We start from the raw sequence: 141096 nt of genomic DNA, 5'->3' as shown, positions 1-141096 counted from the left end.
GGTTGGCTAGTTCCCAGTCCCGGGGGAAGGGCCAATGGGGAATCAGGACCCTGAGACTGACAGTCCCCTGGGCAATGGGGAGAGACCAAAGCTCCAAGTTAGCTGCACTGACAGGCCAGGCAGTGTAATGGGGGAGTCACCAGGCCAGGGGGTCCCATCCTCCGTGGGAGCTGGAGCTGCCTGGGCCAGAGTGGGGCAGAGCTAAGGAGAGAGCAGGAGCCCAAGAAGAGCCAGGAAGCAGAGCTGCGCAGGTGTAGTGCCAGAAACTGCTCCCTGTAGGACTTTGCTACCTGCAGCAGCTACTGAGACCTGAGGTTGTTCTTATTTGCTGACTTGTCCTAATTGGCTAAAACTTGACAGTGGTTTCTCTAGCAAAGGCCAGTCCCTGGCCCCTTGGTCCAGACATCCTCATTCACCTCAGGCTTCAAGTTGAGAATCATTTCCCCTTCCCGCTCTGTGGGAGGGGAGACTTTTAAACCCGCTCTCTGTGCGACTGCACATGGCTAAGCAAAGAGAACAAACCCCCAATCCCCCCTGTGCTTTGGGGGCCAGGTTTGCGGTGGGAATTCTGTAGTTCAGATGACTTCACACCTGGGCATTGTGATTCTTTACCAGTTTCTCTGGCATTGGGGCAATTTTGTCCTCACAGCTGTGATGGCCGAGTGGTTAAGGTGTTGGAGTCGAAATCCAATAGGGTTCCCCTGCGCAGGTTCAAATCCTGCTCACAGCGAGGCCTGTGTTTTAGCCAGTCTCTCACCCGGGCAATACCTCTGTACAACCCCCTGAGACACTCTCAATTCTCTTCCCACCCCAAGTAAATCCTGTTCTGCTCCTTTCACAGAGATCCCTGGGACACCCCCTCACACTGTGTCCCTGAGGGGTCAGGCAAACTCTCAGTACCTGAAACCTCTGCCACTCACCTGGTGCCCCATAGATTAGCCATGTTGACGTGCTCTCCTTCACGTAAATCCGGTCAGTGCGACTCCTGGTCTGTCCCTGCAGAAAGGTGTATCCCCTCTGCAGCTGCTGTGAGCTCGGGTCAGAGGACTAGGAGGCTACCGCCCACCCTCCACTGGTTCTGCTATGGAGAAACAAGTCCTCTAAGCCAACCTCGCTACAGACCTGCACCAGGTAGTGCTCATTGTAAAAACGTTTCCTCTCACAGTTGAGAAAACGGGACCAGCAGTTCTCAGGCCGGCTGAGACAATTAAAATCCGCCCCAACACCAAACACTGTGTGGTCCAGAGGAAGGGAGCCAGTTCCTACCATGGATCTTTCCTTTCACACCTTAACATCAAGTGCCTCCTCTTGGGCCTCTGAATCCCTGCCATATTCCAGGTGCCAGATGCCCCTTCCCCAGCACTGTCGTCACTCAGCTTTGCAGAGGAGCTTTCCTCCCAAGTCCCTGCCCCCTCTGGCACCATCTCCGAGGGCCGTCCTGCCTCACTCCGTTCCTGCCATTTTGGGTGGACAAATAAGTCATGTGGGAAAGACAGCTCCCATCTCCCATCCTTATAGGTCAGGTGGGCCAACTAGGGGGAGAAGCCCATGCTCTCTGTTGTCCTGCTGGGGAGCTCAAAATCAGGTACCTGCCCCAGATAAAGGTGCTGCTGCCCTCCCAGAAAACAAGCCCCCCCTGCACAAAGAGGGATGAAAGGGCCTGCCAAAGCCTGGGATTAAAACAGGGGCCTTTGGATCTTCAGTCTAACGCTCTCCCAACTGAGCTACATTGGCAGCTGTGTGGCAGTGTTTTGGCCTGTTGCTTCTCTGTTCGGGATGTTTTTGCAGCAGTTGCACACAAAAAGGACGTCATTGTGAGTGGCCCATGAAGACAAGACTCGCTTTTGCCTGCCTTGCTCAGCTTGACTTGCTGCCTCACCCTGTTCCTGCCCTAGTGCCCGGGTTGACCTGGTGGTGGAAGGGGACTGGGGGCCAGTGGCGCGGGGAGGAAGTTGAGCTGGACCCTGAGCTAGACTAGACCCTGGCAGTGAGAGTCTAGCCACCACCTGCCGCCCCACTCTGTTGTCCTGGCTTCCCCCACTGGGTGTCATTTCGGGAGGGAAGTGGGGCTTCTGCCTCCCCGCCCCGATTTTCACACCGCAGAGGAGTGCGAACAGGAAAACGAACGGCTGCTCCACACCCCCACCGGAGGAACCCAACGCCCTTAGCTGCTCCCCTTGCTCCCCCCCCAGCTGTGCTACTGAGTGGAAGCGTCCTGTGCCCATAACACAGAGATCGATCAATCAAAACCCTCTTCTGCCAGCACCAGGCCTCCTTCTTCTTACACTGGGCCTGCAAGTGAGGGGGCGGCTGGCACAGCACCAAGAGTCTAACCTGTGAGGCAGGAGGCGGCTGATGCCCGCAGCCTGCTGGGGAGCTCCCAGAAGTTATTAAGGGACAGAGACTCCTCAATGCCCTTAGTAACAAGGGTTTGGGGGTCACCAAGGCCAGTAAGGGGGTCACTATTTCGGCCTTATAACCCTGGGTGTCAGGTCGCTGTGCAGCTTTGATCTAGAGCTCGGATCCCAACAACCAACCAGCAGCCCACAGCCTCCCCCTGGGTCTGCCCCATCTGGTTACTTCTTACAGGCCGACCTTACCCCCCTTCCAGCCCCGGATTCACCCGCTAATCATCCTACTGCTGCTCAGAGCCACAGACGTGGAGGTGCTGAAGGAGGGAGGGGTGACTCTACGGTGGGGTTCTTCTCTAAAGATGGCTGGCAGAAAGGTGGTGCTCAGCTCTGTCAGCGACCTGCCCAGTTGCCTCACTGCCAGGGGATGCAGACGTTTCTGTAAGGCGATTAATTGGTGTATTTGACTTCTGATTGAATGTGAGGAATGTGCAATCCTGAGAGGGAATTTCCATCCCTCTTTCCACTGGTTTTCAGGGCCCCAGTGGCCTAATGGATAAGGCGTTGGCTTCCTAAGCCAGAGATTGTGGATTCAAGTCCCATCTGGGGTGAAAACTCCTTTCTTCTTGTACATTGCAAAGAAGCCTTGGTGCTATTTTCACCAAGGAAGCTGGGAGACGTTTGAACCCAAAGTACTGGATCTTGGGAGCAATCCCCCAGAAACGGTATCTTCCACTTGACAAATGCTGTCTAGACCCATCAGTAGCAAACAGTTAATACTAGTGTTTGTCTGAGAATAGAAGGAAGGGGAGTGTTTACTCCGACACCTCAGCGAGTGAAACAGACAGAAAGAGCAAGGCTGTCCTGAAAGAGAATGGATCTGTCTGGAGACAAAGCAAAACCTGAGAATGAGCAACAGTGTGAAAAGAAGAACTTCAAATGTGTGTTAGGTGTTAGTTAGGTTGGTCTGACAAATTTCAAGAAAATACCAATGCTCGTAGACTGATGCGGACACTGGCTGCTTCTGATCTTTTACTGAGAGGTCATTGAGAAATATTTTCCTTAACTATGATATGGAATATTGGGTGGGCTATGAAGGTACCATTCCTCCTGCTTTCGCCCTTGGAGACAACATGGCTACATGGCATGCAGCCAATGCTCACCTTCCAGTCAACTGCTAGAGAAGACAACACAGACAGGGATGGCAGCAGGGCAGCCTGGAGCTCCATGGAGACGGTGGGACCAGGTCTCATCAACAGGGAGGTGGCCACCCCACCATGCACAAGGCTGAGCCAGCAAGTGCGGCATGTGCTTCACTGTGTCCCTACTCACTGCACATGGTGGTGGAGGGCTGTCCTGCCTGGCTGATGTCAGCATCTCTCTGTGAGGTCACCACCTCCCCACCACCGTTGACCAATAGTCTGAGGTCCTGCAAAAGGCCTTTGTGATGTCACTGCCACACCCCTCCCTTGCTGTGCTAATGTCCTGCCCCTGGCCAGGCACTTTGGAGGTTTGAGCTACTCCCTGTGGATCACCCCACTCAAGGAGCGTTCGTTCTAGGAAGCAAGCCGGCTAGACAGGAAAACATCAGACGCTGCTCCCAATGCTACACTCAGTTATTCAGAAATTAGTCGACTTTATGGCCAGAAGAGACGATTAGAACATCTAATCTGACCCCCTGCATATCACCGGCCTCCTGTATGACACAAGCCGGCTTCCAGAAAGGCATCTAGCCTTCATTAAATGACATCAGGAGATGGCAAATCCACCACTTTCCTTGGTAGCTTGTTCCTGTGGTGAATCATGCTCGCTGTTGAATATTTGTGCCTTAGATGTAATATGAATTTGTCTCTTTTCACCTTCCAGCCATTTGCTCTTGTTATGCCTTTCTCTGCTGGATTAAAGAGCCCTTTAATACCCAATATTTTCTCTCCGTTAAGGCACTTCAACACTTCATTGATGTCACCTGCCAATCTTCTTTGATAAGCTAAACAGGTTGAGCTCATTCAATAGCTCACTAGAAGGCATTTTTCTCCAGCCCTCAGAACATTTGGTGGCTCTTTGCTGCCCCAGCTCCAATTTCACAACATCTTTTTCAAATGAGGACACCAAAACTGGAGGCAGTATTCCAGTATCAGTCTCACTGATGCCGTGTCACCTCCTGTGACGTTATTGACATAATCTGTAACTGTACAGATCACTGTTGCGACCACTGTTCTATATTTGCAGCCAATATTGTAGAAAGGTTGTTGTGTAAGGGGTCTACGGCGAGGTTCTGATTGGCTGATTCTAATGATGCTATCTCTAGACGTGTATCATTTTTGTAGCTGACTTTATGAATATTGGCTGTATGCTGCTCGTATTTCAAACTTGTGCTCTGCTTCCGGGGAACACCCCAGACAAGTTGGTGTCAGTTCTGTCTAGCCTGTTTGATGGGTCATTAAGGAACATCAGCTGTACAATTGACCCATTGAGAGAAGGCAGATATGGCTCCCTGGCATGCCAAACCCCCGCTGAAGGCCACTCACAGACCAGCATTCGTTCTGCGGCCAGCATCACAAGGCGGTAGGAAAGCAGGGCCAGCCCTCTGACCGTTCCCACTCAAGGGGCTCCTTTTGGCGGTGGAGCAGGAGATATTTCCCCCAAGAGGCTTTTTCCCAGCTGCTGAGAAGCACAGAAGTACCCGGTGTTTGCTCTTGCGGTGAAAGGGGTTAATACGTTTAGGCGGCCTGGCTAGGTCAGCTGGCAGCACCTCTGGCTCTTACTCTGAAGGTTGAAGTTACAATTCCCTGTTTGGGTGCTTGGGGCTCCTCTTCAACAACACAACACACAGTCTGCTTAAGCCCCCACCCAATAACCTGGGGAAACTAACCCTGGCCACTGGGTGCCTCTAAGAGGCGATACTTTCCCCACTCACAACCACTGAGTGTAGAAAAGAAACTTTAAGAAAAAGGAGGAAAATCACCTTGTATTAACTTGGGAAAACACCACAATCAGGATTCATAACACAACACTATGAGCAAAACACCCACCCCACAGTGCGCTGGGCAGTGGCCTTTTGCCTCGGGCTCCTAAATCCAGACACCAGAAGCTCTGTGGATGTGCCCCTCCCTTCACTGCACCTCACCCACAGCTGCTGGCCTGGGTCAGTGAAAACCCAGAATTCACCTCTCACCTCCCGGGGGGAAAGCCCCTTTCTCCCTTCGCTGTCTGGCCACATTGCCGGCCACTTGCCGTTCCCCCCTGTCACCGCTCTGCTGGCCACCCTCTCTGCTCTGGGACGTCTTGTGGTCCCACCAGGAGCGGAACAGGCTCCCTAAAAGCAGGGCCACCCAGAGGATTCGGGGGCCTGGGGCAAAGCGGGGGAGCGGACATAAAAAAGGCGCCACTCGCGGCACTTGTACTCACTGGGCGGCGCCCAAGTCTTCAGTGGCAGCGGGTCCTTCACTCGCTCCGCCTTCGGCAGCACTGAAGGACCCGCCACTGAACTGCCACCGAAGACCCGGACTGCTGCCGGATGACTACAAATTAAAAAGGCGCCTCTAGCCAGGGACGGGATTCTTGGCCAGGGCTCGCGGGGCCCCTGTGGGGCCTGGGGTTGGGGCAAATTGCCCCATTTGCCCCCGGGCAGCCCTGCCTAAAATTAGTGGCCACCTGAGCCTGAACAGTAGCCCCACCCCTTCTACTCGAGGCAACGCCCTGCCCCCTTCTCCCCAAGGCCCCGCCTCCTGCGCTGCCTCATCCTCAAGACCCTCCTCACGCTCACTGCTCTCCATCCTCCCCACCCTCACTGCCATTAGAAAGTGGCAAGGCAGAGCCCTCCCATTTTTAAAGTCCTAGGGTGTTGTTCCCCTGTTCAAGCACCCTGGGGCCCTGCACTTCACTGTCCCAAAGCAGGACTAATGCTTAGAGCTGGTTATCCGTGATTTCAGATCTGTCGGTCTGCAGCAAGACTCTCCATTGAGTCTTAATCAGCTCTGTTATTACACAGGGAAGAACAAAAGGGTCAAATGGGGCCTGGAACCCTTAAGATGAAACCACCCCACCGAATACACCACTTGTCGCTATCTGCTCTCAACCCCACTGAGAATGTTTTGGGGTCACTCCTTGCCTGTATCAACCTAGGGGTCTCAGAAAAGCCTTATGAATAGGTGCTCCAGTGGCGCAATTGGTTAGCGCACAGTACTTATAGAACAGTGCTGAGAGGAGCTACGCTGAGATTATGAGTTTAAGCCTCACCTGGAGCACTGGTTGTCATTAACCAAGTGACATCACCCCCTCATTTGGCCCTGTGAAATGTAGAATTCCAGCCCTGGGGACACTGAAAAGGGGCAGAGTCAAAAATGCCCCCTTCACTTATTACCTCCTCTCTAGAGCACAGGTGAGAATCTACAATCCTTTCTTGCCCCTGTGCTAGGATCCCTCAAGCACAGCCTGGAGTCCTGCCCTGGCGTCTGTACTGTTGACAAAGACTAAGTGACAGGGACAAAACACTCAAATCCCGCCTGGTGCAGGGAGCCAGGTTTGCTCTTCAAACTCTGTCGTTGGTACATTTCCAGGCCTGGGAATGTCCCACAACAGCATTGAAGGGGAAGCTGCCTGCAGAACAGTTACAATGCACAGAGCTCCTGTGGAGGACGGGCGGGAATTAGTAACATTTTGAGGATCGTTTGGGAAATGAGCCTTTAGTGACAAGGTTTGTCTCTGTTCATATTTCACCTTCAGGTGTTATGTTGAGGGATCTTTAGTATAGTTTTGTGAGGTTAATAACTATCTCCTCAACTTTATTTACTCAACTTAAAAATTGGTGTCACTTGATTTTTGCATCTCCCTGTGAAAATACAACTGACACGTTTGGCTTTCTACAGGGGGCCATGATGTTAAAGTTGGGGAATTCAGTCTCTGTACTTGTGTGAGGGGATGTTGCTTTTTTACAGCTGCCTCACGGCCAGGCACACCGGGCTGTTAGCTGCACCCACTGTCCTTGCCAGGGGCCCCTGCTGAACCCTGGGCGGCTGCACTGCCGTGCTGGGGTGACTCTGCAGGTGGCGAAGCTGCTGTGGAGCAATGTAGAGCAGGTGCAGGAAGGAGACGATGTCACTATTCACATTCTGAACTGCACAATTTTCCAAATTTGGAAAAAGATTAATAGATTCATAGACTTAAGGTCAGAAGGGACCATTATGATCATCTAGTCTAACCTGCACAACGCAGGCCACAGAATCTCACCCACCCACTCCTGTAACAACCCCCTAACCTATGTCTGAGTTACTGAAGTCCTCAAATCGTGGCTTAAAGTCTTCAAGGTGCAGGGAATCCTCCAGCAAGTGACCTGAACCCCACGCTGCAGAGGAAGGCGAATGTCCGAGAACAATTCTAAGGGGAAGGTGAATGCAGAGCAATGATACTGGAGATGCCCAGACCTCCAATGGGGGCAGCATGGAAATTAATAATGGGAAGATCATTTGCGAAATTAGTCGTCACTGACAAGATTTGTCTCTGTTCCTATTTCACGCTGTGGTGTTAGTTAGAGGAATCAGGACAGATTTTTTACTATATTGATTAAACACTTAATTTTATGTAACCAAGCCAAAAACTTGGTGTCACTTATTTTTTCTCTGTCCTAGCAAGAATGAATTGAATTTTGTGACTTTCTGGAAAGTGCAGCAAGATTAAATGTGGGGAATTCAGTCTGTGTGTTTGTGAGCTGATGTTTTCCTCTCACAGGTGTCGAAGAAAACTCAGTTCTCGCTTTTGTTTGGGTGCAGCAAAATTAAATACTTTATTATTTCTCCAGTAATTACAATGGAGGGAGAGAGTGCCATAGGACACAGGGTCCTGGACAGGTCTCTCAACTGGTAAACAATTACATCAAGCCTTTATACCGTTGTTTCAGACAATTTCTAGCAATAATACAGACAGTAAAAAGCAACAAATACATTTTGTTTATACATAAGCTTTTCTGCTATCTCACTAGAAAAACAAGACTGCAAGACTGCATATTGCAAGGTCGTAATAACTTTCACACAATTCACTCTGTCTTACATTATCTTGCTTCCTCATGTCACCAGGGTCACAGTTAACCTAACTCATGCTAACTAACATTCATTAAGATCTCTTCAAAACCTTGTTAATTATTTACTGGCTTCCACACTCCCCCCTTTTGTACTTCTAGTACAACAAACAATTTCAAATCTCAATTCGCATGAAACCATGGACTTCAGATTCTACAGCAAACATGTCAACCATCATGGGACATAATGACAATGCATGATTAGCATGAACATGAAAGGTATTGCTATTCTTACGTTATTTACAACAACAACAACAATAATATAAGCCTAAATTAACTAACAACACTACAAACAATAACAATCCCATAGAAATAATATAATGGGGCTGTTGTACAATTGCGAACACAAAGCACAAAACATCATACCTAGTACATAAAGTAAACACTCTATAAGCTGTATGAAAGGCATTCCTTCCAGCTTGATATATATTCTAAAGCATGGGAATTTGCCCTTGCAATTCAGAGATTCTTTGAACCTTTGGTAACAATGAAAGCAAATTTTGAAACCAATCAGGCACTACTCTAGTTCAAGGAAAATATACTTGAAATCTAAAAGCTACTGGCAACATTCTATCTGCAGGCCAGGAAATGATAGGATTGCCTGCAGCAGTGGTAAGATCAATATGTATATCTTGTAAAGTGGTGGCATTAACGCACACACAGCTATCATTAGCTTGAAAAAGTGGGTGTCCTGTCAGGTAGTTCCTTGACCTCCACCCTCTCAACAAAAATTGTCATAAACAGTGACAATTTCCCCTAGCTTCAGTTCATAGATACACTGAGCTGTGGTGGTTCTAACGGCCAAAATGTCCATTGACTCTCTATTCTTATCCAAAATGTCAGGTGTCATTCTAGGGGTACTGTCTAGAAATCAGTTGGAGATACCAGGTGGTCTAATTTCCCAGATGTCTCGGTAAACAATTACAGTCCCACAGGCAGCCTCCCATGGACCCAGCAGGATTCGGTATGTGGAGCCCACACCCACCCTAACCGGTCCATATGCTTGGAAGGAGCACTGTGAATGTCCACACTTCCATCCAGAAAGTGTCCAAGTATGTCTTCATGACCACAGATCAGATGGTACTCCTGACGTGTCTGGAAGGGCAGTGGGCCAAGTCAGGTCTAGATCCCACTGCAATACCTTCCCAGCCTCAGTGATATGCAATACCATCTCTGTCAGTAACTTCTGGGTCATAGAACTAAGGGTGGAAATGACATGTAACTCACCAACTCCAGCCTGTACTGAAGATAGCTGAGTTTCAAGAACAAGGCTAGTAGCCTTTTCTAGTTGGCCCAATTTCTTATCATGTTCCTGGCTTTTAAGAATAGTCCAAATGGCTACTACACTATTGGCTCCAGCCCACAGGGATCTGGTCAATTCCCTTTTGTCCAGAGGAAATAACCCAGGCCTTTTGTTGTGCTAATCTAATGGCAGCCCCTTGTGAGCAATCTGGGTATGTAGAAAACTGGATAAGGGCAATGTCAGGTAAAATCCAATTAGGGAGGGCAATACATACTGAAGGATTTATCCAGAACACAGGGCGCAGCCTGTAGAATAAACCCCAAAATCCAATTAATACCACAGTCCCAAGCATGGGTCCCACAAATTTCTTCCTGCCAGTATGTAATTCTTTGTTTCTTCACCAGGGTCAGTTCTCAGTGTCCTTTTCAGTCAGGAATTCCTGGACTTTGGCAATGTCAGTGGAATGAGTGTTTCTTCTTCTTTCCCAAAACAATCAAGGTTTAGCATCCTACAGGGAGAGGTTTCCAGCACATATCACCCTGTAATGGCTTTGCTTTTTCTAGAAAAGTCTAAAGGCACAGTTGGTCTGTCAGTGGACAAGGGAGCTTTTTCCCTGCTGTCCAGAAGCACAGTAGAACTAGAAGAAAGAATAGGCTAATCATCAATAGGAAAATTCTCCTGATGTGGAGGGTCTTTTTGCAGTGAGAATCCTGGGTCCAAGCAGTCAGTCTGTGGCACTTCACAGCGGTGTCGGTAGTCAGCAGGACTTGGAAAGGGCCTTTCCAGCATGGAGCCAAGGCAGACTTTCGCTGATGGATCATTATGTAGACCCAGGCTCCTGGTTCCAACGAGTGGCAAGGTTGCACAGGATCCTTTGGTAGTGCTTCCATCACCTGTGTATAAAAAGACTTAACACATTTCATTAGTGCCTGACAATATTTAAGCATTATGTTATCCAGCAAATGAATGTCCATCTGAGCTGGGGTCAGTGGGGTGCAGTTGGTAGTCAGCATTGGGTGTCCTGTCAAATTTCATGAGGGCTGAGTCCAGTCGTTCGATTGGGAATGGTTCTCATACACATCAGTGCCAAAGGAAGGGCATCTGGCCACTTTATTCTTTAAAATCCTGTTCTGGCGTTCCACTGTCCCAGCAGATTCTGGGTGGTGAGGGCAGTGAGTTGCACATAACTCCTTTACAATCCGTCCAGTAAAGTGAGTTCCACGACCACTGTTGATAGTCACAGGGATGCCAAAACGTGGTACAAAATCTGTAAGCAAAGACCTCTACTGTCCTGCAGGGAAAAGCTTCAACCCAAGTGGTAAATACATCAACTAAAACTAATACATATTCATAACCACAACATTTAGACATTTGAATAAAATCAATCTGAATATTTACAAAAGGTCCCAAGGAGGAGAGTGGGCTGGCCGCTGCACACCAATCTCGTGTAACTGGAGTAACCATTCCCCCCCGCTTCCCTTGGTAAGCAGCCAAGCGGTGTCCTTGACTGGGGCCAGCGCATGTTAGCCATTCTCTGGTTGTTTTTTCCATGTAACCTACAAAGGAAACTTTTACTCTTCAATTATACACCTTTTTCATACCATGAACACATAAACAGTACTGTTATACAGTACAGAAGTATTATCATTCAATGTATGCCACATATACCCTTTCACTAAAATAACCTTATTACAGAACTTTGGAAGAACAAGCCAGGACAAGCACACCCACTTTGAGAAGTTCACTTAATATAACTTCTAGTCCAATAGCTATCCACCATCCCCAGCCCTCTGGCTAAAAGTCTGAGGTAGCCAGAAGGATCCCTTGTACAATATGGGGAGTGGGTTAACTTTTCATGTCCTTGCTTCCAAAGACTGTCAGTATGCAAATTTTAACAACAATTCTCAATTAAAAGATTTGGCCAATGTAGTTTCTTTCTCTTACTTAAGAAAATGTATTAGACTTTAGTATATCACATTTTCTGATGTAACCAAACACTTTGTATTCTAAATTGAACAAAACAAGTATCTGCATTGCAATGCAACATATTCGCTTGATGTCAAATCAGACCATCTCATGAAAATATTAAACACAACAATTTTTTTTCCACGAGACAAAACACCACAAAACAGAACATAGAACACACAACATAATTGTGACTGCCAGTAAATCATAGTACGTTGAATGCTGTGCAGCTGGCATTAATGTTCTTTGATTATCTGAAAGACAAAAACAGAGGTCCACCCCTTCGGGGCAGTTAAATACTTACAATATACAAATACTCTTGTTGATTCTAGGCAAAACAGAGGAATTACCCCATATTTTCTCGTATGTGCTTCTTAGACAGCCCTGGTTCAGCGGCCTCTACCTTATCAGTTAGTTAATTTGCATTAACACAGATGCTTTCCGGCTTGTTTTTTTTTTTTTTTTTTTTTTTACTGTTAACTCCTGCTTTTAAACACTGAAAGAATACCATCCCCACGTATAGTGCCTGTAGGGCCTAATAAAATTTCATTACATAGCACTGTATACATTCTTCAACTGATTTAACAAAATTGTTCATAGCCAAATGAGTGCAATCTAATAATTTCTTTGCCTGAATTCATTCACAAACATGTCAAAGACACCAAAAAACTGTTCTCTTTAGCATTTTAACAAAGTTCAACTGCTGTTCCCCCCAGCAAACACAGAGTCAATTTTTCATTTTCCCTTAAAAATCAATTGCTTTTTTCCTTCCAACAGCCACTTTACCAATGCAAATCACCATTCCAAATATCCTTCTGAGTATTTGAAATCCTCATGCTTATATTCACTTACTCCTTCTTTCCACTACACCCTCAAAAGTTTCCAACCTGTTTTCCAATCACTCTGTCTGTTGCCCTCCCGCTTGGGCCCGATCCTTTTTTCCTCACTGAATCGTCCCGTCCATGGACACTAGCTTGTTCCACAACCAGTTCTTAGCTAGGAGGGTGGGCTACTCAACTAGCCCCCACCCTTCTGGTCTTGTCCCCAAAACATTTCTACTCACAAGACTACCTGAGTCCTTCCTAGTAAGGCTTGCCACCTGGGCAAAAATACATGGCCATTCACTTAACACATAATCCAAACCCCTTTGGGGTCTACCCAGAGACCCACCCATTTGTCTGCTGACACTTAAACAGAAAAGAAAATTACACAGAGAGCAAAGAAAATTACAGTCTAAGCCAAATTTTTCTACTTCTATTACATTGTCCGCTACAGGGGGGGCGGGACTGTAAAAATCTCAGGACAACCTCAGAGCTTCATCGCACACATGGCTTCCACCCTGAGGAATTACGAACGAGAAGTTCAGTTCCGCTCACAGACCTAATGCCCAAATGAACAGAGCAGAAAAACATCAGTAACCGGTTAAACAAAACAGAGCCAAAGCTAAATAGTGCACCAAAACCAAATAGTGTTTCCTTATTCTATTAGAGCTCACCTTTAACCATACAATCCTTATCATATAATACTAAACAATACCAAACAAAGCAAACATAAAATAACAAGGGTAAAACAGATAGATGGTGTAAATTCTACAGGGCTTCCCAATTCTCTATTGCTCACCAAACTGTGACAAATTTCTGTTACTAATTATCACTTATGTCAGGTGATCAAACTGACATTGCAGGACTGGGGGGGGTAGATAGAGAAATCACACCATATATCCAAATTTTAAAGCTTCATTAAAAATAATAAAACAACAATGGAGAGTATTGGGAACACTCCCACATCACTCAGGAAAAATATGAATGCCCCAAGCCTTAAACCACTTTAATACTCACACATATCTCACTGGGAAGTTAAGCTTTGCAAATATAATTCCAATTCTGTAACTTGTAGTGCCTCTATTTTCCACAAGCAGCTGGGGCTGAAAGCAGTTTTCTTTGCACTTAGCATAGTCCGTACTAATTCATGACCTTGAACACAAAACAACTTCTCCTTTATCTCAGGGCTAAGCCGAATTTCAAATTAACCCGTTCCTAGACAAATTTCTCACTGTGACAGAGGTTTTGCTTTGTGATTAAAGCTCCACTGAGATATATGATCTTATCTAGATTGAAGGTACCTTCTAATGGGCATTGTTTAAATGAATTTTCACGCGTGTACAGATTCCAATCATTTAAATACCTGCAGGTTTTAGGACCATAATGTACGTACATGTAATATGCTGGGGTACCCTTAGGGGGTGAGGTGGAATATTTAGACAGTCCCTTACCCATTTTCCACTCACACAGGAGAGACTCACAAGGAAAGGGGAGGGAAGATGGGTTCACACACTCCTAGACCTAGGCAGCTTCCTCGCCGGACTATGCCAGGCTGAGTCAGCCCACCGTGGGTCGGATCTCCTAAAGATCCACTAGTTACCGGGCTAGCCCGGTAACAGCCACTCACACTGGTGTACACACACACACACACCAAGGCCTCCTTTTCTTCCTTTTTCTTTTTCTTTTTAACCTTTTTTCAACCTTTTTATCTTTTTTTTTTTTAAAAAACCATGATGCATCTTTACCTGGTCCGGACCAATACCATGAGGCGGTATGACAACCCCTCTTGAGGCGGTAAAAACCCCTCAGCACCGGTGCATTCTAATGCATTTGCCTATGCATTACCTTATGCATTACCTTATGCATTTCCTTGGCCAACTCAGCAGTTCCCAGTACTGCTATAAACTAACCTTATTGGGGCCTCTCCCCAATACCACTTTGCATCTGATCCTGCTGCACAGTCAATAAGTTCAGATGGCGTGAGCCCAACAGAGAGACAGACGTCCTCAGGGACAGTCCTCCTCCGATACCCCAATAGAGATTTCAAAAGGTCTCATACCTCTCATGTGGCGCCATGGGGTTCGAAGGGGAATGTGGGTCTGTGGGCGTTGCCATCCCGGACGAGCCCCCAAATTGTCGAAGAAAACTCAGTTCTCGCTTTTTGTTTGGGTGCAGCAAAATTAAATACTTTATTATTTCTCCAGTAATTACAATGGAGGGAGAGAGTGCCATAGGACACAGGGTCCTGGACAGGTCTCTCAACTGGTAAACAATTACATCAAGCCTTTATACCATTGTTTCAGACAATTTCTAGCAATAATACAGACAGTAAAAAGCAACAAATACATTTTGTTTATACATAAGCTTTTCTGCTATCTCACTAGAAAAACAAGACTGCAAGACTGCATATTGCAAGGTCGTAATAACTTTCACACAATTCACTCTGTCTTACATTATCTTGCTTCCTCACGTCACCAGGGTCACAGTTAACCTAACTCATGCTAACTAACATTCATTAAGATCTCTTCAAAACCTTGTTAATTATTTACTGGCTTCCACACAGGTCAGTGCCCGCATTGAAATACCAAGAGGGATCTAAGCGCTGGTGTATGCTGGGCACTGAACTGGCAGAGCGACGTCTCTCAGGGTGTGACACCCCCCCAAACCCATAGAGTTAAGGTGACCTAAGCCCTGGTTAGATAGTGCTAAAGAAAAGGAAGAATTGTTCTGTCCATGTAGCTATTACAGTCACTGTTTACTCCAAAGTGCTATAGCAGTGCCACAGCAGCGTTTTAAGTGTAGACAGAGTGAAACTAGATCTGGCTCCAGTTTGCACTGTGGAGGCTCAGGTACTAAGGCTACAATAATAACAACAACAGTGCAGTGCTTGTGTAGTTAGCAGGATTTGAACCTGCACAGGGAGACCCCAATGGATTTCTAGTCCATCGCCTTAACCACTTGGCCACAACTACTTGATATGTGCCAGTCTCACTACATGATGATTCTGTTCTCACTGAATTGTCACTTCAAATTGTTTGCTCAGACCAGCTTCCCCAGCACACTCATGGCTACATTAGTGTAAGTGTGTCCTTGGCTGAACAGCGAGAATTCCTGCCCATTTCCCTTCCGGCTGGAGCAGGATTAGAGTGTGTTTGTGTGAACGACATTGCTGTAGATTGTTGTTCATTCCCCACTCTGACAATTCAGACAGTCCCTTTCCTAGTCAAATCTCCAGCACATCGTTCCAATAGCAGGCAGCAGGATTTCTCTGGGGCACTGAGGGCTGGTGTGTGAGCTCAGCCTTGCATTCCACCCTTGATATTTCATGGACTAACAACAGCAGCAGAAAGAAAGAGCCGAGCCAATATCTCCCTGCCAGGGATGCAGGTGCCACGTCCCCTCTGTCTGACCATCGCATTGCAGGAGAGAAAGGTTCACTGGAATCAAATGTCCTGGCTCAGACCAGAGACACAGGGAGGTTTTGCTGTTCATGGATCTGTGCAAAGGAAATTGTGTCTCTGTGTGAAACTGAGGTCGGAAATGAAACGTCCACATGGTGGCCCAGTGCTCTAGGGAATGTGGGTGAAGGACTCGGGCTGAGAAATGATTTAACAGGGGGTTGTATCAATTTATTGCCCTGATTAAAATCTATGGCTAAAACGCAGCCACTGTTGTTAGTGCTTGTACATGTGTAGGGACACCCCAGTGGGTGTCAAGTCCATTGCCTTCACCAGGGGCAGTCGATTATTTTATCAAGGTACAAATTTCTTGGTCAAGGCCTAGGCTCCAGAGAAAACAATACACTGCTGATAAGAAGAAGTACATGAAAAGATTTTGCAGCCACCATGGGCATAACTATGATGTGTCGTGTTTCACTCTTTATATCTGGTGCCACCTCCTTTCCCTTTAGCCTTTAGTTGACCAAGGGCAAAGCTAAACATCTCCTCAGATACCAGGGTGTGTTTATGTCCATTCCTGCGAGCTACACAGGGGTTTGCTGTTGCTGCTTTCAATCCCAGAGCTCCCAGCCACGGGGGGTTGTGCCGATCGGGTGTCCGCACTAAGTTCAGCATCAATATGGTGATCCCAGGGAAGCTTGGGGCCCCCAGGTTACCTAAGGAGGGGTGAACCGGCCCAGGTCGGAAACGGAGCAGGTCAAAACTCCCGTGTCGATCAGTAGTGGGATCGCGCCTGTGAGTAGTCCCTGCAGCGTAGCCTGGGCAAGACAGTGAGACACGGTCTCTTTTTAGACACCCCCCCCCCCTGCAGAGACTGGATGGGGGGATGGGAGCACCCATTGTGGGGATCCTGAACTGGTGGGAGGGAGGCACCATGTACCAGGGATCCCGAAACGCGGAACAGGGACACCCCCACACCAGGTGTCTTGCAGCAAGAGCTGCAGTCTTGATTTACAAACTGCAAGTGATGGGGAATTTACCACCTCCCTTGCGGAGCTTGTTCCACTAGATAATTAGCCACACGGTTAAAAAACGGTCATTTCCAGTTGGGATTTTCTGACATCGACTGCAAGCCAATGGGGTCTTGTTCAGTCTTTGTCTGGTGAATTAAAGAACCCTTCAAATCACATATCCCCCCCTCTGGGAATTTGTAAAACGTATTTAAACCAGTGATTAAATCGCCTCTTAACCTCCAGTCAATGAAATCAATTGAGCTTCTTCAGTCTCTCGCTGGAGACATTTTTCTTGTTTTTAAAGGCAAAAATCCTGATCTTTCCAATGGGAGCTGCTGCTTCAATGTTCAGTTTGGGGAGGGATTTGGCTGCACTCAGAGATCTGCCCGAGGGTTACAATCTGCGATCCGAAGGGCCGAACGCAAACAGCGTTTAGATGGGACCTTTAGTGCCACCCCCCTGTGGCCAAAGATCAGAACTGACCAGCAGAGTTTACAGCTGGAGCCTGGGACGCTCCTGAACAAGCTGGGCATAAAGCCTCCCGCGTGGGATCCTCGCTGTGCAGCAGGAGGCGGAGGGAAGCTGATTGTCAGGGCTCAGGGCAGCTCCCTGCCATGCTGAGCCGGTGTCTGCGCTAACCTCAGCATCAATCAGGTGATTCTGGGCAGTTCGGGGTCCCCGGGCTCCCACAGGAGGGTGAAGCAGGACACCCCTGGAGCAGGTTAAAGCTGCAGGGTGACAGTGGGGTTGCTGCCCCTGTGAACAGCTGCTGTAGCAGCGCCTGGGCAGGACAGGGAGAGCCAGTTATACCCCCCCCAGCCTGTATCGGGGGCTGGGAGCGCTCACACCCTGGGGACCCACCCACCAGAGATCTGCTGGGGGGGAGAGTGGCACCCACACACCCAGGATCTTGTAGGGGGGGACAAGGGCATCCACACTCCGGGATCCTCTGCAGAGGGACGGACACCCCCACACATCCAGGATTCTGTATGGGGGGCAGAGGTACCCGGACACCTGGGCGGGGAAAGGGGGCACCGAAACATCCGGGATCTTACCTGGGAGGACAGCGGCGCCTGCAGCTCGACATGAGACGGGGGCGGGGGGAGCAGGAGCATTTCCCAGTTCCAGGCTGTCCCCGTCTGGCCAAAGCACAGAGCTCACAAGCAGAGTTTAAAGCTCCAGTTGCCAAGCTGAAAAGCAAGCTGGGCTCTGTGGCTGGTGCCTGTGATCCTAATGCCTGGGGAGGCTGAGGCTGGCAGATTGCTTGAGCTCAGGAGTTCTGGGCTGCAGGGGGCTGTGCCGATTAGGTGTCTGCACTAAGTTCAGCATCAATATGGTGATCCCAGGGAAGCTTGGGGTCTCCAGGTTGCCTAAGGAGGGGTGAACTGGCCCAGATCAGAAACAGAGCAGGTCAAAACTCCTGTGCTGATCAGTAGTGGGATCACACCTGTGAATAGCCCCTGCAGCGTAGCGTGGGCAAGACAGTGAGACACAGTCTCTTTTTAGACACCCCTACCCCACAGAGCCTGGATGGGGGGATGGGTGCACCCACATGCTGGGGAATCTGACTTTGGGGGAGGGAAGCGCCCAAGCAACACAGATCTTGAAAAGAGGAACAGCGACACCCACACACCACACAGCCTGGATGGGGGCAGGGGAACCACACACGGGAGCTAGTTCATGGGGTGGGGGACACACCCATATGCTCCGTTGCACCATTCTTAATGAGAAGAGCGGGGGCATCCGCACAACACGGATCCTTAATGGGCGGGGGGACACCCACACACTCCACTATTAACCAGGAGGGACAGGGGCACCAGACACCCCCAGTAGCATGGAGAACCCCCACATCCACCAAATCCCTCATGGAGGGTAAGACAGAGGGGATTGTAATGGGGCCCAGTGCACACATGCACCAGGGATTGTTAAGGGTTGAAGAGACAGGGACACCCACACACACTGAGATCACGTCCTTGGAGGAACACAAACCCTCCACAGAAGGACCTGGTCTGTTCCGTGATGGCAGCCCAGCCTGGGTGAGTCAAAGTCTCTTTTTATACAGCCACGCCCCAGAGATCCTGACTAGGGGGAGAGAGACACCCACCCACCAGAGATCCTTAATGGTCTAGGGTGCACCCACACACCAGGGATTCTTATGGGTGGGAGGAATGGAGACAGCCAGACACACTGAGATCACTTCCTCCCAGGAGCCTGGGCCAGACAGGGAGACACAGTCCCCCTTTACAGATCTGCCTGACAACCTTCCTCCCACCCTCCACATAATGTTCTTATCTGGAGGTCAAGCCAGGGAAACCACATGGAGGATTCTGATCTGGGGAACTGGGGGGACCCACTTACCACCAGAGATTCTTAAGGGCAGGAGGAACAGGGACTCCCACCTCTGCAGCATGGGGGTGGGTCGCCTGCTGGGATCATCTGGGCATATTTCACCTCGTCAGCTCCCTGCCATTGCCTTGGGGCTCCTTGTTCGCTGCCTCTGGTACCCAGTTTAGCCTCCTTCCTGAGGGCTGAGACGCTTTGATCTGTCTAAGGTCTGTGGGATCAATGTGTGTCATGATGTAATTCTGTGTTATTCGGGGGTCAGACTAGCTGAGCTAATGGCCCCTTCTGCCCTTAAACGCCATGAAAACATTTCCTTGGTTTCTCCTTGCGCCTGACAGACACCACGGTGAGGGGCCCGATAGAAGATCCTGGACACAGCGCTCTGGCTCTTACTTTACTTGGGGATGTCAGCGCTTCCCTGGCAAAGCTGCCGCTAAAGTGCTGGATTTGGGGAATGGTTCGGCTCCGGTTCAGAGATCTGCCTGTGCGGTGGGAACCTGCTACGAGGAGCGGGAAACGCAACCAGCAATGGGAGGTGTTGGCTGAGCTCCAGGCTGCCCCCGTGTGGCCAAAGCTTAGAACTGAGCAGCGGAGTTTGAAGCTGGCGCTGGGAGGGACCTGAACACACGGGGCATGAAGGCTCCTGCATGTAAAGCTTGTTGGGTGGGCAGCTGAGCGTAGCTGATTGCTGGAGTTCAGGGCTGCACCCCGGGGCGCTGAGCAGGTGCCTGAGCTCAGGTTGGCCTCGCTATGAAGGTTTCTGGGAAGTTTGGGGCCACCAGTTCCCCCTAGGGAGAGGGGAGCCAGGTCAGCCCAGGAAAGGAGGCTTTCAAAACTCTGGTACCAATAGACAGTGGGACTGCCCCTGTGAAGAGCCGCTGCAGCCCCGCTAGGGAGAGCCGGTCTCTCTTTATGCAGCCCCCCCCATTCCTCAGGATGAGGGTTGTGCTCAAAGATCTGTGCCCCGTGTTTTCACCTCCATGTGAAGCGCACAGTGCAAATAACCCTCAGCGCATCAGCTCAGTTCCAGGCTCCACTGACACCTGCTCAGAGCGCAGAGCTCCCAGGCTGAGCCTGAAGTTGGAAGCGGGAGAGCCTGTTACCAGCCGGGCCCCGTGGCTGGTGCCTGTGATCCCAGCGTCTGGGGAGGCTGAGGCTGGCGGATCGCTTGAGCTCAGGAGTTTTGGGCTGCAGGGTGCTGTGCCGATCGGGTGTCCGCACTAAGTTCAGCATCAATATGGTGGTCCCGGGGAAGCTTGGGGTCCCCAGGTTGCCTAAGAAGGGGTGAACCAGCCCAGGTTGGAAACAGAGCAGGTTAAAACTCCCGTGCTGATCAGTAGTGGGATCGCGCCTGTGAATAGCCCCTGCAGCGTAGCCTGGTCAAGACAGTGAGACATGGTTTCTTTTTATACAGACACCCTCCACAGAGCCTGCAGGGGGGATGGGAGCACCCACACGCTGGGGATTCTGACTTGTGGGGAGGGACGCACCCAAGCAACACAGATCTTGAAAAGGGGAACAGCGACACCCACAGATCCCGGATGGGGGCAGGCAGGAGAAACCACACACGGGAGCTAGTTCATGGGGTGGGGGACAGAGACACTCACCAGAGATCCTGGATGGGAGCACCCACATGATGGGGATCTTGAACTGGGAGGAGGGAAGCACCATGTACCAGAGGTTCTGAAGGGGGAACAGGGACACCCACACACCAGGTGTCTTGCAGCAAGAGCTGCGGTCTTGATTTACACAGGGCAGTGATGGGGAATTAACCACGTCCCTTGCGGAGCTTGTTCCACTAGATGATTAGCCTCATTGAAGTACCCAAACCTTTTAACAATAAGAAGTGGAATGAAATGGCCACATGATGGCAACAGAACCTAAGAAACGTGTTAGTTTCTAAGGTGCCACACATACTCCTGTTCTTTTGAGGATACAGACTAACACGGCTGCTCCTCTGAAACCGAAGAGATGAGAAGCCATGTTCTTGTTCAATGTGCATTGAAGCTGAAAAGGGAGATGTTTCCTCTTTGATTCCTAAGCCCCCAACTCTAATCCACTAAACACCCCTTTCCTCCCACAGCCAGGACTAAAACCCAGGAGTCATAACTAGTAGCCCCCCTTAACCTTCTCTCTGTGAGGAAGAAGAAGCTCTGAGACCCCTGGGCTGTCCTCTTGCCACCCTGCCTGGGCTGCACTTGGAACCCAATGGGGTTTCCTTGGGCAGTTTTGAATCTTGCTCCCAGGAAGGGTGTAATTTTAGGAGCAGTTTCCAAATAGTGCACTTAACCAGCCAGAAGGGGCAGCAGGTATCGGTGTAGGAGCCATTGAAATAATCATAGCAAAGTAGTTCAGGGAAACTGTTATTAATCAAGTGTGAGTGAAAGGTGAGAATCTGATGGTGTCAGTGTCACACTAGAGGGCGCTGAGATGGTTTTAAATTTGTCATCCAAACCCAGCCACCACCTCGCACATGTTTTAACCTCTTCTTCTCTTACCGTTGCTCCTTATCAGGGAAGGGGAGAGAGCAAACGAGCAATAGAAACAGAGACCTAGTGACCGAAGCAAACATTTCTTTGCTCCTTGCTTGGCTCTGTCAATTATTCGGGTACAAACTCACCCCCCACCCACTGTCTGGGCTGGGCTCAGTGGGCAGGAAGAGCTCAGCTGTCAGTGGGACTTGGGGAGCTCGGGACATTACTGGGAGCTGCTTGAACGTTTAGGTGAAAACCACCTAAACACGGACACAAGGTCTAGGCTGCAGTAACTCATCTTGCATCTGCGGCTGTTGAAGCTACAAGGCAGAGGACTAAGTACAACATTTAAACTTATGTTTGACCTCAGAGAATAAAACAAATGTGTCTGTGAAAAGAGGGGAGTCGAATTCAATCCCTTGTCACCATCAATGTGCAAACCAGGAACTTGTTGCTTTGCATTCCTGATGTGTCACCATCATGTGACTATTCTCATAGACTTTAAGGTCAGAAGGGACCATTATGATCATCTAGTCTGACCTCCTGCACAACGCAGGCCACAGAATCTCACCCACCCCTTCCTGTAACAAACCCCTAACCTATGTCTGAGTAACCTATTCTGTCTCAGTCCCTTTAATTAAAAAATTGTGTTTTTTTCATAGAAACTATATTTTCCTTGTAGAGACACAGGAGCAGATTAATCTACAAAGGGAAGGTGATTCCAAGGCAGTTCTGGAGGAGAAGGGAACGTTTTCAGCATCACTAAATTATTTTGTTGTGCCTCACAGAGAGAGAAAGAGAGAGAGAAAATAAACCTATTAATTTGAGCTACCGACACAGTTCACAGCATGAAATACATAATTTTGTGTTCAATGAATTGTGTTCATTTACATAATATGAAAAATATGTATTAGGCAATGCATGAAAACCTCACTGCATTGAAGAACCCACCTGATCTAGTCAATGTACTACAGAATATTTAAAGAAGTTAAGAAAGATGTGCTTATAAATTAACATGCCATTTACACACGCACAAGACACAGAAGAAACTGAATTATTTGAGCTACTAAAATTTCCATTTTCTCACAGCATTTTAGGTCTCAAGGTTGTTTTAATTTGCTTATTTTTTTGGAACTAGAAATGGGGAAAGAGTACACTGAAGTCAGTGGAATTACCGCAGTGAGGGATTAGTCTCATTATTTGCCACTAACAAAACCTTTGTTAGCACAGAGTTAACTTTGACTGTGACTATCTCTTACCTTCAAGAACATCGAGTTCAGTAAAACTCAAACTCTGGAAAAACCGGGAATACAGAGTGATGGTACATGCTCAGATAACCTTAACTCTGCCTTCTAGAAGAGAATCCGTGATAGCATATGAGAACAAGGAAAGGTTTGGGGACAAATTACAGCTACATCCCAAGAGTTTGTTTCTTCTGTAATTAATTGATCCTGGCCCCATCAATTGATCCTGACCTGGTGTCTGGCATTGGAATTTACTATTTTTATCCTGCATATTTAAAGATGAAACTGCTTTACAAAAGCTCCTTTATTCTAGGTTATACAAACAGGTCACTTCTCCAGCTATTTCAAGGAGATGGAATTTTCCTGACCCACAGGGAACTTAAACTAACATGCTCAAGATCACACATTCCTTAGGAGAAAACGAAGGGGAAAAAAACCAAAACCCACCAAACTGTTGCTGTTTCTACCCAAATGAGACTGGAAAGTGAGACTGTGCAATTAACTGTCTGGTGCTACACTGACTCTGCAGTTACTTGGATGCAGACACACCCAGCTCTACGGTTGGTAAACGTACAGAGACTCTGCTGCTGCTCATGAACTAGCAGCACATGACCTCTGAACAGCTGCTATTTGAATGCATCTGAAAGTCACAAGGAACAACGATCTGTGTTAAAGGAAGGTTGCCATTTATTAGAGCCCCAGTTGATGCCGTGTGCACAAAGAGAGGATTGATTGTGTAACAGGGAGTTTGGTAAATCTTGGTTATTTTAGTTTGTAACAGGCTCCTGTCCACCTCCAGTAGAGTTTTCAGTCCCAATGGCAACTTACTTACCAAATGTAATACAGACTAGTCCATTCCTCCCAAGTGGATGTGGTTCTTGTTCTTCTGCACATTGTAGCCCATGGAGGCCAAGGACCTGCAAATGTGTCTTCATGTGCCTTTATTTAATTGATTAAAACAAACCTAGACACTTAGAGGATTGGAACTGATTTCAGCTGGGGGCCATACTAGGTTTTTATGCATTTGCACAGGAAAACATTGAGCATGTCCATTCATTTCAGGGATCCCTATTTAGGGGAGCTCCTGAACACACTAGAAATAGAATTATTTTTACTGAAGGAAGAGGTTTGTAAGAGGGCACTTGGATTTGAAGCAAGGACCATTTCATCTGCAGTCAAACACTCTACCACTGAGCTATACCCCCATGACATTTGCATTGGCAAGTCAGTGATATTAAGGATTTTGAAGGACGGGCTCTGCCTCAGAGAGCTCCTTTTCTATTCCCAGACCACATGGGTTTTAAAAATGGGGTTTGATTAAACTTTATATACACATGTAGACACCACAGCTTGCACACCCACCAACATAGCTTCCCCCACTGACATAGCTACCACCTCTCGGGGAGATGGGTTAACTGCACGGACAGGACAGCTCTCTCCCCTCCGCTTAGAGCAGCTTCATTATTTATGAATAGGTGGGAAATAACCTCCTGAATGGACAGGCACCAATTTATCAAATATTGCTGTGTCTGCATTCAATATGGGTAACTGGTCATATTGGGCTGGATTAGTAGGAGCATTGCCAGCAGATCAAGAGAAGTGATTATTCCCCTCTATTCAGCACTGGTGAGGCCACATGTGGAGCATTGCGTCCAGTTTTCACACACACACACCCCTCCCCCTACAGAAACAAATTGGAGAGAGTCTAGGGGAGGGCAACAAAAATGATTAGGGGGCAGGGGACTTACGAGGAGAGGCTGAGGGCAGGGGTGCCCAGAGGGGGGGCAGGTGGGGCAATTTGCTGCAGGGCCCCCAGGAGAATACAGGATTCTATAGTATTGTAACTTTTTTTATGAAAAGAGCCCCCAAAATTGTTTTGCCTCAGGCCCCCTGAATCCTGTGGGCTGCCCCTGCCCAGACCGTGGTGCTGCCCCCCCACTCCACCCCCTTCCCTCGTTCTCCTCCCTCCGAGGCCCCCCATGTGCTCCTCCCTCACTCCCATTTGGCCACTTCCCACCCCTGCTCTTTGGCTGAGGCCTGCTGGTCCCTGGCTCCTCTCCTCCCCAAGGCCTCCTCGCACCTCTCCACCCCTCCCCATGGTCTGCCTGCTGCCCACCCTCTCTGCCCCTCCTGAGACCCGCCCTGCTCACCGCCCCACCTCTCTGCCCCTCCTGAGACCCGCCCTGCCCATCGCCCACACCTCTCTGCCCACCCCAGAGACCCCCCCTGCCCCGCGCCCCCACCTCACTGCCCCCGCCCCTGAGACCCAACCTGCCCACCACCTAAGCCTCTCTGCCCCCTCCACTGCCCTGCCCACCGCCCACACCTCTCTGCCCCTTCCCCTGAGACCCACCCTGTCCACCTCTTTCTTTGGTCATCTGTTGTTATTCCTTGAAACATCAAGGATGGAATAAAAAGCTGAGTTTACTCCAGGATGAGGAAAAAAAGGAGCCACCAACCCCCTGGCAAAGCTCAGTGCCCCAGAGAAAACCTGTCCCCTGCTATCGCAATCACTGATGTACTGGGGATATGACGGGAAAGGGACTGTCTGAATGATCGAGGCAGGAAATGGACAACAATCTACAGCAATGTCATTAGCCACAAACACACTCTCCTCATGCTCCAGCCAGAAGGGAATGGAGCAGGAATTGGAGCTATTCAGCCATAGACACACTTACACAAGGGCACAGCAGTGACTGTGTTGTGGAAGTTGGTCTGAGGAAACAACTGGAATTGATCACTCAGTGAGAACAGAACTAGAGTGCAGTGAGAGCCAAATATCCAACAAGTAGTTGTGGCCGAGTGGTTAAGGCGATGGACTAGAAATCCATTGGGGTCTCCCTGCGCAGGTTCAAATCCTGCCAACTACGCAGGAAGTTGTGGTTCACTCTCAAGCTATGTCTACATGAAAGAGTAATGTGGCTTTAGTTAAAGTGTTTTAATTGAACAGCTGTTGCATGTCCACCCTGTGTCACCAGAGCACATCCATGCTAGCATCTCTTGTCTTGCCACAGAGAGCAGTGCACTGTGGGTAGCTATCCCACTGTGCAGCTGGCTGCAGGGTGCTTTGGGAAGGGTTTGCAATGCCTCACGGGCTGGTACAGCATCACATGATGCAGGTTTCTATCCCATTGTTCAATGGGCATCCTACTAGATTGCCAGCTGCTTTTCAACTGCAGTGTGTGTGCAGAGCGTCTCTGTGTGTGTAGGGGAGAGACAGTGTGTGCGTTGCGGAAGAGTGAGTGTGTCGCACACTGCCTCTAAGTTCTGACAGCTGCTGGAAGCAACCAGTCCTGAGGCAGGGGACAGCCCTGACATCAGCCCCCCTTCTCTCACTGGCTCAGCTCAGCACAGCACTCTCTGTCACACATGCACACACACTGCTGCCTGCTTAGCTCTGTGTCAGGGGTGCTGGAACAGGGGGGTTAGAGGGCCATGGACCCACCACTCTTTACTGGCTGTTAGGACAAATGATTGGGGGGGAGGGTGCAGTCTTGGAGAAGAGGCGTTCTGTGGGTGTGGCCTCGTGGGGAGAGGTGGTGTGAGTGGGGGTCCTTAGGGAAGGGGTGTCATGGGGATGCCACAGTTTGGACAGCGGTGCCTCCCCCCCCCCCCCACTGTAAGGAAGCTTCTGCCGCCCCTGCTCTGTGTTGGCAGAGCGGGAGAGAGCAGCATCCACGGCAGTGATTTGCTCCCCGGGGCTCCAGTAGGGGGGCTCGGGAGGCTATTTAAAGGGCCCAGGGCTCTGGCCGCTGCAGGGAGCCCTGGGCCTTTTAAATCACCAGCCTGGGGAAGCCAGGCCGGGCTGGCACAGCGTAACGGCTCTTGCCGGTACCCCATACCGGAACATACCGGCTTACTTTCACCTCCGGAAATTCCTCACGTGGATCAATAACTGGTTAAAAGATAGGAAACAAAGGGTAGGACTAAATGGTCAGTTTTCAGGATGGAAACAGGTAACTAGTGGTGTCTGTACTGGGACCAGGACAAGTCTACATATTGATAAATGATCTGCTAAACAGTGAGCTGACAAAATGTGCAGATGATCCAAAACTACCGGCTTGCTTCCTAGAACGCACACTCCTTGAGTGGGGTGATCCAAAGGGAGTAGCTCAAACCTCCAAAGTGCCTGGCCAGGGGCAGGACATTAGCACAGCAAGGGAGGGGTGTGGCAGTGACATCACAAAGGCCTTTTGCAGGACCTCAGACTATTGGTCAAAGGTGGTGGGGAGGTGGTGACCTCACAGAGAGATGCTGACATCAGCCAGGCAGGACAGGGGCGAGGGGCCAGGGAAACCTCAGAGACCCCTGTGGCTTTGCTTCAGCAAGTCTCCTTCTTGAGGTCTCTCTTTGAGGACTGACAGAGTATTCGGGTTCATGGACGTGAGCGCCAGGAGGAACCTCTTTCGAGTTTTCTCCTTCCCTTTTAGTGATTTTACTAGAAAACAGCCGTCCCTGTTTAGAAGGTAAGAGCCTCCTCGAGGTTTGAAACCTGTTCAGTCTGATCCATCTGGTGACAGTTGAATTCTAGGCATGGAAAACACGAGCTTAAGGAGGCAGAATTTTATTCCGCACCTGGGATTTTGTCCCTTAGAATCAGTGGGGACATTAGGGTTTGTCCTTTTTGTTTCACCTTTTCCTCCATCCATCCCATCCTCCTTTCTCTTCATCTCTTGCTTCTTTTGTCCTTTCTCCTGTTCCCCTCCCAACACCAGGAGGGGTGTGTGTGTGTGTGTGTGTGTGTTGCGGGGGAGTGCTCGGCAGCTCCCCCTGTGGGAGGTCCACCCAAAAATGTGGGGCTGAAATAGTGCTCGGGCAGTGATCCCCACCGGTGACCTGGGCCATCCTTTGGGCTCTCTGGTGAGAACCCTCAGCCTCCCGTCCTCAGTCTCTACCCTGATTGGCTGAGCAGGGGGTTATTGACAGGGAGGAGACTCAGGTCCTAGTTCTCTTTTAAGACCAAGTAAATAAGTCAGAACCAGTCATATGTTTGATGAATTTTGCTGCTTCTCTGCATTAATGGTCTCTGAGCAGTTCATGATTCTCTGTAACCTTGCAGTTCTCCTCAAATACTTGCTGAATAATTACTGTGCACTGTTGTTGGTCTGGAGCTCATCTGAGAGCACTTTATTCAGGTCATTCAATGTCTGAAATTCAAGATCTGATGGTTAGTTTGAAAATCAGGGCTCTTGGGTCCTATTCCCAACTCTGCCACTGGCTGGCTGTGTGACCTAAGCCAAGTCAATTCTCCTTTCTCAGCCTTAGCTTCTCCCTCTTTCAAGTAGGGATAATAATGATCTGCTGCTACCTACTTCACAGTGGGTGGAGGATGGGGATCCATTGGAGAGTGTCACTAGGAGTAGTGCATAATATGAGGTGTCCTATCACATTTACTCTGATCAGATTGTGACATAATAAAATAGCTGAAATAGTCTATTTGATTTGTATTTTTACTTTGAAATTGTTAAGAGCAGCAACTACTTAGCTTAGACTGACTGAAGCATCTTATCTCATGTTTGTGATCTAAGTGTCTCTTCTTTGTGTGTGACGAGACAATTTAACACACTGTGACAAACAGGAGATGCTTTTGTTTGGCAACAAAATATTTGTGCAAAGAACTTTCATCCCACTTGTTTTGAGTTCGAGAAATGAACTGGTTCAGTCTTAATGGGATTTTCTGACAGAAATGGTTTCAGTGAAATTTCCCCACCATCTCGATTCCTGGGCTCTATCCCTGCCGCTGGGGGTTTTTGCTGTTTGTTAGAACAGGAATCAGGACAGGTGACGTCTCTTTCTGACTCTGCCACCGCCTTGCTTTGTAGGCCCTTGGGTAGGTCACTTCCCTTCTCTGCACCTCAGGCTCCTCCCCATCTGTCCAATGGGAACAGGGACAATTCTCAAACTCTGGGCGGTCGTGAGCCTGAGTGAGATAAGGGGCGTTAAAGCCCTCTGTGAAGGAGAAAGGGGAGTTTCACGGTATTTAGCACCAAGGAATTCTAAAGTTTGCTAAACAAGTTTGCTAAAGTCTGCGGAAACAAGAAATGGTCGGGGCCAAACTTTTTAACCACTGCCTTTTTTAAAGCCCATTCAGGGATGTGAGTCCCTGTCTCTTAGGTACCTGGGGTTCTTTGCCAGCAGGAGAGAACAGGTCCTACCTCTGTTTTTGTGGCTTTAACAAACCAGGTGCTGTGCCCCAGTTCTCGTCTGAGATCCCTGAAAAAGAACATCTTCCCATCCATGAACAAGACAGGACCTATCTTTAAAAGGGGAACAAAGAGACCCCTGGGACTTACAGACTAGCTAGCTTCACTTCCACAGCTGGGGAGATACTGGAATACATTCTTAAACAATCAGTTTGTCATCAGCACCTACAGGACACTTTGGTTCTTAGGACTAGTGAGCATGGATTTGTCAAGAACAAATCATTCCAAACCAATCCGCTTTCCTTCTTCGGCAGGGTTCCGGGTTTAGTGGAGGTGGGTAAACAGTAGATGGGATCGATCTCGGTGTTACTGAGGCTTTTGACACAGTCCCGTAGGACATTCTCACAAGCAAAGGAGGGAAATGCGGGCTAGACGCAATCAGTGTCATGTGGGTGCAGAGCTGGTTGAAAGCCCAGTCTCCAAGAGCCCTTCTCCATGTCTGGCTGTCCAATGGAGAGGGTGCACCTAGTGGGTCCGGCAGGGAACAGTCTGGGGTCCGGTACTATTCAATGTTTTCATGAATGATTTGGAAAATGGAGTGGAGAGCATGCTGCTAAAATTGGCAACTGACACCAAGCACTTTGGAACACAGGATTGGAATTCAAAACACCCTTAACAAATTGGAGAATTGGTCATCTTGAGCCAAACTCCATGGCTGGGCCCCTCTCTCTAGACTGGGCTGAAGTGAAACCCCAGAGCCAAACCCTCCTCCTCCTGGGCAGTGTGCTCCGACCTGGAATGGTCAGATGCTGCTTAGCACTGTCAGAGCAGCTGTGGCTGGGGGATTCTCCCAGCACTTTACAATAGCGGGAAAGTATGAAATCCCCAGCAATGGAACCCAGGAATCCTGGATCCCAGTCCCCCTGCTCTAGACCCCTTCCACTTCCATAGCCAGGGGTAGAACCCAGGGGTCCTGGTGCCCAGCCCCCTCCCTGCTCTGACCATTAGACCCCACTCCCCTCCCAGGGTGGTGCAGGAGTCACTGGGTCTGTGTCCCAGCTCTGCTAAGGGCCTTGACTGATTTTCCCAAAGTGCTTCCTTCTGACTCCATCCGACAAAGTGGGATTCACCCACAGCTCATGCTCCAATACGTCTGTTAGTCTATAAGGAGCCACAGGACTCTTTGCTGCTTTTACAGATCTGGCACATCTGCCCCCATGCCCGGTCGCTGTCCACCCCCATGTGGGGCACCAGCTCTGTGCCGGGTCGTGATGGGAAATTGTCCACGCTGGCCCAGGGGAGACGTGTGTGTCCCTGCTGCCCCCTGCGGGTGGGGCTGAGCCCTACTCTGTGTGTGTGTGTGCGTCTGTGACACTGTTTGTATCAGTGTGTTGCTGGGCTAAGCAGTAAGAAATGGCTTTGCAGGATTTTGTATCCTGCAGCAAGTGACACTGACTGACAGACAGACAGACAGACAGACAGACACACACACACACACACAAAGGGACTCACACAATCCCAAGAACACTCACACACAACACACCCAGAGGGACATGCTAGCCCAACCCCCAAAGAGAGAAACAATCACACCCCCAGCCGCACTCACAATCACCCCCCCAACCATAATATTCACAATCGTGCTCAGAGACACAACTGCACACAGTTCACTCCCACTGCTCCAAATACAAGGACCTCCTGCCCCACACAGCATGTGCCAAGGCCTGTGGAACTCACTGCCACTGGACAGCTACCAATGAGACTGATCCCCTCATGCTGGATCGTCTGCTTGGCCCCTGTCCCTCGCGGGGTGCGCTGTGCGGTGTGGCTGGGGATTGTACAGTGGCACAGCACCAGGCACCGCAGAACGGACACCACACGCCCTGCCCCACCTCACCTGAGCTGCTCTCCAGGTGCATTGGAGCCCAGCACCCCACACCTTGGCACTCCTGCTCCACAGGGGTTGAGCTGCAGCCCCTGCCACACTCCGCAGAGGGGAGAAGGGTCAGGCCAGCCAGCCCTTGTAACATGGGAAAATCACCACCGGGGTCGACGGTATGGGGGCTGTGACATACAGAGAAACGGTTGTTGCGCCAGCAGAGGCAGCAGCAGAGCATGCACACACACACACACACACACACACAATTGCAAACATACACAAACACATGCATGAATCCAGCCACACACACACAATTGCTAATATACACAAACACCCGCACAAATCCAGCCAACACCAACACAAGCCTGGGAGCCAGGGGAGCAGAGCAGGCTGGGGCTGGGTCACTCCACTTCCCGCAGGAAGTAGCCAGCCCCCCATGTCCCACGATGGCCTGGGGCCCCAGCCTGCTCTGCTCCCCTGGCTCCCAAGCTTGGGGGGAGGGGGGAACCGCCCCACAGCACTCGCCGGCAGCGTGGCTGGGAGCCAGGGCAGTGGACCAGGCTGGGGCTGGGTCACTCCACTTACCATGCAGTGAGTGCAGGGGCGGGGGGGGGGGCTGGGGCAGAGCAGGGGCGGGGGTCGTGAGGAAGAGCCGGGCAGCCCCCCCCCCCCGCAGCAGCTCCCCACCCCAGCTCACCTCCACTCCGCCTTCTCCCCTGAGCTCGCCGGCGCCGCTCCACTTCTCCCGCCTCCCAGGCTTGTGGTGCCAATCAGCTGTTTAGTGCAGGAAGCCTGGGAAGGGAGGAGAATTAGAGCGGGGACGGCGTGCTCAGGGGAGAAGACGGAGCAGAGGTGAGCTGGGACAGGGAGCGGTTCACCTGCACACACACACACCCCCATTACTTGCTGCGGGCAGCCCTCCCCCCGCACCTCCCAGCCCCCTGCCCCAGCTCACCTCCACTCCACTGCCCCCCCTGAGTGCGCTTCTCGGCGCCCCCCAACCAGGGCCGGCTTTAGGAAGTGCGGGGCCCAATTCGAACAGTTTCGACGGGGCCTCGGCAGGGATGACTATTAAAAAAAAATGTAAAAAAACCACATGGGGCTTGTACTCACTGGGCGGCGCTCCGACTCTTCGGCAGCACTTCAGCGGCGGGTCCTTCACTCGTTCCAGGTGTGTTCGGTGGCACTGAAGGACCCACCGCCGAAGACCCAGAGCAAGCGAAGGACTCAGCGCCGAAGTGTCGACAAAGACCCGGAGCGCCGCCAGGTGAGTAAAAATTAAAAAGGCGCCTCTAGCCAGGGAAGGGATTCTCACTGGGCGCGGGGCCCTCTTAGGCGCGGGGCCCGATTTGGGGGAATTGGTGGAATTGGCCTAAAGCCGGCCCTGCCCCTAACCACTTGGCACCCTGGGCGGCTAACTAGTTCGCTTAGTGGTTGCACCGGCCCTGGCCACTGCCTGTCAGCAGGATTCCTCCTCCTCCTCAGTGCGACTAAATCTCTGCACCTAGACAGCCGGTCCGTCCGCTGCACCCCAATCCCCCATGCCTGAGCCTCCCTGCCAAAGCCCTGCACCTGGCTCCAGAGAATTAAGTCTCACGTGTCACTGGGAACTCGACTTCTTGTGCCCAGAGAGTCTCGGCCCCCCTCAGTAGCTGACCTGAGAAACACAGTGTCTGCAAAAGCAGCAAAGAGTCGTGTGGCACCATATAGACTAACAGACATATTGGAGCATGAGCTTTCGTGGGTGAATCCCCACTTCGTCGGATGCGTCAGTGTCGGCCTTTTCCAAAGAAGTGCCTGGAGGGCCTTTTTCTGGGTGACCACGTGGCCTAATGGATAAGGCGGCTGACTCCGGACCAGGCGAGTGAGGGTTCGAGTCCCTTCGTGGTTGTGCTTGTGCAGTTTTACCTTTGGGCTGAACGTCCTTCAAGGCAGGAACCTCTTCTTGGCCGCTCAGGCCAATGCTCTGGCTTCAGCTAGAGCCCCGGGAAGGAGTTGGGGGGTGGGTGTCACAAAGGCTGGGGCATGAGCCCCAGGTGCTTCCAGTCTCGCCTTTGCCGTTCCTGACTTGCCAGAGAAAATGGGCGGCTGCCCGGGCTAGCGTGTGGAGCAGTTTCCCTCTTCCAAGTGTGCGCCTGTCCCTGTGCTTGAGGGGGGTTGCTACATAGCACCTTGGGAGCCTGGGTGTTTCTCTGCTTCTCGCCAGCTGGGGAAAAGCCTCTTGGGGTAAAATCTCCTGCCCCACTGCCAAAGTGAGCACCTTGAGTGGGAATGGTAAGAGGCGCCACCAGGGGGGCTGGCCCTGCTTTCCTACCGTCTTCGATAATGGCCACAGAGCATCAGCAGCCGCCCCACATGCTGGTCTGTGGGTGGGCTTCAGTGGGTGTTTGGCATGGCAGCCTTGCTGGGTGTTTTTGTGCCTGTCTGAAGACCACACAGGCATGGTCCTGCCCTCCTCTGGCCCTGACCTCGGTTGTTCTGTGGCTTTTAAGCCTTCCCTTGGAGCCGTCAGCACCAGCCGCCTCTGCTCTAGGTGCCCAGAGGAGGAGAGGTGCTGGGCTCTGTGACAAAGTGGGGGATTTTCTTAGGGTTTTCTGTGTTTTCCAGTGGTTCGCATGCACAGGGAGTGGGACTCAGTGTCCCCGGGTGTTACTGGTTTAACGAGGTGAGGGGAGAGGGAGTTTGTTGTTACAGAGGATCGGAGAGGGACTTGGGACCCCGGCTGATGGCCTGGAGGATGGAGACCCCAGTGACTGGTGACCTGGTGACCCGGAGACCCAGCTCAGGAGTCACAGCCAGTTCTGGCCAGTGAGAGGACAATGGCCTGCGGGGAGAGGACCCCGTGACCAACCTGTTCCAGCCAGAGGAGGGCAGAGAGGGGAGGAGGCCCAGGCAACCCTGTTTACCTGGAGAAAAGACAATGGACAGAGGTGGGGCCTGGGGCCCGGGATATCGGAGGCCCAGCTGGGAAGCAGGGGGGCTCGGGGCTGGCGAGGGGAAGCAGGCAGAGCCCACCTGGCTGCAGGGGGACTGGGATGTGCTGGGCTGAGGGAGGCCAGGCCTGAGGCCCTGAGAGTTTCCTGTGCTGTGTTCAACTCTCAATAAACCCTCCTGTTTTATGCTGGCTGAGAGTCGCTCCGGGCTAGAGAACAGGGGCATCAACCCTTCGGGGTGAGGAGACCCAGGGGTCCAGGCGCGTGGACTCCCTGAGGGGGCCCACGGCGAGAGGCAGACGTGCTAAGGCTCAGAGAGGTGCGGCTCCAGGAGGTGGAGGGGCCTGACCCCGAGAGAGAGTGGACCCCCGCGAAGGGCTGTCGCACTGAAAGGGGCACCCCCCACGGACTGCACGGGGCCAAGAGTGGGCACGATCTGTGAGTCCGTGACAGGCAGTGACATCACAAAGGCCTTTTGCAGGACCTCAGACTATTGGTCAGAGGTGGTGGGGAGGTGGTGACCTCACAGAGAGATGCTGACATCAGCCAGGCAGGACAGGGGCGAGGGGCCAGGGAAACCTCAGAGACCCCTGTGGCTTTGCTTCAGCAAGTCTCCTTCTCCAGATCTCTCTTTGAGGACTGAGAGAGTATTCGGGTTCACGGACGTGAGTGCCAGGAGGAACCTCTTTCGAGTTTTCTCCTTCCCTTTTAGTGATTTTACTAGAAAACAGCCGTCCCTGTTTAGAAGGTAAGAGCCTCCTCGAGGGAAGGGTTGTCATGGGGGTGTCACAGTTCGGATGCCGGTGCCCCCCCCATGTAAGGAAGGTCCCACCACCCTGCTCTGTGTTCGCAGAGTGGGAGAGAGCAGCATCCATGGCAGTGATTTGCTCCTGGCTGCTGGAGCAGAGCAGCAGGCTCAGCTGTCAGAACTTCCCAGAGCGATGAAAGGGGAGGGGCCCATGGCTCTGTAGCAGGAATGCAGGGCAGGCGAGTTCACAGAGGGCATTGTGGGATACTGGCAGAGGCCAGTTATGGTGATATAATGAACGGCAGCATCTACACTGCCACTCTGCCACTTTAAGTTTGCTGGAAAAAGCGCTAGGCTTCTCATCAAAGTGTTTTTATTTTGTCACCAAAACAGGGCAGTTTTGTTGCCAGACGTGGCATTGCAGTGTGTGCGCCAGCCACAAGCTGCCGACCGAGGGAGCATCATGTGTTTTTCACACACCTGAGCAATATAATTCTGCTGAAATAACTTTGTAGTGCAGGCCTGGCCAAAGATTCACACACAGAGACACAACTTGCAAGGAAAATGTCACCTGCTCCTCTGCTTTTCCAAACACAAGCAAAGCTTGTCAGGCCTAGATGGAGATGCAGAGAGTCAGGTGTGAGCAGACACTCTACCTTAGTCACAGGCAGGCACCATGGTTTAGCTGGTTAAAATACCTGTTTTGTAAACAGGAGATCCTGGGTTCAACACCTAGTGGTGCCTTGTTGAGATGCTTTTAGAACACCTGCTATTGGCTACTGTCAGAAGATAAAATACAGAGCTAGATGGGCCTTTGGTCTAGCCCAGTGTGGTTTTTCTTATGGTTTAAATTACACTCACAGGTACTGATAATAGAGTTACTGAAAGTTTGGGAGTTAAGAGCTGATAGGTCAGTGGTCCAAGCCCCTCATGGATGACCCCCTCCCTCTGGGACAGGGGCAGGTCTGGGCTCTTGCACCAAATGCTCATTGTGGCTGCCAGAATTTGTGGGCAGCTCATTTAGTTTACAGCCAGGGTTAAGTCCTTGATTCACACATCAAGGATAACAACCCTTTATTTCTCCTGCCCCAATAACAAGGAGACTGGGAATCCAACACCAGCCAAAAGTGATCATTTCGGCAAGCAACCCAACCTATTTCCAACATACTGTAAAATCCACATGCAGACTCCTACACAAAACCTTGCAAGAAAATCTTCCTGAGCGGGTCTGAAGCACCTGCTGCTGGAGGGAAGGTGGGAGCTGTGGGTTGGGATTGAGGAGCAGCATGAGGAGAAGGGACCTGTGAGTTGGGATTGAGGGGCACTGGGAATAGGAGGGGCCTGTGGGTTGGGATTGAGGGGCACTGGGAATAGGAGGGGGCTGTGGGTTGGGACAGAGGAGAAGGGTGAAGAGGAGCAGGCTCTGGTTGGGAGTGAGGAGCAATGAGCATAGGAGGGACTGAGGGTTGGGTCTGAGGGGCACTGGGAGTAGAGAGGACATGGGTTTGGGCTGAAGAGCGTCCTCATTTGAGGATCCAGCAGGACAGGGGAAGGCAACAGGTGATTCTAATTCCTTAGGGATATTCTGTGTGTTTGTGTGTGCAGGGGAGGAACATGCTCTATGCCCAGAGGACTTTATTCCTCCAGCCTGCAAGGACAGAGGGGATGTCAAGGAGTTGCTCCTTCAATCCCCCCCCCGGCCCTTCTTAGGAAAGGCAAAATCCTGAAGAGAAAGAGTAACACCAAAGAAGACTCCAGAAAGTCAGATTTTTACAATCACAGCAAGTAGTTTATCACCTGACCAGGGACTCGAACCCTGGACCCTCAGATTAAAAGCATGATACTCTGCCAACTGAGCTAGCCAGGCTCACACAGGAAAAGTGCCACTTGGTGCAGAGGTGAAGCTAGTCAAGAAAAAGCGAGACGGACACAATAGGGGAAACCTGCTGCTCTCTCTCTCTTCCCAGCCCTGGCCTGGCCTGGTATTAGTGCTGGTTAAAAAGATGGGAAAATATCAGCATCTACCAGCCATTCATAGCTGTACAAGACTCAGGCACAATACAGAGGTGCCCATCTGCAAATGCCGAATGTTTTGATTGGCTAATGCAGCCTGTAGACATCCAGGGCACACTGGGATATCGAGCCAAGTGTCCATCACCATCATCATTTCACAGGGATAATGATAATGATGGGAAGGTTCACAATTGACTCAGCAGTTGCATACAAAGGTGCACGTTTGGCAGATACATTGGGAAATTCTGGCTCCTTCTCAGGCTCAGATTGGCCACCCCGGTCTAGATGTAGAAGTTACAACATTTAAACTTGAAAGAGGGGCCAATTTCCCCATCATTTCACACCTTTACATCCAAACACGATGACTTTCTGAATGAACCCTCCTCGTCCAGACCAGCAGCAGGCTGAGCAGGCCAGCGGCATAAGATCAACATTTTAATTTAATTTTAAATGAAGCTTCTTAAACATTTTGAAAACCTTGTTTATTTTATAATACTCTAGTTTAGTTATATAATATATAGACTTGTAGCGAGAGACCTTCTAAAAAACATTAAAATGTATTACCGGCACCCGAAACCTTAAATTAGAGTGAATAAATGAAGACTTGGCACACCGCTTCTGAAAGGTTGCCAACCCCTGGGCTGGAGGAACCTAGAGAGTACATTTCTAATCTACATTTCTATTTGTTTGGTTTTTGTAGGTTAAATTAATGCAGCCTCTGGTCCACTCTCTCCCAAGGGTGTAATGTTGCTGTGCACAATGAGAAATCTTGGGGAAAGATTGAAATGAAATGGAAGCAGCATATGGTGGCAGAACCTAAGGAATTAAAAGCCCATTGATTCTTATGTGTGTGCACTGCCTCTGAACCAGAAGTGTAATTTTTCTCGTTTTGTGGCAGCAGCCAGTAAAATATTTAAATATCTATCAGGGATGGTCTAGACAGTATTTGGTCCTGCCATGAGGGCAGGGGACTGGACTCGATGACCTCTCGAGGTCCCTTCCCGTTCTAGAGTCTATGAATCTATGAAACTCTGGCTTTTCCTGAATGCTGTAGACTGTGAGTTCCTGGGAAAGGGCAGGGGGAGAGGGAGCAAGAGGAGAAAGGCAGAGACACTGGAGAAGAATAATGGGAGGAGAAGAAAGAGACAGAGAACACAGAGAGACAATCAATGATTGAAGATGTCCCAACTCGATCTTGCTCCTCACAGGTGTTCAGAAAGCTGGGTAGTTGTAGGTTTCAAATATTAAAGGGATCTCCACATACCTGATCTCTCTCTCCTGGCTCCCATTTTAGTATTTTTATTTTGAAATGTTTGGCTTACCCCTGATCTTCTCTTTCCCTAACTGTACTGCAAGTTGGATGGGATTTTTTGTTGTTTTTATGCTTCCCTTTTGTTCATATCAATATAATTGTAACAGCAAAGGAATCTGTAGGAGCAAAAACTGACTCAAAACTTTATTTCCCCATCATGCAGGAACATGGTACAAACAGCTCACGCAGCTGGAATCATCACATGGAAGCCAGGGGATGGGAGATGCAGGTTTCCAAGTGTTCTGTCTTCTCAGATGACACATTCCAGCCCCTTGTAGTCCTCCCTCCTGTGACACCTGCTGGGCTTTGACACATTTATTGTCTCATTCTATTGATAATGTGATTGTAACACAACGTGACTGAAATTAAACCACTTCCAGATAAGGAACCAACAAAAGAGAAAAGCCATTATTGCACTGGCTGGGAATTGAAGCCATGTCAATTGTTTGGAAGGCAGCTATGCTCACCACTATACCACCAACACAGCTGGCAGGAGCAGCTTTCCTGCAGGCTACGTGTGCTGGCAAAGGGGGTTACACGTGACCATGGAGCTAGTAAGCAGGGTGGATGGGCTGGAAGCCGCCTGACAGCTGGGAGCAGAGTTAGGGGGCAAAGGTGAAAACAGATCTCATTGGGAGCTGGCCCACACCCAACCTGCCCCTAGGAGAGGGGAACTGAAGCTCAACTTCAATCATAGAAAAATCTTCCCTAAGAAGGAAGGGGACGGCTTGTTTTAAAGACAAGGTTTGTGGGTTTTGCCCACTACATACAGAGGGGCTGGATAGTGCCGAGTCCAGACAAGACTCTGGTAGGATAAGGAAGAAATTCAGGCTGCCAGTGAGCTGAAGGAGGGAGATGATATTTTGACAGTGATGGACACCTCATCTTAAAGGCCTTTGTCTGCCTCCTTCTAGTGATTGTTTGGCACAGGATTGCAGCCCCCACTCCTGGGTGTCTCCTGTGGAAATAATGTTTCTGTGCAAAACACAAAAGCTTTTAACAGAAAGGAGGGAAAGGAAATGGGACAGGAATGTAAGGAATGAAACAGCAGATACTTCTCCCACGTGCATTGACTTTGAACCTTGTTGTTTGCCATGTTGTTATATCCCTGTTGTTCCCTGGACATGAGAGGTGGGGCAGGGAGGTGGGGGCTCACATATCTATCAAAGGACCAAGGAAGGGAGTGTTATTTACTCCTTCTCATAACACAAGAACTAGGAGGGGTCACCAAATGAAATGAATAGTCTACAGATTTGAAACGAAGTATTTCTTCACACAACGCACAGTTAACCTGGGGAACTCTTTAGCAGAAGATGTTGTGAAAGCCAAGACTAGAACAGAGTTCAAAAAAGAACTAGAGAAGTGCACAGAGGATAGGTTCATCAATGGCTATTAGCCAGGATGGGCAGGGATGGTGTCCCTCGCCATTGCTTTCCAGAAGCTGGGAATGAGCAACAGGAGAACCACAGAGCAATGACAAAGCCAGGCTGTCATGGGCGAGTAGTTAGGGGGATGCACTAAAAATCCAGTGGAGTCATCCCCCTCCTCTCCACCCCCAAGCAGCTTTGAATCTTGATGACTCTGATGCTGAAATTCCACTGCCTCAGCATCCTCAACCCCCACTGGAGGCCAGTGTAGAGTCTTTAGATCCCTGTTCATATTTCATACTCCAGCTGATGCACCATTCCTGCCCAGCAACTCACCGTCTGCCCCAGAAGAACCAGCTGGTGGGCCGCACCCACAGGCAGACAACTTATACCGCTCCCCTCAGAGCAGCAGCCGCAGCAGTTGGCAGCTAATCCCCACCTAAGGCTTTGGGGAAGGAGATGGGGATCACGTGTTATTTCTTTCGTACATCGAGTCTCACTGTGTTTGAACATATTTCTCTCTAACTCTGATATAAATTTAGAGCCCCTCCCCCCATTTCGGCTTTGTAACTACTCGCTCATTTCTGTACATAAAACATAAGAACAACCATACTGAGTCAGACCAATGGTCCATCCTGCCAAGTGTCCTATCTCCCAAGAGTGGTCAAAGCCAGATGCTTTAGAGGGAATTAACAGAACACGTAATCATGAAGTGATCCATCCCGTTGCCCATTCCTGGCGTCTTTACAGATGTGAACACAAAGAGACACTTGCAGCTACTTAGAATCAGAGAAGATTAGGGTTGAAAGAAACCTGAGGAGGTATCTAGTCCAAGTCCCTACTCAAAGCAGGACCAATCCCCAACTAAATCATCCCAGTCAGGGCTCTGTCAAGCTGGGCCTTACAAACCTCTAAGGATGGAGATTGTACCACCTCCCTAGGGAACCCATTCCAGTGCTTCACCACCCTCCTAGTGAAAAAGTTTTTCCTAATATCCAACCTAGACCTCCCCCACTGCAACTTGAGACCATTGCTCCTTGTTCTGTCATCTGCCACCACTGAGAACAGCCGAGCTCCATCCTCTTTGGAACCCCCCTTCAGGTAGTTGAAGGCTGCCATCAAATCCCCCCTCACTCTTCTCTTCTGCAGATTAAATAACTCCAGTTCCCTCACCCTCTCTTCATAAATCATATGCCTAGGTCTCCTAATAATTTTTGTTGCCCTCCGCTGAACACTCTCCAATTTGTCCACATACTTTCTGTAGCGGGGGGCCCAAAACTGGATGCAGTACTCCAGATGTGGCCACATCAGTGCCAAATAGAAGGGAATAATCACTTCCCTCGATCTGCTGGCAACATTCCTACTAATGCTGCCCAATATGCTGTTAACCTTCCTGGCAACAAGGGCACATTATTGACTCATATCCAGCTTCTTGTCCACTGTAATCCCCAGCTCCTTTTCTGCAGAACTGCCACTTAGCCAGTCTGTCCCCAGCCTGTAGCGGTGCATAGGACTCTTCCATCCTAGGCTTTGGCTACACTTACACATCAAAGCGCTGCCACGGCAGCACTTTGAAGCGCTAAGTGTAGTCAAAGCGCCAGCACTGGGAGAAAGCTCTCCCAGCGCTGTCCGTACTCCACCTCCCTGTGGGGAATAATGTACAGCGCTGGGAGCCGCGCTCCCAGTGCTGGGGCTTTGACCACACTGGCGCTTTGCAGCGTCGCAATTTGCAGCGCTGGAGAGGGTGTGTTTTCACACCCTGCTGCAGCGCTGCAAATTTGTAAGTGTAGCCAAGCCCTTAGAGAGTAGGAATCTGCACTTGTCCTTGTTGAACCTCATCAGATTTCTTTTGGCCCAATCCTCCAATTTGTCTAGGTCACTCTGGACCCAAACCCAACCCTCCAGCGCTTGGATTCTTTATGTGCTTTCACAGAGCGAAGAGCACATGTTCCATGATTTCATAGGGCAGAGTTTTATGCTATAGGGAGCTTTCCCTGTGTGGATTAACATAGATGCACATTGTGACCCTTCTCAGGGTGCTGAGGGCCGTGAGTGTCCTTGTGGCCACCTGCCACGAGGAAGAGGGACTTTTGCATTTGGCAGCTGGATGTTAGTGACCAACCAGCCTGTCAAACAGTCAAGCACCCTCCTCTGAGCTACAGCAACCTTGACAGTTGACAATAAAGGCACCTTAACCCCTGAGTTCCTTCAATGTGTCCCCCTCTGGGGTCCAGCTCCAATCATCAGATACTCAGGGTATGTCTATACTATCTGCTGAATTGGCAGGCAGCGATCGATACAGCGGGGGGATCGATCTATTGGGTCCAGTGTAGATGCAATAAATCGATCCTCGAGTACTCTTCGGTCGACCACTGTACTCCAGCTTGGTGAGAGGCGCAGGCAGAGTCTACTGGGGAGCTGCAGCAGTCGACTAACCGCGATGAAGACACCATGGTAAGCCGACCTAAGTTGTCATAGGTCTCACCCCCACTTAAAGCTGTTGGGTTCCAAAATGGGGACCTGCACTGTTTTCCCTCTAAACTAAAAATCCTAGTTTAGATCTGGTAAAAGCTGCCACCACCCAATCAGGTATGTGGATTGGGACACAGTCCTTCCCCCAAATCCTTGGGGATCCCAAGAGCCCCAAATCCATGGAGTTCTTACACCCGGGAGAAATAAACCATTCCCTCCTGCTTCCTCCCCCCTCCCTTTTCCTAGGAGAGATACCGGGATCTAACTACAGAGGGATGCCTCCCCCTCCCCTTTCTCTGAGAATCCACCCAAAGAAAGATTAACCAAGTCCTTTACAGAAAAGATTTATTAAAAAATAAAAGAAAGTCACTGTCTCTGTAACCAAGATGGAACAATATACAGGGTCTAAACTTATCAATCTCTGGAGAGAAGTCCCCCTCCTTTCTTTCTCAGTAAAAGCAATAACAGTACAGAATTAAAGAAATTATATAGCAAAACACAGAATTGCAAATACAGAAATAAAAGTATAAGAATACTAGTTCCTTGCTAATACTCACTAGCTTGAATAGAACAATTTATTGCAGAAACCTGGGAGGACTTGATTAAGATGTCTGGACTCTCTTAATTCCCAAGAGAGACTCTCTAAAACAAAGAACAGGAAAAAAAACTTCCCTCCACAGGGATTTGAAATTATCTTGTCCTCATTGATCCTCTGGTCAGGTGTCCACAGGTACTGCTTGTTAACCCATTACAGGTAGACAAAACCTTAATCCTTAACTAACTGTTTATGACACGCCCCCCAAATCGCCAACAGTGGGAACCACTGGCGGTGATTTCTTCCTAGCACTGTAAAATAAACAGATTACTAAAACACATGCAGTATTACATTCACTACTAAGCATGTAAACATGTCAACAACACTTTTTAACCACTTGATTCTGGGAAACTTTCATGAGAGAGTGCATCAGCAACTTTGTTGGAGGCTCCTGAAATGTGTTGAATTTCAAAATCAAAGTCTTGGAGAGCTAAACTCCATCGGAGAAGTTTTTTGTTGTTTCCCTTGTTAGTATGAAGCCACTTTAGCGCAGCATGGTCAGTTTGTAGCTGGAACCGCCGTCCCCAAACGTATGGGCGTAGCTTTTCCAGGGCATACACAATGGCGTAACATTCTTTCTCACTGATGGACCAGTGGCTTTCCCTCTCAGACAGTTTTTTGCTGAGAAATACGACAGGATGGAAGTTGTGATACGGTCCTTCCTGCATTAGAACTGCTCCTACCCCACGTTCAGATGCATCGGTGGTTACTAGGAAGGGTTTGTCAAAGTCCGGGGCCCTTAACACAGGGTCAGACATGAGCGTCGCCTTAAGCTGGGTAAAGGCTTTCTGACACTCATCAGTCCACTTAACAGCATTTGGCTGCATTTTTCTGGTTAGATCAGTTAGTGGGGCAGCGATTTGGCTGTAGTGTGGTACAAATCGCCTGTAATATCCGGCCAAGCCTAAGAAGGATTGGACCTGTTTCTTTGACCGTGGGACAGGCCAGTTTTGGATAGCCTCCACCTTGGCCTGTAGGGGGTTAATGGTTCCTCAACCCACCTGGTGCCCTAGGTAGGTCACTCTGTTTTGGCCTATTTGACACTTTTTGGCCTTAACAGTTAGTCCTGCCTGCCTGATGCGCTCAAAGACCGTTTCCAGGTGTTCTAGGTGTTCGGGCCATGAATCAGAAAAAATGGCCACATCATCGAGGTAGGCAACTGCACATTCTCCCAATCCTGCTAGTAGACCATCTACCAGCCTTTGGAAGGTGGCGGGTGCATTCCGCAGTCCGAACGGAAACACATTAAATTCATACACCCCTGCATGGGTGATGAACGCAGATTTTTCTTTGGCGTGTCCATCTAGTGGTACTTGCCAGTACCCCTTGGTTAAATCTATTGTGGAGATGAACTGGGCACGTCCCAATTTCTCCAAGAGCTCATCGGTGCGCGGCATTGGGTAGTTGTCAGGGCGGGTTACCGCATTAAGCTTTCGGTAGTCCACGCAAAAGCGTATTTCCCCATCTGGTTTGGGAACTAGAACCACTGGAGATGCCCATGCACTGGTAGAGGGGAGGATGATACCCATCTCCAGCATATTTTCAATCTCCCGTTTTATAGCAACTTGGGCATGAGGTGACACCCGGTAGGGTGGGGTTCTAATTGGGTGAGCATTACCAGTGTCAATGGTGTGGTACGTTTGTTGAGTCCATCCTGGGTTGGCTGAGAACAAAGGGCTGAAGTGAGTGCACAGCTCCTTGATCTGTTGCCGCTGTAGACGTTCCAGGGTTGTGGAGAGGGTCACCTCTTCCACACCACCATTTCTTTTTCCTTCATAGTAGACACCTTCAGGCCACTCAGCGTCATCTCCTCCCTGGGCTGTAAACTGACAGATCTGTAATTCTCTGGGGTAAAAGGGCTTTAAAGAGTTAACATGGTACACTTTAGGTTTTAAGGAGGAATTAGGAAATGCAATGAGGTAGTTAACAGCTCCCAGGCGCTCCTGGACCGTGAATGGTCCTTCCCATGACGCTTCCATCTTATGGGCCTGTAGCGCCTTCAAGACCATGACCTGGTCTCCTACCTTGAAGGAACGCTCTCTGGTATGTCTATCATACCAGACCTTTTGCTCTGCTTGAGCATCCTTTAGGTTCTCTTTAGCAAGGGCCAAAGAGTGGTGGAGGGTGTTTTGTAGGTTGCTTACAAAGTCCAGAATGTTAGTTCCTGGAGAAGGCGTAAACCCCTCCCATTGTTGCTTTACCAACTGTAATGGCCCCTTAACCTCATGGCCATACACAAGCTCGAATGGTGAGAATCCTAAACTGGGATGTGGTACAGCCCTGTAGGCAAACAGCAATTGCTGCAACTCTAGATCCCAATTATTGGAATGTTCATTAACGAATTTAAGGATCATGGCCCCCAAAGTTCCATTACATCTCTCCACCAGGCCATTGGTTTGGTGGTGGTACGGGGTGGCAACCAAGTGATGCACCCCATGAGCTTCCCACAGGTCTTTCATGGTCCCTGACAGGAAATTTGTTCCTGAATCTGTAAGAATGGCGGAGGGCCAACCTACCCTGGCAAAAATGTCAGTTAAGGCCTGGCACACAGTTTTAGCCCTGGTGTTGCCTAGAGCTACTGCTTCCGGCCATCTGGCAGCAAAGTCCACAAAAGTCAGTATGTACTGCTTTCCTCTGGGGGTCTTCTTTGGGAAAGGACCCATAATATCCACAGCTACTCGCTGAAATGGGACCTCAATTATGGGAAGTGGCTGGAGAGGGGCCTTGACCTGGTCTTGAGGCTTTCCTACCTTTTGGCATACCTCACAAGACCGGACATACTTGGCAACGTCCTTGCCCATCCCCTCCCAGTCGAAGGACCTTCCCAACCTGTCTTTGCTTCGGTTCACCCCAGAATGGCCACTGGGATGATCATGGGCTAAGCTTAAGAGCTTTTCCCGGTACTTAGTTGGAACCACCAACCATTTTTGAGGATGCCAGCCTTCCTGGTGTCCACCAGAAAGAAGCTCTTTATATAAAAGTCCTTGTTCTACAACAAACCGGGATCGGTTAGAAGAGCTGAGAAGCGGTGGATTGCTCCGTGCCGCCGCCCAAGCTTTCTTAAGGCTGTCATCGGCTTCCTGCTCAGTCTAGAACTGTTCCCTTGAGGCTGGAGACACCAGTTCCTCCATAGACTGTGGACTTGGGTTTGATCCCTCTGGAAGCGATGTAGGTGAAGAGGTTGTTTCTGTTGACTGTGGACTGCTCTCCGCTGGTGCACGAGGTGATATTTCAGGCTCTGGCTGAGCCTCTTGGGTAGGGTTGTCTGCTGTTTCTGCCAGTTCAGGCTCGTTGGTGCCCTCTGGTGGTGGAGTTGCAAGTGCTGGAGTCAGTGCTGACACTGGTTATTCTTCCAGTTCCGGTTCTGGAACAGGAGGTACTGTGGCTGCTGTAGTTGTTGGCATGGGATCCGGTTGCACCACCTCTGTCTGGGTCTCTGGTAACGCAGACGGGGTCTTGGTGAATGGCTCAGGGACAGGGATGGGTTCGTCAGCTTGTCTGGCTTGGCTGCGTGTAACCACTCCCACTGTGTTGGGTTGCTCAACGTGGTCGGCCAAGTCTTCCCCTAGTAGCATGGGGATAGAATAATTGTCATAGACAGCAAAAGTCCACTTTCCTGACCAGCCCTTGTACTGGACAGGCAATTCCGCTGTAGGTAAGCTTACAGATTTTGATATGAAGGGGTGGATTGTCACTTTGGCTTCCTGGTTGATGAATTTGGGGTCCACGAAGGCTCGGTGGATAGCTGACACGTGCTCCAGTGTCTCTCCATGCGATAACCTCCTTTCCGTCCACTCTCAAAGTTTCCCTACGGTGTAAGGGTATTTGAGAGACATCTAGGTCTGGGTTTCTCTGGTGTGAAGGTGCAAGGATTTGCACTCGGTTTAGGTTCTTTGGGCATTTGGCTTTGATATGCCCCAGTTCATTACATTTAAAACATCGCCCAGTTGACGGGTCACTGGGCCAATGAGGATTACTGGAGACTGGTGAGGTAGAAGAAGAAGTAGGTTGTGGCTGTCCTTGGGTTGTAGGTGTGGGCTTGATTGGTCCTTGATGGTAGGGTTTAGTGTCGGTGTGTACCCTGTGGGATTCGCTCCCCTTGACAGTAGCTTTCTTGTTCTCTGCAACTCCCATCCATTTGGCTCCAATCTCCCCTGCCTCAGTGAGATTTTTTGGTTTTCCATCTTGTATGTAGCGTGTAATGTCCTCAGGAACACCATCCAAGAACTGCTCCATCATTATCAGGAGGTTTAGGTCGTCCATGGATTTAACATTGGCTCCTGATAACCAGGAAAAATAATGCTTTTCAAGGTAGGAGGCGTGTTTTGGAAATGACACCTCTGGTTTCCATTTCTGGGCTCTGAAACGCTGACGGGCGTGATCAGGGGTTATGCCCATTCTGTATCTAGCCTTGGTTAGGAACAGTCTATAGTTGTTCATTTTGTCCCTAGGCATTTCAGTTGCCACCAGTAATAATTCTCCGCAGAGCTGTGACCTCAGCTCTACCATGTATTGTGCTTCAGGGATGCTGTACCCAATGCAGACCCTTTCAAAGTTTTCTAGGAAGGCCTCAACGTCATCACCTGTCCTGTAGGCGGGAAATTTTTTCCGAGCAGGCTGATCAGTACTTGGAAGAGGGGTTGGATTGGTAGGATCATGCTGCTTAGCCTTTTCTAATTCCAGAGCCTGCCGGTGGGCCTCCCTCTGGCTCTCCATTTCTCTGTCTTTTAACTGCATTTGTCTCATGTGCTCAGCCTCTTTGGCTTCCATGTCTCTCTTGTGGTCAGCCTCTTTGGCTTTTTCTTTTAATTCCATCTCCTTGAATTTTATCTGTAATTCCTGTTCTTTTAATTGCAGTTCTCTTTGTCTTGTTTCCAGTTTAGATGCCTCCTTGGCACTCATTGTTTCTGTTTTCTGGTGTTGGCCACACTCCTCTGCAGTCAGTGAATTTTCTGGGTGGCTTGGTGATGCTGGCCACACCCCTCTGCAGTCAGGGTATGTGCTGTGTTGCTTGCTTCAGTTCCTATCCCTGTCTATCATTGACTAAACAAAGAGAAATCAAATCTTTTGTTTTGCAAATTGTGTTCTGCGGGGATGACTGTGCTTTTGACCGAGAAAGAAAAAAAAAGTTCTCTCCTCCTCCTCCCAAGAGCAAGACAAACCGGTTTAACCAGTGTCTCTCGCCCTTGCTAAGTAGCTCTCAGTATGGGGTCTCCTGAAACAAAGGCTTGTCAGAAAACCTACCCCTCCTTTTCCTCCAAGGTGCTTTTTGAAGCACCAGAAAGAAAAACTGCTTCCAACAAAGCCTGCTGGAAAACTTAATTCCCTCCAGCCAACCTTGCTGAAGATTCCTTCTAACAATACCAGTTAGAAACTGAATACTTGTAACCCCACCTCTTCTCTCAGGTTGCTTTCCTGCTCTAGAAGAAGAGAATAGCTCCCTTCAGCTTAGCCCAGCTGAAAAAAAACTCCTTCTAACCCTGAAAACTGCTTCAAAACTGCCTTTTGGTAGAAATGCCTTGCCTCTGTATGGCTCTCAGGTTCGTCACTGCTGCCCACCATGTCATAGGTCTCACCCCCACTTAGAGCTGTTGGGTTCCAAAATGGGGACCTGGACTGTTTTCCCTCTAAACTAAAAATCCTAGTTTAGATCTGGTAAAAGCTGCCACCACCCAATCAGGTACGTGGATTGGGACACCGTCCTTCCCCCAAATCCTTGGGGATCCCAAGAGCCCCAAATCCATGGAGTTCTTACACCCGGGAGAAATAAACCATTCCCTCCTGCTTCCTCCCCCCTCCCTTTTCCTAGGAGAGATACCGGGATCTAACTACAGAGGGATGCCTCCCCCTCCCCTTTCTCTGAGAATCCACCCAAAGAAAGATTAACCAAGTCCTTTACAGAAAAGATTTATTAAAAAATAAAAGAAAGTCACTGTCTCTGTAACCAAGATGGAACAATATACAGGGTCTAAACTTATCAATCTCTGGAGAGAAGTCCCCCTCCTTTCCTTCTCAGTAAAAGCAACAACAGTACAGAATTAAAGAAATTATATAGCAAAACACAGAATTGCAAATACAGAAATAAAAGTATAAGAATACTAGTTCCTTGCTAATACTCACTAGCTTGAATAGAAGAATTTATTGCAGAAACCTGGGAGGACTTGATTAAGATGTCTGGACTCTCTTAATTCCCAAGAGAGACTCTCTAAAACAAAGAACAGGAAAAAAACTTCCTCCACAGGGATTTGAAATTATCTTGTCCTCATTGGTCCTCTGGTCAGGTGTCCACAGGTACTGCTTGTTAACCCTTTACAGGTAGACAAAAACCTTAACCCTTAACTAACTGTTTATGACATAAGTACATCGACTTCAGCTATGATATTCATGTAGCTGAAGTTGCGTAACTTAGATTGATTCCCTCCCCTAGAGTAGACCAGGGCTCAGAAAAATCCCAGATCCTCTCTGCCCGAAGCAATGGTACATCCCAGGTTACCAGTTTTACTGTAGCCCACTGCTACTGGACCACACACAGCACTTAAGCACAGTTATTGAACAAAGGGAAATTTCTTTAACAAGGGACAGAGATTTAAACAAACAAATGTGAATGATGGAAACCAACTGTTACCAACAAAACAAAATCACAAAATGCAACCTACACTTTTTAATAGTTACCTTTCCTACCTAAGTAGACTGAAGTCTGAGGTGACAGTCTATTGCAGTGACTGCTAGTCCCTAGGAGCCAGGGCCCTGCCTTTCTTGAAGCACCATTGGTCATTAGTGATCTCCTTGGTGAATGGAACCAGAGTGTTTCTCTCCACCGTGTTATAAAATGAATCAGTTTTTTGTGTATATTCACAGAAAGGACCATTTCCTCATTGTCATATTGTCGTTTACACTTCCACAGGGTTTTGATGTCTATAATTTGTCTGTGATAGTTTTCCATTGGCTTTTCTGGGCTGGTGCAAAGGTTGACAATGCAACAACACACCACGTAACTAGCTAGCAAGGGACGGGTGACAATTCCCTCCCACTTGAATGGGCCATTCCCAACAAGACCTTTGATTGGGGTGACTCACTTTCATGACAATACCATATGGGCATAATTTTCCATATACTAACATGACTCCTTCAATAGGACTCATACACACCTCTTGCAGTGATCAGGAGTAACAATAATTTACAAGCTTTCAGTAGAGAGCTCACTGCTATGCTTCCTGGATAAATATCATAAAAATCAGTGCATTAGGTGTGATGAGTCTGTCAGGTCTGAGGCAGGAGTTTCTTGTGAATTACTTTGACCTCTCTGCCAATTGGAACCAAAGAGCATTTATCACACATGCACTGAGCTACACAGTCACACTCTGATAGAACAGAAAGGCCAACACAAAAAATAGAGAAAGGAACAATCAGATACTAAAATGACAATGGTTGGAACTCAACATTTCTCTCAGTCTTTGGACTGATGGGTACTAAGAGCTTTTCCCTCAGTTGAACCAGGTGATCGGACAGCTGGCTCAGCCCTCCATACTAGCAGATTTCTCACATATAGGGAGATGGGTCAAAACTGGAATTGATGTCATGACTCGCTTCCCAGAAGGGATCAATCTGTCTAAGGCTGTGTTTACCCTTCAAACACTGGAAATATTCTTCTGACAACATAACACTGTCTACACTGGGGCTTAGGTCACATTAACTACTTCTCTCAGTGGAGTGGATTTTTCACGCCCCTGAGAGATGTGGCCATGTCAACACAGCTTTTCAGTGTAGACCAGCCTCTAGATGGCTTTTAGATATGAAAGGCAGTGGACTTCAGCCTTTTCCTTGGTACTGATGGTTGACAACTGCAGCTTTCCTACCTGCTGGACACATCCTATGACAGATGTCAGGCCTTTCCTTTGCAAATTAGAGAAGTGGGGAAGTCAGTGACACTTACAGTGTAAGTGGGTAAAAACTTACACAACTTGTCTCCTCGAGAAGTTTTCCTTTTAATAGAAATTGACTTTGAAGCTAAGCAAAGTATGCTCTATCTGAAATACAAAAAAATAAAACCTATACAGACCCAATATTCTCTTATACACTCTTTCTAACACCTATTCTCCCATCCCAACCTTTGGAGTGAGGTTTTCTACCAGGTTTACACTACAGGGGGTAAATTAAATCAAATTAACTTTTGAAGATTAACCATCATTTCCTGTACAACTAAAAAAAGAAAAAAACCACAAGACAACTTTCAGTTTTCCAAAATAATTCAGATTATCAAATAACTAGTCTCTTACTCTAACCAATAACATCACCTATGATTTCATTTTCACTAGTAACACTAATATATTCAAAGATCACAAATTCTGGTCACATATGTTAGCTTTCTTTTAATCCCCATTGCCAACAACTGAACCTTGGCTCAAGTTGTGGTTTGTCCCAACACTTCTGTGAGTTCATATATCTCTGGTTCTTCTGCCAGGCGTGTTGGTGGAAGGGGTCTCCTATGTGGGAATGTTAGCATCATGAGGAAAAATACCTCTCTTTTCACACTTTAAATCTTTCAAAGTAGTAGGAAGTAGGGGAGAAGTGATACAAATGCAGACAACACAGGAGAAAACTGTCCGGGCTACACTAAAGACATTTATCGGTATAATTATTGCTCAGGGGTGTGAAAAATCGATATAGCTGAGCAACATAGTTACACAGCTCTAATCCCCTATGTAAATAGTGCTACATCAGCAGGAGAGCTTCTCCTGCCAACATAGCCATCTGAGACAATATTGATTTAAACAATTGAACTACACTGTGATCATATGCACTTCCTTCAGTTAGTTGGGGGTCTGCTGTTGTTCACAATTTCCAAGTGGAGATTTTAGATCACTGCTGTGTCTTTGTTAGCATGGCCAGTAAATTGGAGAGTTCTCTTTTACTGACAGAACTGAACTTGAACTTTCTCCATATCATCATGGAAGGATGGGGAAAAAGCAAAGCTGAAGTGAGAAATGATGACTTTAGCAAATGTCATTTGTCTTAAACTCTCCAATAAATCTGAGTTGAACTAATATCTAATTGTGTGACCACACAGCCATCAAGAAAGATAGAAACCCAGATCACAGAGAGATAAAATACATGACAATGAACGTGTAAACTGAAATTCCAGAGCAGATTACAACTAATTATTTAGAATCAGGACAAGAGATTCTCCCATCACATTCTCCTCTGAACCATTCAAACATATTTCAGTGAGTAACTGTCTCAATAGTCAGTTATGTTATTTACAACATGTTTAGTATCCTAGCATTGCCATAATGGGGGAAAAAACAGCCACCTTGCCAGAATTGGCTTTACCAATAGATGGAACCTGGGATTTAAACTCGAAATGATCACACTGCGATTAGGATCCATTTGAATTCCCCTTCCCGGTCTTTGATACTTTTCTCACCAGTCATAGCAACTCTGGCATAGGATTAAATAAGTCAAAGCATCATCTCCAAGCACAGACAACTGAGAACTCTTCATCACATGACACTTTGAGAAGTGGAGGGGTAGAATGTGATGACGATAAACTCTGCCTGGCTCAGACAAAAGGTAACAGTTCTGCCATGATGGGGAAGGAGGGAATCTCTGAGTCACCCCATCTCCTTCCAAGTATCAGAGGAGTAGCTCTGTTAGGGTACATCTACACTTACCAGCCGGGTCGACGGGTAGCGTTCGACTTCTCGGAGTTCGAACTATCGCGTCTAATCTAGATGCGATAGTTCGAACTCCGAACGCGCTCCCGTCGACTCCGGAACTCCACCACCGCAAACGGTGGTGGCGGAGTTGATGGGGGAGCCGCAGACTTTGATCCCGCGGCGTCTGGACAGGTAAGAAGTTCGAACTAAGGTAGTTCGACCCCCCCCCCCCACACACACACAAGTGTAGACCAGGCCTTAGTCTGGATCTGCAAAATGTGACAAAGAGTCCTGTGGCACCTTGTAGACTAACAGACATATGGGTGCATGAGCTTTCGTGGGTGAATCCCCACATCGTCAGATGCATGTAGTGGAAATTTCCAGAGGCAGGTGTAAATATGCAGGCAAGAATCAGTCTAGAGATAACAAGGTTAGTTAAATCAGGGAGGATGGGCCCCTCTTCTAGCAGTTGAGGTGTGAACACAAAGGGAGGAGAAACTGGTTCTGTAGTTGGCTAGCCAGGGACAGTCTTTGTTTAGTCCTGAGCTGATGGTGTTAAATTTGCAGATGAACTGAAGCTCAGCAGTTTCTCTTTGAAGTCTGGCCCTGAAGTATTTTTGCTGCAGGATGGCACTTTTAAGTCTGCTATTGTGTGTCCAGGGAGGTTGAAGTGTTCTACAGGTTTTTGTATATTGCTTATGCTCCAATACGTATTTTAGTCTATAAGGTGCCACAGGACTCTGTCGCTTTTTACATCTTCTTCCAGTGTCACAGAGGCTGAAATGACACTTTTCTTGCCCCTGCTCCTCTTCATTTAAATGTCATATGAAAAGTTCCCATGATAACTGCTCTTCAGCACAACACGAGAACAACTGGCAATGATACAATCTGTAACACTGGTGACTAACAATAACTTTGCAATAGGAGGAATGGTATAAATGTGATGCTCCCTGGTTCCTGAGAGGAAGGGCACACTAGAATTACTCATGGGAGAATGGAGTTGATAGAAAGGATAAATGAGTCCACCTCAAAGAGGTCAAACTGCAAAATGCAAAAATGGGCCACTCACTCATCTGGACAAGCTGAGGGATATCGGTGCTTCAAACAGCTTTTAAAAGTGGGAATCAGGAAAGTATTAAAGTATTGATAGCCCTAGAGGTTTTTATGGTGTTGATCCCCCTTGCAGATTCTCTGATGGCTCACATGGGCTCAGTGGCAAGACAAGGTTTTCCCACACTCACTGCTTCCATTGGGTCGCATACCTGTGTGGATTCTGAGATGGGTAAGAAGGTGTGAGCTGTGATTGAAGGTTTTCCCACACTCACTGCATTTATAAGGTCTCTCACCGGTGTGGATTTTGTGATGTTTAGAAAGGCCTGAGCTGCTAGTCAAGTTTTTCCCACACTCAAGGCATTCATAGGGCCTCTTCCCTGTGTGGATTCTCTGATGCCTAATATGGTCTGAGCTGGTAATAAAGGTTTTCCCACACTCACTGCATTCATAGGGCCTCTCCCCTGTGTGGATTTTCTGATGCCTAATAAGGTCTGAGCTGGTAATAAAGCTTTTCCCACACTCATGACATTCATAGGGCCTCTCCCCTGTGTGGATTCTCTGATGAACAGAAAAGGCTGAGCTGCAAGTGAAGGTTTTTCCACACTCACTGCATTCATAGGGCCTCTCCCCTGTGTGGATTCTCTGATGAATAGAAAGGGCTGAGCTGCAAGTGAAGGTTTTTCCACACTCACTGCAATAAAAGGGCCTCTCCCCTGTGTGGATTCTCTGATGTTTAGAAAGTCCTGAACTGCTAATGAAGCTTTTCCCACACTCACTGCATTCATAGGGCCTCTCCCCTGTGTGGATTCTCTGATGAATAGAAAGGGCTGAGCTGCAAGTGAAGGTTTTCCCACACTCACTGCAATCAAAGAGCCTCTCCCCTGTGTGGATTCTCTGATGTTTAGAAAGTCCTGAACTGCGACTGAAGGTTTTCCCACACTCACGGCATTCATAGGGCCTCTCCCCTGTGTGGATTCTGTGATGTTTAGAAAGGCCTGAACGGCTAATGAAGCTTTTCCCACACTCACTGCATTCATAGGGCGGCCTCTCCTGTGTGGATTCTCTGATGTTTAGAAAGGGCTGAGCTGCAAGTGAAGGTTTTCCCACACTCACTGCAATAAAAGGGCCTCTCCCCTGTGTGGATTCTCTGATGAATAGAAAGGGCTGAGCTGAAAGTGAAGGTTTTCCCACACTCACTGCAATAAAAGGGCCTCTCCCCTGTGTGGATTCTCTGATGTTGAGAAAGGCCTGAACGGCTAATGAAGCTTTTCCCACACTCACTGCATTCATAGGGCCTCTCCCCTGTGTGGATTCTCTGATGTTTAGAAAGGGCTGAGCTGCAAGTGAAGGTTTTCCCACACTCAGTGCATGTATTTTTCCTCTTTCCCATGAGGACTTCCTGCTGTGTTGTGGTTTCCTTGACGCTTTTCTGAGTTCCCCGACAGGAAATAAATTTACCCATTTTCTCCTCTGGCTGGTTTCCTTGCTCTCTTTCTGGTCTGTGCTGAATCTCACAGGATTTTCCCTGCTCATGACTCCAGGACACATTCCTTTTCGATCTTTGCGATAATTCTCTGTGTTTAGCCACTTTCTCAACATTTTCCTGCTGAGAATTCTGCTCCTCTTTCTCACATACCATTGCGTCACCTGCTGTGATAGAGACAGAAACCTCAGACAGGGATGGAAAGGGGAAGGCCAAACCAAAAGAAGTGCTGGAGAGACGTCAAATAAAAATCGGGAACTGAACTCCCCCAAACTCTTCCCCAAACAGGAGAGAGGAGGGGATCAATTCGGCCCTCACATCCCATCCAAACTCACAGGGGAAAGGGAGGAAGCTACTGCCTGGTGTCTGCTAGGGTCTACAGGAAGCCATGAGCTATATTTACCCTGAGGATACGACCCCTGCTAGGGACAATAATGAACTGAGAAACCTTCCAAGGGCTTTGTAGGGCTTCCCAGATGTTTCCTTCAGGCACTTCCAGATTCTGAGTTGGTTTAATCTTTCCTCACCTGTGCAGGAAACTCTCAGGATCTCTCTTTCCTCTGAACCCTGGAGGTCTGGGACCCATGGCTCTTCCCCTTGTTCCAGCTGGGAGATTATATGAGGTTTGGAAACTGGAAACGCTGCTCAGATAAAAGAAAACAAAGGAGTTCAGCTGATTTCATATGACTGTGTCATAAAAAACACTATTAATTTAACTTCAGTGCTTACTGTGACCCAGTGTGCCTGGGGCAGTCCACACTGAAAATGCCAAGATCAGGGCAGACTGAAAAAGGGAGAGCAGATGCTCCCAAAACTGGTGGTTAACATGGAAGTTAAATTCACCAATCAGTCACCAACTGTGCTTCTGATCCACCACACTGGTTATTGAGAAACTGAAAAAAGACATCACACGTGGCCCCCTTTACTGCATTCCAGTTCTCTGACTCCCAATCAGCACCTAGGTCCGGCACAGTGAGAAGTTATTTAAAAACTCTGATCACATAAACGAAGTGTTCTTCTGACCCCAGAGTCAGCCACATTACCAGGTCTGTATAGGTTTGGATCTTACCCAGAATACTATGATGCCAGCCAATCCTTAGCATCTAAAGTAAAGGTTTATAAGCAAGAAAGCATCTCAACTAAAGGTTTATTATAAAAGAAGGAAAGAAAAAGGAAGTTGTTAAAAATGGGAAAACAGTCAGATACATTCAGAAATCTATATATCTGGTTCTTAGCAGTATTGGTGAGTTTCTGGCTTGAAAGGCTCTCTGGTAATGATTTTTTGCCCCAGATCCCTAAGTGGCCCCCTCAAGGATTGAACTCACAATACTGGGTTTAGCAGGTCAATGCTCAAACCACTGAGCTATCCCTCCCCCCACATCATTCAGTCCTTTGTTCCAAGGTTCAGTTTGTAGAGAAGTTGCTCCAGAGGTAGGAAGAGGGACTGAAGACAAAATGGAGATGATGCAGCTGCCCTTTATATTCCTTTTGCCAAGTGGCTTCTACTTCCTGTGTCCCAAACACAAGCTTCACAGCACATGGCATGGAAAAGCCTTGGAGGTCTCAGTACACAGGCATATCCTTGCATGTCTTGCTGACTCAAGAGGTGTCTCCCCTTGATCCTTTCAATGGGTTCATTGTACAGCTGATGACCCCGGATGGGCCATCAAACAGGCTGGGCAGCGCTGATGCCAATATGTCTGGGGGTGTCACTCAGAAACACTACACAAGTCTGGAATACAGATATACCCTACATATCTATAACTCACAATACAAAGATAGACACAAGATTATCAAACTTGGAAAATCATAACATTTTCATTGATACCTTACATGGCATATCTAGCACGATTCATTGCAATTTCATCATACTGGTATTTATAATAAAATAATAATAATATAAAGTGTCTCTCAATTCCATAGAGTGTCACTTAATAAACCAGTGAATTCCCAGGACCGGTTCCCCAGGTGTTTGAAGATGCCGAACACCTTGCTTGTGAGGGACTGAAATACCCACATATATGTTGGGAACACACAGACAGACACTGTGCAAGTCTGTGCCCCTATGTTCACTCTTCTAGAGAATTATGATCAATTTTGTTCATAGTATGTGTCAGGGCTGAATCTCCACTCTGTCACTCCGAGTGCAGAAAGTGGGGGCCCGCTAGGATTCTAAAAATTAATTTGTGCGACTCTAGGCTTGTATTAAACCCCCAAAGTTACAGCTTTTCTCTGACCTTGGCTTGGTAAATGTTGCCACCACCCAAATGCAAAAAAACCCAAACCCTTGGACCCAGGAAGGAGCATTTGAGAATTCTTCCTGTGGGCACCCTCAAGCCCTTTCACCTCTCCGGGAAAGAGCTGAGAAGGAAAACAAAGGACACCAAAAATCCAACCCTGTTCTTAAGAGAGAGAAATTTTATTAAAATTGAAAAGAAAAACAATAAATCTGGAACTTAGGCTTTTGCTAGATCTTAAAAGAAACAATTGTTGTAAGCACCCAAAATAGCTTTCCTGGGGGTTCAGCTTAAAGCTTAGAAGCAAACAAAAGTATCTGGGATAGCACAGAGGAGCTCCAAAAGCCAAAATAAAAAATATAAACCTGATTGTGTCTGTCTAAACATTCCCTGTCCAAATCATTTCTTCGAGGGATGGAAGATGAATTTTCAAACCTGCTTCAAGCCACACACAGCATTGCTACTCCGTGTCGCCTTCTCCAGAGAACAACAGACAAAGGGAAAGTTACTGTCCCATTTTAAAAGTTCTAGTCTTTCCATTGGCTCTTTTGGTCAGGTGCCCACTCCTTTTCTTTTACCTATGGCCTTGTTAACCCTTTACAGGTAAAGCAAGCAGAGAAGTCACACCAACAAGGATTTTACAGCAATCTGGCTGGCTGGGTGTTTATAAAAGGGAGATCCCTCCCCTCCCCCTTGATTTATCACTGTATGGCTTGTTCGGTACCATTTGAAAAGACAATCTACTGAAAATCCTCCTTAAAATGTGTAGCAACACTGTATGTAAAGTTATGAGATTTTACGGCATGATGTTACTGAAAAAGTTGCAACCCTAACCCTAAGTTCCTCAGAGACAGCAAGGCAAACAGCTGGTCAAATAGCCATTCTCCAGGAGAGGGAAGGTGTGAAGAAGACATTTACATTCCATCACAGGGACCACTTGAAGGTCATATCTACGAGAGCCTGTCACCATGACTCAGCTGATAACTGGATTTGTTTCTAGTACAAAGGACTGAATTATAAAGAGAGGTGAGGAAAATGCATGAGACTCTCTCTCTCTCCCCCCCCTTTCCCTCTGCTCATGACAACTCCTGAAGAACTGAATGTGGGCAGCAGGGGTAGGTTAGAGGGATTCCCGGCTGAAAGGAAAACCAGCCTGTCTCAGCAGATGGTGAGAGAATCATTAGTTTTAAATCTGTTTTAGCTTGTTAAGTTAAACATTAGTTTGTGCTTTATCTTGCATTTCTTTTGTAAACAATTCTGACTTTTATGCCTCATTACCAGGGGCGGCTCTAGCCATTTCGCCGCCCCAAGCACGGTGGCACGCCGCGGGGGGCGCTCTGCCGGTCGCCTGTCCCACGGCTCTGGTGGACCTCCCGCAGACGTGCCTGCGGATGCTCCACCCCAGCCGCAGGACCAGCGGACCCTCCGCAGGCAGGTCTGCGGGAGGTCCACCGGAGCCGTCTGCTGCCCTCCCGACCAGCAGAGCGCCCCGCAGCATGCCACCCCAAGCACGTGTTTGGCGTGCTGGGGTCTGGAGCCGCCCTGCTCATTACTTGTAGTCACTGAAAATCTTTTTTTTTTTTCCCCCAGTAGTTAATCTTGGTTTATTGTTTTCTCTAACCAGTGTGGTTGGATTAAAGTGTGTTGGAAACTCCATTTGGAATAACAAGGCTGGTGCATGTCATTTTCCATTGATGAAATAACAGATTTCATATAGGCTCCCACTGTTCAGTAGTGTGCTGGACAGGACAAGATGCACATTTCTGGGGGATGTCTGGGAGCAGAGAATTTTCTGGGGTTCTCCGGTGGGGTACTGTAATTCGGGAGTTGCTGACTAGCAGCACTCAAAACTGTGTAGCTGGGAGCGAGTTACATTCTGGAGACTGCGTGTTACCTGCCCAGGAGTGGCTGCTCTCACAGTAGAGCAGTGTAAAAGGCACCCCAGCCTGGGGAACTGAGGGGACACAGCTGTTCAACAGTCCAGATTGTACTGTGCTTAATGTCACAGACACTCAATTTCAAAGTCTCTTAAAACACATAGAAAGTAAATCCATGTCCCAGAAATCGAAGTCTCCAGAGAGAGGGCAAGTCTCTCTGGCTCTGCTTCTTGCTGACAGACAGGTCCAGAGACAAAGAGAGAGTCCTGGGGAAGCTGGAAACATAAGCGTGGGGCTCAGTGGAGAAACGGGACAGGAAGGGCAGGGATATTACTGAATGCAGCATCTCAGCACTACTAAATGTCAGGATAACACATAGTGCAGCCCACTGGAAAACATAATCCCAAATATACATATAAAATGATGGGGTCTAAATTAGTTATTTCCATTGATTTATATAAGGGCAATAAGATATTCCATATATTATTGTCTATCCCTTTTTAAATAATTTCTAACATCCTGTTTGCTTTTTTGACTTCTGCTGCACACTGCTGGATGTCTTCAGAGAACTATCCACAATGACAAAAAGATCTTTTTCCTGATCAGCTGTAGCTAAATTTGCCCCCATCATATTGTATGTATAGTTGGGGTCGTTTTTTCCAATGTGCATTACTTTACATTTATCCACATTAAATTTCATTTGCCATTTTGTTGCCCAATCACTTAGTTTTGTGAGATCTTTTTGAAGTTCTTCATAGTCTGCTTTGGTCTTAATTATCTTGAGCAGTTTAGTAACATCTGCAAACTTTGCCACCTCACTGTTTACCCCTTTCTCCAGATCATTTATGAATAAGTTGAAAAGGATTGGTCCTAGGACTGACCCTTGGGGAACACCACTAGTTACTCCTCTTCATTCTGAAAATTTACCATTTATTCCTACGCTTTGTTCCCTGTCTTTTAACTAGTTCTCAATCCGTGAAAAGATCTTCCCTCTTATCCCATGATAGCTTCATTTATGTAAGAGCCTTTGGTGAGAGACCTTGTCAAAGGCTTTCTGGAAATCTAAGTACACTATGTCCACTGGATCCCCCTTGTCCACATGTTTGTTGACACCTTCAAAGAACTCTAATAGACTAGTGAGACATGATTTCCCTTTACAGAAACTATGTTGACTTTTGCCCAACAATTTTTGTTCTTCTATGTGCCTGACAATTTTATTCTTTACTATTGTTTCAACTAATTTGCCTGCCAGAGACATTAGACTTACCAGTCTGTAATTGCCAGGATTACCTCTAGAGCCCTTTTTAAATATTGGCGTTACATTAGCAATCTTCCAGTCATTGGGTACAGAAGCTGATTTAAAGGACAGGTTACAAACCATAGCTAATAGTTCCCCAATTTCACATTTGAGTTCCTTCAGAACTCTTGGGTAAATACCATCTGGTTCCGGTGACTTGTTATGTTAAATTTATCAATTAGTTCCAAAACCTCCTCTAGTGACACTTCAATCTGTGGCAATTTCTCAGATTTGTCACCCACAAAAGGTTTGGGAATCTCCCTAACATCCTCAGCCATGAAGACTGAAGCAAAGAATGCATTTAGTTTCTCTGCAATGACTTTATCATCTTTAAGGGCTCCTTTTGTACCTCAATCGTCCAGGGGCCCCACTGGTTATTTAGCAGCTTCCTGCTTTTGATGTACTTAAAAAACATTTTGTTATTACCTTCTGAGTTTTTGGCTAGCTGTTCCTCAAACTCCTTTTTGGCTTTTCTGTTCCATTTTTACACTTAATTTGGCAGTACTTATGCTCCTCTATATACACCTCACTAGGATTTGACTTCCACTTTTAAAAGATGCCTTTTATCTCTCACTGCTTCTTTTACATGATTAAACCAAGCCACAGTGGCTCTTTTAGTTCTTTTGCTGTTTTTTTAATTTGGGGTATACATTTAAGTGGGGCCTCTAAGAGTGTGTCGTTGACAAGCATCCATGCAGCTTGCAGGGCTTTCACTCTAGGCACTGTACCTTTTAATTTCTGTTTAACTAGCCCCTCATTTTTGTATAGTTCTCCTTTCTGAAATTAAATGCCACAGTGTTGAGCTGTTCTTCCCACCACATGAATGTTAAATTTTGTTATATTATGATCACTATTTCTAAGCGGTCCTGTTATAGTTACCTCTTGGACAAGATCCTGCTCTCCACTCAGGACTAAATGGAGAGTTGCTTCTCCCATTGCGGGTTCTTGTACCAGCTGCTCCAAGAAACAGTCATTTAAAGTATTGAGAAATTTTGTCTCTGCATTTTGTCCTGAGGTGACGTATCCAGTAAATATGGGGATAATTGAAATCTCCCACTATTATAGAGTTCTTTATTTTGATAGCCTCTCTAATCTCCCTTCGCATTTCATCCTCACTATCATTGTCTTTCACAGGAGGTCGATAATAGAATCCTATTGTTATATTCTTATTAGAGCATGGAATTACTATCCATAGAGATTCTATGGAACATGAGGTTTCATTTAAGATTTTTACTTCATCTGAGTCTACATTTTCTTTAACATACAGTGCCACTCCCCTCCCCACCCCCCAAGTATGACTTGCTCCGTCCTTCCGATATATTTTGTACCCTGGAATGATTGTGTCCCATTGATTGTCCTCACTCCACCAGGTCTCTGTGATGCCTATTATGTCAATATCCCCTTTTAACACGAGGCACTCTAATTCACCCATCTTATTATTTACACTTCTAGCATTTGTGTACACGCACTTTAAAAACTTGTCACTGTTTATTTGTCTGCCCTTTTCTGATGTGTTAGATTCTTTTGTGTGTGAATGCTTCTTGTCTGATCTGGCTCCTACTTTATCCTCTTCCAGCCTCTCTTCCTGACTAAAACTAGAAAAATCTCTATCACTACACTCTCCTCTAAGAGAAGTCTCTGTCTGATCCACGTGCTTCTCTGCAGCCATTGGCTTTCCCCCATCTCTTAGTTTAAAAACTGCTCTGCAACCTTTTTAATGTTAAGTGCCAGCAGTCTGGATCCACTTTGGTTTAGGTGGAGCCCATCCTTCCTGTATAGGCTCCCCCATCCCCAAAGTTTCCCCAGTTCCTAATAAATCTAAACCCCATCTCTCTACACCATCATCTCATCCACGCATTGAGACTCTGAAGCTCTGCCTGCCTACCTGGCCCTGCGCATGGAACTGGGAGCATATCTGAGAATGCCACCATAGAGGTCCTGGATTTCAGTCTCTTTCCTAGCAGATTAAATTTGGCCTCCAGGACGTCTCACCTACCCTTCCCTATGTCATTGGTATCTACATGTACCACGACCACTGGCTCCTCCCCAGCACTACACATAAATCTATCTAGATGCCTTGAGAAATCCGCAACCTACGCACCAGGCAGGCAAGTCACCATACGGTTCTCCCGGTCATCACAAACCCAGATATCCTTGTTTCTAATGATCGAATCTCCCATTACTAACAGCTGCCTTTTCTTAATGAGTGGAGTTCCCTCCCCCGGTGAGGTAACCTCAGTGCAAGAGGTTACCCTAACACTATCTGGAAGGAGGGTCCCAACTATGAGAAGCTTTCCCTCTGCTCCCATTGACTGCTCTCATTCCCTGGGCCTTCCATCCTCCTCAACAGTGCGGGGGGCTGTCTGACCGGAGTTGGGACAATTCTATAGTGTCCCGGAAAGCCTCATCGACATACTTCTCTGCCCCCCTTAGCTCCTCCAGTTCCAACACCCTGGCCTCCAAAGCCTCCACACGGTCTCTGAGGGCCAGGAGCTCCTTGCACCAAATGCACACATACATACGTGACATAAGAACGGTCGTACCGGGTCAGATCCAAAGGTCCATCTAGCCCAGTTTCCTGTCTACCGACAGTGGCCAATGCCAGGTGCCCCAGGGGGAGTGAACCTAACAGGCAATGATCAAGTGATCTCTCTCCTGCCATCCATCTCCATCCTCTGACAGACAGAGGCTAGGGACACCATTCCTTACCCATCCTGTCTAATAGCCATTGACGGACTTAACCACCATGAATTTATCCAGTTCTCTTTTAAACGCTGTTATAGTCCTAGCCTTCACAACCTCCTCAGGTAAGGAGTTCCACAAGTTGACTGTGCGCTGCGTGAAGAAGAACTTCCTTTCATTTTCTTTAAATCTGCTGCCTATTAATTTCATCTGGTGACCCCTAGGAAGCTTCTGTTGATTATGCTGCACTTAACCCTCAGTTTTACTTGAGCAAACAGGAGATATTTGACATTGTGTGATACGGCTCCTGTGCTCTGTTCCCAAAGTGTTCTGCAGCAGGGGAGGGTCTCTGGCAGTGTGTGTCTCACTAGCATATTGGGGTGATGCTGAAACTGGGCAGAGTAGAGGTGGCATTGTGGGGCTGGCGTAAACCTTCTCTCTCCATTTCCCCTTCCAAGAACCGAGAGGACGGGAATCCTTACCCAGTGAGGTCACATTCTCATAGTTCTCCTGCATGACATCCCAGTAGAGGGCTCTCTGAGCGGGGTCCAGCAGAGCCCACTCTTCACTGGTGAAATACACAGCCACCTCCTCGAAGGTCACTGGCCCCTGAAAGAGCAAGAGTCCAACACTCAATACCTGCTGCCCCATTCACAGCCCCACTATTTGTGGGGAGAGGAGCCCATCAAAGGGAAGCCCTGGGTGGTTTGCATTCAACAAAGTCCCACCCCCACCCTGCTCAGAGCATCCAGGAAACATCAGAGTGAGGGGACAAAGAGAGCCCCTTATCTCTCCCAGCAGATCCATCACACACCTACTAGCCACAGACTGATAGAGGAGAGGGAGCCCCTAGCAGGGACCAGGGAGAGATCCCTGTTAGGAAGCCCAACACCCTCCTCATTGTGAGGAGCTGGGTATGAAGGGAGGGGAATCTCCCCTAACCCTCACTGGTGGGTGCCCCCTTCATATCTCACAGCAGCCACTGGTTAGTCGGGTCAGGCTCCAGCACTATGAGTCTGGTCAGTTTTCCCAGCCCCATTCACGTGGGTTATTTTCTGCTTCACAGACTAGAGCATTTCCACCTCCGAACCTCATGGGTCTGTTCCTAGAATCTAGGCCACTTATTAAACAACTCCCAGCAGGTTTGTCACACCCTGTCCTCCCTTTCTCCACCCTGTGCATTTCCTTCCCCGCTCCAACCTCCAAACCAGACTGTGCAAACCTGCCCATCTCCGGTGTATTTGCTGTCCCTCTCCCTTCTGTAGGAACCCACCAACCCCCCCTCAAAAAAATAATCCCTACCTGAGCTGGCTCCACTGCAGCCATTTCTCTTCCCTGTGTCATGGGGGGATGGGATGAGCTGGAGAAAAACATGGACGTCATTCTGCAGCCTGGCAGGGTGAGAAGGGCAGTCGTGGAGGTTTCAGAACAGGCTTTAGTTAATTTAACATCACGAGTCCCCAGGCCCTTCCTCCAGACAGGCATCCTAGACTCTGCCATGCTGGGAACATGCTTGATCTCTTTATTAAAGTGTAGACCTGGCCCCTCCTGCCAGGCTAAGCCCACAGAGATATTTTTAACCTCCCTTCCGCCTCCCCTGATCCTGTAACAAAGTCTCTGAACACAAGGCTAGAAAAGAGCAGAACCAAAGGAGTCACTGTGGGGGATTCCCAGGACACTAACCCCACGGCAGCCACACCCCAGCAGGGGAAATATGGAGTCAGGAACCAGCTTTTCCTCTGTCTGAGCCTTTTCTTGTTCACTGGAAAGTGGTTCTGCCCAGGATGCTGCAATACATGTGTCTGGGTGGACTAGAGAGCTGGAAATCTCTCCCCAACACACACACTCATTTCTCCCACTGCCCATTTCAGTCTCTCCTTCCCTGTCCTCTCTCCTGCCCCTCTGGCTAAGACAGTCCCATTCCTGGGGGCTTTGCTCTCCCATGGCTGGGTTTGCTCCTGGCAATTGCTAATGGGAGGAGAGACTGTTTGTGCAGAGTCACTTTCTTGCTAGTCCCCAGCACTTTCCCTGAGGTCTTTCAGTTACCTGGAGTCTGGTAGAATTTGTATTAACAGGGCCCAAGGCTGCTCTAGGGGGCTAGTACCAGCTGGAGAAAGTCATCCCCTGGGCCGGGCAGAGAAGAAGTTTTAATTAACGTCACTTCCCAGCACAGAACCCCGCTGGGGGAGCAGCAGCTGCTAAGCCTGGTCTCCCAGATCACAATGGAGGCTGCAGCGTCTGACCCAGGAATCTGAACCCCAATGTCCTGAGCAGAGAGGGACAGAGCGTTTGAGCAGCTTCCCTCCTTTAGCTCTCTGGGGAGAGCAGCTAATGAGAGCCCCTCCTCACAGGGAGAACTGCTGATCTCATTTGCCTCACTGTCCATCTGGAGTCACTCCTTGTCTTTCCATGCAGTGACTCTGGATTAACAATGGTCTCAATAAAACCACATTTCAGGAAGAAGGAGTCCAGAACGCTGTGGAAGAGACCATTGTGTGGCATTTCTAGCCCCCTTCCCACCTGCCTCACCCCCCAGATCTAGGACAAGGACTGGGGGGGGGGTGAATATTCCCTGCGGGACCAGAAGTTCCTGCAGTTTTCAAGAGGGGAGAAAAGCAGAATCTGTGATTTCACCTGACAGTGTTTGATAAGTGGATAGAAAGTTACCAGGGTGAGGGGGCCTGGCTGGGGGCTGCCTGGCCACGCTTGGAGCCAGGATTGTGGCACAAACTGATCCGGGAGCAGGATCAGGGTTAGTAGCAGCCCCCAGACACCCCCCAGTGCCCAGAGCCCAGACCCCACAGCCGGGGCCCCAGACACCCCCACAGCCCCAGCCAGGGTCCTGCCAGATCTGCCCTGGCCCCCAGTCCCCAGAGCCCCTGGCCAGGGGCCCAGACACCCCAGAGCCCCACCAGGCCCAGGGAGAGCTGGCTGGCGAAGGGGAGAGAAACTGGGGCACAATCGGGGGGGGGGGCAGGGAACTTCTCAGGGGTTGGGGGCGGGGGGGGCACCCTGGGGGCTGCTCGTGGCTCTCTAGGAGAAAGGGGCGGGGGTCCCCACGGGGCAGCGGTAAATCCGAGGATCTCAGCCCCCTTTCTCCCCTCCCCTGGGCTCACTGGCTCCCCGGCCATGTCCGGGCTGCACCGACACTTCCCCGCCCCTTTCCCAGCCCCGGGGCTAATGGGCCCCGGCACAGACCCCCCCCCCCACCCCGCTGCCCCGCCCGGGCTCCCGGCTCACAATGGAGCAGCCGGGCGCGCTCACCCAGCAGCTGATCACGCTCCGCCCCGCCCCCGATCTGCGCATGCCCAGAGCCGGGAGACACAAAACTCTTCTCCGGCTCCGGGAGAGGCGCCAACGGCCCCGCGCGAGTTCGCAGTCCCGCCCCGCCTCCCTCGCCAACGTCACTTCCGGTCCAGGGAGCGCGATGAACTACATCTCCCAGCCTGCCCCGGGGGCGCTTCCGCCCTCCCCAGCCCAGGGAAGGGAGGTCCCCGGGGCCAGCCGGACCCTCCCCCCACCGCTCCTCCTTCCCCCGGCCCCGCCCCCTCTCCCAGCCGGTGCCTCTCAGACCCCCCCCGCCTGTTCCCGGGGAGCGGCAGAGCCGGGGGGGCTCGTGACCCCCCCGTAATAACCGGCTCCGAACAGCACCCGGCCCCGGCCCCGCCCGGCAGGAGCGTGCCTGCCCCACGCGTGTCCCCGCCCCCGGGCCCGAACAGCCCCGGCCCCGACCCCTCCCGGCAGGAGCGTGTCCGCCCCGCGCGTGTCCCCGCCCCACGCTGCCCCCAGCCCCGGCCCCGCCCGGCAGGAGCGTGTCTGCCCCCGCCCACGCGTGTCCCCGCGCGTGTCCCCGGCCCCGGCCCGGGCCATGGCCCCGCTGCCGCACACAGGGGCGGAGGCCGGGTGGGGGAGGGGCGGCTCCTCCCCGGCCCTGGCCCCGCCCCCGGGCCCCTCGCCGGGGGGTTGGGACCCGCCTCAGCCCGGAGGGGCAGGAGAGGGGCCGGGTCTCCCAGGGGAAAAGCGGGGCGGGGCTGGTGTAGCAGCTCGGCCCCACCCTGCGGTGCCCGGCTCAGCAGAGGGGTCAGCTGGATCCCAACCGCTGCAGACACCTCGGCGAGCGCTGCAGCCCGGGGTTTGCAGGGCACGGGAAGGGGCTGGGGGAGCTGGGAGCGGGGCGGGAGGCAGGAGCCGGGAGCGCACAGAACCGGGAGCATCAACCCCCGACAGCTCCGGAGAGACCAGACGCTGCTGCCTCCATCCGGAGCTGGGAGCTGAGCAGCTGCTGCTTCCCCAGCCCGACATTAACCCCTCCGGGCCGGGCGGGGGCTTCTCTGGCTGCAGTGGGGCCAGCTCAGGTCGGGTTCTTGGGGGGCGGCTGGTGGGTTCCTGCTGGAGGGAGAGGGGCAGTAAACACTGACGAGGTGGCAACTTCTGGGGAGTTAGGTCTGGGGGGGGGGGGGGGCAGGGAATCCGCTGGGTGAGGAGAGGGAGGGGACAGAGTGTGACAAACCTGCTGGGACTTGTTTAACGGGGGCCTAGATCCTCAGAACAAAGGCTTGGGTGTTGGGGGAGAAAATTCCCTAATTTGTGAAACAGGAAACAGACAAAGCAACTCCCTGGGTGGGGCTGGGAAAACTGACCAGACTCCCAGTGCTGCGAGCCAGGGGCTGGTGTGACATGGAAAGGGGGCACCCACCAGGGAGGTGTAGGGAAGATGTCCTGGCCCCTCACATCCAGCTGCTGGCAGTGGGGAGGGTGTTGGGTTCCTACCATGGGGCTGGATCAGCCTCTGGCTCGTAGCCGTGTGATGGATCTGCTGGCAGAGACAAGGGGTCTCTCTTTGTTCTCTCACCATGGTGCCCCCCTGGCTGCTCTCGGCAGTGTGGGGATAGGACTGTGCTGACTGTCTCTGTCTCAGAGCTTCCATTTGATTGGTTCCTTTCCTCCATGAATAGTGGGGCAGCAGGTGTTGGACTCTTGCTCTTTCAGGGGCCGGTGACCTTCGAGGAGGTGGCTGTGTATGTCACCAGGAAGAGGGGCTCTGCTGGACCCCACTCAGAGAGCCCTCTGCAGAGACGTCATGCAGGAGAACTATGAGAATGTGACCTCGCTGGGTAAGGATTCCCGTCCCCTCCGTTCTGAGAAGGGGAAATGAAGAGTTAAGGTTCATGGCACTCCCACAATGCCACCTCTGCTCTGCCCTGTTTCAGCATCACCCCAACATGCCAGAGAGACACACACTAGCCCTCTCCCCTCCCCGGTTACAGAGCGCTCTGGGAACAGAGCAGTACAGCAGAAAGTCTCACGACTTCTCTGTGCTAAGATAATATTCAGGTTCGTCTCCGTCATAGCAAATAGAAGCTTCCTCCCCCTGGCCTGCTCTCCGGTACTGAACCTCCTGCACACAGACCATCTGAGACTGTCAGTGTTACCACCTCTTTGCCCTCAACCTGAGTTTTCCTTTGAGTCACTGCTTCACTTACCCTCACTGAGCCCCACAGATCACTCGAACATACGCCCCCAGGGTGCTGACAACCCCCATGGCAAGAACACGCCCTTGGGCACCTTTGCTGACACAGCCTACAACACTCAGCACAGAACTGAGGCAGAATTGCCCCCCCCAAGTTTCACATGCACCTCTCTGCATAGCACAAGCACAGCTCTGCCCAGCTGCTGCAACCCATCCCTCGGTCAGCCAGTCACAGCTCCAGCTGGCCACGTGCACACAGCTGGAGGCATGCGGATAGATGCTGGGATTCCCACCTGTGAACACAGCACAGACAGTGGCACGTTCTCTTAGTCTTTCCTCAGATCGATTATAGGTTCGTAGCTTTGAAGGCCAGATATGACTATTAGGTCATCTACTCTGACGTCCTTTATACCACAGACCATATAATTCATCCCGTTACTGCTCCATTGAGCTGAACACCTGAGTCGCTGTGGGAGTTTGTTAACCTTTGCACGGCCCACACAGAACCATCCTCAGTGGTTCTTGCCAGCTGCAGGGTTAAGGGTTGGGGGCAAAGTTAAGGTTGCATTGGAGGGGGGGCGTTTATATTAACTTCTCGTTTCCTGGTTCGCAGAGGTTTAAGTTTAGTCACCATCTATACCAGAGGTGGGCAAAGTACCCTCCTGCCTCCCTTGTTTTCTTTCCCTTGAGCAGGGTTTCCAGTTTCCAAACCCTACGTGATCTCCCAGCTGGAAGGAGGGGAAGAGCCGTGGGTCCTGGATCTCCAGGGTTCAGAGGAAAGCGAGATCCTGAGAAGTCCCTGGACAGGTGAGGAAACATCAAATCAACCCAGAAACTGTCAGTGCCTGAGAGAACCAGCTGGGATTCCCCACACAGACTCTGTGAGCTCAGGACAGTCCCCAGCAGATCTCACTCCTGGCTTCCTACAGATGATGACTGACAGCTTGGCTGGAGCTCCCTCCCTTCCTACTGAGTGTCTGGATGGGATGTGGGCAGGGCCGGCCTTGGGGACATGGCACCCTGGGCAAACTTGCATTTTGGTGCCCCTGGCTCCCATGGGCATGGCACCCCCCCCTGTCCCCCATGGGCTCCCCAGGCTCCTCACCCTCCCTTCCCCCCAGCCCCTGCACTGTGCCCCCTTCGCTCCAAATACCTGCTCCCCCTTCACTCCTAACACCTGCCCCCTCCAGCCCCTCCCAGCACCTGCCCCCTCCTGTGCCCCTAAGCCCTGCACTGTGCCCTTTCACCCCAACCCCTTCCTCCCTCATGTGCCCCTAAGCCCAGGACTGTGCCCCTTCACTCCTACCCCCTGCACCTCCCTCCTGCACCCTGAACCCCTGCATGGTGCATACCCCCTGCACCCCAAACCCTGCCCCCTGCACCCCAACCCCTGCCCCCTCCTGAGCCCTCAGCCCCTGCACTGTGCCCCCTTTGCCCCAAATGCCTTCTCCCCCGCCAGCCCCCCTAATCCCTACCCCCTTCAATCCTAACTTCTGCCCCTGCACCCCAGCCCCTGCCCTCCTGAGCCCCAGCCCTGCACTGTGCCCCCTTTGCCCCTAACCCTGCATCCTCCTGCACCCAAGTGGGGAACCTGACCTAGATGCACAAAGCAGCTGGCATTGCTGCTCGCTCCCCACTGGACTGCTGCTCCCTCCCACGCAGCCCTGGGGGCTGGGAGAGGAGCAAGGAGCGATGTGAGGGCTTCCTGCACCCAGGTCACTTTCCCTGCAGGCTGTGTAAGGGGAGGGCAGGAGAGCAGCTGCTCCTGATGTCTCAGCTCAGCCCAGGTGGGGAAGTGACCTGGATGCAGGGAGCCCTGGGGTGTGTGTGTGTGTGTGTGTTGAGGGGAGGATATGAAGGAGTGTGTGTGTGTTGAGGGGAGTGTGTGAAGGACTGTGTGTGTGTGTGTGTGTGTGTGCGCCTGAGTGAGTGAGCGCGCTGTCTCTTTAAGAAAGCTCTCTGGGTCAGGACCTGAACTAGGCTTGTTCAGACACAAGCAGCTGCCGGCAGCTCCGGCCCCAGAGAGGCAGCAGCACACGCAGAGTCCCCCTGTCCCGTCACCCCAGCTCAGTGGAAATCGGGTACCTGGGTTGGGGGGAGGGGATCACCCCGCCATCAATCAGCACCTCCCCCCGCAGACACCAGCGCGCCAAGCAGGCGCTTGGAGCGCCGCTTTCGGGGCGGCATTTGCTCGGTGGAGCTCCCGCCGCATGCCGGCGGCAGGTCCACCGGAGCCCGAACAGCGGACCTGCCGCAGGCATGACTGCGCGGGTCCCGCCTTCCGCGGCCCGGTTGAGCTCCCGCAGGATGACTGCGCAGGTTCGCCGCCCCGGCTCCGGTGGACCTGCCGCAAGCAAGCCGTCAGGAGCTCAACCGGAGCCGCGGGAAGAGGGGACCCGCCGCGGGACCGGGGAAGGGCGGCGCAGCGCACCGCGCTGCTTGGGGCAGCCTACTTTCTAGAGCCGCCCTGCAGAGCAGTCAGGAGGATGCTCGCCGGGAGTGGACAGGGGCGACTCTGGGGTGAACGGGGGGCGGGGGGACAGGAACAGCAGCAGCTGCACACGTGGAGCAGGGCGGAGGAGGGGCCCCTCCGCTCCGGAGCAGTCACCTGGCTCTGACGGCTGGTCATCCAACTGCCCCCTGCAGCTCGGCTCCCTCCCACTCCCCCACGCTGCTGCTTATCTGCCTCCCGTGCCGCTTTCATCGGCAGCAGGTCAGGCGGGAATCCAAACCCTGCGCCCGGCACCCCCTTGGGTGGGGCACCCGTACGGCCCCCCCTAAAGGCCGGTCCTGGGTGTGGAGCAGAATTGATCCCCTCCACTGCCCTCTATGGGAATGAGTTTGGGGGAATTCAGTCCCCGATTTTTATTTTCTGTGTCCTCAGCACTTACTTGGGTTTGCTCTCTGCCTTTCCATCCCCAATTCTGAGATTTCTCCTCCCTTCTAGCAGGTGATGGGGTGGTGAGGGAGAGCGAGGAGCAGAATCCTCACCAGGAAGATGCTGAGCTTGCTGAAGCGAATGGGGAATTACTGCGAAGAGCCAAAGGGAGCGTGTCCCGCCCCCGTGAGCAGGGAAAAGCTGGTGAAAGTTACCCCACACCAGAGAGAGAGCAGGGAAACCACTCAGAGGAGAGAGTGGATGAACCCATTAATTGTCAGGGACCTCACAGGGACCTCAAGGAAACTACATCCCAGGAGAAAATCCTCAGGGAAAACAGAGAGAGACGACATGCAGTGAGTGTGGGAAAAACTTCAATTACCGCTCAGCCCTTATTCGACATGAGATAATCCACACAAAAGAGAGACCCTACGAATGCTGTGAGTGTGGGAGAAGCTTCAATCGTACCTCAGCCCTTAGTAGGCATCAGCAAATACACAGAGGAGACAAACCCTATGAATGCTGTGAGTGCGGGAAAAGTTTCACTCACCTCTCCTCCCTTATCTCTCATCAGACAACACATACGGGAAAGCGACCCTACGAATGTTGTGAGTGTGGGAAAAGCTTCTCTCGGAGCTCAAACCTTACTATGCATCAGAGGATCCACACAGGAGAGACACCCTATGAATGCAGTGAGTGCGGGAAACGTTTCACTCATCTCTCCTTCCTTATCTCTCATCAGAGAGTTCACACGGGAGAGAAACCCTATGAATGCAGTGAGTGCGGGAAAAGCTTCTCTCGGAACTCAACCCTTATTACACATTACAGAATCCACACAGGGCAGGGACCCTATGAATGCTGCGAGTGTGGGAAAAGCTTCAGTCATAGCTCAGGCCTTTCTAAACATCAGAGAATCTGTAAAGGAGATAAACTTCATAAAAACCTTCTCTAGAGCTGTCAGAAATTTTTTTTCTTTAATTCTTTTGACAGTTCCCAGATAGTGACTATTAAGGTATTTGCATCTTTTGCACATTGTGGTCCCTCAGCTCCCACACACGAGTTGCCCCTTTTGAAGCTCGCCCATCTTTGGGGTGGAACCTGTGGTCCTTTCTATCAACTCCATTGTCCTGTGAGTCATGGGAGTGGGTGTCCTTTCTACCAGGAATGTCCGTCACCCCAGGTGAGGGAGATAGGGGGTGTCTTCAACCAGTTACGTTGAGATAAAATCTACCTGGGCCTCATCACTATGGTTGCCATGGAGTTAGCTAGCTTGAGCTCACTTTCCTGATGTAAAAAGAGAACTATTCTTGCACTAAAGACATGGGCCATGGAAAGTAGGTGGAGTTTTCTTACACATTTCCTCCTGATCTGACCTAACCACTGTCACATTTCCTTGTCTAAACAAACCTGGAGATTCACATTTGTACTCCTCCTCCCAGTGCAAAGTTATTGTTTGAGTTGCCACATTCCTCTTTGAGGACAGATTTTCTCATTCCCAGTTGTTGTCACATTACCCTGGATTGTGCAGAACAGCAGTTATTTTGACTTTTTTCTCATTTAAACTATATTTAAATATGATGAAGAGCTGGAGCAGTGTCAGGGAAATAAGTGTCATTTTAGGCTCTGTGACACTGGAAGGAGATGGGGAAGGATGGAATCTCCGAGTCACCCCATCACCCCAGAACTGCTACCTTGTGCCTGAGCCATGCAGAGTTCACCCCTTCGTATTCCTTCACTTCCCAAAGTGTCCGGTGAGGTCATGTTCTTGGCTGTCACTTGGGAATGGTGCTTGTACACGTCTTTGATCCTAAATCAGTCAGTCTGGCAGGAGGTGAAAGTGTCACAGACTTGGAAGGGGATTTCAAATGGATCCCAAGCACTGTTCAAATCCCCTTTTCCCTCTATTGGCAAAGCCACTTCTGGGAAGGTCGGCTGTTTTTTCCACCCGTTATGAAGGTGCTAAAACTTCTGTAAATAACACTAATGAGACAGCGCTGGGTGAAGCAGGTTTCAGTGGATCATTGGAGAATTTCTCATCCTGATTCTGAGACATCAGATGTAACCTAGTCTGGAATTTCACTTTAAATTAAAATGAAAGTGTCTTCTCCCTCTCTGTGCTATGGGTTTTCTATATTTCATGAAGGGTCCTTGGTCATATAACTGCACGTTAGTGGTGTTTGACAGATTGTAGCTCAGATTTATTGGGAAATTTCAGCCAAATGACCATCATTCTTTACTTTAGGTTTGTTTTTTCCCCTATCCCTGCATGGTGACATGGAGAAAATTCAAATGCAGTTCAGTCAACAGGAGAGAATACTCCAAGCTGCTGGACATATTATCAGAGAAACAGTCATGTATTTAAATCTCCACTCTGAAAAGGTGAACAGCAGCAGACCCCAAATGGTGCAACTGATGGAAGTAAGTGCACATGGTCACAGGATAATAATATTAGGAGATATACTGATCTCCTAGAACTGGAAGGGACTTTGAAAGGTCATTGAGTCCAGCCCCCTGCCTTCACTAGCAGGACCAATTTTTTTCTCCAGATTCCTAAGTGGCCCCCTCAAGGATTGAGCTCACAACCCTGGGTTCAGCAGGTCAATGCTCAAACCACTGAGCTATCCCTCCCCCCAGGGATAGAATTCCACAGCAAGTGACTTGGAACTAGGCAAAATGCCCAGGTATTTGGTTCCCAAGGTATTTGTGACCCAGTCCCTACAGGGGGTTACTCCTGAAGATATCTCCTAGCTAATCCCAACATTTGGGAAATGCTGTCTGTGATGAGGTGTATCAACCTTGAACTGGCACTGCTAGGGTTAACTGCGCCCTGTGGGCTGAAGAGGCCACACCCCCTCCCCCTCTCTGGGCATGCGCCGACTGGAGACGGAGTATAAAAGGGAGCATCTCAGCTCAGCCTGGGTGGACTGAGGAGGAGAACCAGCCTATGTTGTGAGCTCCTGCCAGGAAGCTGCTGGACCCCCAGGCTGCACCATCCAGCCACCCTGAGGCCCCTGCAGACACCCAGTTGACCGCCAAGGATGCGACGCTGGATGCCGGGACATTACCGACTCTGGACGTAAGAGGGGGAAGTGACTCAGGGAACGGGACTGTTGCAGTGAGAGATCAACCCTGGACACAGGAGTATTGGTTCCTCAAGGCCCTGGGTCAGGACCTGGTGGAGTAGGGTGGTCCAAGGTCCCTCTACCCTGCACTGCGCCCACCACTGGATGGAGTCACCACCTGAAGACAAGCTGTCTTGACCCAGGGACAGATTTCTCCCCCCCAACCCAAATCCCTGCCTTCTTCCATACATGGCCACACACCCTGTGACAGGATGTATTAACCCCATGACACTGTCCATAATGATGTAGATGTGGAGGAAACAGAAGTGGTGTTTTTGTTGAACTCACCATTTGTGGGTGATGGAACTGTGTGTAGGACGAAATCAGTGTCTTATGTGAGATGGCTGCATTTTTAATAGGAACCTCATCTCTGTTATTTTACAGAGATTCTGATCCAGGACTGTATCTAATCCAGGGGTGGGCAAACTACGGCCAGGGGGCCGCATCTGGCCCTTCAGACATTTTAATCCAGCCACTGGGGAGCAGGCTCTAGGGCTTGCCACATTCTGACACTCCAGCCGGGGAGCAGGTCGGGGGCTGCCCCGCTCCGCATGTGCTGTGGCTCTGTGCGGCTCCTGGGAGCACTGGCATGTCCCCCCTCCAACTCCTACACATAAGGGCAGCCAGGGGGCTCCACACACTGCCCCCACCCCAAGCACCACCTCCACAGTTCCCATTGTCTGGGAAATGCATCCACTGGGAGCTGCCTGGCCATGCCTCCGTGTAGGAGCCAGAGCGGGGACGTGGTGCTGCTCCCAGGAGCTGTTTGAGGTAAGCGACAACCGGAGACTGACCCCCTCCCTTGCCCCAGCCTCCCACTCTCCTACCCCCTCAGTCCCAGCCTGGAGCACCCTCCTCCCCCGCCAACTTCTCCTCCCTCGCCCCACCCCAATCCCCTGTCCAAGCCCGGAGCCCTCTCCCACACCCTGAACTCATGTCTGGCTCCACCCCAGAGCCCACTGCCCCAGGCAGAGCCCTCACCCCCTCCCATACCCCAACCCCCAATTTCGTGAGCATTCATGGCCCCATACAATTTCCATACCCAGATGTGGCCCTCGGGCCAAAAAATTTGCCCACCCCGATCTAATCCCTAACCACAACTGTACTCAAGGGTTCACTGGTGGAAAGGGGGATTAAAGGAAAACTGCCATATATGAGAGAATTCTTTAATTGTTGAGGATTTATTATTACCAATGAAAATGAAATTAAACACGAAGTTACTCTTTAACGGAGAAGAGACTTAATTGTGTGATCAACTGAATTATACTGGAGAAATAAAACTTGTCTTGTTTTTCTTTTTGTTAGTAATGTAGGAAATGGGGGCTAATCCTGAAAAGCTTCTTTGATGTAATTTACCCCCCTTGGCCTAAAATGTCCGGCTGTAAAACCTCACTCCAAAGGTTGGGGTGAGGGAATGTGTGTGAGAAATAGAGTAGAGGAGAAAACTGACCCAGTATCGATTTGAATGATTTGTATTTCAAATGGAACTTATTTTGATTAGCTTCAAAGTCAATTTCTACGTAGTGTGTTAGCAAAAAGAAGGTGGTCAGGGAAAGTGTGGGACCCTTATTGAATGGGGCAGGCAACCTAGGGACAGATGATGTGGATAAAGCTGAAGTGCTCAATGCTTTTTTTTTTTTTTTTTGCCTCGGTCTTCACAGACACGGGCAGTATAGTATGGGGAGGAGGTGAGCAGCCCTCAGTGGTGAAAGAACAAATTAAGGACTATTTAGAGAAGCTGGACATGACCAAGTCCTTGGTTCTGGATCTAATGCATCTGAGGGGCCGGAGGGAGTTGGCAGATGTGATTGCAGAGCCATTGATCATTATCTTTGAAAACTTGTGGCGATTGGGGGAGGTCTCGGATGATTGGAAAAAGGCAAATCTAGTGCTTATATGTCTGCACTGCAATTTTAGTCGTGCAGCCCAAGCCCCATAAGCCTGGGTCAGCTGACCCCGGGTTTGAGACAGGTGCCCTGGGTGTTTTAATCACAGTGTAGACATAATGTTAGGCTACAGCTACAGTGCAATGAAACACCCACGACTGACCCCTGTCACATTAATCAGGGTCAGGCAGCTTGGGCTGTAAAGTTGCAGTGTCCGTGTCTCAGCTCAGGCTCAGTCCCCTGCTCTAGGAGCCCAGAAGATTGGGAGGGAGTTTAGCGAGTGGAAATGGTGAAGTATTGCCCTGGACTCAATGGCATTTCTCCATTGGTCTGTCTGCTTTGGGGCACAGACAATAACACGTCCTGCTGCATTTGTTATTTCAAAGGGTGGTTTAGGATTTTCATTCTCACACACGGTGCACAAAGCAGGACTCAATCCTGGGTGCAAACTAAACCAGCTGCCCATGGATTCTGGCAGCCAGAATGAGCCATTTGGTGTGAGAGCCCAGACCTGCCCCTGTCCCAGAGGGAGGGGGGTCAGCTGTGACAGGCTGGACCACTGACCTATCAGCTCTTAACTCCCAAACTTTCATCAACTCTATTATCAGTGCCTGTGAGTGTAATTTAAACCATACTGGACTGGACCAAAGGTCCATCTAGCTCTCTGTTTTGTCCTCTGACAGTAGCCAATACCAGGTGCTCCAAGAGTTAAACAACAGGGCACTACTGGGAGTTGAACCCAGGATCTCCTGTTTACAAGACAGGTGCTTTAGCCAGCTAAGCCATGGTGCCTGCCTGTGGCTAAGGGACACTCTCTGCCCACACATGACTCCCTGCTATCCCCAGTGGGGACTGACAAGCTTTCCATGTGTTTGGATTCTGCAAAGCAGAGGAGCAGGTGAAGTTTTCCTTGCAAGCTCTGTGTGTTTGTGTGAATCTTTGGCCAGGTCTGCACTACAAAGTTATTTCAGCAGAATTATATTGCTCAGTTGTGTGAAAAACACACAACGCTCCCTCGGTCGGCACTCTTCTCTGTCCCAACCCACAGCCCCTCCTATTCCCAGTGCCCCTCAATCCCAACCTCGACTGGAGGCCTAGAGCTTTTTGCAGCAAACTTCAAGTGACAAATTGTCAGTGTAAATGCTGCTGGTCATTATATCACCATAAGTGGCCGCCTCCAGTATCCCACCATGCCTGCCGTGAACTCACCTGCCCTGCACTCCTGCTACAGAGGCTGGGCCCCTCCCCTTTCATAGCTCCAGAAAGTTCTGACAGCTGAGCCTGCTGTGTGCACTGGGATTAGGTTGATAGAACTGCATTGCTCGGGGGGGGTTACATTTTTTACACCTCTAAGTAATGTAGTTAAACCGACCTAATTTTGTAGCGTAGACCTGTACAAACAATCACTCACACACCTTGGGAGTAAACCTTCCCCTGCTCCTCTGCTTTACAGAATCCAAACACGAGCAAAGCTTGTCAGGGCTCAGTGGGGATTGGCAGAGAGTCAGGTGTGGGCAGACAGGATGCTTTAACTAACAGCAGGCACCAGGGCTTAGCTGGTTACAGCACCTGTTTTGTGAAGAGGAGATTCTGGGTTCAACTCCAAGTGATGCTTTGATGAGTGGCTTTTGGGGCACCTGGTGTTGGCTACTGTCAGAAGACAAGATTCAGAGCTAGATGGACGTTTGCTCTAGCCCAGTGTGGTTTTTCTTATGGTTTAAATTACACTCGCAGGCACTGACAATAGAGTTACTGAAAGTTTGGGTGTTAAGAGCTGGTAGGTCAGTGGTCCAGTCCCCTCAATGCGGTTTCACCATTTCCACTCGCTAAACTCCCTCCCACCCTTCTGGGCTCCTAGAGCAGGGGACTGAGCCTGAGCCCAGACACGGACACTGCAACTTTACTCCAGCCCAAGCCGCATGGCCCTGATTAATCCGACACGGGCCAGCCGAGGGTGTTTCATTGCACTGGAGACTCCCAAGGACTATCCCAGGAACCGTGTACAATGCAGGCTTCTCCGAGATAGCACAACGACAATGGACACTGCTTGACTCACATCGTAGCAAAGGAGCTTCCTAGCAAGTTGGAGGAAACTATGAAAGACGGGAAGAGACATCATGACTTGGCCTCTCTCCGCCACAATTCAGTAGCTGGAAACACACCTGGAGGACAAAGACTGAACTGACTCAGAAATCAGAATAGAATAATAACAATAATACTTTCAAACCAAAGACCCCAACCAGACTAGTATTGGTTTTTCAGCAGAAAATTTTCAGTTTGGGGAATTTTGTTTTCTCAGTCAGACCTTGCCAAGGGAAGCAGGGAGAAAATGTTGGAGTTGCCTCCTTCAGAACAGCTTGGCCTAGACACTAGCTCTGGGTCACTGCTCTGGTCTTGCTCGGGTTGAGGGTATTTTAATAATTTGGGCAGATCCCAGGGTGTTTGGGGGAGATGATGAGGATGTTACCTTTTGAGATAAAAAATATGAAATACAGCACTAGAGAATTTTTTTTAAGAAATCTGGGATTTAGACATTTTATTTAAAGCAAAGGAGTTCTGAGTTTCTGTTTGCAAGAAGCAACATTGTTTGATCTGTCATTGTACCAAAGGGGAGATGATTGTCTACAAAGGAGGGGTGATGACTAAATGCATCCGATGAGAATGGGATTCGAACCCATGCGTGCAGAGCACAATGGATTAGCAGTCCATCACCTTAACCACTCGGCCACCTCATCTGAGCTAGCAAAAAAGAGACAGGAGGAGAAATCTTAGGCCGGCAGAGCTAGGGACAATAAGGAGTTTTTAAATACTAAGTGGAAGCAGAGGCTGAATGAGCTCCCCCCTCACATCTAGTGAGGAGATGGGGGAAAGACTTCAGGAACAGACCGTGTTTGCACAGACACACCTACTCTGCCTAGATATGCAGCATGATGGGGCCGCTTTCCCAAAATGACCAGTTTTGGCTGGTGGTGGGTTACAAATCACTTTAGGATTGAGTGGAATGAAATGTTATTATCCTTCCTGCATGAGTGAAGGGCAGCAGAACATATCTAGTCCGTCCTGATGGAGGGCTGGGTGAGTGGGTGAGGAATAGCTTTTATTGGACTTTATAGAAGTGATTGAGGACATCACCCTAAACCAGGGGTCCCCAAACATTTCACACTGTGCCCTCTTAGCCATGGCTGTGGCCCCTCGGAAGCCGCGGTCAAGAACCGGGGCTGGTAATGGGGCTGTTGCTTGCTGGGAGAGGGGTGCAGACAGGGGTAAGGGGGTCGAGGCCGAGCAGGAGCCAGAGCCCCAGGCTGAGGTGGGGTTGGGGAAGACCTGGGGCAGAGTGGGGCTGAGTGCTGCTACCTCCATGGGGCTGGCTCAGGCCCTGAGGTGCCCCATGAATGTTCCTCTGTGTTGGAAAATTATAGTGCTAATGAAGCCTTTCCGTATTAGGCCTGAGTAAACCAAAGTTATGTTATGCTTGTCCAAACTGTGTTGGAAAGCTTACAGAACTCATTAGACTGAAGGCCGTGTATCTACCTAAGTCAGCTATTTCGCTTATCAGTTTTGTTTGGCTCCCAAGTATATGTTGGCTCCCCAAGTGTATGCAGCTGCGTTCACATGTATGCATCCAAAGTATCTAGTACAAAGGGTCAACGGATGTATCTTGTGTCCCCTTCAGAATGACAAATGTATCCTCAACAGATGTATCTTGTAGCCCCCACAAAATGATATATGTATCCTGCATATCCAATTATCCCTAACAGATGCATGTACAGGTTCTACAGGTCAACCAAATGACGTAGACAATCGTAGGCTAAGTTGTTTGTTTCGGGGTATAAAGGTAAGCCCATCTGGCCATGTAAGGTGTGTCTCTTTCTCTGGCACTAGCCGAGAGGAACACCCGCTCAGCTGACCGATCAATAAAGGGTGTGGTACTTGTCTTCCTGTCTCCGTGCCTCCTTGGTGTAATTAGGTAAGCTCCGGGGAGAACGAGCCCTTTTGGCTAACATCTGTGTCCCCCTAGGAGTCATGCCCCACATTTTGGGGACCACTGAACCCTACTCACTAAGCAGGGGCTAGTGATGCCAAAGCCCAGGGAAAGGGAGAACAAGTGTGGGACCCCCAGCACTGGAACCATGTGAAGGGGCTGCAGGAGAGGGGCAATGGCTGGTGGCCCAGGGAGTTAAGGGCTTAGGGGGCAGGAGTTAGGGGTGAAGGAGGTGCAAGGGTTGGGAGTGCAGGAGCTAGCGGTAAAGGGGGAGTGGGGATCGTCCAGGGGCAATGGGGAAGTGCCAAAGTACAAGCTTTGCCCAGGGCACCATTTTCCCTAATGCTGGTCTGAGCAAACAATTGGAAATGACCCTTCAGTGAGACCAGAACCATCATGTAGAAAAGCTCCTTTGTTAAGTGGTGGTGGCTGAGGGCTTAGGGAGATGGGTTAGAAAGCAACGGGCGTCTTTCTGTAGTGGTTTGATTCTTGCCTGCTAGGCAAGGCTGGTGTGTGGTGTCTCCATGGCTGCACTTTCAGTGTCTGATCTGCCACAGGGAGCCAAGTCTAGACATATTCAGAGGCTCTATGCCAGGGTTTCTCAAACTTTCTTTCATTGCAACCCCCTTCTGCCAAAAAAAACTTACTACATGGCCCTGGAAAGAGGGACCAAGCCCCTCCCCACTGAGCAGAGGCAGAGGAAACAAAGCCTGAGCCCTGCCCCAGTTAGGGGAAGGCAAAACCAGAGCTTGAGGGATTCAGCCCTGGGTGGTGGGGCTCAGACTTTTGGTTTCAGCCCCAGGCCCCAACAAGTCTAATGCCAGCCCTGGTGACCCCATTGAAACAGGGTTATGACCCACTTTGGGGTCCTGACCCACAGTTTGAGAACTACTGCTCTATGCTGATGGGAGAGAGTTTTCCTGGGGGTGTAGTTAATCCACTTCCCAAGAGGTGGCAGCTATGTCAGTGGGAGAAGCTATATCGGTGGGTGTGCAAGCTGTGGTGTTTACCACATTTAAGAAGTTTAATCAAACCCCATTTTTAAAACCACCTGTGGTCTGGGAATGGCAAAGGACCTCGATGAAGCAGGATTTGTCCTTCAAAGTCCTGGACATCACGATTCTATACTTTTGCTGTCATGGGGGTATAGCTCAGTGTTACAGTGCTTGACTGTGGTTCACCTAGTCCTCAGTTCAAACCCCAGTGTTCTCTTATAACCCTCTTTCTTTTTTTTTTTAAAAGTTAAACATTTTCATTTCCATTCTCCATTATGTTCAGGGGCTCCTCTCTACAGGAGTGCTTGATATCAATGTAAACACTCAACATTTCTCTGTCCAAATGCATAAAAACCTAGCAAAGCTGTCCATCAGCTGAAATCAGTTCCAATCCTCTAAGTGTCTAGTTTATGTTTTCATCAGTTAAACAAAGGTATCATACGAATGTACATTTGCAGATCCCTCTTCTCCAGGAGCTGTGCTGTGCAGAAGAACAAGAACCACATCCAGTTGCAGTTCAGGAGTCTGATGACCAAAGAGCCACGAAGTGTTCTGAGGGCTGGAGAAAAATGCCTTCTAGTGAGCTATTGAACGAGCTCAACCTGTTTCGCTTATCAAAAGAAGATTGAAAGGTGACTTCATTGAAGTGTTTAAGGGCCTTAATGGAGAGAAAAGATGGGGTATGAAAGGGCTCTTTAATCGAGCAGAGAAAGGCATAACAAGACCCAATGGCTGGAAGGTGAAAAGAGACAAATTCATATTACAACTAAGGCACAAATATTCAACATCGAGGATGATTCACCACAGGAACAATCTCCCAAGGAAAGTGGTGGATTCGCCATATCCTGATGTCATTTCATGAAGACTAGATGCCTTTCTGGAATGTGTTTGCCCCAAAAGTAGCTATTGTGTCATACAGGAGGCCTGTGATATGCAGGGGGTCAGGTTAGATGCTCTAATGGTCTCTTCTGGCCATAAAGTCGACTAATTTCTGAAAAACTGAGTGTAGCATTGGGAGCAGCGTCTGATGTTTTCCCGTCTAGCCGACTTGCTTCCTAGAACGAACGCTCCTTGAGTGGGGTGATCCACAGGGAGTAGCTCAAACCTCCAAAGTGCCTGGCCAGGGGCAGGACATTAGCACAGCAAGGGAGGGGTGTGGCAGTGACATCACAAAGACTATTGGACAGGGGCGAGGGGCCATGGAAACCTCAGAGACCCCTGTGGCTTTGCTTCAGCAAGTCTCCTTCTCCAGGTCTCTCTTTGAGGACTGAGAGAGTATTCGGGTTCACGGACGTGAGTGCCAATAGGAACCTTTTTCGAGTTTTCTCCTTCCCCTGTTAGTGATTTTACTAGTGACCAGCCGTCTCTGTTTAGAAGGTTGAAGCCTCCTCGAGGTTTGAAACCTGTTCAGTCTGATCCATCTGGTGACAGTTGAATTCTAGGCATGGAAAACACGAACTTAAGGAGGCAGAATTTTATTTCACACTTGGGATTTTGTCCCAAAGAATCAGTGGGGACATTAGGGTTTGTCCTTTCTGTTTCACCTTTTCCTCCATCCTCCCTCTCTCCTTTCTCTTTGTCTCTTGCTTCTTTTGTCCTTTCACCTGTTCCCCTCCCAACACCAGGAGCAGTGTGTGTGTGTGTGTGTGTATGTGTGTGTTGCGGGGGAGTGCTCTGCAGCTCCCACTGTGGGAGGTCCACCCAAAAATGTGGGGCTGAAATAGTGCTCGGGCAGTGATCCCCACCAGTGACCTGGGCCATCCTTTGGGCTCTCTGGTGAGAACCCTCAGCCTCCCGTCCTCAGTCTCTACCCTGATTGGCTGAGCAGGGGGTTATTGACAGGGAGGAGATTCAGGTCCGTGTTCTCTTTTAAGACCAAGGAAATAAGTCATACCCTGTTATATGTTGACAAATTTTGCTGCTTTGCTGCATTAATGGTCTCTGAGCAGTTCATGATTCTCTCTAACATTGCAGTTCTCCTCAAATACTTGCTGAATAATTACTGTGAACTGTTGTTGGTCTGGAGCTCATCTGAGAGCACTTTATTCAGGTCATTCAGTGTTTGAAATTCACGATCTGATGGTTAGTTTCAAAATCAGGGCTCTTGGGTCCTATTCCCAACTCTGCCACTGGCTGGCTGTGTGACCTAAGACAAGTCAATTCTCCTTTCTCAGCCTTAGCTTCTCCCTCTCTCAAGTAGGGATAATGATGATCTGCTCCTACCTAGCTCAAGGTGGGTAGAGGATGGGGATCCATTGGAGAATGTCACTAGGAGTATCAGAGGGGTAGCCATGTTAGTCTGGATTTGTAAAAGCAGCAAAGACTCCTGTGGCACCTGGCTAAGCAAACAGAACAAACCCCAAATCCCCCCTGTGCTTTGGGAGCCAGGTTTGCTGTGGGAATCCTGTAGTTCAGATGACTTCAAGCCTGGGCATTGGGATTATTTACCAGTTTCTCTGGCATTGGGGCAGTTTTGTGCTCACAGCTGTGATGGCCGAGTGGTTAAGGCGTTGGACTTGAAATCCAATAGGGTTCCCCTATGCAGGTTCAAATCCTGCTCACAGCGAGGCCTGCATTTTAGCCAGTCTCTCACCCAGGCAATACCTCTGTATAACCCCCTGAGACACTCTCAATTCTCTCCCCACCCCAAGTAAATTCTGTTCTGCTCCTTTCATCGAGATCCCTGGGACACCCCCTCACACTGTGTTGTTGAGGGGTCGGGCAAACTCTCAGCACCTGAAGCCTCTGCCACTCACCTGGTGCCCCATAGATCAGCCATAGCCCTGGTTCTGCTCCTCTCTCTAGAGTGTGAAAGGAGCTGAGTCAGCAACTCCATGGGAGCTACGGGGCTGCAGAACCAACAGAGAGAAAAAAAGGTGCTCAGTGCCCACTGGCAGCCAGCTCCCCCCCACCCACTACAGGCCTTGCTGACAAGCTCCTCACACTTGCCAGTGATCAGCTGTTCAGTGGGGTGCAGGAGGCGCTGGGGAGGAGCAGGAGAGTGGGAGGGAAAGGAATGGGGCAGGAAGGTGCAGGGCAGGAAAAGGTGGGAGAGGGGTGGGGGCTTGGGGGAAGGGGTGGAGTGGGGGGCAGGGCCTGGGGAGGAAAGGGGGGATTTGTCCCATACCCCGGATCCCTCTAGGGCTGGCCCTGAAGGGAAGCACCGACTATCACAGTGACAATAGAAGTGACCAGCATTGCGGGGGAGGCTGAGGGAGATCCGCACTCACCAGCTCTCTTCTCTCCCCCACGGTGAGCCAGACACTGCTCTCTCCTGGCTCTCACTCTAGCAGCTGGACGCCAAGGAGCCATTTCCCCACAGGAAGTGCATCGAGTGCCCCTGTGGTGCTGGGGGGGCTGGCGCCGCTGCTGCCTGTGGGGCTGGCAGGGGCTGATGTCTGCACAGACTCTCAGCTGCCAGGCCGGAGGGGCACTGGGACCTTACCAGACTGGCTCAGTGAAGACGGGGGGTTGACAGAGCAATACAGACGCTCTCCAGAGCACGGAGCAGCAGCCGCCCATGCAGCCAGGCAATGAGCATTTCCCACAGCCTGGAGCCGAGGGGGAGGCGGCAGCTGCTGTTCCAGCTCCTCGGGGACAGGCCCTGTCAGCCAACAGCCACTTCTTACTCCCCACAGCTAAGGGCACCGGGTTCCTCCGGTGGGGGTGTGGAGCAGCCGTTCGTTTTCCTGTTCGCACTCCTCTGCGGTGTGAAAATCAGGGAGGGGAGGCAGAAGCCCCACTTCCCTCCCGAAATGACGCCCAGTGGGGGAAGCCAGGACAACAGGGTGGGGCGGCAAGTGGTGACCAGACTCTCACCGCCAGGATCTAGTCTAGCTCAGGGTCCAGCTCAGGGTCCTCCCCGCGCCACTGGCCCCCAGTCCCCTTCCACCACCAGGTCAACCCGGGAACTCAGGCAGGAACAGGGTGAGGCAGCAAGTCAAGCCGAGCAAGGCAGGAAAAAGCGAGTCTTGTCTTCATGGGCTGCTCACAATGACGTCCTTTTGTGTGCAACTGCTGCAAAAACCTCCCGGGCAGAGAAGCAACAGGCCAAAATACTACTACACAGCTGCCAAAGTAGCTCAGTTAGGAGAGTGTTAGAGTGAAAATCTCAAGGTTGCTGGTTCAATCCCAGACTTTGGCAGGCCCTTTGATCCCTCTTTGTATAGTGGTGGTTTGCACCCCAGGTGAGTCCCTGAGCTTGGGTTCTGGAATTGAAAAAAACAACTGTGTGCTGCTGGTCTCACCTTTAACAATGAAGGACGGGAGCTGTCTCTCCTACATGAGTTATTGGTGGACCCAATGTGGAAGGAGAAGAGTGAGGCAGGGTGGCCCTCAGGAATGGTGCCAGAGGGGCTGACTGGGCAGTGACAGGCAGAAACAGGGGATGAAAACTCTTCTGTGCAGCTGAGGGAGGGCAGTGCCCTGGAAGGGGCATCTGTGAAAGTGGCCAGGTGGCAGGGATTTGGGGGCCCAGGAGGAGATGTTGGATGTTCATTGCCTTGGAGCAGCTGGACTTGGACAGGGTGGGTGTTCATAAAATGCACATTAACAACTCAGGGTAGTTTGATGGTGATTGGTGGAAGGGCCCATCTCTCTGGTCCTCCAGGACAGTGAAGAATGATGGGGTTGGAGTCTTGTTCTTCACATTCATGGTGCGAGTACAGAAGGGGCTGGAGCTCTGACCAGGGAGGGCATTACTGGTGGGCTTTGCAGCACTGGTTACGGCTATATTAGTGTGTATGGTCCCCAATTAAGGCCTAAAAGGAAAGTTCTATGAAGGAACTGTCTCCTTTCCTCTGGATAGCACAGTGTTTGGTGTTGGGGAGGATTTCAATTGTTGCTCCGGCCTGAGGACTGCTGGTCCTGTTTTCCTGACTGTCAGAGGAAACTCTTCTACGATGAGCACTACCTGGCGCAGGTCTGTAGTGAGGTCGGCTTAGAGGACGTGTTTCTCCACAGTGGAACCAGTGGAGGGCGGGCAGTAACCTCCTATTCCTCTGACCCGAGCTCACACCAGCCGCAGAGGGGATACACCTTTCTGCGGGGACAGGCCAGGAGTTGCATTGACCGGATTTCCGTGAAGGAGAGCACGTCGACAGCCCAGTGCAGGGTGGTGCCAATGGACTGTTCGGATCACGCAGCTCTCACCGTGTGCTCAATGTGAGCAATTCCCTGACCCAGGGCAGAGGATATTGGAAGCTGAACATCCAGAGCTTGCAAGATAAAGGAGCAGGGGGGCGAGGCCTGGCAGTGTTGGCAGAACGGGAAAGCATCAGAGGGTTCTATGGCAACCAGGGGGATTGATGGGAGTCGGTGAGGGAGGAGTTGGCTGCTTTGTTCCGGACGCTGGGGAAACACCACAACATTAAAGAAACCAACAGTGCAAAGTCCTGCAGTGTCACCTGTGGGATTTCCACAAGAGCATCCAGGCAGGGGAGCTAGTCAGCCTGTGACTGTACGACTGGATCAAGCGACAGCTGCTCGAGTTCCAGGAGATGAGGCTGCAGTTGGCTGATATGAGCGGGAGCACCGAGTGAAGGGAGGGGCGGCCTCCCCTGACATTTTTGCAGCCTGCAGGGAACGGAGGCAAAGCAGGGGGATGTGGGGACTGAGGGCAGGACCCACAGATCCGGTAGTGCAGGACCACAGTCACTGGAGGAGGAGAGAGAGACCCGCGAGAGGAAGCTGATGGTGGGAAGCAATAAGTGCAGAGTGCAAACCAGCCAGCTGAGAGTCACAGGGGTCTAGAGACTGAAAAGCAGCAGGTCCCATGGTGTAATGGGCAGCACTCAGGACTTTGAATCCTGGAACCTGAGTTCAAATCTCAGTGGGACCTCGTGGTGATACATTGCTTTGCTACAAAGCCCTGTAGCTCAATGTGTTTGGTTACCTTCTCTCAGGGTGAACTAAAGTGACATTTTTCCCTCCTGCTGGGTGACTGATGGCCACTGGAGATAGGTATTTGGTCTGGCTGGTTCAATGGGCGGCTATAGGTTGGGGTCCTAGAACTTAACAGTCTGGCTAGAGATTCCTGCGGGTTGACCGGATGGTTGTTTCTCGCTGCTTCACCTGATGTCCACAACTTTGGTCCCTGCAGCTGCCACACTCTTCCTCTTGCCCACATGGCATTTAAAGGAAGGAGGGCCAGGGCCAGGCTTCACAGTCAGGGCTGGGCAGGAGGGAGGCAGAGTCCCAGGCGGGAGCCCAACACACCTCTCCTCCTCTGGGCACCTGGGGTGTTGTTCCCCCCTGTTCAGGCACCGCTGGGGCCCTGCACGTCACACAGCTCTCCCTGATTTCAGCTGTTAGTGAGGGAGCCTCACTGCTAGCGCAGACTGGGCAGTTTCTTGCAGGAGAGACACTGTCCCAAAGCAGGACTAATGCTTAGAGCTGGTTATCAGTGATTTCAGATCTGTTGGTCTGCAGCAAGACTCTCCATTGAGTCTTAACCAGCTCTGTTATTACACAGGGAAGAACAAAAGGGTCAAATGGGGCCTGGAAGCCTTAAGAAGAATCCACCCCACCAAGTACAACACTTGTCGCTACCTGCTCTCAGCCCCACTGAGAATGTTTTGGGGTCACTCCTCCCCTGTATCAACATAGGGGGCTCTCAGAGAATCCTAATTAACAGGTGCTCCAGTGGCACAATTGGTTAGCGCACAGTACTTATAGGGCAGTGCTGAGAGGAGCTATGCTGAGGTTGTGAGTTCAAGCCTCACCTGGAGCACTGGTTTTCATTAACCAAGTGGTGTCACCCCCTCATTTGGCCCTGTGGAATGTAGAATTCCAGCCCTGGGGACCCTCAGGAGGGGGCTAATAAAAAATGCCCCCTTCACTTATTACCTCCTCTCCAGGTCAGAATCTACCATCCTTTCTCCCCCCCCCAGCCCCTGTGCCAGGATCCCTCAAGCAGAGCCTGGAGTCCTGCCCCTGGCATCTGTACTATTGACAAAGACTAAGTGACAGGGACAAAACACTCAAATCCCGCCTGGTGCGGGGAGCCAGGTTTGCTCTTCAAATTCTGTCGTTGGTACATTTCCAGGCCTGGGAATGTCCCACAACAGCATTGAATGGGAAGCTGCCTGCAGAACAGTTACACTGCACAGAGCTCCTGTGGAGGAGGGGTGGGAATTAGTAACATTTTGAGTATCGTTTGGGAAATGAACCTTTGCTGACAAGGTTTGTCTCTGTTCATATTTCACTTTCAGGTGTTATGTTGAGGGATCTTTAATATATTTTTGGGAGGTTAATAACTATCTCCTCAACTTTATTTACTCAACTTAAAAATTGGTGTCACTTGATTTTTGCATCTCCCTGTGAAAATACAACTGACACGTGTGGCTTTCTCCAGGGGGTCATGATGTTAATGTTAAGGATTTCAGTTTCTGCACTGCTGGGGGGGGGGCAGGTGTTGCTTTTTTACAGCTGCCTCAGAGCCAGGCACACTGGGCTGTTAGCTGCACCCACTGTCCTTGCCAGAGGCCCCTGCTGAACCCTGGGCGGCTGCACTGACTCTGCAGGTGGAGAAGCTGCTGTGGAGCAATGTAGAGCAGGTGCAGGAAGGAGACGGGGTCACTATTCTCATGCTGAACTGCACAGTTTTCCAAATTTGGGAATAGATTCATAGATTCATAGACTTAAGGGCAGAAGGGACCATTATGATCATCTAGTCTGACCTTCTGCACAATGCAGGCCACAGAATCTCACTCACCCACTCCTGTAACAAACCCCTAACCTATGTCTGAGTTATTGAAGTCCTCAAATTGTGGCTTAAAGACCTCAAGGTGCAGGGAATCCTCCAGCAAGTGACCCGAGCCCCATGCCGCAGAGGAAGTCGAATGTCCAAGAACAATTCTAGGGGAAGGTGAGCAAAGCAATGACATTGGAGGTGCCCAGACCTCCACTCGGGGCACTGTGGAAATTAATAATGGGAAGATCATTTGTGAAATTAGTCGTCACTGACAAGATTTGTCTCTGTTCCTATTTCATGCTATGGTGTTAGTTAGAGGAACCAGTACAGATTTTTTACTATATTAATTAAACACTTAGTTTTATTTAATCAAGCCAAAAACTTAGTATCACTTATTTTTTCTCTGTCCTAGCAAGAATGAATTGAATTTTGTGAGTTTCTGGAAAGTGCAGCGAGATTAAATGTGGGGAATTCAGTCTCTGTGTTTGTGAGCTGATGTTTTCCTCTCACAGGTCAGTGCCTGCATTGAAATACCCAAAGGGATCTAAGGGCTGGTGTACGCTGGGCACTGAACTGGCACAGCGATGTCTCCCAGGGTGTGACCCCCCGACAAACCCATATAGTTAAGGTGACCTAAGCCCGGGTTAGATAGTGCTAAAGAAAAGGAAGAATTGTTCTGTCCATGCAGCTATTACAGGGATGAGAAAATCCCTCCAGTCACTGTCTACTCCAAAGTGCTATAGCAGTGCCACAGCAGCGTTTTAAGTGTAGACAGAGTAAAACTAGATTTATCTCCAGTTCCCACTGTGGATGCTCAGGCACTAAGACTACAATAATAACAACAGCAGCGCAGTGCTTGCGTAGTTGGCAGGATTCAAACCTGTGCAGGGAGACCCCAATAGATTTCTAGTCCATCGCTTTAACCACTCAGCCACAATTACTTGACATGTAGGCATTTCACTGCATGATGATTTTGTTCTCACTAAATTGTCACTTCAAATTGTTTGCCCAGACCAGCTTCCCCAGCACACTCACGGCTGTGCATCAGTGTAAGTGTGTCCTGGGCTGAACAGCAAGAATTCCTGCCCATTTCCCTTCCGGCTGGAGCAGGATTAAAGTGTGTTTGTGTGAACGACATTGCTGTAGATTGTTGTTCATTCCCCACTCTGACAATTCAGACAGTCCCTTTCCTAGTCAAATCTCCAGCACATCGTTCCAATAGCAGGGGGCAGGATTTCTCTGGGGCACTGAAATTTTTAAGAGGGCTGGTGCATGAACTCAACCTTGCATTCCACCCTTGATGTTTCATGGACTAACTACAGCAGCAGAAAGAAAGAAAGAGCGGAGCCAATATCTCCCTGGCAGGGATGCAGGTGCCATGACCCCTCTGTCTGACCGTCGCCATTGCAGGAGAAAAAGGTTCACTGGCATCGAATGCCCTGGCTCAGACCAGAGACACAGGGAGGTTTTGCTGTTTATGGATCTGGCTGCTGGTTGGGAGTGAGGAGCAATGGTAGAGCTGGGGGGAAACCAGGGGGCTGCGGGTCGGGATTGAGGGGCACCAGCAGAGCTGTGGGTCTGGAGGTCAGGACTGGGATAGCGGGGGCTGCGGGTCGGGAGTGAGGGGCACCTGCAGAGCTGTGGGGCTGGAGGTCAGGACTGGGATAGCAGGGGCTGCGGGTCGGGAGTGAGGGGCACCGGCAGAGCTGTGAGTCTGCAGGTCAGGACTGGGATAGTGGGGGCTGCGGGTCGGGAGTGAGGGGCACCGGCAGTGCTGTGGGTCTGCAGGTCAGGACTGGGATAGCAGGGGCTGCGGGTCGGGAGTGAGGGGCACCTTATCACCAGGAGCTGCTCCCCGCCAGGCCCCACACCCCATTCACACGCCCTTGGTCAATACGTAGCTCAGTGGCAATCACTGCCCCGAAGTGACTCCGGCGCAGGCACCCACAGCACGAACTCCCCACACCGGATTCTGTCCACACGCAGAGAATTCTCTCCGCCGGGCTCCTTCGGTTCCTCTCGCTGCTCTCCGTCCTGCCGACACTGCTCATCTGCATAGCCCCGCCCATGGACACGTGACACCTTCTGTCATTTTGGTCTCCAGTGAATGAGTCGCCTGTGGGGAGTGAACACGTCACCGCACGTCACAGCCCCAGCGCACGTCACAGCCGCCGGGCGGGGGATCTGTGAGCCCAGCGCTGGGGCGGGGCTTCAGGAGAGACCCAGCCCCATAGACAGACTGGGGCAGGGAGATATTGGGGAAGGGATGGGGATGGGGAGAAGGGGAAGGAGAGACCCACCCCCCATAGACCCATACGGGGAGGGAGATATTGGGGTCAGGAGGGGAGAAGGGGGGTTGGCAGAGACCCAGCCTGGGGTGCAGGAGAAATGGGGTGGGGTGGAGGGAGACATGTGGGGTGGGGGTGGGGTGTGTGAAATGTTGGTTCAGGGAAACTGAGTCACTCCCAGGACATCGTGTGCAGGGGGGAGCACAGGGGCAGGGAGAGAGCTCCAGCCCCACAGAGTCCCAGAGGGATATTGGGGGCAGGGGAGGGGATAGAGGGAGGAGAGACCCAGCCCCATAGACCCCTAGAGGCAGCATAATATGGGGGGGCAGGCGAGGGGATGGCAGAGGAAACACCCATCTCCATAGACCCCCAGAGGCAGGAAATGAGAAGGTGGGCAGGAGGGATCCAGCCCCATAGACCTGTAGGGGCAGGGAGATATTGGGGTCAGGAGGAGAGGAGAGGGGGTTGGCAGAGACCCAGCATGGGGTGCAGGGGAAATGGGGTGGGGTGCAGGGAGCTGGGGGAGAGAAGAGACATGTGGGGGGGGGTGAAATGTTGGTCCAGGGAATCTGAGTCACTCCCAGGACATGCTGTGCAGGGGGGAGCACGGAGGCAGTGAGAGAGACCCAGCCCCCAGAGCCCCAGAGGGATATTGGGGGCAGGAGAGGGGGTGGCAGAGGAGACACCCATCTCCATAGACCCCCAGAGGCAGGAAATGAGGGGAGAAGGGGGAGGGAGGGATCCAGCCCTATAGACCTGTAGGAGCAGGGAGATATTGGGGGCAGGAGGGGAGAAGGGAGGTTGGCAGAGACCCAGCCCGGGGAGCAGGGGAAATGGGTTGGTTTGGAGGGAACTGGGGAAGAGAAGAGACACATTGGGGGACACATGTTGGGACAGGGAAACTGACTCACTCCAAATACATGCAGGGCAGGGCAGAGGCAGATTGTGCTGGTCCCAGGGTAATTTCGGGGGGTTCTGATTCCCCACTCAGCCGGGGGGCTCCCATCTGGGCTGAGGAGCCCTGGGGTGGGGCGGGTGCAGGGGTGTGTGTGTGTGTCAGGCTGGGGGAGCTGCCTGGGCAGAGGGGCTGGAACTGGGGGGGCTGCAGCAGCCCCTGGCTTGACGTGGTTTCCATCACACCCAGGGGTTACAGTTGGTTCAGTGGCTCAGTAGCCCCCACTATACAGATTGTTCTGGCACCGCTGGCCTAGGGTCACCGTCTAGTGCTCAGGGCCTGCCTGGCTCTCCTAGAGCAGGGCGAGTGCCCAGCTCTCCTGGGGCAGGGCTGGCGAGAGCTCTGGACAGATACTAACGGTGCCGGGGAGCCTGGACGAATATTAGTTGGACAGAGGAGCCTGGGGCAGTTTTATCAGAGAGCAGAAATGAATCCTGAACACAGCGCTGGAGCTGCAGTGCTCGGGGTGTGGGCCTGGGTCTCCTGCACAGTCTCCCTGCACCGCCTCATGGCATACCAAGTTCCCTGCAGAGAAGCAGAGGTGCGGGACCGAGGGTTGCGGCGGGGGCTGCAGCACCCCCATGTCTCACTGTGAAAAGCTCCAGATGCCGTGGGAACAAAGCCAGCATTATTGTGTGATTCCAGAGAACCCCGGAGCTGTGCTGCCCCTGTGCAGTGTGAGCGGGAATTGCACGTTTTCACACTGCTTGTGAACACCAGGGCCCACGCAACCATTTGGGCAAACTAGGCGGCCGCCTAGTGGTTGGTGGCGCCTAATAACCCCCTCAGGCGAGGAGGTGGAGCGGAGGTGAGCTGGGGGGGGGGCGCACGGGGAGGGCTGCCCGCAGTAATGGGGGAATGGGGGCGCACAGGGGAACTGCTCCCCACCCCAGCTCACCTCCGCTCTGCCTCCTCCGCCGAGCACACAGCCCAGCTCTAATTCTCCTCCAGTCGGCGTCGCAAGCCTGGGCGGGGAGGAGAATTAGAGCGATGCCGGGGTGCTCAGTGGAGGGGGTGGAGCCGAGGTGAGCTGGGGCGGGCTCCCCAGGCAGGCTTAGCTTCCGCAGGCAGGGGTGGCAGGTTATATCTGTGTGCGGTGCCCGGGCTCCAGGAATATTCAGGGCTGGGGGCCCTGCTCCAGCAATATTTGGAGCTGGGTCTCTCCCCCGGCACTGAACCTCCCCAATGCCCCAAACCCTCATCCCCAGCCAGAGCCCTCATCCCCCCGCACCCTAATCCTCTGCCCCAGCCCTGAGCCCCCCTGCACAGCATGAACCCCTCATCCCCCTGCACCCTAATCCTCAGCCCCAGCCAGAGCCCTCATCCCCCGCACCCTAATCCTCTGCCCCAGCCCTGAGCCCTCCTGCGCAGCATGAACCCCTCATCCCCCTGCACCCGAATCCTCAGCCCCAGCCCTGAGCCCCCCCGCAGCATGAACCCCTCATCCCCCTGCACCCTGATCCTCAGACCCAGCCAAAGCCCTCATCCCCCTGCACCCTAATGCTCTGCCCCAGCCCTGAGTCCCCTCCTGCATCATGAATCCCTCATCCTCAGCCCCACAGCCCTCACCCCTGTATTCCCTCCTATCCCCAAACTCCCTCCCCACAAGGTGCACCCCTCCCCCTTCCCACATACCCCTTCCCAACCCCGAACTCCATCCCAAAGCCTGCACCCTTCACCCCCTCCTGCACACCCACCCCTGCCCCAGCCCAGAGCCTGCACCCAGCACCCAAACTCCATCCCAAAGCCTGCACCCCTCCTGCACCCTAATCCCCAGCCCAGGATCTGCACCCCAGACCTCCCCCTCCCGAGCCCCCTCCCAGAGCATTAGGCAGGTGGGAGCAGAGTTGGGGGGGGCAGAGTTGGGGGGGCGGGTTATGGGCACAACCAAAATGTCTACAAACTTGCCACCCATGTCCGCAGGAGGTCTCCCCAGGCAGGGTAAGCTGCCGTGGCAGGGGGTGGGGTGGGAGGAAGTCTCCCAGGCAGGGTTAGCTGCCACGGGGATGGGGAGTAGTTGCTGGAGGGGGGCTCCCCGGGTGGGGGGCTGAGTTAGCTGCGGAGGGTGGGGGAACGGACAGACGCGGTTAGCTGGGTGGGAGGGTGCAAGGTGGAAGTTTCACCTAGGGCCTAAAACTTCCTTGCACCCGCCCTAGGGCTTTCCGCACCCCTGACAGGCTGATTAGACACCTGCAGCCAATCAAGGCAGAGCTACTCAGGGCACCTGGGTTTAAAAAGGAGTCACTTCAGTTTGTGGTGTGCGTGTGCAGAGCTGGGAGCAAGAGGCGCAAGGAGCTGAGAGGGAGAGGGTGTAGCTGCTGGAGGACTGAGGAGTACAAGCGTTATCAGACACCAGGAGGAAGGTCCTGTGGTGAGGATAAAGAAGGTGTTTGGAGGAGGCCATGGGGAAGTAGCCCAGGGAGTTGTAGCTGTCATGCAGCTGTTACAGGAGGCACTATAGACAGCTGCAATCCACAGGGCCCTGGGCTGGAACCCGGAGTAGAGGGCAGGCCCAGGTTACCCCCAAACCTCCCAACTCCTGATCAGACACAGGAGGAGTTGACCCAGACTGTGGGTTCTACCAGAGGGGAAGATCACTGAGGTGAGCAAATCTGCCAATAAGTGCAGGACCCACCGAGGTAGAGGAGGAACTTTGTCGCAGCCTCTAATTGCAGCATTTTTAAATGGTCTGCATGTTGCTTGCAGGCTCCTAACACTTGTGACAGCAGCTCCTTTTAATTTCCATCCAACCATCTGTACTTATGCCGATAGGTCGACTTTAGGTCTTTAACTTTGATTGGTAGCTGAGAAGATGGTATATCGGACAGAAACCCGTTCGACAAACCTCTTCATTTCCTTGTTATTTCCTGACTTCTTTATTCATCACCTTTTCCTTATTTCCCAGCAGATTGACTAGATCTGGGTGCTAGCAGGGGGACCTGACGGGCTCCTTACTTTCTGATTTCTTTTGGAAGCATTGAACTTGCCAGGGCACAGTCAGATTCTGGATGCTCATGGAAATGTAACACCTCGTGCTCAGCTTTAGTTCTGTTTCTCAGCTCTTTTGGAAAATCGATCTTTAGTCTGTCATGTAGCATCCTTGCATTAGGAGATGGCTAATTAATAAGACCATAAACCTTGGCAATCAAATGGAACCTGAAGTCCACAGAAGAGCCCGAAAGGCCCTTGGGGAGTGGAGTGCAAGTTGAGGAAGACTTCCCTGCACAGCTTCTCTCTCAATTCTCGTTTTCCTGTATTGAGCGCAAAAGTTGGGAATCAGCTCAGGGTAGGATTATACCATGTGTGTGCAGTGGTTAGACAAGGAACTGGACTGGTATGGAGCAAAACTATCTTATCTGTGCCTGATGACTGTACGTTTGAGAAGGAGCAGAAAAGAGCAGTGGGGCTGCAGTACAGCGCTTGCATAGGCTTTCTTTGGCCTGTTTTGCTGTAAGAGTTAACAGTGAGAGATTGTTAGTCACAGGTCAGTGGGTGGTTTTATGCAAATTAGGCATGTACAGGGAAACCAGCAAGAGGAAGGAGGGTGAAAGACTTCTCTGTCTTTGAACAGAATTGTGTGTTAAGGGCTCTTGCTTTGAATTCTTCCAGTGGAGTCATTTCGGGGAAGTGATCATCACTTTGAGTTACCTAGTTATCAAAGCCTCGTGAATGGTGTTTGGCGCGTGTCTGGGAGCTCCTCGTGCTGAAGTATAAAACAGTGGGGGAAGAGCGGCTGCCTAGCATCTGAGACTCACAGCATTGCTTCTTGGCTCCTTAGAGTTCTGGCTAAGATAAGATAACTTCTTGGTTCTTTGAGCTCAGATGGGGTGAGTAGTCTCTTGGCCTATCCAAGGCCGTGATCAATTGTTTTGATGTTTTGGTCTTTTGGCCTCGAGATGAAAACCTGGTCTGTGTCTTGGGAATCTTGAAGAAACATTATCTAAAATTTGTATCTGTTCTTATCAGTTTAATATCTGATAGGTCCTTTATTTAAGGACTGTATGTTAAATTGATTTTTGAAACAATGGGATGGAATAGAAGCTTGCTCTGACCACCCCATGCATTGACCTGGTATTGCAGTGTCTCCAGGACCAGTGCCTCTCCTTCTGGGGAGAATTGTCTGGTTAGAAAAGCAGAAAAAGTTTTACTCTAAAGATGTTGATTTGAGAAGATTTTTTTAAAGTAGTTGAAAAATCAGGTCTCTTTATCACTTTGGTTTCTTCATAACAACATATTGTTAAAATTTCTTGGGAGTGTTTTCTGAGTCTACAGATGTGAGTTTCTTTGTTTTGCTGGAGGATTGTTTTGAAAGCTGGGATTCTTCTGTTTGCTGTGAGTCTTTTCAACAATATGAGGGATGAATGCTTTCCAGACTGAGGGTCTGTTTGGGAGATGGTTGGTTGGGGTGGTTTCTGTGTGTGTGTGGGGACACACAGATTGGTAGTATTTGAGGTCACATGTATATCAATAACTGGATGAGTTACACAAACTTCTCCCCACCCAGCCTACGTTCCATGTATCTTGACTGAGCCTGCCGCCCACCATCCCAGAGCAGAAGCCTGAAGCCTGAGCCCCACCGCACGTGGGGAGGAGGGGAACTCCCACTGGTTGCCGGCTCCTGCAGTGTTTATGACTCTGGAAGGGGGTAGGGACCAGCCCCTGCAGGCAGCCCCGGGGGAAGAGCCGCTGCTTTGCTGCCCCCGACTCCCCCTCAGTTACAGCCCGGGAGGCTGTGGCCACAATAAAAGCCCCTGCTGGCCACACTTGAGAAATGCTGGAGCCTTACAGTAAACAAATCCCAGCAGGTTTGTCACACCCTGTCCCCCACCCTGGGGATTTCCTGCCCTCTCCCACCCAGACCAACCTTCCTGGAAGTTCCCACCCCCTATGTATTTACTGCCCTTTCTCACCGCCAAGGGAACCCGCCAGCAACTCCCTGCTAATCCCTCCCTCAACTGGCTCCACTGCAGCCATTTCCCTTCCCCGGCCCCTGGGAGGACGGAATGAGCTGGAGCAAAACATGTATGTTGCGCTGCAGCCTGTTAGGGCAAAAAGGGCAATTGGGGACATGTCAGAACAGGAAACCATTTCACAGCACAATTCCCCCCAGGCTCCTGCGACTGCGGGGCTTGTTTCCGATCCTTAGTCCGTTCACGTCTCTGGGCAGAGTTCCTCTGGGCGGCATCCGCTGGCTCCCTTGACGCCTTCGAGGAGCAGTGGGGGCTGTCCGGGGTTCTCTGCTCAGTGTCCCCGTCAGGCTCCCTTCTTATGACCCTTTGACCGCACTCCTGTCCCTGTTCTTTTATTAGTTGTCCCCCGCAATTAGTGGGTTTCTGAGGCCCTGTGCAACCTCCCCTTAGGCTGGGGGGGGGGATGCGTTAGCATGGGGCGGGCTTTGGGTTTCCTGGAAACCCAATAGACACAGATATTCCAGCTTGTCCTGCATGTGACAGAAAAATTCAAATCTAGGGCTGTCAATTAATCGCAGTTAACTTACACAATTAACTTTAAAAAAATCATGATTAATCTCTTTTAATCACATCGTTAAACAATAGAATACCAATTTAAATTTATTTTTGTTTTTCTACATTTTCAATTACAACACAGAATACGAAGTGTACAGTGCTCACTATATATAGTTTTATTACAAATATTTACACTGTAAAATATAAAGTACTGCAGTGCAATCTCTTTATCATTAAAGTGCAACTTGCATATGTAGATTTTTTTTGTTGCATAAGTGGACTCAAAAAGAAAACAATGTAAAACTTTAGAGTCCAGTCAGTCCTACTTCTTGATCAGCCAATCGCTAAGACAAACAAGTTTGTTTACATTTACTAGAATAATGCTGCCCGTGTCTTATATACGTCACCTAAAAGTGAGAACAGGCTCTCTCATGGCACTTTTGCAGCCAGCGTTGCAAGGTATTAATGTGCCAGATATGCTAACATCCATATGCCTTCATACTTCAACCACCATTGCAGAGGACATGCTTCCATGCTGATAACGCTCGTTAAAAAAATAATGCATTAATTTGTGACTGAAGACCTTGATGAAGAACTGTATGTCTCCTGCTCCATGGTTTTATCCGCATTCTGCCATATATTTCGTTTTATGGCAGTCTTGGGTGATGCCCCAGCACATGTTGTTCACTTTAAGAACACTTTCAATGCAAATTTGACAAAACACAAAGAAAGTATAACGTGAGATTTCTAGAGATAGCTACAGCGCACAACCCAAGGTTTAAGAATCTGAAGAGCCTTCCAAAGTCCACGAGGGACGAGGTGTGAAACATGTTGTCAGAAGTCCTCAAAGAGCAACACTCTGATGTGAACAGTACAGAACCTGAACCACTAGACAGGAAAATCAATCTTCGGTGGGTGGCATCTGACTCAGATGAGGAATATGAATGTACTTTGGCAGGGGCGGCTCTAGCCATTTCGCCGCCCCAAGCACGGTGGCACGCCACGGGGGGCGCTCTGCCGGTCGCCTGTCCCATGGCTCCGGTGGACCTCCCGCAGACGTGCCTGCGGATGCTCCACCCCAGCCGCGGGATCAGCGGACCCTCCGCAGGCACGCCTGCGGGAGGTCCACCGGAGCCGCCTGCCGCCCTCCCGGGACCAGCAGAGTGCCCCCCGCGGCATGCCGCCCCAAGCACGTGCTTGGCGTGCTGGGGTCTGGAGCCACCCTTGTACTTTGGATCGTTATCGAGCAGTACCTGTCATCAGCATGGAAGCATGTCCCTGGCCTCTGATTGCTAGAAGCTGGGAGGGGAGAACAGGGGCTGGATCTCTCCATGGCCGCCTGGTCTGCTCACTCCCTCTGCAGCCCGTAGCCAGGGCAGCCTTAGGGGTGGGTGACACCAGGGAATTGCCCAGGGGTACCATGGTCAAGGGCGGTTCTGTACGGTGGCAGAGAGGTGTGTGCTGCTGGTGTAAAGTCAGAAACTGCTCCCGGCTGGCAGGGGAGTGCTGCTTGGGGTGGTGCCCAGATTTCTCCCTGCTCCCTCCCGGCATAGGAACATGGGGGGAGGGAGGGGAAGAGAAGGGGGAGATGGCGGTGATGAGCGGATACTGCTCCCCCCAATTTTCCTCTGTGCCCCCCTAGGGGGCTGTGAGAGGGGAGCAAGGAGCGACATCAGGGTTCCCTGCCTCCAGGTCACCTTCCCCACCTGGGCTGCTGCTCTCTGTCCTCCCCTTATGCAGCCCAGGTGGGGAAGGTGACCTGGAGGCAGGGAGCCCTGATGTCGCTCCTTGCTCCCTCCTCACAGCCCCCTAGCGATGTGCGGAGGAGCAGTGTTCAGGGGCGGTGGGGGGAGCGAGCAGCAATGCCAGCTACTCCGTGCATCCAGGTCAGTTTCCCCAAGTGGGCACAGGAGGGGGTGCAGGGGTTAGGGGAAAAAGGGGCACAGTGCAGGGATTATGGGTGTGGGAGGAGGCAGGGGTTAGGGGTGCAGAGGTTAGGAGGCAGGGTTCGGGGTTCAGCGGTTGGGGTCAGAGCTTTGGGGCCCCTGTGGGTGGGCTGGGTTCGGGGGACCGGCGGGGGCACAGGGGTTAGGGGTGCAGAGGTTAGGAGGCAGGGTGAGGAGTGCAGGAGGGAGGTGCAGGGTTGGGGTGTAGGGGTGCCAGATGTCACAGGTTTAGGGTTCGGAGGGGCACAGGGTTAGGGGTGTAGGGGGCACAGGGTTAGGGGTGAGGGACATAAGGGTGCTGGAGGGGGTGCAGGGTTAGGGGAGCGAGAGGTGGGGGATGTAGGGGTTAGGGGTGCTGGAGGGAGCACAGGGTTAGGGGTGCAGGGTTAGGGGTGCCAGAGGTTGGGGATGTAGGGGTTGGGGGCTGGAGGGAGTTCAGGGGGGAGCACAGGGTTAGGGGTGCAGAGGTTAGGGGTCCCAGAGGGGGCACAGGGTTAGGGGTGTAGGGGACACAGGGTTAGGGGTGTAAAGGTTCGGGGTGCCAGAGGGGGGCACAGGGTTAGGGGCATGGGGGAGGACGCAGGGTGAACAGTGCAGGGTTAGAAGCACAGGACGGGGCACGGGGCTCTCCTGTGGCCCAACCCCACAGGAGATTGACCCCATGTTTAAAGAACAAACCTCTATACTAAGGGCTGCAATATCCACTGGAGTGAGAAAAAGGGCACCAGCTCCTTGCTGCCCAGCCTGTGAGAGCTCTGACTGTGCGTCTATAAAGGGAACAGCGAATGGAAGTTAAGTGGCTCCGGTTCGCGCTCTGTTAGAGTCCCACCGGGAACAGTGAGCAGAAGTTAAGTTGCCTCCTGTTCTCTAACTGATGGGGGGGGGGGCAGCAGGGATTAGGGGCATGGAGAACGGGGGCGCCTGACAGGCGTTGGACTGCGGGGTTCCCTGCTGCAGCTCCGCAGACTGGAGCCTGCTCCTCCTGTGCAGGGCCAGCTCCAGCTTTTCTGCCGCCCCAAGCAGGAGGGGGGAAAAGGACAAGATGTGGCTCTTCGGCGGCGGCTCAACCACACTGGTGCTTCTGCGACAGTTCGGTGGCGAGTCCTCCCCCCCTTCCTCTTTGGCAGCAATTCGGCGGCAGCTCAAAGCCTAAGACAGGGAATGAGGGACCCGCCGCCGAATTTCCGGCAAAGACCCAGACGTGCTGCCCCGATACCGGACAGGCCGCCCCTTTGAATTGGCCGCTCCAAGCACCTGCTTGCTACACTGGTGCCTGGAGCCAGCCCTGCTCCCGTGACAAGCAGGGGCTGGTGCAGAGCGTGGCAGGGCAGGGAGATGACATCTCCCCTAAGGGCGGGGCCTTTTCACAGCAAGGGCAGCACCTCCCCGCAGGAGCACAGACCCCACCTGCTCCTCCTGCTTTCTCCTGACACCAGCACCACCCTTCCCAGCACCGCCTCATGGCAGCATCTGCTTCCGGACTCGCACCAGAAACGGGAAGTCTGGGCCGGGCCTGGCAGCGGCTGTCAGGAAATGGAAGCAGGAGACACGACCACTCCCATGGTGCAGGGGGGCCTGTCCTGGCTGGTGGGAGATGGAGGCAGTGGACACTACCACTCCCATGGTGCCGTAGGGTTTTCAGGTAGGGTGCCCCCCCCAGGGTTGGGCTCCAGGGGAGGTTTGGCAGCTTAAGGGACTGGCGGGGGGGGTTGCTTGGAGGAGGTTTGAGGACCAACAGCGAAGGGGAAGTTGGACACTGGCCAGAATACCAGGGAGACAAGGCAGGTGAGGTGATACCTGTTACTGGACCAGCTTTGGAGCCACACAGGGTCTTCTTCATGCAGGGGAAAGATGCTCAGAGCATCACAGTTCAATAGAAGGTGGAACGCTCTGCCCCAAACACCAGACAGTCCCCTACTTCCGCGGGGAGGTCATTGCTCCAATTAGTAGAGATACACATCGGGTAGTGCCCCAACTGGGGGCCCTACCCCAGAGAGAGAGGGGGCTGGGGAGAGAAGAGGAAATCAAAGGCCACTGCCTCACTTAGCTACCAGGGGTCACTACCTAAATAGGGGAGACACACACACACACACACACACACACAGGGCACTGCCCCAATAGGGGGATATACAGAGGGTATTGCCCCATGGGGATGCCAGGGATCAGTGTCTGCCATACCTGGCTCAGGGGTAGAGGGGATAGGGTGACCAGATGTCCCGATTGTATAGGGACAGTCCCAATATTCGGGGGGTTTTCTTATGTAGGTGCCTATTACCCTCCACCCCGTCCCGATTCTTCACACTTTCTATCTGGTCACCCTGGGGGGCGGGAGAGGGAGGCGGCTACACACAGGGCACTGCCATACTTGGCCACCAGTGCACATCCCTAGTGGGGGAGTGACACACACCAGGAGCAGGGCTCACTGCCACAGAGGGGTTGGAAGACACCCAGGGCAGTGCCTGACACGGCCACCCAGGCACCCTGCCACCTTGGGGGAGGTGAAGAACCCACCTCAGGCACTGACTCCTCTGGCTACCAGTGCTCACTGGCCCAATGCAGGGGTTGGGGGGAGTAAATACACACAGGGGACTGCCCCACCTGGGCAACACGAGTCACCGAGATGAGAGTGGGATACGCAGAGGGCACTGCCCCAATGGCTGATATACATACAGGGCCCTGCCTCACCTACCCACCAGCGCTCACAGGCGCAATGGCAATGGTGGGGTCACATAGGCAACTGCCCTCAGTGGCCACCAGGGGTCGCTGCAGCAATGCTAGGGGGATACAAGCCAGGCATTGCTGCCCCTCGCCACCAGGAGTCACTGCTCCTACAAGAAGGCACCTACAGGACACTCCCGTGCCTGGCCAGCAGGGGTCATTATCACTGGGGAGGGGCTATGGGGAAGCAGAGAAAGAGCAACTAACTGCAGTGGGGAAAATCGTCATCTACCGGGGAGAAAGAACGGACTCCGCTAGGACATCGCACCAACTCCAGCCAGGCTGGATACCAGCAATTCGGGGCTGGAGCAGCTCCAGCTGGAGGCTGGGCGGAGGCAGGTGACCTCGGTCTCTGTGCTGAGCAGGATGTGTTGGCAGCGAGGACGGACAGGGAACCCCCGGGCCAGGGTCTTGCTGCCCAAGGAGGGGGAGATCTGTGGCAGTTTTGGAGTAGCTGGTTCAGCAGCTTGTCCCCGCCTGAGCTCTCCAGGAGCACATAACACACAGGTGTGCACTGGATGTAGGCACCAGTGTAACGACAGGGCCAGACTCTGCTGAGTGCTGCCTGTGGGAGACAGGGGCAGAGTCAGACGGGCAGATGGGGGCAGGAGATGACAGGGCCAGCGGCCATGAGCTGAACCCATCACAAGTCCAGCCTGTGATGACACGATCCGTCCCTGCAGCACTCCATCTGTCCCGCTGTCCGTCCAACTCTCAACCCCCATCCGTCCCCAATGTATGCCACACACCCCCCTTCACCCATCTGCCTCACACACTCATCTATTTCCTCATGCATCCTGCTGTCCCTCTGATTGTCCCTGCAGTGCCCAGCACAAGGAGGCATAGTGGACCCTGAGCGAGGCTTTTGGGTGATGCAGTAATGGAGCTAGTGGGTGATAAGGGGGGTTCTGGGCATCTGTAATCCCAGCCCCACATCTCCTGTGCCCAAAGCCGTGACCATGAGCCCACCCATCTCAGTCTCAGCCCCCACAGCCCCAAAGACATGACTGGCCACTCACGCTGTGACTCAGTTACAGCAATGAGGTCTCCCCGAAGATAGGGGGTGGGAGGAGCAACCCCCTTATCCTGGCAGGCAGGACACATCCTTCCCAGTATGGCAGAGACCTTGCCCGTGGGCAGATAGACCCAGCTGAGCCCATAGGAGACTGGGGGAGGGGGAGCAGAGGAAGAGGATGCAGGCAACTGAACATGACAGGTGTCCATGAAAGGAGAGAGAGAGTTTGAGTGTAAGTTGGCCAACACAGAGAGAGAAACCTCGGAGGAAGAAAGAAAGAAACTCAGAACAGGGAGTCACCCTCATGGATCCAACTTTCTGCTAGGGAGCACACACCACTCCTGGCCAGAGAGATGATCAGCCCCCGCAAATGGCAACATCATCTCCCTTGAAGCCACAACTAGTCCGGAAACCCACACACAGGTAACGGGACGTCCCTGCCTGGAGCCAGGGGGGCTGTGACCAGAGCCCTTCCCAAACCAGACACATCTCACCGACAGAGACAGATACTCTCATCGCAGCTGGGCAGGTCTTGCCTGGCCTCAACAGGATTCACCCTGTCACTGCTCTCGATCACTTTCCATCTCACCTCGGGGCTGGACTCCATCTCTGACTTCTTTTCCCTTGGTATGAAAAACAACCCAAGAGGAAAAGAAAAAGCAATGGTGGCGAGGCTCCGCTTCTCGCTACTCCCGCACCCCAGGGCTCCGGCTTCAACCCTCCTCCCATTCTGCCATCACAGCTACAATTAGAAATCTGAGCCCTGGGCTCACACCTGGTTGTCTTCCCAATCCTTGGCGTTGTCCAGCATGTCTCCCTCCACAGAAGTCACCTGGCCTCGTCCTAGACTCGAACTTCGTATTACTCTTCTCCTTCCCAGAGCTCCTGCTCTGCTCCTCAGGCCTGTCTGTGCTCAGCTCTGCAGGCAGAGGGGAAGGGGCATGATGGGAACACACACGCCCCATTCCAGACACCACGCAGCATCCACTGGGCTACCAAACCACGTCACCTTCGGCCAAAACCACCCCCCCACCCCGAGGGAGCAAAAACCCTTGGTGAGCTCAGCACACACAAGCCAGGAAAAGATTAACACCCACCCCCAGCCCAGCCAGAGTGGGAGCTTCCCCCACTTCCCGGCCACAGGCCCACGGGGCTCATGGATGGAGGAGTTTGGGGGGCTGTGGGGGCCCCTGAAGGACTAGCTCAGCGTGTGATGAGTGACTGGGATGTATGTGGGGGCCGGACTGTGGGTTGGGGTGTCCAGGGGGACCCACGGGAAGGGACTAGGGGGATTAGGGATAGAGGAGGGTGGGGTTACCAAGGTGCATTGTGGGAAGGTGGGATTTAGAGCCCAGAGTGGATGGGTGGGGGTGGGGGTGGGGGCGGGTTGGAGGGCCCCACGGTGGCTGAAAAGGGGAACCCGGCAGGTTGGGGGGCAGCAGAGATTGGAGCTGAGGAACCCCCCACCGTGGGGTGGGACGGGGGCTGTGGGGGGAGGGGAAGGTGGGGCCCTGCCAGGGGGAAATGGGCTGGTGGGATTTAGGGGCAGGGCGCTGGGGGGGTAGAGGGAGGAAGGGGCGCTGAGGACAGGGATGGGGGGAGGAGCAGGGCGGGGTCGGGGCGCTGAGGATGGGGGTGGGGGGGGGAAGGGAAAGGCCGGGCAGAGCGGACAGGGTGGGGGAGGGGACGCCGGGGGCGGGGCTGGCGGGAAGGTCACAGCGGGGGTAGGTTGGGGGGGTTGTAGGGGCTGTCGGGGCCCTACAGAGGGGGAGGAGGGGGCGGGGCTGAGGGGCCCCGCAGCCCCAGGTTGCCACTTGCCACTCAGCCCCTCCGCGCTGCCTTTGCTCCTCCCCGGGGGGGGGCAGCGCAGCCGCGGGGCGAGGGAACCGGGGCCTCCCCCCACGCGCCGAGTCGCTGTCCCGCGCTCTCTCCGCCAATCAGGGAACGGGGAGGGGCGTGGCGAAGTGACGAGCTACGGCCCCGCCTCCAATAGAAGCCGCGTGTGAGAGGGAGAACTACGCTTCCCAGAGTGCACCGGAGCAACTGGTCCATCACTTCCGCTCGGGGACGAGCCAAGAACTACAACTCCCAGCCTGCCCTGGGGCGCCGCCGTCCTATCACGCCCAGGTGAGTGCCGGTCCCTGTGTCAACCTGACACCTCCCCCGCCTCATCCCCGCCCCGCCCCCAGAGAGCCCCTGCCCCGCCCCCTCCGGCGCCTGACGCGAACTCGCGTGTCTCGGCCCGGTCCTGCCCCTCCCACCCCCGCAGCGCAGCGCCCCCAGCCCCCCCCCCGCCTGCTTCTCCCTTGGCCTCGGGGGTCTCTCCCCACTCGCGGGGGGGGCTGTTGGATGGAGCCATGTGGAAATATGCTGGGGGCCAGGACTCCTGGGTTCTCCCCCGTCTCTGGGAGGGGAGTGGGGTTGGGGTGCCTGCTGCCCTCGCAGTGACCAGCAGAGCCCCCCCCCCTGCAGCTTGTCACCCCAACCAGGCGCTGGGTGTGCTGGTGCCTGGAGCCGCCCCTGTTCCAGCCCCTCTGCCCAGGCAGCTCCCCCAGCCTGACACACACACCCAGCCCCTGCACCCGCCCCACCCCAGGGCTCCCCAGCCCAGAGGGGAGCCCCCCGGCTGAGTGGGGAATCAGAACCCCCCAAAATTACCCTGGGACCAGCATGATCTGCCTCCGCCCTGCCCTGCTCCGCCTGTATTCGGAGTGAGTCAGTTTCCCTGTCCCAAGGTGTGTCCTGCCCTGTGTCTCTTCTCCTCCCCAGTTCCCTCCAAACCGCCCCATTTCCCTGCACCCCGGGCTGGGTCTGTGCCCAGCCCCCTTCTCCCCTCCTGCCCCCAATGTCTCCCTGCCCCTACAGGTCTATAGGGCTGGATTCCTCCCTCTCCCCTTATTTCCTGCCTCTGGGGGTCTATGGGGCTGGGTCTCTCCTCCCTCCATCCCCTCCCCTGCCCCCAATATCCCTCTGGGGCTCTGTGGGGCTGGGGCTCTCTCCCTGCCTCTGTGCTCCCCCCTGCACAGCATGTCCTGGGAGTGATTCAGATTTCCCCCCCCCACACACCCCACATGTCTCTTCTCTCCCCCAGCTCCCTCCACCCCACCCCATTTCCCCTGCACCCCAGGCTGGGTCTCTGCCAACCCCCCTTCTCCCCTCCTGACCCCAATATCTCCCTGCCCCTACGGGTCTATGGGGCTGGGCCTCTCCCCGCATCCCCTCATCCCTTCCCCCAATATCTCCCTGCCCCAGGCTGTCTATGGGGCTGGGTCTCTCCCTGAAGCCCCGCCCCCAGCGCGGGGCTCACAGACAATCCCCGCCCGGCGGCTGTGACGTGCGCTGGGGCTGTGACGTGCGGTGACGGGCTCACTCCCCGCAGGCAACTCATTCACTCGAGACCAAAACGACAGAAGTCGCGTGTCGATGGGCGGGGTTATGCAGATGAGCAGTGTCTGGCGGCAGGACGGGGAGCAGCGAGAGGAACCGAAGGAGCCCGGCGGAGAGAATTCTCTGCGTGTGGACAGAATCCGGTGTGGGGAGTTCGTGCTGTGGGTGCCTGCGCCGGAGTCACTTCGGGGCAGTGATTGGCACTGAGCTACATAGTGACCAAAGGCGTGTGAATGGGGTGTGGGGCCTGGCGGGGAGCAGCTCCTGGTGAAAAGAAAGCAGCAGATCCTGTCCTAGCAGTGGTTTGTGGGGATGTGGGGGTTTCTTTGCACCCATGAGTGGGATTGTTGTGGGTGCAACTGGACCCCCCCCCTTCTCTGGGGGGGGCGGGGCTTCTACTGTCTGCCTGGGGGAGGGGGAGGTCCATGATGTCACAGCCCATGGTCAGGGGGGGTTGAATCATGTTTCTGAAGTGGGAGAGCAACTTCCCGCGGCTCCCACTCACTCTCCACTAGGGGGCTGGGCTGGGATCTCTAGGGAGGGAAGCACAAGAAAAAAACAGTCTCCCCTATGGAACCCAGGAGTCCTGGCTCCCAGTTCCCCTTCTCTAGACCCCCTCCACTCCCTGGGCCAGGGGTCCTGGTACCCAGCCCCCTCCTGCTCTGACCACTTGACCCCACTCCCCTCCCAGGGTGGTGCAGGGGTCACTGGGTCTGTGTCCCAGCTCTGCTAAGGGCCGTGACTGATTTTCCCAAAGTGCTTCCTTCTGAATCCAGCACATCAGCCCCTACCCCCGCCCGGTCACTGCCCACCCCCGTGTGGGGGCACCAGCACTGTGCCGGGTCGTGATGGGAAATTGCCCTAGCTGGCCCAGGAGAGACGTGTGTGTCCCTGCTGCCCCCTGCTGGTGGGGCTGAGCCCCGGGGTGTGTGTGTGTGGTGGCTTTGCAGGATTTTGTATCCTGCAGCAACTGACACACACACACACACATTGACGCAGAAAGGGACTCTTAGTCCCAAGAACACTCACACACAACACACCCAGAGGGGCAGGCTAGCCCAACCCCCAAAGAGAGAAACAATCACACCCCCAGCCACACTCACAATCACACACACACACACCAGAATATTCGCAATTGTGCTCAGAGACACGACCGCACACAGTTCACTCCCACTGCTCCCAGCACAAGGACCTCCTGCCCCACACAGCGTGTGCCGAGGCCTGTGGAACTCACTGCCACTGGACAGCTACCCATGAGAATGGACCTTTCCAGGAGACCAATAGACATGGCCGTGGCGACAGAGGGGGCTGGGCTCCCAGGGTCTGACCCAGGCTGAGACTGGTTCTGACCTAGAGGGGTCTATCCAGCAGGGGGCAGCGTGACCCACACACAGACCCACCAGAAGCGCCTTTCTTAGCGGGTCTCCCAGGCCATCCCCCACCCTACTCCGGGGTTGGGTAACAAAGGGGCGGCACAGGACTCTAGGCTGAGTTGCAACCCGGCCCTCGCTCCCACAAGCTGGCGAGTTGGGTAACTGCCGAGGGATTGCACAAGAGAGCGTCAGAGCCAGAGAGAAAACCCAGGAGTCCTGGCTCTCCCCCTGACACACACCCTAACCACTGGCTCCCACTCCCCTCCCAGGGCTGGAGATAGAACCCAGGAATTCTGACCACCAACCCCCCTCCCCCGCTCTGACCACTAGACCCCACACGCCCCGTTTAGATTTTAGTCTCGCTGCCTCTTCTATCCACCCACCCTGTTAGCCAAAAGGGCCTGTTTTCCCCCCGGAGCTTACCTAATTACACCAAGGAGGCACGGAGACAGGAAGACAAGTACCACACCCTTTATTGATCGGTCAGCTGAGTGGGTGTTCCTCTCGGCTAGTGCCAGAGAAAGAGACACACCTTTCATGGCCAAGCGGCCTACCTTTATAGCCGGTAACAAACAACTTAGCCTACGTTTGTCTACGTCATTTGGTTGACCTATAGACCCTGTACATGTATCTATTAGGGGATAATTGGATATGCAGGATACATATATCATTTTGTGGGGGCTACAAGATACATCTGTTGAGGATACATTTGTCATTCTGAAGGGGACACAAGATACATCCGTTGACCCTTTGTACTAGATACTTTGGATGCATACATGTGAACGCAGCTGCATACACTTGGGGAGCCAACATATACTTGGGGAGCCAAACAAAACTGATAAGCGAAATAGCTGACTTAGGTAGATACACGGCCTTCAGTCTAATGAGTTCTGTAAGCTTTCCAACACAGTTTGGACAAGCATAACATAACTTTGGTTTACTCAGGCCTAATACGGAAAGGCTTCATTAGCACTATGATTTTCCAACAACTCCCCCCTTTGAGAATACTCACCAAACCTTTTGGCTGAGTTTTCTCACACTTTGAGGCCAAAAAGCAATGAAGCTCTGCAGAAATATTTACAACTGCTCTTTTAAGCTTAGTCACCCCCAACCCAGGAATGAATGCGTGGACAAAAGAGTGGAACCTTGTTCATTTAACAACGAAGGGATCGGGGCACTGACTATAACTCAGGTAGGTATACCCAATGGTTTAATTTCCCAGATGTCTCGGTGAATAATTTAATCCCATATGCATCCTCCCCATGGACCCGGCAGGATTCGGTATGTGGGAGCCACACCCACCCCAACCGGTCCATATGCTTGGAAGGAGCACTGTAAATGTTCACACTTCCACCCAGAAAGTGTCCAAGTATGTCTTCATGACCACAGATCAGATGGTTCCTGATATGTCTGTAAGGGCAGTGGGTCAAGTCTGGTGCTCAAGATCACTTCAAATGGCCATCAGCTGGTCATCGAGGAAATCCTGAAATTTTAAACATACTAGATCCCACTGCAATGCCTTCCCAGCCTCAGTGATATTCAATACCATCTCTGTCAGTAACTTCTGGGTTATAGAACTAAGGGTGGAAATGACATGTAACTCAACTGCTCCAGCCTGTACTTAAGATAGCTGAGCTTCAAAAATAAGGCTAGTGGCCCTTTCTAGTCGGCCCAATTTCTTATTATGTTCTTGGCCTTTAAGAATATTCCAAATGGCTGTTACAGTGTTAGCCCCAGCCTACAGGGATCTGCCCAATTTCTTCTTTTTCCAGAGGAAATAACCCAGGCTTTTTGTTGTGCTAATCTAATGGCAGCCCCTTGTGAGCAATCTGGGTATGTAAAAGTGATCTGAAAACTGGATAAAGGCAATGTCATTTAAAATCCAATTAGGGAGGGCAATACATACTAAAGGATTTATCCAAAACACAGGGCGCAGCCTGTAGAATAAACCCCAAAATTCAATTAATACCACATTTCCAAACAGGATCCCACAAGTTTCTTCCTGCCAGTGTAGAATTTTTGTTTCTTTACCAGGGTCAGTTCTCAATGTCCTTTTTAGTCAGGAATTCCTGGACTTTGGCAATGTCAGTGGAGTGAGTGTTTTTTTCTTCTTTCCCCAAACAGTTGTAGTTCAGCATTCTACAGGGGAGGGATTAGGAATACACCAGCCTGTAATGGTTTTTGATTCTTCTAGAAAAGTTCAAAGGCACAGTAGGTCTGTCAGCGGACAAGGGAGAGGTTAGCTAGCACGTCACCTTGTCCTTTTTCCCTGCTGTCCAGAAGCACAGTTGAACTAGAAGAAAGAATAGGCTAATCATATAGGAGAGTTCTCCTGATGTGGACGGGTCTTTTTGCAGTGAGAATCATGGGTCCAAGCAATCAGTCTTTGGCATTTCAGAGCGGTGTTGGTAATCAGCAGGACTCAATAAGGGCCTTTCCAGCGTGGAGCCAAAGCAGTCTTTCGTTGGTGGACCTGTACATTGATCCGGTCTCCAGGTTCCATGGAGTGGCAGGGCTGCTAGGGTCTTCGGGTAGTGCGTCTTTACCTGTGTAAAAAGGAAACCTAACACATTGCATTAGTGTCTTTGCAGATTTTACAGCTGGTTGGGCATATTCAAGCCCCCCTTTTCTGGTTAGCCAAGTGTCCTTGAACGAAGTCAGTGTATTTTTCTTTTTTTTTTTTTTTTTTGGACTGAGCTTTCTAGTTAAAGTTTTTCTCATTTAACTCGTTCTTTTTCCTTTTCCCCTTTTTGGCTTCCTTTTTTAACCTACAAAGGAAACTTTTACTTTTTACTTATACACCTTTTGTTAACAATGAACACATACACATTGCTGTTATACAGTACATTAGTCTTATTATTTAATGTATGCCACATGTACCCTTCTACTAAAATAACCTTATTAGAGAGCTTTGGAACAACAAGCCAGGACAAGCACACCCACTTTGATGAGTTCATTTAATACAAGCTCTAGTTCAATAGCTTCCCACCATCCCCAGCCCTCTGGCTAGAAATCTGAGGTAGCCAGAAGGATCCCATGTACAATATGGGGAGTGGGTTAACTTTTTATGTCCTTGCTTCCAAAGACTGTTAGTATGCAATTTGGCCAATGCAGTTTTTTCTTTTACTTAAGAAAATACATAAGACTTTAGTATATCACATTTTTCTGATGTATCCAAACACTTTGTATTTTAAGTTGAACAAAACAAATATCTGCATTTCAATTCAAGCCTTCTGCTTTATTTCAAACCAGACCATCCCATGAAAATATTAAACACAACAATTTTGACCACGAGACAGACACCACAAGACGGAACATAGAACACAAAACATAATTTTTACTCTGCCAGTAAATCATGGTATGTTGTATGCTGTTTAGCTGGCATTAGTTTTCTTTGATTATCTGAAAGACAAAAACAGAGGTCTACCCCTTTTGGGCAGTCAATTATTGCTTAAAATATACAAATACCCTTGTTGATTTTAGGCAAAACAGGGGAATTACCCCATATTTTCTTGTATATGTTTTATAGGCAGCCCAGGTTTCAGTGGCTTTTACCTTATCAGTTAGATAATTTGCATTAATACAGATGCTTTCTGGCTTGCTTTTTACTTTTAACTCCTGCTTTTAAACACTGAAAGAAAACATCACCACTTATAGTGCCTTAGAGCCTAATAAATTTTCATTTACATAGCACTGTATACATTCTTCAGCTAATTCAACAAAATTGTTCATAGCCAAATGATTGCAATCTAATAATTTCTTTGCCTGAATTTATTTACAAACATTTAAAAAAAAACACCAAGAACTTTTCTCTTTAGCATTTTTACAAAGTTCAACTACTATTCCCTCCAGCAACTACAGAGTTAACTTTTCACTCTCCTTCAAATCACTTGCTCTTTCCTTATATCACTTGCTTGGCTCCCAACAGCCACTTACCAATTCAAATCACCATTCCAAATATCCTTCTGAGTATTTGAAATCCCCATGCTTATACTCACTTACTTCTTCCTTCCACTAGACCCTCAAAAGTTTCCAACCTGTTCTCCAAGCTCTCTGTCTGTTGCCTCATCTGCCTGGGCCTGATCCTTTTTTTTTTTTTTTTTTTTTTTTTTTTTTGGCGCTGAACCGTTTCTTTCATGGGCTTCTGCCCCCACCCTTCTGGTTTTTTTCCTAAAACATTTTATTCACAAGACGACCCGAGTCCTCCCTCGTGAGGCTCGCCACCTGGGCAAAACGCATGGCCCACTGGCGTTAACTATTTAATTGCCTCTTGTAGCAAACACACTGCTGTTACGGCGTATGCTGAGCACAAATGGTTAAATTTTAACAAGTCCCTAAAGGACTGGTACTTGCTTAGCCAGGGCTTCCTTTTATAACTGGAAGTCCTGTCTCAAGGCCTGCAACTTGGCCTGGCGCAGGTTTGAGTTGCTGCCTGGTTCATGATCTATGCTCTTAATTGCTTAATTCTAGTTATCAAATACACATTTTTTTCCTTTTCTCCAACTACTCTATTGCCCAGTCCTGCTACGACTGGGGGTAGATTCACCTGCCACCCTTCCTGGTCAATCAGGGTGGAGAGAGGAATGCTAAACCCTTCTCCAGTTCTCAGACTTACTGCAGCTGAGAATGGGCACACCTTTAATTATGCAATCCTCAACATATAACACCAACAGAACCAAATAAAACAAACATAAAACAAGGGTAAAACAAATAGATGGTGTAAATTGTACAGGGTTCCCCCATTCTCTATTGCTCACCAAACTGTGACAAATTTCTGTTACCAATTATCCCTCATGTCAGATGATCAAACTGACACTGCAGGACGGTGTGGGGGTGGATAGAGAAAACACACCATATAACCAAATTTTAAAGCTTCATTAAAAATAATAAAACAACAATGGAGAGTGTTGGGAATGCTCCCACATCACTCAAGAAAGATATAAATGCCCCATACTTACACATATCCAGACTGGCCACGTCTGTATATAACAGTCAGAAAAGGGGAATAGGTGGACGGGAGATTATCCTGTATACAGCTTGTTCAGAATTTCCAACATGCTTCCGCTCTTCGGAAGGCTGTTCTTTTACACCCTGGAATCTCCTGCGGTGTCTCTTTCAGAGATTCCAGTCCAGGTCAGCTACCTGTGGCTTCTCCAGTATCACCAAGCCACACCAGCACCAGCATCCGTCACAAAGTCAGACTGTTGGATCTCACCGAACAGTTAAGCTTTGCAAATGTAATCTTAGTTCTGTAACTTGTACTGCCTTTGGTTTGCCTGTCTCTGTTTTTCCACAGCCAGCTGGGGCTGAAAGCAGTTTTTTTTTTTTTTGTACTTAACATAGTCTGTACTGTTTTTTGACCTTGAGCATAAAACAACTTTTTTTTTTTTTTATCTCTGGGCGAAGCTGAGTTTTAAATTAACCCGTTTTTAGACAAATTGCTTACACTGTGTTAGAGGCTTTTCTTTGGTGATTAAAAGCTCCTCTGAGATATATGATCTTATCTAGATTAAAGGTACCTTAACCAGAAAGCTTTTACCCACACACCTTCCTATTTGTGGGTTCCTTTACCGTTAGGGGCCCAAGGTCCCAACCCGCACTTCGGGGGCGTTAATCCTCAAACCCAGGAGGTAACGCACTTACCACGCCTGGAGTGGCCACGTCTGGCAGGTGGACTCCCCTCTTCTGGTACTGTCTTGCCTCCGTGTCGTTTGGAGTTCTCTATGGAGGGGGCGCAGCCGTCCCGGTCGATTGCGGCGACTCGGAGCTCGAGCAAACCAATAGCTCAAGGTGGCCACTCTCCTGAGCCGTCCTCGGCCGCCGGTCAGCGCCCCCAACAGGGAGAGAAGTCCCGGCATGGAGTCGCCATTTGTTAGCCAAAAGGGCTCGTTTCCCCCTGGAGCTTACCTAATTACACCAAGGAGGCACGGAGACAGGAAGACGAGTACCACACCCTTTATTGATCGGTCAGCTGAGCGGGTGTTCCTCTCGGCTAGTGCCAGAGAAAGAGACACACCTTACATGGCCAGATGGGCCTACCTTTATACCCCGAAACAAACAACTTAGCCTACGTTTGTCTACGTCATTTGGTTGACCTGTAGAACCTGTACATGCATCTGTTAGGGGATAATTGGATATGCAGGATACATATATCATTTTGTGGGGGCTACAAGATACATACAGCTGTTGAGGATACATTTGTCATTCTGAAGGGGAAACAAGATACACCCGTCGACCCTTTGTGCTATATACTTTGGAAACATTCATGGGAACACAGCTGCATTTACTGGGGAGCCAACATATACTTGGGGAGCCAAATAAAACTGATAAGCAAAATAGCTGACTTAGGTAGATACACGGCCTTCAGTCTAATGAGTTCTGTAAGCTTTCCAACACGGTTTGGGCAAGCATAGCATAACTTTGGTTCACTCAGGCCTAATACAAAAAGGCTTCATTAGCACTATGATTTTCCAATACCGCCGAAGATCCAGAGCGCCGCCAGGTGAGTAAAAATTAAAAAGGCGCCTCTATCCAGGGAAGGGATTCTCACTGGACGTGGGGCCCTCTTAGGCGCGGGGCCCTATTCGGAGGAATTGGTGGAATAGGCCTAAAGCCGGCCCTGCTCTGCACCATCTTGCCTGAGCGAGTGGAAGTGGAGCCTGGAACTGAGCTGAGGCGCTGAGGGTTATTTGCTCTGCGCGCTTCACACGGAGGTAAAAACACGGGGCACAGATCTTTGAGCACAACCCTTGTCCTGAGGAATGGAGGGGGCTGCATAAAGAGAGACCGGCTCTCCCTGGCGGGGCTGCAGCGCCTCTTCACAGGGTCAGTGCCACTGGCAATTCGTACCAGAGTTTTGCCGGCCTCCTTTCCTGGCCTGGCTCCCCTCCCTTTAGGGAGACTGGCGGCCCCAAACTTCCCAGAAACCATCATAGTGAGGCCAACCTGAGCACAGACACCTGCTCAGCACCCCGGGGTGCAGCCCTGAACTCCGGCAATCAGCTACGCTCAGCTGCCCACCCAACAAGCGTTACACGCAGGAGACTTCGTGCCCCATGTGTTCAGGTCGCTCCCAGCGCCAGCTTTAAACTCCGCTGCTCAGTTCTAAGCTTTGGCCACACAGGGGCAGCCTGGAGCTCAGCCAACGCCCCCGTTGCTGGTTGCGTTTCCCACTCCTCGTGGCAGGTCCACACCCTGCAGGCAGATCTCTGAATCGGAGCCGAACCGTTCCCCAAATCCAGCGCTTTAGCAGCAGCTTTGCTAGGAAAGTGCTGACGTCCCCACGTAAAGTAAGAGCCAGAGCGCTGTGTCCAGGATCTTCTCTTGGGCCCCTCACCGTGGTGTCTGACAGGCGCAAGGAGAAACCAGGGAAAGGTTTTCATGGTGTTTAAGGGCAGAAGGGGCCATTAGCTCAGCTGGTCTGACCCCCGAATAACACAGAATTACACCATGACACATATTGATCCCACAGACCTTAGATAGATCAAAGCGTTTCAGCCTCAGGAAGGAGGCTAAACTGGGTACCAGAGGCAGCGAACAAGGGGCTCCCAAGGCAATGGCAGGGAACTGACGAGGTGAAATATGCCCCGATGATCCCAGCAGGCGACCCACCCCCATGCCACAGATGTGGGAGTCCCTGTTCCTCCTGCCCTTAAGAATCTCTGGTGTTAAGTGGGTACCCCCAGTTCCCCAGATAAGAGTCCTCCATGTGGTTTCCCTGGCTTCCCCTCCAGATAAGAACATTGTGTGGAGGGAGTGGGAGGAAGGTTGTCTGGCAGATCTGTAAAGGGGGACTGTGTCTCCCTGTCTGGCCCAGGCTCCTGGGAGGAAGTGATCTCAGTGTGTCTGGCTGTCTCCATTCCTCCCACCCATAAGAATCCCTGGTGTGTGGGTGCACCCTAGACCATTAAGGATCTCTGGTGGGTGGGTGTCTCTCTCCCCCTAGTCAGGATCTCTGGGGCATGGCTGTATAAAAAGAGACTTTGACTCACCCAGGCTGGGCTGCCATCATGGAACAGACCAGGTCCTTCTGTGGAGGTTTTGCGTTCCTCCAAGGACGTGATCTCAGTGTGTATGGGTGTCCCTGTCCCTTCAACCCTTAACAATCCCTGGTGCGTGGGTGCGCTGGGCCCCATTATAATCCCCTCTGTCTTACCCCCCATGTGGGATCCGGTGGATGTGGGGGTTCTCCATGCTACTGGGGGTGTCTGGTGCCCCTGTCCCTCCTGGTTAATAGTGGAGTGTGTGGGTGTCCCCCAGCTCGTTAAGGATCCGTTGTGCGGATGCCCCTGTTCTTCTCATTAAGAATGGTGCAACGGAGCATATGGGTGTGTCCCCCACCCCATGAACTAGCTCCCGTGTGTGGTTCCCCTGCCCCCATCCAGGCTCTGTGGTGTGTGGGTGTCGCTGTTCCTCTTTTCAAGATCCGTGTTGCTTGGGTGCGTCTCTAACCCGCAAGTCAGATTCCCCAGCGTGTGGGTGCTCCCATCCCCCACTCCAGGCTCTGCGGGGTAGGGGTGTCTAAAAAGAGACTGTGTCTCACTGTCTTGCCCAGGCTACACTGCAGGGGCTATTCACAGGTGCAATCCCACTACTGATCAGCACAGGAGTTTTGACCTGCTCCATTTCTGACCTGGGCCGGTTCACCCCTCCTTAGGCAACCTGGAGACCCCAAGTTTCCCCGGGATCACCATATTGATGCTGAACTTAGTGCGGACACCCGATCAGCACAGCCCCCTGCAGCCCAGAACTCCTGAGCTCAAGCGATCCGCCAGCCTCAGCCTCCCCAGGAGCTGGGATCACAGGCACCAGCCACAGAGCCCGGCTTGCTTTGCAGTTTGGCAGCTGGAGCTTTAAACTCTGCTTGTGAGCTCTGTGCCTTGGCCAGATGGGGACAGCCTGGAACTGGGAAATGCTCCTGCTCCCCTTGCCCCCATCTCATGTCGAGCTGCAGGCGCCGCTGTCCTGCTAGGTAAGATCCCGGATGTTTCGGTGCCCCCCATCCCCCGCCCAGGTGTCCGGGTACCTCTGCCCCCCATACAGAATCCTGGATGTGTGGGTGTCCGTCCCTCTGCAGAGGATCCCGGAGTGTGGATGCCCTTGTCCCCCCCTACAACATCCTGGGTGTGTGGGTGCCACTCTCCCCCCCGTAGATCTCTGGTGGGTGGGTCCCCAGGGTGTGAGTGCTCCCATCCCCCGATACAGGCTGGGGGGGGGTATAACTGGCTCTCCCTGTCCTGCCCAGGCGGTGCTACAGCAGCTGTTCACAGGGGCAGCAGCCCCACTGTCAACCTGCAGCTTTAACCTGCTCCAGGGGTGACCTGCTTCACCCTCCTGTGGGAGCCCGGGGACCCCGAACTTCCCAGAATCACCTGATTGATGCCGAGCTTAGCACAGACACCGGCTCAGCCTGGTAGGGAGCTGCCCTGAGCCCTGACAATCAGCTGCCCTCCGCCTCCTGCTGCCCAGCGAGGGTCCCACGCGAGAGGCTTTGGGCCCAGTTTGTTCAGGAGCGTCCCAGGCTCCAGCTGTAAACTCTGCTGGTCAGTTCTGATCTTTGGCCACACGGGGGCGGCACTAACGGTCCCATCTAAACGCTGTTTGCGTTCGACCCTTCGGATCGCAGATTGTAACCCGCGGGCAGATCTCTGAGTGCAGCCAAATCCCCCCCCAAACTGAACATTGAAGCAGCAGCTCCCGTTGGAAAGATCAGGATTTTTGCCTTTAAAAACAAGGGAAATATCTGCAGCGAGAGACTGAAGAAGCTCAATTGATTTCATTGACTCCATGAATGTTCCTCTGTGTCCCCCTAGGAGTCATGCCCCACATTTTGGGGACCACTGAATCCTACTCACTAAGCAGGGGCTAGTGATGCCAAAGCCCAGGGAAAGGGAGAACAAGTGCGGGGCCCCCAGCACTGGAGCCATGTGAAGGGGCTGCAGGAGAGGGGCAATGGCTGGTGGCCCAGGGAGTTAAGGGCAAAGGGGGCACAGGAGGGGGCAGGAGTTAGGGGTGAAGGAGGTGCAAGGGTTGGGAGTGCAGGAGCTAGCGGTAAAGGGGGAGTGGGGATCGTCCAGGGGCAATGGGGAAGTGCCAAAGTACAAGCTTTGCCCAGGGCACCATTTTCCCTAATGCTGGTCTGAGCAAACAATTGGAAATGACCCTTCAGTGAGAACAGAACCACAGTGTAGAAAAGCCCCTTTGTTAAGTGGTTGTGGCTGAGGGCTTAGGGAGATGGGTTAGAAAACAACAGCCACTTGTCTGTGGAGGTTTGATTTTTGCCTGCTAGGCCAGGCTGGTGTGGTGTCTCCATGGCTGTACTTCCAGGGTCTGATCTGCCACAGGGAGCCAAGTCTAGACATACTCAGAGGCTCTATGCCAGGGTTCCTCAAACTTCCTTTCACTACAACCCCTTTTTGCCAAAAAACTTACTACATGACCCTAGAAAGACACACCAAGCCCCTCTACACTGAGCAGAGGCAGAGGAGACAAAGCCTGAGCCCTGCCCGAGTTGGGGGAGGGCAAAACCAGAGCTTGAGGGATTCAGCCCTGGGTGTTGGGGCTCAGATTTTGGTTTCAGCCCCAGGCACCAACAAGTCTAATGCCAGCCCTTGCGACCCCATTAAAACAGGGTTATGACCCACTTTGGGGTCTTGCCCCACAGTTTGAGAACCACTGCTCTAGGCTGATGGGAGAGAGTTTTCCTGGGGGTGTAGTTAATCCACTTCCCAAGAGGTGGCAGCTATGTCAGTGGGAGAAGCTATATCGGTGGGTGTGCAAGCTGTGGTGTTTACCACATTTAAGAAGTTTAATCAAACCCCATTTTGAAAACCACCTGTGGTCTGGGAATGGCAAAGGAGCTCGATGAATCAGGGTTTGTCCTTCAAAGTCCTGGACATCACGATTCCATACTCCTGTTGTCATTGGGGATATTGCTCAGTGTTAGAGTGCTTAACTGCAGTTTTCACGTAGTCCTCAGTTCAAACCCCCGTGTTCTCTTATAACCTTCTTTCTTTTTTTTTAAAAAGTTAAACATTTTCATTTCCATTCTCCATTATGTTCAGGGGCTCCTCTATACAGGAGTGCTTGATATTAATGTAAACACTCAACATTTTGCTGTCCAAATGCATAAAAACCTAGCAAAGCTGTCCATCACAAAGGCCTTTTGCAGGACCTCAGACTATTGGTCCAAGGTGGTGGGGAGGTGGTGACCTCACAGAGAGATGCTGACATCAGCCAGGCAGGACGGGGGTGAGGGGCCAGGGAAACCTCAGAGATCCCTGTGGCTTTGCTTCAGCAAGTCTCCTTCTCCAGGTCTCTCTTTGAGGACTGAGAGAGTATTCGGGTTCACGGACGTGAGTGCCAGGAGGAAGCTTCTTCGAGTTTTCTCCTTCCCTTTTCCTGATTTTACTAGAAAACAGCCATCCCTGTTTAGAAGGTTGAAGCCTCCTCGAGGTTTGAAACCTGTTCAGTCTGATCCATCTGGTGACAGTTGAATTCTAGGCATGGAAAACACGAACTTAAGGAGGCAGAATTTTATTCCGCACCTGGGATTTTGTCCCTTAGAATCACTGGGGTCATTAGGGTTTGTCCTTTCTGTTTCACCTTTTCCTCCATCCATCCATCCCTCCCTCCTTTCTCTTTGTCTCTTGCTTCTTTTGTCCTTTCACCTGTTCCCCTCCCATCACCAGGAGCGGTGTGTGTGTGTGGGTGTGTATGTGTGTGTTATGGGGAGTGCTCTGCAGCTCCCACTGTGGGAGGTCCACCCAAAATGTGGGGCTGAAATAGTGCTCGGGCAGTGATCCCCACCGGTGACCTGGGCCATCCTTTGGGCTCTCTGGTGAGAACCCTCAGCCTCCCATCCTCAGTCTCTACCCTGATTGGCTGAGCAGGGGGTTATTGACAGGGAGGAGATTCAGGTCCTTGTTGTTCTCTTTAAGACCAAGGAAATAAGTCATAACCACTTATATGTTTGACAAATTTTGCTGCTTTGCTGCATTAATGGTCTCTGAGCAGTTCATGATTCTCTCTAACATTGCAGTTCTCCTCAAATACTTGCTGAATAGTTACTGTGAACTGTTGTTGGTGTGGAGCTCATCTGAGAGCACTTTATTCAGGTCATTCAGTGTTTGAAATTCACGATCTGATGGTTAGTTTCAAAATCAGGGCTCTTGGGTCCTATTCCCAACTCTGCCACTGGCTGACTGTGTGACCTAAGAAAAGTCAATTCTCCTTTCTCAGCCTCAGCTTCTCCCTCTCAAGTAGGGATAATGATGATCCGCTCCTACCTAGCTCAAGGTGGGTGGAGGATGGGGATCCATTGGAGAGTGTCACTAGGAGTATCAGAGGGGCCGTGTTAGTCTGGATTTGTAAAAGCAGCAAAGACTCCTGTGGCACCTGGCTAAGCACACAGAACAAACCCCAAATCCCCCCTGTGCTTTGGGAGCCAGGTTTGCTGTGGGAATCCTGTAGTTCAGATGACTTCACGCCTGGGCATTGGGATTATTTACCAGTTTCTCTGGCATTGGGGCAGTTTTGTGCTTACAGCTGTGATGGCCGAGTGGTTAAGGCGTTGGACTTGAAATCCAATAGGGTTCCCCTGCGCAGGTTCAAATCCTGCTCACAGCGAGGCCTGCGTTTTAGCCAGTCTCTCACCTGGGCAATACCTCTGTACAACCCCCTGAGACACTCTCAATTCTCTCCCCACCCCAAGTAAATTCTGTTCTGCTCCTTTCATCGAGATGCCTGGGATACCCCCTCACACTGTGTTGTTGAGGGGTTGGGCAAACTCTCAGCACCTGAAGCCTCTGCCACTCACCTAGTGCCCCATAGATCAGCTATAGCCCTGGTTCTGCTCCTCTCTCTAGGGTGTGAAAGGAGCTGAGTCAGCGACTCCATGGGAGCTACGGGGCTGCAGAACCAACAGAGAAAAAAAAAGGTGCTCAGTGCCCACTGGCAGCCAGCTCCCCCTCTCCCCACTACAGGCCTTGCTGACAAGCTCCTCACACTTGCCAGTGATCAGCTGTTCAGTGGGGTGCAGGAGGCGCTGGGGGGGAGGGGGAGGAGCAGGGAGAGTGGGAGAGGGAAAGGAATGGGGCAGGAAGGTGCAGGGCGGGAGAGGGGTGGGGGCTTGGGGGAAGGGGTGGAGTGGGGGGCAGGGCCTGGGGAGGAAAGGGGGGATTTGTCCCATACCCCAGATCCCTCTAGGGCCGGCCCTGAAGGGAAGCACCAACTATCACAGTGAAAATACAACTGACCAGCCTTGCGGGGGAGGCTGAGGGAGATCCGCACTCACCAGGTCTCTTCTCTCCCCCACGGTGAGCCAGACACTGCTCTCTCCTGGCTCTCACTCTAGCAGCTGGACGCCAAGGAGCCATTTCCCCACAGGAAGTGCATTGAGTGCCCCTGTGGTGCTGGGGGGCTGGTGCTGCTGCTGCCTGTGGGGCTGGCAGGGGCTGATGTCTGCACAGACTCTCAGCTGCCAGGCCGGAGGGGGCACTTGGGACCTTACCAGACTGGCTCAGTGAAGACGGGGGGTTGACAGAGCAATACAGACGCTCTCCAGAGCACGGAGCAGCATCCGCCCATGCAGCCAGGCAATGAGCATTTCCCACAGCCTGGAGCCAAGGGGGAGGCGGCAGCTGCTGTTCCAGCTCCTCGGGGACAGGCCCTGTCAGCCAACAGCCACTTCTTACTCCCCACAGCTAAGGGTGTTGGGTTCCTCCGGTGGGGTGTGGAGCAGCCGTTCGTTTTCCTGTCCGCACTCCTCTGCGGTGTGAAAATCGGGGAGGGGAGGCAGAACCCCCACGTCCCTCCCGAAATGACACCCAGTGGGGGAAGCCAGGACAACAGGGTGGGGCGGCAAGTGGTGACCAGACTCTCACCGCCAGGGTCTAGTCTAGCTCAGGGTCCAGCTCAACCTCCTCCCCGCGCCACTGGCCCCCAGTCCCCTTCCACCACCAGGTCAACCCGGGCACTAGGGCAGGAACAGGGTGAGGCAGCAAGTCAAGCTGAGCAAGGCAGGCAAAAGCGAGTCTTGTGTTCATGGGCCGCTCCCAATGACGTCCTTTTTGTGTGCAACTGCTGCAAAAACATCCCGGGCAGAGAAGCAACAGGCCAAAACGTCCCTACATAGCTGTTGAAGTAGCTCAGTTGGGAGAGCGTTAGACTGAAGATCTAACGGTCTCTGGTTCAATCCCAGCATTTGGCAGATCTTTTCTTCCCTCCTTGTGCAGTGGTGGCTTGTTCTCTGGGAACACAGTTGTGTCTGCACCCAAGGTGAGCAGTGCTGCCCTAGAGGACTTAGGGGGTCTGGAACAAAGCAATTTTGGGGGCCCCTTCCATTAAAAAAAAGGTGCAATACTGTATTCTCCTGGGGCCTGGGGCAAATTGCCCCACTTGCCTCCCCTCTGGGTGGCACTGAAGGTGAGTCTCTGATCTTGGGCTCTGCAGTAGGAAAACATAGAATGGGCTTCTGCCCCTAATTGGCCCACCTGACCTTTAACAAGGAGAGATGGGAGCTGCCTTTCCCAATATGGCAGGAAGAGAGTGAGGCAGGGGGACCCTCAGGAATGGTGCCACAGGGGGTGCTGGGCAGTGACAGGCAGGGATTGGGGATGGAAGCTCCTCTGTGCAGCTGAGTGAGGGCAGTACCAGGGAAGGGGCATGTGTGAAAGTGGCCATGTGGAAGGGATTTGGGGGCCCAGGAGGTGGCACTTGATGTTCATTGCCTTGGAGCAGCTGGACTTGGCCATCGTGGGTGTTCAGGAAATGCACATTAACAACTCTAGGGTAGCTTGATGGGCAGAGGGTGATTGGAGGAAGGGCCTCCTGGCCAGGGAAGAATGATGGGGCTGGAGTCTTCTTCACGTTGGCGGTACGAGTACAGAAGGGGCTGGAGCTCCAACCAGGGAGGGCATTACTGGTGGGCTTTGTGCTCTGTGGCACTGGTTACTGCTATATTAGTGTGTATGGTCCCCAGTTAAGGCATGAGAGGGAAGATCAAAGGCTCCCTTCCTCTGGACTGCATGATGTTTGGTGTTGGGGGGGATTTTAATTGTGTCAGCCGGCCTGAGGCCCGCTGGTCCCGTTTTTCCAACCTTCAGAAGAAACATTTTTACAATGAGCACTACCTGGCGCAGGTCTGTAGTGAGGTAAGCTTAGAGGAGCTCACTCCAGCCACAGAGGGGGTTCATCTTTCTGCGGGGACAGACCAGGACTCGCATTGACCGGATTTATGCTTAGCTTTTGTGTCTTTAGCGTGTTGCTTCTCAGATTCTTTCTTGGCCTGACTTGTTACACTTTGACATTTAACAGGCCAGAGTTTGTGCACCTTCCTATTATCCTCACTAGGATCTGATTTCCAAATTTTGAGGAATGACTTTTTGCCTCTAACGGCCTCCATTACTCTGCCATGAACCTAGAGTGGCGTTCTGCTGGTCCTCCTATTGTCGTTTCTGATTTAGGGCAAACGTTTCATCTGAGCCTCTAATTGCGGCGGTTTTAAACAGTCTGCATGCTGCTTGCAGGCACCTAACACTTGTGACAGCAGCTCCTTTTAATTCCGATCCAACCATCTATACTTATGCCAATAGGTTGACTTTAGGTCTTTAACTTTGAGCGGTAGCTGAGAAGATGGTAAATCGGGCAGAAACCCATTCGACAAACCTCTTCATTTCCTTGTTATTTTCTGACTTCTTCATTCATCGCCTTTTCCTTATTTCCTGGCTGAGGCGGCGGCCTTCCAGAGAGCTCCCTGGCACCTCTGGCTGCCTGGGCTGAAGGCAAGAGGCAGGCCTGGGTGTGGTGAGGGCCTCCTGTCCCGTAATGAGGCCGCACTGCTTCCTGGTCCCTTTTTCCCACCCACACCGGCAGGCGGCTGCTGTGGGAGAACACGAGGGAGGCTCTCGGGATGCTAGGCAGCGCTGTGTGGCTGTCAGGGGAAAGAGCCTTCTTCTCTAAAGATGGCTGGCAGAAAGGTGGTGCTCAGCTCTGTAAGTGACCTGCCCAGTAGCCTCGCTGCCAGGGGATGCAGACATTTCTGTAAGGTGCAGAAAGAGGGTATTTGGCTTCCAAGTTAATATGAGAAATATGCATTTAGGAGATGGAATTTCCCTTTGTTCACAGGGCCCCAGTGGCCTAATGGACAAGGCAATGGCTTTTTAAGTCAGAGATTGTGGGTTCAAGTCCCATCTGGGGTGAAAAACTCCCTCTACATTGCAAGGAAACCTTGGCCTTATTCTCACCAAGGAAGCTGGGAGATGTTTGAACACAAAATACTGGATCTTGGGAAAAATCCCCCAGAAATGGCATCTTGACAAATGCTTTCTAAACCCATCAGTAGCAAACAGTTAATACTAGTGTTTGTCTGAGACTAGGAAGGGGAGTGTTTACTCTGACATCTCAGTGAGTGAAACAGACGGAAAGAGGAAGGCTGTTCTGAAAGAGAATGGATCTGTCTGGAGACAAAGCAGCCCCTGAGAATGAGCAATGGTGTGAAAAGAAGGGGTTCAAATGGGTGTTAGATGTAAGTTAGTGTTAGAGGGTTTATCCCTTCACCCTCCAATTACTGGGTCTGTCTTGCGTACACACAGAGCAGCAATACCCAGAGTCCAAAGGTGCAAACAATTAGATGTTTATTGGGTTGAATTTCCAGCAAGCAACGATTCCAGTTTCCTTCCTCAGTGTCCCCATCCCAGCCCTGACGCCACAGAGCCTTGCCTGTGTCCCTGTTCCCATTCTCCCCCTTAGCAAAGCATAGGACATATGGTGACACATTTCCTGATAGGGCCAGGCATCAAGGTGGAAGGTGTTGATATTCCATTTGTCCCACTGCCCCTTGTGTAGTACCGTGCCCTGCACCTTCTCTCGTACAGGCCTGCCACACCTGTTCCAATTAGTGTTCCAGATTTCCCACTATAGTGGGCCTGGGAAGGTTGGGTCAAGGTTGTCTAGTACAGGGGGGAGGGGCTTACTCCATTACTTCTAGGTTATTTTCATAGGCAACGTAACACAAGTATACTTAGCAATACACCAGCCGCTGTAACAATCCACAGCAACACCGAGAGACCTGAGCACTAGCCGCATGGTCCAACATCCTGGCCACCACCGAAACACCTCCTCTCCTCCTTCGACGGGGTCAAGCCCTTAACATGTCCAGTTGCTGGCAGTTGCAATACGCTGCTGCTGCAGGTTTTCGTGCTTTTGTCCATAGCATAAGTCCATTGAATGTCCACAGAGAAATGGGTTATTGTCCAAACCAACTTAACCACATGGTGTGGAATCAGGCTGTATGCGCTGGTTCGATTATTCACAGCAGTAAGATTCACAGATCTATCTGTGTGCCAAAGCCCAGAGAGCAGCGTGTAGTGTGGAATTTGGTTAGGGGCTGGTGTAATTGTGCCCCCAGTGATATGTACATTTCCAGCAAAACACCTCATACACAGTACACCCAATTGTCCACCCCTTGCCATGGGCCATTGGGTGTGCTCCTCCACGGCCATCAGGGAGGGGCACAGTCAGACATCTTCTCTGGATTTACACCATTTTACACACCCATCCATTGATTCCCAGCGAGCAAATCCCCTTCTCATTATTCCCATAGGGATTGTGGGGCCCACCTCAGCTGCCGATTCACTTCCAGATACCACGGTAGCTATTACACAGGTGCTGGCCTCCTAGTCGAGCATTTTGAATGTCCACACACATCTTCCCCCAGGTCAGCCTTTTGAAGCCATCCCCATCCATGTCATGAGGTTTTCTGTTCATTGAAACACAACAATGCTAACAACAAGACAAACACCACAGACAAACAACACAAAACATAGATTCATGGTATTCTGGGTTAGTCTTTTGCTGGCACCAGCTTGCTCGTAGAGTGTCTGAAAAACAAAAGAAACAATTTCCACACACCCCCCCAGTGGGGACAGATTAGTGCTTAATAATAATAATACCACTTCCTTTTACAAATTTCCTTGCTAATTGCAGGAAAAACAGAAGAATTACCTCCAGGCTGTCCTTATTTTGTTCTATAGTTAGATAGTGAATTACCCCACTCGCTGGTCATTTATGAAATTCATGAGGTGGTGTGCCTCAGTTTCCCCTCTTGTACAACAGACCCAGTTTGCAATAGTTTCTCTGCTGCACCAAGCTTTAAGTTTATTCTCAGGTAATAGCTGAGAGACAGCTTTAGATTTAGCTTTAGCACTGTATACACACCCACACACTCCTTAGGGTTAACCTGTCCCCCTTATTTTCAGGCTGGACTTGTTTTTTCACCTCCCTTTCCTGGAGGGCCACAATCTGAGTCTTCCAGTAGCTTGTTTGCTGACCAGATGTATTTATTATTTGCAGCTCCTTTGTGCAGCCACTGATGGGCAGTTCTCTCCTTCCCCCATCAGCTAGGTCATTTGCATTCACCCCGGCTTTCGGGCTTGGCTTTTGGATCCAAAGCCATCAGCAGCTCAGAGACTGTCTTAAAAGGGACACAAACAACTTCCACCGGAGTTCTGATTACTTTCCACTTTCATCTTCTGCTTCAAAACACACAGATCTGAAAAAGAAACCACAACCTATTGTGGCTCCCTTTGGAGCCCTAATGGGGTTTGAGCTAAGTACCATGTTTTGTTTGCATTTCTTTTACCCCTTCTCCGACGTGAGAAAGGGAAGTGAGTGAGCTCGGAGCTCTCCGGCGCCACCTGCTGGGAGCAGAGGGCAATGACTGAGCGACGTCCTGGCTAATTTAAATATCACCTTGTTCTCTGCTGGGTGGCTCCACTGGAGAGCTGGGGCGTGGCCTGAGTGTGGCAGCACCTTATTTGCATATATTAAAAGCAGCAGTTTGGGGCCATTGGGGTAAAATATGAGTAAGTTTTGGGGTTGGGCCCCACATGTTTAGTGCAAGCTGTGGGGAGCCGGGCTGAGCAGAGCCTGCCCCTACAGGGTGTGTGGTCACCCTGAGCTGGGAGCGTGTTGCCAGATATGGGGAAGGGGCTGGGTTAGGGGTAAGGGTGGCTGTGGAAAACCGGAAAGGATTCCCCCATTTTTGGTGTCTGGGTGGAGTTCTCATTGTGTAAATAGAAAACAGCAGTGGGGGGACAAAGGGATTTGAGACTTGTGTTTTGCGGGTTGCTGGGGGGCCTGACCTGAGCCACCTGGGGCGGGCTGCTGCTGGGTGGGGTAGGATGGGGGGGTACTGTCTGTGTGCTTGAGAAGAGGGGCGGTTCCTGGTTGGCTGGTGCTGGCTTGTCTAGTGTTTTCTGACAGCTGAACTCCCATTGGCCTTCAGGCAGGGCGGGTCTCTGAAACCTGGTCTCCCATTGGGCCCTCCCCAATTGACGTTTCTGACAGGCTCAGCTCCCATTGGTGACGTTGTCTGACAGCGATGCGGGGCGGAGCCGCCAGGGCCTTGTGCGCTCAGAGCTCAGCGCCCGCCCACGAGAAGCGGCGCGAGGCCGCGTGGGGCCGGGTCCCGCTGCCTGGCGGAGGAACAGAGACCGCAGCAGCGGTGCCAGCGAGAGAGCCATCAGCCGGTCCTTAGTTTCTGCTTGGTAAAGGCAAGTCAGTGGGGTCCATCCGTCAGAAAAAGAGTCCCAGGACTTCTTGCTGGGCGCCAGGGTTCAAAAGCGGCGCATTCCCTCCTGGAAAGGGCTGTGTTTCGAATGTCCGTCCAGTGCGCGTTGAAGGGAAGGATCTGCGTGCCTGGGAAGCTGCGTCCCTCCAGAGGCGCTTGAGAAGCCAAAGGGGCCGTGGGTGAGTTTGTGATGAGGTGAGTGTGAAGTGTGGAAGGGGGAGGGTGGCAAGAGGAGGTTTTGAGAGGAAAAAAGGTGCTGCTGAGCTGGTAGGGGAGGGCAAGGTCCCAGGCGGGTGTTGTGTGAGGAGCTGTGTAGGCCCGAAAAGGCGTCGTGCTGGGCAAGGGCAGGTGAGGAGGGCCAGGGCTTTTCCCAGGGCTGTTGCTGTGGCCAAAGCCTTTCGGAAGCAGAAGAGGGCCAGGGGTGCTGTTGCCTGCTGGGGCCCATGTGACGGTGTAGGTGTACGCTGACCATAGCTGGTCTGTGGGAGCTGGGGCCCCTCCCTGTGCCCCTTTCCTCATTAGTATAGTGGTGAGTATCCCTGCCTGTCACGTGGGAGACCGGGGTTCAATTCCCCGATGGGGAGGGTGATTCCCTTTTCAAGGGGGGAACAAAGAAATCCCTGGCCTGCCCACCACATGCCTTCCATTCTCCTTCTACGGCCACTTCCCTTCGCACCCCGCACTGATGACTTTCTCCTCCAGAGAGACAATTACCTCGCAAGGACACGCTGGCCCTAGCCAAAGCCTCTCCCTGGCCTTCCGCCCCCGGGCCCAGCTTCGGGGCCTGCACGTGGGGGCACGTTTCAGAGCGGCAAAGGGAAATAGGCTGGCCAGGGGCATGAGGACAATGGCCCAGACAAACCGGGAGGGACTTGGTCCAGGGGTGGAGGAAGACAGAAAAAGGGACAGGCATGGGATTGGCTTCCTCTATTTTTTCCTTTGCTCAGCATTTTACCTGTGACTGTAATGGGCAGACTTGAGAAATACCCGTGGCCGCTGGCGACGTAGGTGGCCGCCCCGAGAGCGCAGACCTGAGCATTTTGCACTAGGCTGCTGCCTACTCGCCCAGCACCTGGCCGTGATCGTATAGTGGTTAGTACTCTGCGCTGTGGCCGCAGCAACCTTGGTTCGAATCCGGGTCACGGCATTATTTTTTGGTGGGGAGGGGCTATCCTGCAGCACGCCTCGTGGCTCAGTCTGATGGCGTCCGTTTGCAAAGAGAGCCATCAGCCGGTCTTTAGTTTCTGCTTGGTAAAGGCAAGTCAGTGGGGTCCATCCATCAGAAAAAGAGTCCCAGGACTTCTTGCTGGGCGCCAGGGTACAAAAGCAGCGCATTCCCTCCTGGAAAGGGCTGTGTTTCGAATGTCCATCCAGTGCGCGTTGAAGGGAAGGATCTGCGTGCCAGGGAAGCTGCGTCCCTCCAGAGGCGCTTGAGAAGCCAAAGGGGCCGTGGGTGAGTTTGTGATGAGGTGAGTCTGAAGTGTGGAAGGGGGAGGGTGTCTGTCACGGAGTGTAGGGGAGTCAGGCCCTGCACCCCCGGGCTCCCTGCCGATTCACAAGGACTCTCAGCCAGCCAGTAAAGCAGAAGGTTTATTTAGCCAACAGGAACACAGTCCAACACAGGTCTTGCAGGCACAGATAACAGGATCCCCCCTGTTAGGTCCATCTTGGGGCCCCGGAGCCCCACAGCCCCCCTTGGGGATCAGAGCCCTCTCTCTCTGCCTCCCCTCTTTTCCCTAGCCAGCTCCAGTCTGCCCAACCCCCTCCGGCCCCTCCTCTCTGCCCAGCTTCTTTCCCGGGCCAGGAGGTCACCTGACCCCTTTGTCTCCAACACCTTTAGATGCACCTTTGCAGGGGAGGTGCTCGGGCCATCAGTTGCTAGGAGACAGAGTGTCAGGCATTCGGTTGCGCCGGCCTCCTCCTTTGCTAGATACTTAGAGGCCTGCACCCAGCATTCCCAGCCCCCAGTACGAACAGTCCCACTGTTCGTACCTCAAAACAGAGGTTTTGAGAGGAAAAAAGGTGCTGCTGAGCTGGTAGGTGAGGGCAAGGTCGCAGGCGGGTGTTGTGTGAGGAGCTGTGTAGGCCTGAAAAGGCGTCGTGCTGGGCAAGGGCAGGTGAGGAGGGCCAGGGCTTTTCCCAGGGCGGTTGCTGCGGCCAAAGCCTTTGGGAAGCAGAAGAGGGCCAGGGGTGCTGTTGCCTGCTGGGGCCCATGCGACGGTGTAGGTGTACGCTGACCATAGCTGGTCTGTGGGAGCTGAGGCCCTTCCCCATGCCCCTTTCCTCGTTAGTATAGTGGTGAGTCTCCCTGCCTGTCACGTAGAAGACCGGGGTTCGATTCCCCGACAGGGAGGGTGACCCCTTTTCAAGGGGGGAACAAAGAAATCCCTGGCCTGCCCACCACATGCCTTCCATTCTCCTTCTACGGCCACTTCCCTTCGCACCCCGAACTGATGACTTTCACCTCCAGAGAGACAATTACCTCGCAAGGACACGCTGGCCCTAGCCAAAGCCTGTCCCGGGCCCAGCTTCAGGGCCTGCACGTGGGGGCACGTTTCAGAGCGGCAAAGGGAAATAGGCTGGCCAGGGGCATGAGCACTGATTTCCCAACACCCCCCTGCAGTTTTGTGAACTAGTTACATGCCAAACCTGGTGGCTGAACTTCGCGACTTTGTCCTCACCCACAACTATTTCACATTTGAGGACAATATATATCTTCAAGTCAGCGGCACTGCTATGGGTACCCACATGGCCCCACAGTATGCCAACATTTTTATGGCTGACTTAAAATAACGCTTCCTTAGCTCTCATCTCCTAATGCCCCTACTGTACTTGCGCTACACTGAAGACATCTTCATCATCTGGACTCATGGAAAAGAAGCCCTTGAGGAATTCCACCATAATTTTAACAATTTCCATCCCTCCATCTACCTCGGCCTACATCAATTCACTCAAGTGGTTCAGTTCCTTGACAGTACTGTGCTGATAAGAGATGGTCACATAAACACAACCCTGTACCGGAAACCCACTGTGGTGGAGTAGGGACTGTCTATGTGGGGGATGGGAGAGCAGGGAGGATGGGAGAGCAGGGAGGATTTTAGGTGAGACGCAGGTCTGCAGACTGTAACATGAGCTAGGCCTGGGGGAGGGGAGGTGACACCTCGGCCTAGGAGCTGGACAAAAGAAAAGTAGCTGAGTGGAGAGGGTGGGGTCAGTCTTCGGTTTTGGGACCGGGGTGGTGGGTTTGCAGGGGAACCTGTGCTGGAATCCAGACACCCTGAACCCCCAGAGAGGCCAGAGTGAGGGGTCCTGGCTCTGAACACGAGCTCTGTTGTATCCGGTGTTCCTGTTGTCCAATAAACCTTCTGTTTTACTGGCTGGCTGAGAGTCACTGTGGGTCCCAGGAAGAGGGGTGCAGGGCCGGACTCCCCCAGACTCCGTGAAAACTGGTTGCAGTGGTGGGATCGACTGCACCCTGTGGACAGCGCTTCCTGCAGTAAGTGACTGGGGCGCAGTAAAACGAAGGGACGATTAACCCCCGGGAGAGTGTGACCAGAGAGAAGGACTTTGCAGTAACAGGGTCCCCCGGGGGATCACAGCAAGCGATCCCAGGGGCGGAGGAGTCTGCAGCTCGACCCTGGCAGAGAGGGGGTGACCTCAAGGACTGGCACACTAGGGGTCCTCCTGGAACCCGTGGGGAGCGGCGAGCACCCCGGCCTGCGAGTGGCCAGCAGGAAGATGTATGCCCAGCAGCGCAAGTGCGACCTGGTGGGGCTGTGCCAGCGGAGAGGGCTGCACTGTGGGAAGCTCACCAAGGCCCAGCTGATTGCCCAGCTGGAGGACGCAGATCATGTGAATGAACCAATCCCTGTCTCTGAGGGAAGTAGCCGGGCAGATGCAGCGCAGGCACCAGTGTGTGTCCCCGCTGGGAGTGGTCAGCCGGCCGCTGAGGGCTTCCCGAGACCTCCCACCCCTAGGCCTAGGGGGAGGAGGAGGAGGACCCCAGCTACTGAGGGCACCGTGACCCCCCCGGCCAGCAGGGGGTCGGCCCGGCGAAGCTCACCCCCCAGCAGGGGATCGTCCCGGCGATGCTCGGCCTTCGTGGAGCGCATGCGGCTGGACTTGGAGAGAGAGATAAAACTGAGAGAGCTGGAGGAGCATAAGGAACAGGGGGAACATGAGGAGAGACAAAGCCAGCGTGAGCTGGAGGAGAAGGAGAACCAGCGTAAACACGAAGAGAGGGAGAAGGAGAAGCAACGTAAACATGAGCTGGAACTGGCCCAGCTGAACAACAGTAAGGCCCCGGCTACGGTGAGTGAGGGGGGACCCAAGCCTACAAAGAGCTTTGATAAGAGCTTCCTGCCCCGGCGTAAGGAGCGGGAGGACATAGACACCTTCCTGACGGCCTTTGAGAATGCCTGCGAGCTGCACCAGGTGGACCCTGCAGACAGGATCCAGTTTCTCACCCCCTTACTGGACTTCACCGCCGTGGAGGTGTACAGCCGAATGAAAGGGGCGGAGGCAGGGGACTACAACCTGTTCAAAGAGGCCCTGCTCCGCGAGTTTGGGCTGACCCTGGAGATGTACCGGAAGAGGTTCCGGAGTCAACATAAGACCCGGGAGGTCACATACCTACAACTGGTCAACCGGGCGCAGGGATACTCCCGCAAGTGGACAGCTGGGGCCCAAACTAGAGAGGACCTGCTTGACTTATTTGTACTGGAGCACCTGTATGCACAGTGCCCCTCTGACCTGCGGCTGTGGTTGATGGACCAGAAGCCGGAGAACCCGCAGCACGCAGGCCGTCTGGCCAACCAATACATGGACAGTCGGACAGGGGATGGCAGAGAGGAGTTTCGAAGGAGCAGGCCTGCCTCAACGCAGAGAGAAAGTCACCATGGGACCTCCCAGCGGGGGCCTATGGAGAACCCCCACCAAAGGGGAACATCCAGCGTCAGGTCCATCCGACCCACTCGAGGGGACCCACGAGACATGGGCTGCTTTCTCTGTGGCCAACAAGGCCACATACGGGCCCAGTGCCCCAAGCTCAGGGACAGATCGAGCAGACCCAACCCGCAGAGGGTTGACTGGGTAGAGACCCCATCAGATGAGGGGCAACATTCCCAGGAAAGGGGGGCTGGCCGCGTACCACCTGCGAAGGAGGGAGGAGGGTCCCAGGTCTGCTCCTCTGGGGGGCTGGATGCTCCAGACTCCGGGTTTTTGGTTTACAGGGTGGGCATGGGGCTGCCCCTCCGGAAAGAGTGCCTTGTTCCCCTGGAGGTGGATGGGAGGAAGGTCACTGGGTACTGGGACACGGGCGCAGAGGTGACGCTGGCCCGGCCCGAGGTGGTGACCCCAGATCGGATGGTGCCCGACACCTACCTGACCGTGAGGGGTGTGAGCGGGACCCCATTCAAGGTGCCCGTGGTGAGGGTGCACCTGAAGTGGGGGGCCAAGGAGGGCCCCAAGGACGTGGGGGTACACCCACATTTGCCCACGGAGGTGTTAATGGGGGGGGCCTCGAGGACTGGCCAAGCAACTCCCGGGGTGCCCTGGTTGTGACCCGTAGTCAGAGTCGGCGCAGGGCACTGCACCCTGACAACGGGGAAGGTACTATGCCCGAGGTGCCGGACCCTAACCTGGTGGGGAGGGAACGCCCAGGGACACGACCCAGAGAGGCTGCTACCTCAGATCTAGCTGGTGAGAGAGAGCAGGTCCCCATCCCTGTCCCAGCTGCCGAGTTCCAGGCCGAGTTGCAGAAAGACCCCTCCTTGCGGAAGATCAGGGACCGGGCTAACCTCAGTGCGGTACAGACCATGAGGAGAGGTTGCAAGGAGAGGTTCCTGTGGGAGAAGGGATTCCTGTACCGAGAATGGGCTCCCCCCGGGGAAGTAGAGTCATGGGGGATCAAGAGGCAGCTGGTGGTTCCCCAGAAGTTTCACCACAAGCTCCTGTACCTGGCCCATGACATCCCCCTCGCAGGGCACCAGGGAATCCGGCGCACCAGGCAGAGGCTGCTACAGAACTTTTACTGGCCTGGGGTCTTTACCCATGTTCGACAGTATTGCCAATCCTGTGACCCCTGCCAGCGGGTGGGGAAGGCCCAGGACAAGGGGAAAGCAGCTTTGAGGCCTTTGCCCATCATAGAAGAACCTTTCCAGAAGGTGGCCATGGACATAGTGGGACCTCTCAGCAAGGCGACCCGGTCGGGGAAGAAATACATCCTGGTGGTGGTAGATTTCGCCACTCGCTACCCTGAGGCGGTGGCCTTGTCCTCTATCGAAGCAGACACCGTGGCAGATGCGCTGCTGACCATTTTCAGCCGGGTGGGGTTCCCCAAGGAAGTCTTAACGGACCAGGGGTCCAACTTCATGTCGACCCTGCTCCAGTCCCTGTGGGAGAAATGTGGGGTCCGGAACAACTGGGCCTCAGTGTATCACCCCCAGACCAATGGGCTGGTGGAAAGGTTCAACGGGACGCTAAAGATGATGCTAAAAACATTTAGGAACCAGCACCCACAGGACTGGGACAAGTTCTTACCTCACCTGCTGTTCGCATACAGGGAGGTACCCCAGGAATCTACCGGGTTCTCGCCTTTTGAACTGTTATATGGGAGGCAGGTAAGGGGGCCCCTGGACCTGATGAGAGACGAATGGGAGGGGAAGGCTGCCTGATGGCAAGTCAGTGGTGGAGTATGTCCTGACTTTCCGGGAAAGACTTGCCGAGCTCATGGGCCTGGCCAGGGAGAATCTGGCCCGAGCCCAGAGGAAGCAGAAGGTCTGGGTACGACCAAGACGGCGCAGGCGCGCGCCTTCGCCACTGGGGGTCAAGTGATGGTTCTCATCCCCATGAGAAAGAACAAACTCCAGGCTGCCTGGGAAGGGCCCTTCAAGGTTATCAAGCAACTAAATGAGGTAAACTATGTGGTGGAGCTGTCTAACCGGGCTCATCACTGCCGGGTGTACCATGATGAAGCCATACTATGACAGGGGGAATGTGGTGTTGGCCGTGTGTGGACATTGGGAGGAGCCGGGAGATGACCCTTTAGTGGATCTATTCCCGGGGACAAAGGCTGGCTCCCCTGAGGCGATTCCCCTCTCTGATCAGCTGACCCTGGCCCAGCAGGCTGAGATCAGAGGGGTGCTGCATCTGTACCGACAGCTGTTTTCCAACCAGCCCGGGCGCACTAATTTGACTGTCCACCGGGTGGAGAAAGGGTCACCCCCCCCATATGATGCTCCCCTTTTCGGGTCACAGGAAAAACTGCCCAGGACCTAGAAAGAGAGGTCAGGGACATGCTGGCTTTGGGGGTGATCCAGCCATCTTCCAGCCCTTGGGCCTCGCCGCTGGTCCTGGTCCCCAAAAGGGATAGGTCGATCCGGTTCTGTGTGGACTATCGAAAGCTCAATGCCATCACTGTATCTGATGCCAACCCCATGCCCAGGCCTGACGAGCTCCTAGACAAGCTGGGAGGCGCTCGGTATCTCACCACCATGGATCTTACAAAGGGCTACTGGCAAGTGCCGCTGGACGCAGATGCCAGGCTGAAATTGGCCTTTATCACCTCTCTGGGGCTCTACGAGTTTCTGACCCTGCCCTTCGGCCTCAAGGGAGCGCCGGCCACCTTCCAGCGTCTGGTGGATCAGCAACTGAGGGGGATGGAGAGTTTTGCCGTGGCGTATATTGACGACATCTGCGTCTTCAGCCAGACCTGGGAGGACCACGTGTCCCAGGTTAAACAAGTGCTGAACCAACTCCGAGAGGCTGGGCTAACCGTAAAGGCTGAGAAGTGCAAGGTGGGGATGGCTGAAGTATCTTTCCTGGGCCATCGGGTGGGGAGCGGCTGCCTAAAGCCGGAACCAGCCAAGGTAGAGGTGATCAGAGACTAGCCTGCTCCCCAAACCAAGAAGCAGGTCCAGGCCTTTATTGGGATGGCGGGGTACTATCAAAGTTTCGTGCCCCACTTTAGCGCCATAGCCGCCCCCATCACTGAGCTGTGCAAGAAGCCAGACAAGGTGGTCTGGACCGAGGAGTGCCAGAGCGCTGAAGGAGGCTCTGCTCAGTGGCCCAGTTCTGGCAAATTCAGACTTTGACAAGCCCTTTATGGTGTTCACTGACGCCTCAGACACGGGGCTGGGGATGGTGTTGATGCAGGAGGATGAAAAGGGGGAGAGACACCCCATCGTGTAACTGAGCAAGAAGTTGCTATCCCGGGAGCAGAACTACGCGGCCATCGAGCAGGAATGCCTGGCCATGGTGTGGGCCCTTAAGAAACTGGAGCCATATCTCTTTGGGCACCACTTCACCGTGTACACCGACCACTCTCCCCTGACCTGGCTGCACCAGCTGAAAGGAGCCAACGCCAAGCTCCTGAGGTGGAGCCTGATCCTGCAGGACTATGACATGGACGTGGTCCACGTGAAGGGACGTGCCAACCTGATAGCAGACGCGCTGTCCCGGAGAGGGGGCCCTGAACTTCCCCGGGTCACTGGGCAGAGTGACCCTGCTCAGTGCAGTCGCGAAAGGGGGAGAGCTGTGCTGGAGTCGGGGCGGGCTGTGTGGGGGTTGGGGGACCCGGGGCGGCCAGTAGGTGAGGGACAGGTATTCAGCCTGTAACCTGAGCTAGGCAGGGGGGAGGGGAGGTCAACATCTCTGCCAGGGCAGCTAGACAAAGGAGAGAGCCGACTGGAGAGGGAGAGTCAGTTTCGATTTGGGGCTGGGGGAGGGGAGTTCAGAGAATCCTAGGCTGGGATCCAAGCACCCTGAACCCCCCAGAAAGGCCAGATTGAGAGGTCCTGGCTCTGCCCACAAGCTCTGCTGTAGCCTGTGTTCCTGTGTCCAATAAACCTTCTGTTTTACTGGCTGGCTGAAAATCACTGTGAGTCCCAGGAAGAGGGCTGCAGAGTTGGACTCCCCCGCACTCCAAGAGGCAGCGGGGATCAATGCCCGCGTCCTCCAGCGGCAAGGCAGCCGCGGGACCTTCTCTTGCCCTTCTTTTAGAAGCCATGGACAGTCAGCCAGCTCAGCTCCTCCAGTGGCCTCCATCCCTCTCCCCGCTTGGCCTCCCAAAAAGCCAGCCCTTGCGGAGCACAAAGCTCTTCCTCCCCGGCCCTTCTCCCCCTTGTGCTGACTGGGAGGCTGGCGACAGCTGGGGGAAGTTAGCTCAAATGGAAGAGCATGGGAGAAGTAGTCAGACCCATACACACATTCTCCAGCCTGCTCTGCTCTGCTTTGCTCTGCTGTGCTGGGCTCTAGTGGGGGACCTGAACCTTTCTTTCTGAGCTCTCCCCATCATGTGGGTGCTCCCATCCCCCCTCCAGGCTCTGCGGGGGGTGTCTGTATAAAAAGAGACCGTGTCTCACTGTCTTGCCCAGGCTACACTGCAGGGACTATTCACAGGTGTGATCCCACTACTGATCAGCATGGGAGTTTTGACCTGCTCCATTTCCAACCTGGGCCGGTTCACCCCTCCTTAGGCAACCTGGGGACCCCAAGCTTCCCTGGGATCGCCATAGTGATGCTGAACTTAGTGCGGACACCCAATCGGCACAGCCCCCTGCAGCCTAGAACTCCTGAGCTCAAGCGATCCGCCAGCCTCAGCCTCCCCAGGAGCTGGGATCACAGGAACCAGCCACAGAGCCCAGCTCTTGCTCCCCTCGCCCACGTCTCATGTCGAGCTGCAGGCGCCGCTGTCCTCCCGGGTAAGATCCCGGATGTTTCGGTGCCCCCCATCCTCTGTCCAGGAGCCCAGGTGTCCGGGTACCTCTGCCCCCCATACAGAATCCTGGGTGTGTGGGTGTCCGTCCCTCTGCAGAGGATCCCGGAGTGTGGATGCCCTTGTCCCCCCGTATAAGATCCTGGGTGTGTGGGTGCCACTCTCCCCCCCAGCAGATCTCGGGTGGGTGGGTCCCCAGGGTGTGAGTGCTCCCATCCCCTGATACAGGCTGGGGGGGGGGGTATAACTGGGTCTCCCTGTCCTGCCCATGCGGTGCTACAGCAGCTGTTCACAGGGGCAGCAGCCCCACTGTCAACCTGCAGCTTTAACCTGCTCCAGGGGTGACCCATGCGGGTCGGGAGTGAGGGGCACCAGCAGAGCTGGTTGACGCCTAAGGGGCTGCGGGTCGGGAGTGAGGGGCACCAGCAGCGCAGTAACTGGGGAGCTCAGCGAGGAATCGAGGGGGCTGTGGGTCGGGAGTGAGAAGCACCAGCAGAGCTGTGGGTCTGCAGATCAGGACTGGGATAGCAGGGGCTGCAGGTCGGGAGTGAGGGGCACCGGCAGAGCTGTGAGTCTGGAGGTCAGGACTGGGATAGGAGGGGCTGCGGGTCGGGAGTGAGGGGCAGCAGCAGAACTGTGAGTCTGGAGGTCAGGACTGGGATAGCAGGGGCTGCGGGTCAGGAGTGAGGGGCACCACTAGAGCTGGGGGGAACCCAGGGGGCTGCGGGTCGGGAGTGAGGGGCACCAGTAGAGCTGAAGGAAGCCCAGGGGTCTGTGGGTCAGGAGTGAGGGGCACCAGCAGAACTGTGGGTCTGGAGATCAGGATTGGGATAGGAGGGGCTGCGGGTCGGGAGTGAGGGGCACCAGCAGAGCAGGAGGGAGACCAGGGGGCTGCGGGTCGGGAGTGAGGGGCACCAGCAGAGCTGTGAGTCTAGAGGTCAGGACTGGGAAAGCAGGGGCTGCAGGTCGGGAGTGAGGGGCACCGTCAGAGCTGGTGGACGCCTAAGGGGCTGCGGGTCGGGAGTGAGGGGCACCAGCAGAGCTGTGAGGCTGGAGGTCAGGACTGGGATAGTAGGGGCTGCGGGTCGGGAGTGAGGGGCACCGGCAGCGCAGTAACTGGGGAGCTCAGCGAGGAATCCAGGGGGCTGCGGGTCGGGAGTGAGGGGCACCAGCAGAGCTGTGGGTGTGGAGATCAGGATTGGGATAGGAGGGGCTGCGGGTCGGGAGTGAGGGGCACCGGCAGCACAGTGACTGGGGAGCTCCGCGGGAAGCCCAGTCGCTGCAGGTCGGGAGTGAGGGGCACCAGCAGAGCTGTGGGTCTGGAGATCAGGATTGGGATAGGAGGGGCTGCGGGTCGGGAGTGAGGGGCAGCAGCAGAGCTGTGAGTCTGGAGGTCAGGACTGGGATAACAGGGGCTGCAGGTCGGGAGTGAGGGGCACCGGCAGAGCTGGTGGGGGAATAGGGGGCTGCGGGTCGGGAGTGAGGGGCACCAGCAGAGCTGTGAGTCTGGAGGTCAGGATTGGGATAGGAGGGGCTGCGGGTCGGGAGTGAGGGGCACCAGCAGCACTGTGGGTCTGGAGATCAGGATTGGGATAGCAGGGGCTGCGGGTCGGGAGTGAGGGGCACCGTCAGTGCTGGGGGGAACCAAGGGGCTGCGGGTCGGGAGTGAGGGGCACCAGCAGAGCTGTGGGGCTGGAGGTCAGCACTGGGATACCATCCAGCCTAATGGTAAGTGATGCCCATCTGAGCCCATGGCCAGTACGTCCTGCTCCACCCACGACCGGGCTGGGAGCCAGGACTCCTGGTTCTTCTCCCCAGCTGTGGCAGGGCAGTGCAGGCTAGTGGTTAGAGTGGGGGTTGGGAGCCAGGGTATCCGGGTCCCACCGCTAGCACTGGGAAGGGAGTGGGGGCGAGTCGTGGTGCCCCCCCCCGGCTTGAAGTGGTTTCCATCCTGTGCAGGGTTTACAGTTTTTTTTCACTGGCTCTCAGCACCTCCCACTATACAAATTGTCCCAGTGCCGCTGGGTCTAGTGGTTAGAGCCGGGGAGGCCGGGAGCCAGGCAGGGGCGGTGGGTATAAGGGGCCCGGGGAGGCACCTGGCCTGTGCTCCACCCTGAGGCCCTGCTCCCACTCGTCCTCTCCCCCGCAAGGCCCCATCCTCACTTCGCCCTTTCCCAAGCTCCATCCGGCCACATGGGGCCGTGGGGGGAGAGGCTGGGGTGCAAACGGCAGAGAGGCAGGCGGGGGGGCCTTGGGGTGGGGGCGAAGAGGCACAAGTGGCAGGGCCTCGGGGGAAGAGACGTGAGAGGTGGGCAGGGGGGGTCAGGGGAGTGGAACAAAGGGGTCCTGAGGGGGGCGTGTGGGCGGGGCTGAAGGGGCGTGTGGGCGGGGCGGTAGGGGGAGTGTGGGCGCGGTGGACGGGGCGTGTGGGCGGGGCTTTGGCAGGAGGAGGCTGAGTGGCAGCAGGCCTTGGGGCAGGGCCACAGTCCGGGCCCGCCCAGCCTCCCCAAGTGGAGGAGTCCCAAGCTGCCCATGGAGCCAGGACTCCTGGGTTCTATTCCTGGCTCTCCCACAGACTCCCAATCTGAGCTGGTGCAGCCCATCTCGCCCTCCCTGGTGCCTCAGTTTCCCCCATGTGAGGCGGGTCCCAGTGTGAACGGCTGCAGCGCCGTGGAGAATCTCGTCCCTTCTCCTGGCGGCTCCTTGGTAGCCCTGGGGAAGCAGCCAACTGCTGCAGCCCCTGGCTCCCGTCTGGGCAGCCCGGGGTGGGGGTGGGATCTGGGCAATGGGAAGAAGGAATCCCCCCTTCCCCCACCCCACCCCGGGGACATGGGGGGAGGCTGGTGCTGCGGGGGCAGGGAGTCCTGCAGCCCTCGCAGGGGAGAAGGGGCAGGTTCCCGGCTTGGCTGCTGATGGGGGCGGGGTGGGGGGCACTGCTGGACTGGGGGCTCCCCCCTGCGGGGTGGAGATGGAGCACGGCCTGCTGGGAGCGGACGTCTCCTCTGGATGGGGGAGGGTGACACTGGCCAAATTGTGGGAGCCCCTGTCCCCCCCCCCAGACAAGGGAGGGGCCTCTCAGCCGTGAGGGCTCGTCTCTCTTTCACCAGGATCGGCCCAGCACCTGGCCTGGCCCAGCCCCCCCTTCCTCAGCGCCAGCAGCTGCCCATTGTGGGGCGTGGCGCGGCCGGGGGGGGGGGGCCTCTCACGCCCCCCGGGGAGCAGGGCCGGGGCACTGGGGGGCCGGGGCTGTGAGGGGGGGAGGTGGGTTGGAGAGATGTCGAGGGGTGAAGCTGGGACTCAGGGGAATGGGGCAGGCTGCAGGGAGGAAGTGTGGGGGCCACCGGAGGAGCTGGGGCTGGGAAGCTGCGGGGACACAGACGGGGTAGTGGTGACACCGCAGGGGGCTGCTCAAGAGGCAGTGGGCTGGGGCAGGGTGGGAGCTCGGACAGGGGTGGGGGGGTCAGGCTATTGCGGGTCTCCCTGTGAATGGCACCAGACTGCAGGGAACCCCCCGGCCGGCAGCCCCCCTGCTGGGGGGTCTGGTCAGTGCAGCCCCCCCCCGCTGCACCCTGCCGGGGGGTCTGGGCACTGCATCCCCCGATGCACCCTGCTGGGGCTCTGGTCACTGCAGCTCCCCGCTGCACCCTGCTGGGGGCTCTGGTCACTGCAGCCCCCCCCGATGCACCCTGCTGGGGGCTCTGGTCACTGCAGCCCCCCCCGATGCACCCTGCTGGGGGCTCTGGTCACTGCAGCCCCCCCCGATGCACCCTGCTGGGGGCTCTGGTCACTGCAGCCCCCGATGCACACTGCTGGGGCTCTGGTCACTGCAGCCCCGATGCACCCTGCTGGGGCTCTGGTCACTGCAGCCCCGCTGCACCCTGCTGGGGTCTAGTCACTGCAGCCCCGATGCACCCTGCTGGGGCTCTGGTAACTGCACCCCAACCTCACACTGGAACTGGGCGGGAAGGT

General features: G+C 52.2%; 2 protein-coding genes and 13 non-coding genes across 15 annotated transcripts; 10 read left to right on the top strand and 5 right to left on the bottom strand.

The window, feature by feature from the left end:
• Positions 1 to 648: 648 nt before the first annotated feature.
• On the top strand, positions 649 to 730 carry TRNAS-CGA. Its single transcript has one exon. It is a non-coding gene; the product is annotated as a tRNA-Ser (tRNA).
• A 2159-nt stretch (positions 731 to 2889) lies between these two features.
• TRNAR-CCU lies at positions 2890 to 2962 on the top strand. Its single transcript has one exon. It is a non-coding gene; the product is annotated as a tRNA-Arg (tRNA).
• Positions 2963 to 15343: 12381 nt separating this feature from the next.
• TRNAS-AGA lies at positions 15344 to 15425 on the bottom strand. Its single transcript has one exon. It is a non-coding gene; the product is annotated as a tRNA-Ser (tRNA).
• Positions 15426 to 25713: 10288 nt separating this feature from the next.
• On the top strand, positions 25714 to 25795 carry TRNAS-AGA. Its single transcript has one exon. It is a non-coding gene; the product is annotated as a tRNA-Ser (tRNA).
• Positions 25796 to 45577: 19782 nt separating this feature from the next.
• LOC120375744 lies at positions 45578 to 48559 on the bottom strand. Its single transcript, XM_039496624.1, has 2 exons — positions 48505 to 48559; positions 45578 to 47427 (listed from the first exon to the last, which is right to left on the bottom strand). Exon 2 carries the CDS (start codon positions 47284 to 47286, stop codon positions 45976 to 45978), a length of 1311 nt encoding a protein of 436 aa, XP_039352558.1. The 5' UTR covers positions 47287 to 47427; positions 48505 to 48559; the 3' UTR covers positions 45578 to 45975.
• Positions 48560 to 53309: 4750 nt separating this feature from the next.
• On the bottom strand, positions 53310 to 65800 carry LOC120375924 (zinc finger protein 3-like; the record flags this gene model as incomplete). The annotated part of the gene is made up of 3 exons (XM_039496946.1): positions 65786 to 65800; positions 54305 to 54453; positions 53310 to 53883 (listed from the first exon to the last, which is right to left on the bottom strand). Coding segments are annotated over exons 1-3 (738 nt in total), but the record flags the coding sequence as incomplete, so codon positions are not given.
• A 10943-nt stretch (positions 65801 to 76743) lies between these two features.
• Positions 76744 to 76817, bottom strand: TRNAT-UGU. Its single transcript has one exon. It is a non-coding gene; the product is annotated as a tRNA-Thr (tRNA).
• Positions 76818 to 78678: 1861 nt separating this feature from the next.
• Positions 78679 to 78760, bottom strand: TRNAS-GCU. The gene has a single exon. It is a non-coding gene; the product is annotated as a tRNA-Ser (tRNA).
• A 4726-nt stretch (positions 78761 to 83486) lies between these two features.
• Positions 83487 to 83568, top strand: TRNAS-UGA. The gene has a single exon. It is a non-coding gene; the product is annotated as a tRNA-Ser (tRNA).
• Positions 83569 to 86769: 3201 nt separating this feature from the next.
• On the top strand, positions 86770 to 86841 carry TRNAQ-UUG. Its single transcript has one exon. It is a non-coding gene; the product is annotated as a tRNA-Gln (tRNA).
• Positions 86842 to 87638: 797 nt separating this feature from the next.
• Positions 87639 to 87732, top strand: TRNAI-UAU. Its single transcript has 2 exons — positions 87639 to 87676; positions 87697 to 87732. It is a non-coding gene; the product is annotated as a tRNA-Ile (tRNA).
• Positions 87733 to 95860: 8128 nt separating this feature from the next.
• Positions 95861 to 96043, top strand: LOC120376440. The gene has a single exon (XR_005587318.1). It is a non-coding gene; the product is annotated as a U2 spliceosomal RNA (small nuclear RNA).
• A 24344-nt stretch (positions 96044 to 120387) lies between these two features.
• On the top strand, positions 120388 to 120469 carry TRNAS-UGA. The gene has a single exon. It is a non-coding gene; the product is annotated as a tRNA-Ser (tRNA).
• A 7455-nt stretch (positions 120470 to 127924) lies between these two features.
• TRNAD-GUC lies at positions 127925 to 127996 on the top strand. The gene has a single exon. It is a non-coding gene; the product is annotated as a tRNA-Asp (tRNA).
• A 491-nt stretch (positions 127997 to 128487) lies between these two features.
• TRNAH-GUG lies at positions 128488 to 128559 on the top strand. The gene has a single exon. It is a non-coding gene; the product is annotated as a tRNA-His (tRNA).
• The last annotated feature ends 12537 nt before the right edge of the window (positions 128560 to 141096 follow it).

Source organism: Mauremys reevesii, linkage group 12 (assembly GCF_016161935.1).
Source record: "Mauremys reevesii isolate NIE-2019 linkage group 12, ASM1616193v1, whole genome shotgun sequence".
Taxonomy (NCBI): domain Eukaryota; kingdom Metazoa; phylum Chordata; order Testudines; family Geoemydidae; genus Mauremys; species Mauremys reevesii.
Note: the sequence above shows the minus strand (reverse complement) of the source record. Positions and strands in the feature narration are given on the sequence as shown.

What these genes read in the sequence shown, in the direction of transcription:
- LOC120375744 (XM_039496624.1), bottom strand. Translation starts at nt 47,286, where the DNA reads ATGAGTGCCAAGGAGGCATCTAAACTGGAAACAAGACAAAGAGAACTG.